At 39.6% G+C, this 117,162-nt stretch overlaps 6 protein-coding genes across 12 annotated transcripts; 4 read left to right on the plus strand and 2 right to left on the minus strand.

Moving 5' to 3' along the window:
* Positions 1-10,904: 10,904 nt before the first annotated feature.
* Positions 10,905-14,907, minus strand: si:ch211-175m2.5 (uncharacterized protein LOC568697 homolog). The gene is made up of 5 exons (XM_031753722.2): positions 14,808-14,907; positions 14,546-14,719; positions 14,367-14,466; positions 12,974-13,104; positions 10,905-12,730 (listed from the first exon to the last, which is right to left on the minus strand). Exons 1-5 carry the CDS (start codon positions 14,856-14,858, stop codon positions 12,443-12,445), a joined length of 744 nt encoding a protein of 247 aa, XP_031609582.1. The 5' UTR covers positions 14,859-14,907; the 3' UTR covers positions 10,905-12,442.
* Positions 14,908-14,910: 3 nt separating this feature from the next.
* Positions 14,911-20,267, plus strand: polr2g (RNA polymerase II subunit G). The gene is made up of 10 exons (XM_031753835.2): positions 14,911-15,047; positions 15,141-15,267; positions 15,412-15,620; positions 15,885-15,994; positions 16,140-16,299; positions 17,360-17,410; positions 17,518-17,583; positions 18,007-18,078; positions 19,647-19,680; positions 19,939-20,267. The coding sequence occupies exons 3-10, from the start codon at positions 15,609-15,611 to the stop codon at positions 19,950-19,952; spliced, it is 519 nt and encodes a 172-aa protein (XP_031609695.1). The 5' UTR covers positions 14,911-15,047; positions 15,141-15,267; positions 15,412-15,608; the 3' UTR covers positions 19,953-20,267.
* Positions 20,268-20,388: 121 nt separating this feature from the next.
* Positions 20,389-27,220, plus strand: eef1g (eukaryotic translation elongation factor 1 gamma). The gene is made up of 10 exons (XM_039618870.1): positions 20,389-20,504; positions 21,391-21,549; positions 21,823-21,886; positions 22,256-22,398; positions 22,529-22,672; positions 22,795-22,924; positions 23,480-23,696; positions 24,678-24,850; positions 25,859-25,983; positions 26,858-27,220. Exons 1-10 carry the CDS (start codon positions 20,493-20,495, stop codon positions 27,014-27,016), a joined length of 1,326 nt encoding a protein of 441 aa, XP_039474804.1. The 5' UTR covers positions 20,389-20,492; the 3' UTR covers positions 27,017-27,220.
* A 15,360-nt stretch (positions 27,221-42,580) lies between these two features.
* On the plus strand, positions 42,581-75,083 carry ahnak (AHNAK nucleoprotein). Of its 4 annotated transcripts, none has more exons than XM_039618894.1 (7): positions 42,581-42,826; positions 49,905-49,969; positions 53,957-54,013; positions 54,134-54,290; positions 54,395-54,621; positions 54,776-68,330; positions 70,059-75,083. In XM_039618894.1, exons 4-7 carry the CDS (start codon positions 54,134-54,136, stop codon positions 74,186-74,188), a joined length of 18,069 nt encoding a protein of 6,022 aa, XP_039474828.1. In that variant the 5' UTR covers positions 42,581-42,826; positions 49,905-49,969; positions 53,957-54,013; the 3' UTR covers positions 74,189-75,083. The 4 variants fall into 4 exon arrangements, with proteins under 4 accessions (XP_039474828.1, XP_039474831.1, XP_039474826.1 ...); XM_039618897.1 differs by having other exon boundaries at positions 54,776-65,546; XM_039618892.1 differs by having other exon boundaries at positions 54,776-55,064; positions 56,340-75,083.
* A 1,610-nt stretch (positions 75,084-76,693) lies between these two features.
* On the minus strand, positions 76,694-79,142 carry LOC120432881 (E3 SUMO-protein ligase ZBED1-like). Of its 3 annotated transcripts, XM_039598229.1 has the most exons (4): positions 79,097-79,142; positions 77,652-77,859; positions 77,148-77,298; positions 76,694-77,042 (listed from the first exon to the last, which is right to left on the minus strand). In XM_039598229.1, exons 2-4 carry the CDS (start codon positions 77,789-77,791, stop codon positions 76,914-76,916), a joined length of 420 nt encoding a protein of 139 aa, XP_039454163.1. In that variant the 5' UTR covers positions 77,792-77,859; positions 79,097-79,142; the 3' UTR covers positions 76,694-76,913. The 3 variants fall into 3 exon arrangements, with proteins under 3 accessions (XP_039454163.1, XP_039454161.1, XP_039454158.1); XM_039598227.1 differs by lacking the exon at positions 79,097-79,142 and having other exon boundaries at positions 77,174-77,298; positions 77,652-78,479; XM_039598224.1 differs by lacking the exon at positions 79,097-79,142 and having other exon boundaries at positions 77,652-78,479.
* A 3,457-nt stretch (positions 79,143-82,599) lies between these two features.
* On the plus strand, positions 82,600-107,257 carry klhl4 (kelch-like family member 4). Of its 2 annotated transcripts, XM_031753398.2 has the most exons (12): positions 82,600-82,883; positions 86,786-87,252; positions 94,425-94,592; positions 95,553-95,689; positions 96,086-96,282; positions 98,406-98,618; positions 99,801-99,987; positions 100,131-100,355; positions 102,192-102,354; positions 103,427-103,639; positions 105,295-105,466; positions 105,840-107,257. In XM_031753398.2, the coding sequence occupies exons 2-12, from the start codon at positions 86,792-86,794 to the stop codon at positions 105,897-105,899; spliced, it is 2,196 nt and encodes a 731-aa protein (XP_031609258.1). In that variant the 5' UTR covers positions 82,600-82,883; positions 86,786-86,791; the 3' UTR covers positions 105,900-107,257. The 2 variants fall into 2 exon arrangements, with proteins under 2 accessions (XP_031609258.1, XP_031609341.1); XM_031753481.2 differs by lacking the exon at positions 86,786-87,252 and having other exon boundaries at positions 82,608-82,883.
* The last annotated feature ends 9,905 nt before the right edge of the window (positions 107,258-117,162 follow it).

Below are 117,162 nucleotides of genomic sequence, written 5' to 3' on the forward strand. Positions count from 1 at the left end.
AAAAATATAAACCTGATGTTTTCAGTGCAACATTTACTCTTAATCCAGGACATTACAAGCAGAATTTAGGTTATTGCTTTGATATAGTCATTATGCCACATTTTTAATGGCCCGGGATTCCAAAATAAATTCTATCTTTAGCAAGAGTCTTAGCCTTCGGACACATTAAACAGTCCAAGGATCTTACTGGACGAGGCAAATACAGTGTAACATTTTATTCAAGGATCTGTATATTCTTCTCTCTTTTCAGTAAAGCTTTGGTTTTCTTAGATAGTGGCATAAAATTGTCTTTGGTCCCAGATAGGGAAGGGAATAAAAAATTGAATGCGGGAGGAAATTAAATATAAATCTGAGCTAAAACCATGACCAAGAATTTGGGGCATGTTTTCCTTCTGTGATTTAGGAAACATGCTCTGATTTCTTTCTTCCTCTTTTCCTTTTTTTCTTTTGTGAGACCAACAAAGACATTCTCTAAAGTCCCAACTGTTTGATGTTTTGTGGATAAACTCCAACTGATAGGACTGAGCCAAGATTTCAGGAAGAATGACTGCTGCATTTAAGTCTTGAAGCGAATTTACTGTTGTATATATGCAGACAGGAGTAGTGTTAAAACCAGTTTACAAGTGCACATTTCCTTCTACAACCACAATTTTCCTGAACTCAAGCACAAACTCATTTTATTCACAGCAAAACTACAAGTATTATCATTTGAAATTCAATTATTTTGGCATCATCCCGATTCACATGGCAACATTAAATAAAAATAAAACCTTTGTCCAGGATTTGTTTGACGAGAAGGCAGGTAAATTTTTTGAAGCTTAGAAATTAGGGTGGGTTTTATTTTGCAGGGGTGGACGTGACAAAATAAACCTTTTGGTTGAAGGGTTAGACTGAAAAAAAATCACACTGTACAGTTATGTGCCTCTTATTATGAAGAAAAATCTATACTGATGTAGTTGGTATGTATAGATGATGCCACAGACTGAAATGTATACTTCCTATTTATTTATTATTTATTTTTTATAAAAATGAAGAACTCTAAAGATTCCTCCTTCTGTTGTATTATATAACTGTGATCAATCTCACCCTCATGCTTGTGTTTTATTATTAATAAAATCACAGTTATAGATTTGATCAAAATCACACCAAACAGTCAAAGTAACAAAAGTTAATCTCAACTTACAGTTGGGGAAAATAATAATAGGAAACCCTGCAGAATTTGTTAGTTTGCTGTTATCTTTCTTTCCATTAAAATTATACACAGTTCATTTCTTTGTAATTAGACAAACTTACAAATTCAGCAGGGGATATAATAAATATTTGCCCCACTGTAGGTCAGAAGGTGGCTCAGTAATAATCTATGGCCCCCATTTACCTGTATGCACTCTCGATAATACCTGGGCATGTTTCTGTTGAGATGGTGGATGGTGTCCTGGGGATCTCCTCCTAGACCTGAATTAGCTCCTGGACATTCCTTGGCACTGTTTTGTGGCTGAGATGAACCAATACACAACACCCCAGAGGTTCTCAGACCAAGGCAACGATTGCCATGAGGGCCAGTGCCTTTGTTATCCAATAACTGCCGACACAATCTGGCACATGAGACCTCACATGGGCCCAGAGAACCAATTTAAGCTCCGATACTATGTCTGATGATTTCATCCTGGGACATAACAGCAGCCAGGATATCGTTGGCTAACATGTGGAGGTCTGTGTGACCCTAGGGAAGGATATACTTCCCCAAACTACCACTGACTCATTGCCAAATCGGTCATGCTGGATGATGATGCATGTGGTGTAACATTTACAATTGCATCCCCAGGCTCTTTTACATCTCTCACATATGTTCAGTCTGAACCTGTTTTAATCTGTGAAGAGAATGGTGTACTAGTGGCAGACCTGCCAGTTTTGGTGTTTGGTGAAAAATGGAAATCAATTTGCATGGTGCTGGACTAAAGCCTCTCACAGTTTGATCACAAACATGCAGGTGAGCAGCCCGACTGAGGTCATTTTGTTGGCCGGCCAGTTGGACCGGTTACTCCTTGCACAAAACGTGCCCTGTCCAAAAACCATGAAGATGCCCTGTGCCGTCCTGGAGGAGCTGGACTGCCTGTGCAGTCTGAATAGGCTGCAGATATGGTTTCATGCTACCCACAGTGACAAGGGCACTAACAAAAATCAAAACTAGAGGAAAATCAGTCAGGAGAAATAACAGACTAGAGCACCAGTCTGTGGTCACCATTTGCAAAACCATTCCTTTTTGGGGAGATCAGTTGTTTTTGTCTTGACACTGCACCTGCTGTGACGTAATTGACACAAAAGCAGGTGAAATAGATTCACACTGGTTTATACTTCCTGACTGGACAGCGGGATGTCTCTAAAATTTAACTGTTTTGGGGTTGTGCAGTGATGATTAAACATTTCCTTAATTTTCGCAGTGTATTTCATTGTGTGCTATTCACTGAGACAATAAGAAATGGTTTCTAATAATATATTTTGCCCTGTAACTAATGTCATGCCACTGGCCACCAAGCTAATGCTAATAGGTATGGAAACTTATAATATAACCACATTTCTCACCAGGAACATAAAGTTATTTTTCATAAGACTGTTTTGAGTGGGGTTACCCCTCGAGTGAATTCAGTGGAAATTAAATACTGTATGATTAAAACTGTGAAAACCAAGACATAAAAAAAATATTTGGGACTAAATATATGTCAATAACAACAATAACAAAATGCTAAGTAAAAATATCATGGGGTACTAATAAGAATTACTGCAGATTCCTTCTCTCATGGGAAAACTTACTTCTTTCTGACCATAAGCAGGTCTATTATTCACGTCCATTATTCAATGTTTATTCTCGTGCATGCATTATTTTGTGTGTGTGTGTGTCTGTGTAGAACATGTTGAGGCACTAAAGTACTGTACTGAGATATGCCTGCTGCACTGCGTTAGCATTCAAATTACTTATTAAAAGGGCATGGGAATAGAAATGAGTGAAACAGTCCATGACAGCAGGAGATGAAAGCACTGCACCTCAATGGCAGCACTATGAACAAGCTTTTAAAGAAACACATAAACTTGAAAATTTAAAATCTATTCGTTGATGTAAAACATGAAACTGCATGATCAGACATTGTTTAATAGCTAATACAGTGGAGGTTTTGAATAATTTTGTCAACATACTATAAGCAGGAGATGCAACTGCATCCTAATACAAATGCACCATTAAACACCGGTGCCAGTTTAAATTTGTAAGTAGAACAAAGAGGGTACATTAACCTCCTTGTTCCATTTGTCTGTGAATTTAGATAATTAGAATTTATATTTTGGTGGAGAACACACGCAAAAGTGTAATTGTGGATATAAACTGAGTTTGGTTTAACAAAACCACACACAGACACTTTCAGAGAGAAGACACTTAGACTCAGTCAGTGGGAATATTACATAAATGAGAATAAAGAGGGAATCCTACAAATGAAAGGTTTGTGATAAGAGAGCTTCTATATCCCATGTATTCATATATTTTGTGAGTGTGTGTGCTATGCATAAAAGCTCTTAAGATATTCTGGCTGGGAGACAAGTAGCCTCTCTATATAAAGCATACTGTGTTAAAGGTTAATCCCCCTCACTCTGTTTCTGCAAGACAGGCCCTCCTTTGTTTTGCTTTGCTTGCCTTAGCTACACCCTTGAGGTTTTGTGTATATTTGTATGTCTGTGTGCGCTCACAGTCTACACACTGATGATGGTATAGTGGAGCAAAAACAAAAAATATAAAAAATAAAAATAATAAAAAATAAGCAGGGGAAAGTTATATTTGAATCCAGGACTTGAGGTTAGTAACAGGTATGTTATTAAACAGTAATAAACCCTAAATAGCCAGCCTGTATCCATATTAATGATACAAGGCTGAAACGCATATCAACTTAAAAGGATTAATGAACATTCATTAAAGGACCCCATATAAGAAGAATTCATATTTCTTTGGTAAATTTTGTTGTGACATGTTACCACATAAGTGCTGCCAAAAAAAAAAAAGTCTTTTTTTAACTTCCCAACTGGTTTCACTGGAATCTTTTCTTTTACTAACTGGCACTGAAGCAAGACCAGAAAACACCAACTTACTGTAATTAATCTGGTTAAAATTCTACCTCGAAGTGTCGACATCTGACATATTATCATCTCTAACATTTTGTCATTATTTGTCATCAAACAAAGCAGAAGGACACTGGTGCCATATTGGTACAAACAAACAACCATAACTCAGGGCAAGAAGAGTCAAGGACACCTAACGGGCACGCAAAACCAAAAATAAAAAAGGACCTAAACATGCAGCAAACAAATTCAATACTATAAACAAAAACAATGCAAGTGTAAAAAATTATTAGGGCATTCAGGTCATGGAGGAACATTTGAACCTCTAAATCAGTTTTAGGCTTGGACCTATTCATGAATTTACAGGAAACATAGTCAGGTTAAGTCAGTTTATTTTTATATCACACATTTAAATACAACAGCTCCACAGCAAGCATGGGAGACGTTGTATAATCCATTTATAATGAATTAGAAGTCACTCACCTCCCTTTAATTAGAAGTCTGGTTGCTCTGGTATTCCTCTGATACATCATCATGGATCAGAGCACAGCAGTGGTGAGAAGGTAATGGTAAGTTTGTGATACACACTTACACATTATATTGTGATATCTTTATTGTTGCTATTAATTAATATCAGCATTAATAATTCAAGATTTTTACAGCATAGATTTACAGTAAAACATACATGACCTAAGCAGAGATCAGTGTACACAGCAGAAATACAGCAGCAGCATGCTCTGGAGCAATCCAAGGACTGTGATAGTAGATGTTCAGCAAAATTCAGAGATTTCCCCCTGTGGGTGGAAAAAGTCTTTCTGTTTTCTGGCATATAATTTATATTTCAAACCTGTGCAAATATGGTTTACATTTTTAACCCTTCCTTAAAAGCATTCTCATGCTTTACATCTTCAGATCATGTTGTATGTTTTTCACCATTAAAAAAAATTGGAGGTCTTGGAAAAGCAATCAGACTGTTCCATTAGAACAGATGTGTGCACCCCATTTCATGAGCACCACCTGGTATGTATAGCAAACTCCAAATGATGGCGAGAAAGTCAGCCTGTTAATGTTTAAATGCCTGAAATATTTGCCAGACCTTCACATTCAAGACTCTGCTGGGATCACAACATGTAAAAAAGTGTTGTTGTTGCTGCTGCTGCTGTGTTCCCCGGTGTTGCTGTTTTATATCGAGCCAACAACAGAAGCTTTGAAGTCTGGATCTGTTAATATGGAGTTAAAGTGGTAGCAAGACTGAAAGTCAGGGCGCCTTCACGTACACACGCATGCAAAACTTCTGGAAATACACTCGCACATAAACACAAGCATGCACCGACAACATAAACTCGATCACACATGCTGTGCACAGTGGGGGATTCAGTGAGGCCAGATTTCATGTCAGACTGCTGAGCTCGGCGTGCAAATGATGCATACGTCACAGGGAATCAAGAAGAATTGAACCAAAACAGATTTTTTAGTTCAGTTTTTCCTGCGAATACAGATTAAAATCTATGAACCTAAAAATGCAACAACAGTATATGACGGACTGAAGATGAATAATTTAGGGATCCAAACCATAAACAGGTTCAGGAAGCTATAGGGAAAAGTCAGGAAAGGGCAGAAAAGTAATAAAATCCATAAAAAAGTTATGGAATGAAGCTCAACCTTATTACCATCCAATATGGGAATGACCTCTGCCTGCTGAACTGCTGGGCCAGCATTATTATTTTAAAGAAAAATGAAGCTCTCACTTTGTGTTTGTGTGTGTGGCAGGTGGATTATGAGTGGGTGGAACTGTGTGTGTTTATGCTTGGTGAGTGGGATTTGAAAGCCAAATGTTATTGCTTTCTCAACACACACTAGCTTCAATGCACAAATACTGAACATCACCAGAGGCCATTACCGCCCCTCTTGCTCCCTCTTCACATTTTCTCATTCCGGTCCCAATTAATCCAACCCTGCTGGATGCTGCTGCCGCCATACCAGAATATTGTTTCTCTTTTCCCTAAATGTTGCCAGGCCACCTGCCTGGTCCTCTGATCCAAGGAATCCCAAACACACAATCTCCCTGTCCAGCCAGCACATTTGTTAGATTGGTTAGAGCAATTTCCCTCCATTTTCTTCTGCTTATCTGAGTCAAGGATTTGGGATGGAGTGGTGATATGGGCTGCCAGATGTCATAGAGCGAGAAGCAGGGTATACTCTGGACATGTCACCAATCTGTCACAGGGCCAACACAACTGTATACGCTCACAATATACACCTATGACCAATTTATTATCACTAATTAACCCATCTAGCTAGCTAGTTAGCTATGAGTATACCTAGTTATCAATCTAGCTGAGCAAACATGTCAAATATAGTAGTCTGCCCAGATCTTGTCAGGTTTCAAGGACAGCAAGAGTGAAGACTGACTTGTATTATTATTTACAACATTCAACGCTGGATTCAACCGTAATCTGAATCCTCAACACTGTGATAACGGAGCCTTAGATCATTAAGATGGAATTGACATCCATGCAACAAACATAACAAACATAAATATTTAGCCGACTGAATTGGGTAAAATCTGAACGAATATGAAGTGTTAACATTCCCCCTACTTGCACTAACAGATTAACCACAGGTTAAGCAAAGCCGTCATCTAAACAATTGTGACATATATAATAATAAAAAATGTGATGATCAGTTCTGGTTTGACTAGGAAAATAGGTAATCAGGCAGCATGGCCACCCACTGGTGGTATGATGTTCATGGATATTGGTCCTTTAGGAACTATACACTTCCCTGCACAGGTTCTCCTTCCCTTGTCAAATCTAATGAGTGAAATCCAGTAAGGTATGAAGGGTTGTGGTGTAAATGGATTCACCGGAAGTTATCTGGAATTGATTTTATGCACCTAAAATGAAAGAGCAAGAGTTTAATGAGACACGTAACACCTCTGAGAGTGAACGGTAAGCAACTGATGGGAAACTCCAACTCAGTAAAATGGAACAAAACACATAGCTGCCGCTTGGTCATGACTTCCTACTTTAGTACTCGAGGAAGTGTTTTCAAACCAATAATCCACATACTCAGATTACTTCATCCCTGAGGATTATTAGTGAAGCTTTACTTAACCTCAAATAAAGCTTTCACTCCTTTTGTGTATCCTTCCTTGTTTCACAGCAGGTAATTTAACAATGTGTGCCTGCATGAAAGAACCATTTCTGTAAGTCAAGGCATGAAGGCGAGTGCTGTAAAAATAATGGCTTCAACAATTGTTTGTCAACAATTGTTTAGATGACGGCTTTGCTTAACCTGTGGTTAATCTGTTAGTGCAAGTAGGGGGAATGTTAACACTTCATATTCGTTCAGATTTTACCCAATTCAGTCGGCTAAATATTTATGTTTAAACTCCATTTATGTCACAAACCAGCTCAAAATACAGAAAAGGAAACAAGACCATACAGACAACTGAGAAATGAATTTGAGACAAACAGGGCTCAGTGGTGTAAGGTGAGGCCACTATATCTCACTCCTACATAAAATCATTTTTTTAAAAAAAACAAAGCACAGAAAGAACATCAAGCAGAGTCATTAAAAACTATCACAAATGAACTGATATCTTGCTAATCTGCAGCACACCATACCTCCATTTAGGCGAGGTTCACGTGGGCTTGTTTAAAAAAAAGCATTTTTAACTGGGTTACTATTAATCTTTGAGCCATTACAAAGGGAAACTTAGTAGGGTCTTTGTTGGAACATATCAAACATGACATTTGTGCAATGGCTCATTTGATTGCTGTTTTAAATTCCCTCTGACTGCTGCCACACCTTTATCTGCGAGTCAGCGACTTTTATCATTGTGATGCGTTCAGTGACAGCTGCTACAAAAGGTCTATGAGCTCTATGATCAGGTTTTGGATGTGCAAATTGACTTTTCCATTGCAGCTTTCTTGCATCATGCTTCTGTGCCAAGTTTATTTATTTCTTAAACTAAATCATTTCTTTCAACAACTCAGCAATCCGTTTTCTACACACTGGGCTCTGCTCATAGTGAGCGAAACCAACCCTTGTCTATTAGGAGATTTACACATGTCGAGGAAAAAATATAACTAAAAGTGGACTCCTAACTTAAGTCCATATACAGCTTCCAAGACTTAATGGGTCCTGCACTTAATCTAAACAACCAAAAGCACCTGCCCCTAGTGTTCATTTCTTGAGGTAAATTTTTATTTATTTATTTATTTAATGTGTGTGCATGTGGAGCCCTGCCTGTGCCCCTCAACAATAACATTTGACTATTAATCACAATTTTGCTAAATAAAAGGATCTGGTTTGCATCAGTCACATGACTACTATTAACCAATGCTCACCGTTGATGGCAGAGCGTACTGGTTATGAGCCGGGAACGAGCTCGCAAAGAGCATGCACATTTTTTGCCACCTGGGTGGTGCGCAGCTGTAGTATGATGTGATTCCATATTAAATTCCTGATGAATGTGGGTTGTTGTTATTCAGCCTGGTTCTATGTGCTCCTTTTTAACTGGAGCACCCGCCCCTTCAAACATCTCTGCACAGCCCTGAAGCAGGGTATACTTTAGGGTGTTGATAGAGTGAGCTAGAAAAGCCAATATCACATGAGCATACATTGTCCTTAGGGATGATATCTGCCTCTGATGAAACCAAAATGTAGGTGCATCCATCATTTATTTGCAGTCTTTGGTTATTCATAATATCAGTAAACAATAATATCTCCTTACTTGTAGGCGATGAGTGCAGGGAAGCTGGTAACAGACACAGTAGCCAACTGTTCACACTAAATAACAGCCGTCTCAATGGACAGACTAGATGCACTATTAACCAGGTGTCAGGAATTGGACTGGGGCACTGTGACAATGGCAGGTGGAGTGAGGAAGAAAGGATGATGAATCCAGCCCAGATCAGGATCTTGCTAACACAAATTTGCATATAAGGAATACTCAAAAAAGGTTAGCCACACAAAAAGAGGAAATGTCAAGCCATCAAAGGCTGTAACAAATAGATGCTCTGTTTTTCCACCACAGTCATTGCGACTTGCTACTTCCCTCCAACCTTTCCACTCTGTTTAGCAGCTGTGTGATGGGTTTGCACGATGAGTCTGTAGGGATTAGACTCCCAGATAAGGGGGCAAGTAGCCAGTTAATGTGAAATTCCATCAAGCCAAATTCATGCAAATGACCCCAGCTGCAAAGGCTTACAGAACAGCCTTACTCTACACACAAGCAGACACGCACTTTGCTTGACAAAGTATGTGCATATGCAATCCTGCACATATGCATGCTCACACGTATTCTTAACAGTAGCCGACACGTTCTTAACAGGGACAATAATGGTCTCATCCTTGTGTCTCTCCATTTGCTAATGTCCCATATGTGCTCACTTGCTAGAAATTAGCTCTTCTGCCTGTCTTCATTCTCTTCACTGCACTGCAAATGGCAAATGTGTCCCTTATGTAGAGATATAGCATCTCGCTTAAAGGAAAAGCGTAAACCTCATTCCTATCATCAGTTTTAGAGCGCTGAAGACAGGACAGAAAAGTTTTGAACTGCCTTGGAGTTGGAATTTACAAGTGAACTGCACACAGAGTACCAGAACAGCGTAACAAGACCACAGCAACAAAAAGAGCAAATGCTGAATACACAATTTGGATGCAAAAGAAAATCTATTTAAATATTAATTTCAATTAATTTGTCCTACTTTATATTTTTTCGCCCCTTTTTTCCCTTTTCTCTAAGAAGTGCGAAACGTTGGAGAAGCTGTCTGACAACATTGAAAGTTGTGTTAAATTAAAGCAGACAAGTCTGCCTGAACACCCAGTGGAGGAATAAAAGATGAGAAGCAACTTCTTCCATAACTTCCCCTCTCATCTTTCCACTCGCCATGTTGGATGAAGCATAACGCAGTAAAATCTGGAGATTGTTCTCAAAAGGTTGACAGATTAACATGAAATGAAAAAACGACAAATGAATAACAGGAATCCGTCAGCACAGGAAAATAATTTCACATTACTTGGTTTCAATATTGGAATATATTGATGAATTTATCAAATATGCCTAAAGTAAGTGGAGAGATACAATTTCACACCAAGAAAACCTTACTGTGCAAATCATGATCAATGCAATGTCTAATATCTGTTTGATTCACAGTTTGTCTGCATTTATGTAATTGCCTCAGTGGTCTCGAGTGCCTCATGCTGTAAATCTGGACCCTTTGGACCCCGTCTGGAAACATCTAAGTTGTTTCATAAATGTTGTCTACTTTGCTTTTTTCCACCTTTGTTTCCACATAACCCCCAACCTCAATTTTCTTTTTCTTCTGCTCTTTATCATACCCCATTTGATATGTGTGTCGTGCTTTGTTTTATCTCCCTCTGGAGAATAAAGACACTGTGGCAGGCCTGCAGACTCCCCATACAGCTGCCATATAAAAACCTTGATTCCTCCACCAAAATACAGACTACAATAGGAAATGGTTAAAGCCTTCATTTTGAAGGCTTTTATCTTTTTTATGTGCTCAAGCTCAACAAACCGCACATTTAAAATTGTATCTTAGTCTGTTCTAGTTACAACATGAATGGTGCAGGGCAGCCTCAGATTACTTGTCTTGTCAAGAGACTGTTTTCTCATTTTAACAGTCATAGGACACATGGGGGTCATAAAGGTTGGTGCTTAATGTGAACCTGTAATAGTACATGAGCCATATGACACTTTATCAAATCAATAGGTCTCCCAGGACAGACACAGAGAGAAAACTATCTATGAAATGACCTTCGCTAACATCAGGTGATTCTGTTTCAAATGGTTTAATGACACATCTTCTGGCACAGGAATTAAATTTAAATGTGTATATACATAAATAATCCCATTATGCTACAATAAGGATCTGCTCTGGTTGACTTTCAGGATGTTCATGACACAGAAACACTATTTGTAATTCTTTCCTGTAAGCTTTACACACATCTCATGTCCCCTGGTGTGAAGATCACCTAAATATTCAAGTGAGCAGGAAAGTTTTTAGTGCATGAGGAGCGTTAAAAAAAAAAAAAAAAAAAAAAGAGCAAATCTTCAGGTGATGCCTGGAGTCATGTTTGACTTTATCATTTTTGATAGCAGACAGAAAGTAAACTTTCAGAGGAAATGCTGTGTATTATACAGAAGTGAGACACTCCACCAGATAAGTTACACCGGGAAAAAGGATTGCATGATTGCAGCATTTAAAAAAAAAAAAAAAAAAAACAAGACCTTGGACATAATTTTCAGCAACATTTTGAATAAGCAGTACAAGTTTTATCTGAAGCTCTTCTTTGTGGGTTTTATTTGCCCATCTTTCACATATGGAATTATTGAGTCAGATGTTACATATAGAAGACTGTAGTGTTAATTCCAATAGGTTCATGAATGCAGCGCCATCTGGTGGTGATAGAAAGCACTTTACCAAGACTAGGTCATTTCTGTTGACAGTGACAAGAGTGAGATATCTGCAAGTAAAGCCCCATCTTTCACTTGTACACAGAAATTACTGAAAAAAAAAAAAAAAAAAAAAAAAAAAAAAAAAAAAGCTCACATAATATCAAGAACTTCATCCCACAGACAGTGTGAAGCCTGAGGAAATGCAGTTTTCCATTTTAACTTTAGAACAAGATCAGTAACACAGAGAAAAGTCAGTTTCATGACATGTTTTTGCCATAGGAAGGGACTCGAAATTGGTTCAAAGTTAGCCAATATTTCAGAACTGTATGGCTCTGTGTCCAGTTACTTGTGTATCCTGGTATGCTTTTCGTGTACATTGCAAACAACAGTGACATGGCAGTGGAGGCTATTAAGGCCTGAGTCAAATAAGCTTTCTCACTTCACACACAGGTCAGATTCGAAGATAAGAGAGGCGTTAACTGCAGGAAAAAAAAAAAAAAAAAAAAAAAAAAACTTCTTAACCCCTCTATTAACCACAACTTAGTGAGTCATGAGAGAATCTGAATACATCTTAACATAACCATTCCTACAAGCCCCATTTAGATGCTTGCGCTGCATAACTTGATTTTGGCACAAAAAACAAAAACATCCCACAAAAAACAACAAACAAACACAAACAGGCTCAGTCAAGCTACTTAAATCTCAATTCTACACTCCTGACCTTCAGACTAATTTCAGTGTCAATTTGCCTTTAGCGTGTATACCTGTAGAACGGCTATCACACCTCATTAAACCACAGTTCAAATATCAACAGTCATATGTTGATACAATATAAAAGAGAATTTTCCTTCACCATGAACATTTTAACATCACATACAGATTGTCTCAGGTCAAATGCTGTAACATCTCCCTTTCTCAGTTGCCATCGCCCGCCTTGTCCTTGCTCTTGTCCCGTGGTATGCGGCCCAGGTTAAAAAATTCCAGGTTTGGCCTCATGTCTGTGAGATGGGCGAGCCTGTTAGACATGGCAAAGAAAGCAGCAATGGCGGCTATGTCCCAGGCGTCCTCGCGGTCAAAGCCCGCTTCCTCCAGAGATTTAAAGTGCTGCTCTGTGATGGTGTCGCAGCGACACACGGCCATGGCGAAGTCCAGCATGGCACGCTCCCGAGGGGCCAGGTCAGCATTTTCATAGTTCACAATGACCTGGGGAAAACAGAGCACCAGTTAGGCCTAAAAGTGTGTTTTGCTGATTTATGGCAATTAAGAAAAACCAAACAGGAAGGTCACATGCAAACAGTATCTGTATTAGAAAGTAAAAGAGATGTGACAGGTCGCCTAGTTTTAATGTCGCACATCACATAATGATATATACAATTTCAGTCTGAAATTGTATATATAAAATACTTTAAAACACCTTTGTTACAATTACTGGATTTAAGATTATACCTGATCACAAAGTGTGGGGTTTTTTGAGTAGATGCGATGCAGAGCACTGTGGGATACCACACAGTACAGACACCTGTTGTGGATACTGGTTGCCACTACAATCAGCTCACGATCTGCCTTGGTTAATCTACCTGCAAAACAATAGACATTTAAAATTACCGGAAAAAACTGAGTCAAAATTACATTTGCTGCGTTTAAGGAAAAGGTGCAAACACTTCTCACAAAAGAACTTATTAATCTCACAAACATTCAAATAACAATCCACTCCTGTACTAAAAGACTGAAGTAAAACCTGATCTAGTTAAAGTTTTACCAATAAATCAGTACACCTGAACCATCTTAGGCGCAATCTCAACTGTTTAGAATTAAAGCCAATCTGCTAGACTCTCAGGCTGTGGTGCATTGTTCAGGACAGATTTTATTTTAGATGTACAGACTTGCAGACAAAGGCTAAAACAAATATGCCTACACCTGGAAAAGTTAATTTACATTGTAGCAACAAAATAGCTAAACAGTGAAAATCGCAGCGATTGTTAATATTAAAGCGCTAGAATGAGCCACTTCCCACATAGGGTTAGGGTAACCTAACCCTAGTTTACGTCCCATCTTGAAGGCTTCTCATTAAAAAGAGAATTTTTAACTTTCTGTGAAACATAATTTAGGGCGCTGTCCCATTTCTAAGCTACTGAACACATTTCTTTTGGACAAACAGTGACTCACAGGTTACACATTACCAAAATAATCTGAAATGAAAATAAACACAACAGTATTTTAAAAGTTAAAACAAAACAACCCCTGTTACAGGAATATACTTCACAAATATCTTCCAGTTGTGATTTCATCATCAATCCCCTGTAGTGCAAGCAAGTATGAAAAGACCTCATTTTTATGTGTGTTGGATACATTCATTCATACCAGGCAATATAATGCATTCTTTTTAAAGGTAGCTGCTAAGCCTGCATACCAAATCTGCAGCTCTCCTTACTTTTAAAAAAAAAAAGCAAGGCTGGTGCAAGCGCACGCACGCTTATGGATTCATTGAACCCAGAGTGCTATAGATATCCTGGAATGTGACAGGATTTACATGTGTAGTTTTGCAAACGATGGAGGTTTTGAATTTTAGAAATCCTTTTCTGAAAGGAAGAATTAATAAACAGGTCTAGACTACATGGAGTCAGGAAATCTAACATCCATCTATCCACACTTTGTCCAATTTAGACTCACCAATTAACCTAACCTCACTAAAAGGGTGTCTTAGAAGCCGGAGTACCCGGAGAGAAGCTCCAAACACCACACAGAAAGGCCCTGGACCTCCCCGAGTTTGTCCATGCCATTGAATCTCAGACAAAACGCACCTGCTGCTAAAACAAAGACATACAGCACACAAGCACACCTGTGTCCTTGTTCATCAGTTCGTTGTAGTATGCAAAGAAGGCTCTGAACTCTGCCGGCCTGTGAGACAGCACTTTAAAGACATTGGGCAAAAATCCTCCCTGTAAGGAAACACAGGTTTAATGGGGAGCAGAATCAAGTTCAGCAGACTTAAAGACCTTGAACGCCTCATATGTAAACCTTTGATTCCACTTCCTCCATAAGCTCCACTATATCATACGGCAGATCTTTCTTGTAAGGAATTGGGTATCGGCTGATTTTCTCTGGTGGAGAGCCACTGGAGGAAGATCTGGTGCCCGTCGCTGCGGCCGCCGCCCCCTTCCCCCGAAACAAGGAACCTGAACGGAGACACACCTGCAGGGAGGACAGCGCAGTCACGTAAAATCACCCATAAAGTGCGCTGGAGATAGCCTACAAAGTGGAAAAGTATGGAACAACTTACAAGCTGTGTCAGAGGAGGGCGGAACAGCTTCGAGACGAGGTTACTCGCCATGTCAGTCAGCAGAAACTGGAGGCTGGTGTGAGATTAATCTGATCGTCAGTCAGCTACTGCTGTATCCAGGCGGAGAGGTTTTTAAGGAAGTCAGACTAATCCTTAAGAGGCACAAAGTTAGAGCTAATGTCGCTAAGTTAAACAGGGATATTTACCTATCCAGCTTTCAGTCACCTATTCGACTCCACAGTGCGTCACATTACACAATAACTGAAGTAGTGTTGACCATTAATTAGCTATCGTGTTAGCAAATAACTCGTTTTTGCTTCGTTTATATGTCAGATGTTAACAGTCTCGTGGAAAACAAACCAATCAAAACCCAGTATGGAGGCACGCCTGCTGCACGTCCACACCCTCACGCACTAGTCCTCCTCACCGACAGGGGTCAGTCTGTGACTGGATTGAAAAGGTTAGCCTGATTGCTGTGGGTCGTTTAAATAGTTAATTAAGCGATTCTTAGATAAAGCAGATAAAGTATTTAAATTGTTATTAATATTTATTATTTAACTAAACTGTGATTATTAGAGCTGACTTTCGTGTCTACCAAAATTAGGAAAGAAAAGCGACACGCTCCTGAGAGACAGAACTGAGGGCAACAACATCCCAACATCCCAACATCGACCTCTGACTCGGAAGTGACTTTGTCAAGAACAAACGAGCGGCTGGTTTTCATTCAATACACGAAAAAACATCTTTTGGAAAATATAATAAAACGATTTTTGAGTTGGGACTAAACGTAAACAGACCGAAATGTTTTACCACGTAAGTATTTGTATTGCTCTCCGTATATAATCGCTAACAGCAGTCTGGTTCTGTTGTTGATAAGAGTTTGGCTGGCGTGCTTGTAGCTACTGTAGTTTTGTAAAACTTTATCATATACCCTTAAAAGCTGTTATCACTGTTGCGCTTTTATAGTCGTGTGGAGATGATACCAGTGTTTTTCTCTTGTTTTTGAACGGCAGCAGAATAGCTTGAGCAGTGACGTTGTCCACGGCAAGCTAATTTAGAGAAGCCTTGTTTTCACAGATTTCTTTGGAGCACGAAATCTTACTACATCCGAGATATTTTGGTCCAAATCTGCTGAACACCGTGAAGCAGAAGCTCTTCACAGAGGTCGAGGGGACCTGCACTGGCAAGTGAGTGACTCTTGTGTTTGACTTAAAAATAGTTTAAAACAAAGGCTAAAAAGAGGTTGAAATTTGACCTTTGGCTTCTGGAAAACTGGGCCACAGATGGAGGTTGTTTTGCAATTTAAATAATTTGTTTAATTCTGTCTTGCAGGTATGGCTTCGTCATTGCAGTTACCACCATTGACAACATCGGAGCTGGCGTAATCCAACCAGGCAGAGGTTTTGTCCTCTATCCAGTCAAATACAAGGCCATTGTCTTCCGTCCGTTTAAAGGAGAAGTTGTGGATGCAGTGGTCACTCAGGTTAACAAGGTGAGGGGCAGGTTTAGAGTCTTAAAACCCTAACACAGTGTTCATACATGCTGTAGGAAAGTTTTTGCCCCCTTTCTGATTTCTTAGTTTTTTGTTTGTGGGTTTGTTTTGTTTTTTTCATATTTGATGATCATCAAAAAAAATTATATCAGAGAGAGGATTAATATTTAACTTGAGTAAGTACAAAATGCAGTGTTAAATGAATTCATTTATTAAGGGGGGAAAAAAGCTGTCCAAAACCTAGTTGGCCCTGTGTGAAAAATAATTCCTGCTACATTTTAAATCATATATTAAATATGACTAATCATTTTGGAATTTTTTATTTTTTTTGGAAAGTTGAGTTCAGTTTCACTATCCACACCCAGGGCTGATCACTGTCAAACCTGTTGACTCAAGAACTCACTTAACTTGTTGGGGATTTCTATGTTTGTTTTTTACCTTACAATATAAAGCGCCTTGAGGCAACTGTGGTTGTGGTTTGGCACTAGATAAATAAAACTGAATTGAATTGAAGTAGGACTGGTCTGACAAAGTGATGTAGGCTAAAAGATCTCAAAAAGCAACACACTAAAGAAACTCAAAAACAGATGAGAAACAAAGTCATTGACACATGTCAGTCTGGGAAGAGTTACAAAGCCATTTCTAAGGTTTTGGGACTCCACTGAACAACATTGAAAGTGTTTAACTACAAATGGAAAAATGCATTCAGCTGTCTGTGCATTGAGGCTCTCTGTGACTTGGGTTATGCAGCAGGACAATGAGTCAAAACAAGTACACCTCTGGATGGTTAAAAAGCTAAAATAAGAGTTTTGGAGTGGCATAGTGAAAGTCTGGACTTAAATCAAACTGATATGCATTGGCATAAAACCTGCCACCACCTCTCCCTTCTCTTGTCTCTATGTCCTGTATTCCATCCATCCTATAAGATGTAGAAATATTAAAAAAAAAAGTGTTAAACTAAATGTGTCCAGTTTTAAAAATGAAGTCATGAATTGCTGAAAAAGAATAGTGTTTTGTCTTCCTTTTGAAATGTTTCTAAATATGTCTGTAATTCTTACAGGTCGGTTTGTTCACAGAAATAGGTCCCATGTCCTGCTTCATCTCTCGCCACGTGAGTCAGCAAGATATTTACAATTGTGTTTAATTAGTTGTCATTTAGTGCACTTTGTAGTATTCATGTTGTTTGTAATTCAATCTCATGATACATTTCTTTTGCAGTCGATCCCCTCAGAAATGGAGTTTGACCCCAATTCTAATCCACCCTGTTATAAGACAGTTGATGAGGTATTGTTTCATTGTTATTTAACATTTCTTAAGTTGAAACAATAATAGTGTTACAGAAACGTGTATTAAAATACATTTCTCTTCTTTGCCTTTATTGGCTTTTAAAATAAAATTAAGATAAGATAAGATAAGATGACCTTTATTAGTCCCACAGGTGGGAAATTTGTTTCGTTACAGCAAAAGTGCAAAGTTATGTGGCAGAAATTAGAAAACACTGGAATGCAATAAAATAAGATAAAATACTATATACAACAGAATAAAATAAACATTATTATTATTGTTATTATTATCATTATTATTATTATTTTGTGTTAAAAAAGTTTTCAGCAAACTCAGACATGTGTTTACATTATACTAAAGATAAAGGTTAAAACACAAGTGTCAGTTTTGCATTTAAGGATGTTTCTTCCTCTTATTTTTAAGGACATTGTAATCCAGCAAGATGATGAGATCCGGCTGAAGATTGTGGGAACCAGAGTGGATAAGAATGACATTGTAAGTGTTTGTTCTTATTTTTTGAAGAACTACTTCACCCCAAGTTTGTTACTATTCTTTAGTTAAGTACTTCATATACACTTAAGCAGGAGTTAATTTCCTAGAAATATAAAAGATGTTCATAGTGATGGGCTCTAAAAAGTTAAGGCAGTACAGAAGTGCTTTACACCTAGTTTTGGTCACATGATTAGTTGTGCCACGGCCAACCTGTAGTTTATGACAGGGTTGTGGCTCTTCTCCTGAATTATATGTCTCACCTCAGCATCAGTGCTGGTGTGGAAACACTAGAAATCGAAACACAAAGCAAAGTGATCGCTGAGTTTTCTCCAGAAAGGTTTTTCTTTTTTCCAACTCTTCCAGCATCTCCCTCTCTGTAATTGGGGAATCTCTGAGCTCCTGCACTAATATATTATTAAAATGGTGGTAAGGACTGACCCGCTTTTACACTTGTGTCTTCAACATGGGCTGCACAGGTTATGCCACGTGTGCCAGGTTACAAAAATCACACCTGGTTTATCAGGACCAGTGTAATGTGTAGTTGATGGCACTGCAATGGCGTCTTTTTGCGTGTGTATTTCATTACAGACAAGCGTACATCCAGTGCAAAAATACCAACTGCAGGATGTGGATAACGCTGTGTGTTGGTTGAATGCCGATTGGTTGACAAGTGGTCCAAAATGGGGAAGAGAGCGACCACAGAGTTCTCCATGAATAGGAGAAGTGTGGGGAAAAAAACCCCAAAATGTCAAAGATTAAAAAGTACAGCATTAAAAGTACAGACAGTAGCTGCAGTGGACACTTTTCAGTGTCTCTAGAACTCTGTTTCACTTCCTCTCGCATTTTAATTTGGTCCAACTGGCTGATGGCTCATCAGCAGCGCAGGCAAGAGTTGCCCATAGACGGGTTGCATCACCCACTTTGTACTCTGTCTCCATCAACAGCAGACATTCCTTGCCAGTCGATGTGCTGTCTGCAGACTGCCAGCGCGCTACAGCTGCTGAACCATAATTTCAACATATGCTATGAAAAATAACATTGCAACTGCTGCCGTGCATGGTGTCTGATGTTTGCTGTCATTTCAGCTTGTTGTATCTAGGTAAAAACTGATTTGCCTGTGCACTCATGTTTTCTGCCTGACTGTGGCAGCAGTTAAGGCATCACTTTTGGCACACGTCACAGTTCACAAGGGTGACAACTGTGAGCATTTGTGTTTGCACAAATACTTCTGGTCCTATAGAAGTTAATAGAAAAATGGGACTTGTGAAAAGATTCTGAACTAAGTACAGAATTTTCTGGTGAGTTTATGGACTTGGGGTCATATTGAATAGAACATTAAGCCCATTTTGCAGATTTCAATCATTCTAAGATTCAGAAAGAGAGGTTTCCAGGGTATACTTATTGAAGTGTATGGTTAAACAGTCAGATCACTTGTCACATCCAGTTTACAGACGCCAAGACGGTAACAGTGAAAAATCTCAGCTCAACAAATCAATGTGGGATGGTATTGTCCCTTCATCGATCTTTTATACTTTAAACTAAATTAAAACAAAGTTTTCCTTGTTTTTCAGTTTGCCATTGGATCTCTCATGGATGATTATCTGGGTAAGTTATTAGACCACAGTAAATTGTCAGATGGGTCATAGATCTGCTTTTTTTGTTGTTGTTGTTGCTTTAGTTTGGTTATGATTATGTTGGGAAGCATTCATGTAATAAAGTGTTTTGCAGGTTACCTCTGTGGTGGCCATCTTGTTTTCCCAGTAAAAAAAAGCACAAAAAACCCCAACAACAAACAAACAAAAATAATGGTGTATGGTTTAAAAAAAAAAAAACTTAAAATTTACCATCTGTATTTTGTTTCAGGTCTCGTGAGCTGAGTTTCTTCCGAGGAGCATGAAACAGTGGGACTTTATTGCGTTGTATCTCAGTTTGTCTGTCTTATAATTACTATTTTTCTACTGTTCTGGTATAGAGACGGGGGCCAAGCCCTATAGGCACATCATGTTATTATGCTGTACAGCCTACATTTTTTTTTATGGAAATGTTGTAAGAGTATTAACAAATTTACTTAAAAATTGCTAGCAAATAGAAGTATCCATATTAGTAGTGTTTATGTTATTTTGAATGCCCATCATTCCTACATATTTTTTGCTTTAGCGTGTGCTGTAATAAAATATTTAATTTGTTCTTAATCCTTGTGTCAGTGTATGTTTATCTCCCTGTGTTAGTACCTTTACAAATGGCATTTGTAGCTAAGTTTTTAAGTCATGTTCGAATGTTTTGAAATGTGACCAGACAGCTTTATCCATGCCGTTGAGAAGAATTGTGAACGCGGATATTTCAAGAACGCGCACGTCACGTGGCCGTAAATACGTCAGTGAAGCGCGCCGTCGTTCTTTCTTTCTCTCGTCCTGAAGATGGCGGCAGGGGTGAGTAAGATGGAGAGGTGGCCAGCTATAGTGCTTACTTTTAAGTTTCCTGCTGCAATCCGCTAAAAATCAGATGCATCTGCCCTCTTACTGAGTAGCTTTTCACACAGTCATTGCTTTCTGAGTGTTTTCTAGCTTTTATAGGGGATATTTATAAACAATGCCATTCAGTATTCCTCCTAACTCAGGTTAGCTGTTGCTAGCGATGCATTGTAAGTGGAGGACTCCGCTCTCCTAGCTCAGGGTTGTGCCACGTTACCTTACCTATTCATCACTTTGAAAACCTCCTCTTCGCATCTCACGCGTTTTTTTTTTTACCTGAGGTTAGCGCTACAGTTGAGTTTATTTAGTCTCAATTCTGCCGTATATTTAAAATTATTCTCCGAAGTTAAGCGACTCCGGGTTAAGGACCAGCTTATTTGACAAGAGAGGGTTTTAAGCCACGTGAAAATTGTTTATTTTAGATAACTGGTTAACAGAAATGCCGTCTTCCGTGCAAGTCAACATGTATTTCAATTTTGATGCATTTCAGCTTCATTCTCCATAGCCTAGTCAGGCAGATTTTAATTGGTCGACCCTTTTAATTTGGATGGGATCCTTTTATTTGTGACCATAAAACAAATTAAATGCTGCCTCTTAACGGGTTTGATAGCTTGCTTACCAATTTTATTGAAGTTTACATGCCTTAATTAGAATTGGAAAACAGACAGAAGGCTGTTCAGGACTCAGTATATACATTAGTAAAACACCAGGCTATTTCCTGAAAGTCATTCATAGGCCGATCAAATGGTTAGACATCCAGCTTGAAAAGGTGTGGTGCACATATATGCAGTTTGCTTTTAAAAACAGTTGTCTGTAACAATGGTGTTGTCTTCCGTCCTTTCAGACTCTGTACACGTACCCAGAGAACTGGCGGGCCTTTAAGGCCCAGATTGCAGCCCAGTACAGTGGTGCTCGCCTCAAAGTTGCCACGAGTGCCCCTGCCTTCACCTTCGGGCAGACGAACCGTACTCCTGCCTTCCTCAACAACTTCCCTCTGGGCAAGGTAAGTACAGCTGGCTTAATCAATTCAATGAATCAGTTCCCTTAAATATGCAATTTTGCTTTGCTTTTAGAGCCTCCCTTTTTTTTCCTTCCCACACGAATATGGTTGACTCGTTATTTGTCAAATGCAACTTATGAGCTGGGATTTAACCAGTTTGACAACACACCCTTTTGTTATGTTTCGTAGCCAACAGATCTGCACATGCACTGCTTTGTTCTCTGACTAAAAACGCATTGAATGTGTTCAAATAAGTAGTTCTGTCATTGTTTGTAGGTACCTGCCTACCAGGGAGATGACGGCTTCTGTCTGTTTGAGAGTAATGCCATTGCTCACTACTGTAAGTCTCACATTTAATAATAATTAAGTGGCTTGAATTCTACACTCTTGTTTTAGAAAATTCCTCAGGGATGCAGTTAATTCGGTCTAGAATTTGTGATGGGATAAAGCACTCAATCAGCAAAACATTTAAATTCACAGGACATTTCTTGACTCAAGGGTTTATCATCATATAGACGGGTCAGACCACACTGCTAGTTATATCTATACAGTCTTACCTGTAGTGTATCATTTCATTGATGTGCACAATGTATGATAATTAAGAAAATCTTAAAATGCTGAGGTTGTACTATTAAAAAAAAAAAAAAAAAATCAGAACGACTGTGAAACCATAACAGCAACTTTCCTTTTTAAAATCTTGCGTGCGTAGTGAGCAATGATACCCTGCGCGGTGCCACTCCTCAGGCGGCAGCCCAAGTGCTGCAGTGGGTGAGCTTCGCTGACTCAGAGATCATCCCTCCTGCCAGCGCATGGGTCTTCCCCACTCTGGGAATCATGCAGTTCAACAAGCAGGTATACAGCTCAGTGTTTCTTAGTCAAAACAATAGCTTCCTAGAGGACTGCACCCTGTTGTTGCACCTTGGTACTGGAAAACAAGATTTACAGTAATTTTTCTTTCTTTTTTTGTTTTTCAACTGTCCAGGCCACCGAGCAGGCCAAGGAGGATGTGAAAAAGTTCCTTGCTGTGCTGAACCAACACCTGAACACCCGTACCTTCCTTGTGGGAGAGCGGGTCACCCTTGCAGACATCACCGTGGTCTGCTCCATGCTCTGGCTCTACAAACAGGTTTGTCACAGATGGCTGCACCTTGCGGTACCTTGGAGCCTAACGGCAACACTTTAGCTCTGTCATGAAATTTGGGGAGGAAGCTGCACCAGAAGCCATTAACACCTCACTGTTCCCTGTAGGTCCTGGAGCCTTCTTTCCGTCAGCCCTATCCCAATGTGACCCGCTGGTTTGTCACCTGTGTCAACCAGCCACAGTTCAAGGCTGTCCTCGGAGAGGTCAAGCTGTGTGAAAAGATGGCTCAGTTTGACGGTGAGTCACCAGCAGTTAGATCAGAAAGCATACATGTTAGACAGCAGGTCCCTTATAAACTCGTAGCCTAAGTGTCTGAAATGTTTAAAAGCAAAACTCCACACCATTGTTGTTTAAATGATAGTTGGAAAAGCTGCATTCACTCCTAATATTTGAGTTATTTGCACAATTGGATTCTTCAGAAATAAGAGTAATACCGTATCACTTTGACAACTGAATTTCGTGGGTAATTATCTCCCAATCATCTCGCTGGTGAGGGGTCTCAGAGTAGAACCCAATTTAAGAATCTATTATTACACCCGACTGCTCTGCCAAGTTTAAGGTGCACAATGGAGTCGGGCCATACTTCAGACTGACCCCTCCTAGCATTTTCTTCGAGGCTATTTTAAGTTACGAAAAAAAAGTTTGCATATCTGATTAAATTCATGCCAATACTAACACAGCTAAAATCAGCCATTGTTTGGCAAATGATTTGAGGGCGCTGGCTCCTTTCCAACGGGTACAAAACCAAAGACAGAACATTGGAACATGGCTTTCATTGTTTTGTTCCTCCAGCCAAGAAATTTGCTGAGATGCAGCCCAAGAAAGAGACTCCTTCCAAGAAAGAGAAGGGAGGAAAGGAGGCTGGCAAGCCCCAGGAGAAGAAAGAGAAGAAGAAGGAAGAGAAAAAGGAAGAGAAGAAGCCTGATCCTGAAGAGGAAATGGATGACTGTGATGCTGTTTTGGCTGCAGAGCCCAAAGCCAAGGACCCCTTTGCACACCTGCCAAAGAGGTAGAGAGATCTTTTTTCTTTTGCGTATACATTTCATCATTTAGAATTTGTTTCAGTGTAAGCTCACACTTTATAGATTTTTAATTACCATACAATGTGGAGTCAGTCTGCAAGTGTTGGGTGTGACACTTTACCCCACTAGTTTTCCCTAAATGCTTCTCTACCTTTTAAGAGTGCTAATCAGTTGGTGAAGGCCTATTTCTCTATTGTGCATCTGTAGCCGTCTTTGGCATATTGATCATTTAAAACTCGTTATGTGGTTTCACATGTTGAGTTTTGACATTCCTATGCTCTCCACTCTGTGGAAAGATGGTCCCCTATCATTTGGCAAGACTGTGCCCATTTAATGGCACCAAGTCTTAATCTAACAGGGGAAAATAAAATCAAGACCACATTCATCCCAGTCATCTCTGAATTCAGTGAGTAAAAGGCTGGTTCATGCTGTGGCCACAAACAGAATGTAACTTTGAGAAGCATAGTTGCCCTTCAGGGTTGACTGTATATCTGTGGGTCAGCTGGCTTAGGTCTGATTAATTTTTGGGGGGGTGATTGTGCAGACTTGTCTGCAGAGAATTTACATTACAATTTGCAAACTACGTGTATACCCCAGGCAGTGGACTTGGAGAAGTATAAAAGGAACGACTACTTGGTCACGTCGTCTCCAGCTGTCCATGTCTGCAACAGAATCTAATCAAGGCTTTATGGTATTTAAAGATTCTCTTTGAAGTAAAGATGGCGGAGTCGTGTGGGTATTTATAAGCTCGGGCTATTGTCACTGGCAAATCCTGGCTTTAAACATCCTTTTATAGTCCTGTAGAATTTATGGTTGTAGGCATTCAGTAACTGTTCCTACATTTTTTTATTTTTATTTATTTATTTTTTTGTTCTTCAGTGATCTCAACCTAATTCCTGCACCTTGTTCTCTTCACCTTGCATGTACATGGATCACGTAACTCCTGACATTTCCATTTTTCATTTTAGCGCATTTGTCATGGATGAGTTCAAGAGAAAGTATTCCAACGAGGACACCTTGACCGTAGCCATTCCCCACTTCTGGGAGCACTTTGACCGTGAGGGCTACTCAATCTGGTACAGCCAGTACAAATACCCCGAGGAGCTCACACTTGCCTTCAAGAGCTGCAACCTTATCACAGGTGAGACTCGGCAGCAGCCACTTTATAGAACACTTTTATTCTCAGTAGTATCTAAAGTTACTTTATTATTATGATTGTTTATTGGTTGGAAAGCAAACGCAGAAAAGGCTTTATTTTCTTCCCTGGTCTTACATCTATTTGTCTTTGCTGCTTCATGTGCTGGCATGCATTTCCTCCATCTGTTTAGGTTTGCTCCTATGGCCCAGGAACAAGTTGGGATCAGAGGCAGTTCTGTGCATATGGGAATTTTTCTGAAAGTCTGTAGACTTCTAAGATGGCTCTCATGTAGCCTTAAAGAGGGGATTAGAGGAGACAGTGCTGGGACTTGCTACACAGGACAGATCATTTTAAATGCATCTTAACTTGTTTTCTTGTTGACTGCAGTGGGTACTGCTTGTTTTCTCAGTCCTGGTGTAGATTTAGGTTTTAGTCTCATTTAACTCATTATTTTTGACTGATTCTGGGTTGGAATTTAATCTTGCAGTTTTTCAGGAAAGCTGATTACACCAGTTTTCAAAGAATGTGTAAATGGGGACAGACAGGGGCTTGGCACTGCTAAAACCATTTTGTTTTAAAAAAAAAAAAATGTTAAGTACCTTTTGTCAAATGTTAAATTGGTCATCTTCAGGTCTTCAGTGACGTTCTTGTAAGGAGTTTGGACATGTTTGAATCAACTCCAGAAACGGGTCTGTACTACAATTAGGAGAAAAGCAATTATTCCCCTGTCATTGGGCAAGGCGGTGTCCTGTCATGACACACAGTCTTAATCAGACGGGGGAAAAGAAACTGCAGGCCATATTCATCCCAGTCATCTCTGTTTTAAGTGAGTTTAAGGCTGGTTCATGCTGTGGTCACATTAAACAGGATCAGAATTGCCCCACAGGCAATTTGTTTTTTTGTTCTACATGTAGAAAGACAGACGTGCCTTTTGATATGGATCAAATAAAATATGTCCTTGACATGTTGATAAAAATCTAAATGTCTCAAATCTCTGGTTGTACCTCACAGGTATGTTCCAGCGCCTGGACAAACTCAGAAAGAATGCCTTTGCCAGTGTCATCTTGTTCGGCACCAACAACGACAGCAGCATCTCTGGCATCTGGGTCTTCAGAGGCCAGGAACTGGCCTTCACTGTAAGTATTAGATTTTAAACGTGCTTTGATCAGTGTTCTGAGTTGATAATATCCCCAGTGTCAAGAATGTATTGTTTCTCACATTGATTTGGGCATTTCCTCATGTGTTGAGGTGAAATGCATGGATTGCAGCTCCGTTAACTTTCCAGTCAGTGTTTTAAATTACCCCTGTTTTCGTTTGGGCAAGTATGGTTTTCAGGGTTTTTATCGGTTTTCAGTGTCCCCTGGGTCTTTTCCGTGTGTTATTAAATCTTCTTTTTTCGGTACCGGCACTACATCACACCTCATTGTCTTAATCTAACGGGGGCGCAAAAAGACCGCTGTTTTAAATTACCCTGTTTTTGGGCAAGGCAGTGTCCCAAGACCATATTCATCCCAGTCATCTCTGGTTAAGTGAGTAAAAGGCTGGTTCATGCTGTGGCCACAAACCATATTGCAGTTTAAGACAATTGTCCTTGAATAAAGACAGATTTAGTTGTGCAGGTATTTCTTGGTTACTGACCTAAGCTGACTTTTGAACTCTGTGGATTGTCATGTCTACTTTCGGCAGCAAAACATATATACATATACATGTATCTGGGCTGTTGTCACGGAAAACCACTCGGTGTTATACAGTTGTTGTGAAAATGAAAAAACATCTGAGGAATGTTGAGATCTGGCATTCATATAGTGTCCCGTAGCTACATGGTCTGCATTTGAATGCATTCTGTTATGGTTCACCTATCGCCTTGATAGGGTAAGATGGAATGTGTCATCTAACATCGGATAGTGATGTTGATGATACATTTTAGGATTAAAAGCTGAGGATAATTAACTTGCATTCAATTCTTTCTTTTTTCCCCTTTCTTTTCCTCCTTGTAACTTTCCTTCCCAGCTCTCTGAAGATTGGCAGATTGACTACGAATCATATGACTGGCGCAAGCTGGATCCAGACAGTGAAGAGTGCAAAACCATGGTAAAGGAGTACTTTGCCTGGGAGGGAGACTTCAAGCATGTGGGTAAAGCCTTCAACCAGGGCAAGATCTTCAAGTGAGAGGACACTGATAGTCAACAAAAGCACTCTGCGCTTCTGCTCTCCAACACTCAAAACCAATGGACATTGAGCCACACATGCTTACTTACCTGCAGGAATGACAGTATTTGAAGACAAGAATGAAGTTTCTCTGTGGCCTCCAAAGTGGTTTTCTGGTTGTTTGACGTGCGAAATAAAGCATTTCCCTCAATGCTATCTCTGGGATTTGATGTCCATTGTGTTTTGTTGTGAGAATAAGCAAACAGAAATATTTTGGGTTTCTTCACTTCAAATCATGCCTACCAAAAACAGAAAATGACCTTGCAGTCTATGGTACAACAGTGCCCACACATGCTAATAGGCAGTGGTTAGGTTTTGAAACATGCCATGAAAAATTCAACCAGAAGAGGTCAGTAAAACACTGCTTTTTGGCATTATCTCCAACTACTTAACCTTGGGCTCACTAGGCATCTTGTGACGCACTTCTGCAGCTGATTTTGTGATTCATCAGGTTTAATGTCTAGGTGTCTTGGGACATGCATAGGCCATTTTTAAATTCCTTTCTAACTCTTGCAAACCATATGCGGGTTTACTATACAAATGGTAAGCCAACTTAAAACTGTAGAGTCCTCAAGTCCCTGTAGAGGGCAGGCAAAGACTTAACATTGAAGGCTATTGAATACAGCACATCTGGTAGAGAAAATGGCTGGGCTGAACTCTGTGGTTTGAGAAGATGGGAATGCTGTCTGCCTTAAACTACGGGTTCTTGTTTTGAAGTAGTCTGTGCTTCCCTAAGGAGATGACTGGAACAACTCTTTATAAGGAACTCCTCTTGGATACACGAGGGCAAGGGCCATTCACATAAAATCTGTACTTTGTTACCATGTTTCCGCCACCAAAACACTAAACTTGATAAGCATCAATAAAACGTGTTTAAGTTTTGGAGTCAACAGTGGTTGAAAAGGCACACGGACTCCAAAGTAAAACAATTCTTTAAGACTTAGAAGTTCAGAGCAGATTTTCACATTAAACCTATAACTTGTTTAAAGCTCCAAATGCACATGTATATATGTAGTCTGTAAGTGGAAAATGATTGATTTTTTTTTTTTTTTTTTGTCAATGATAAGTTTGCATGTAGGGCTGATATAAAAATGTAGAGAGCCACACCCCAGTCCAATGCTGAAACGCCATGTTTCAGAACCTACTTCTGCAAGTTGGTATTGCTAGAGTAAAAAAAGAGGAAAAGAAAACGGGGATAACCATAATCCACCGTTTCCTGTGTGGTACATCAATTTACTTGTTCTTTTAATGTCTGCCTGAATGCCTAACTCGAAGCTAAACTCTTTCTTTTGTAATGGCAGATGCTTTGAATAAATTTTGTCTGTTGGCGTTGAACTGTGAGCACAAAGCTTTTGGCTTCATCGGACACACCCAACCATATGAAAGTTTGTTGAACACACTTGATCATTTGTTGTTGAAATTTCCCCACACCTGCTTCCCGGCGTATCCTTGTTTCTTTGTTTGTCGCAGCATTGTCTGTTATACGTGGTTGCAGGTGAAACGGGGAACCTGGACGAGCCCATGTAATGAATGCAGATTATTCAGGCACATATTGATTTAACTCCCCTTTAATATCAAATATGTGACACATTTAGTACCCCTGACTGTGGTTTGATCACTGAAGTGTTGCGCATTAAACTTTAGAACTTCTCGGGTGGATGCAGGGGCTTTCTTTCTGACTCACTCATCCACACACTCATGGGAGATGCACAAGAGAGGACTCTCATCTCCGAGTGAGTCAGATGTGTCATTTTTTCCTACTTGCTAAGCGTGATTCAAGATCATTTTGGCGCAACCATCTTCCACCATGGTGTGGAATCAGGGAAGCCATTTTAGTTTGTTCTGTGGTCTCATGGAAATCAGAAAATGGAAATGTTCCCACAACAGCGAAGCACCCAAGTCCTTGAACACATGACTCACTCATCCTGTGGATCACGGTGGAAGAGGGCTGTAACTTGAGCAAATAACTTTGACTTCACTCGCACCACAGCGGCAGTTACAAAAGTGCTGAAGGATAACCCTTTGATTGCTGAAGGAGTGGTGTTACCAAAGCTGTTTTGTAATGAAGTCAAATATGAAATCATTTTGATTCAAGCTTCCTGCCAGATGGAGGCAGCATCAAGTCCACACAATATGCTGGGCCTGTTTTGTATTTAGAAGCATCAGAGTTAAAAAGCTAAACTGAAGCAAGCCACGAGAACAATGAGCTGTCTTATGCCAACAGCAACATTTTCTCTTCCAGTCCTGCCAACCTTCCTCCCCCTGGTCTTTATTTCTCACTTGGCCACACACTCACTACTTTTTCCTTCCTCTACTGATCCTCGTTTTCTGGACATTTTTTTTCTCTTCTGTGTGCTTGCATGAGGAGGGGTGGGGATTCTTAACAGCAGTTGGAGCAGCGAGGAGCCCCGTAAGGGAGGAACACAGAGAGCTGATGTATTGTTTCACCACACAAGGTCCCTGTGTGGCTGTCAGCTCGCAGCAGGAGCTCTGGGCATGGTATGCATGTGCTGAGCATCTGGTGTTGCAAGACACACATCTGGAAAAGGGTGAGGTAGTCAGTGAAGGGCTTGGAACAGCAAGGTGAAGCAATCTGACACACTTTTCATGAAAGGAAAACTACCACCGACGTTCCTGTTGTGTGGGTTAAGCATGTTTATGAATTATTGCTGTGTAGATTTTGTGTCTTGAAGTTATCTTTAAAGGCCTTACATGTGTCTCTTTTACACAAATCTGGACATATTTACAGCTCTGCTTATTGTCACAGGCCAGCTGGCCAAAACAAGAGCACATCACTCTTGTCACAGTTGGAGGGACATCTCTGGGCGGATAGAAACAACACTCAGCCACCACATAATCCCACCCTTAGACTTTTATGGGGTTTCCCTACACTCTAGTATGTAGCTGGGTTTTAAATTCCTCTAACACACACACACGCACACACACTAAATTTGAGCAATACAAATGAGGTCAGGAAGATGGATCCTTAGTCAGCACCCGAGTGTGACTTCAAGTCAAATGTCCTCTATTTTTGAAGCAGGGAAAAGAATGAAAATATGACGTTTAAAGACTGCAACACTTTACAGATAGTTACACATGCATATATACACGCTGTATATCATATTATATCCTGTTAGATAAGAAACGTGACCTTGAGATCTTCTGTTTGGTGATAGGGTCTTTTCGTGGCTTTAGTGCATTCAAAGGGTGTGAGCTGCACATTTCTCTGCATCTCTGTAGCTCTAAAACGCAGCCCTAGAATGGAATGAGGGAGGTCAAAGGTGAGCATGTTGAGGGGAAATAGCTGAAAGAGGCAGGGAAAGAAAAGATTAGATCTTTTGCAGTAGTGACCAAGCACTCCGGACGACATAACAAGAAACATCCGCTGCAAGCACCAGCTTTAAGTTGAAGCAGTTATTGTCATCTGTGAAGAGATTATAAATAAATTGTTTGTTGGTGAGTTTGTGTTGCCCTGCAACAGAGGTTGTCAGTGTGAAAGTAGAGAAGAAAGTGCGTGACACAAGTCAAGAGAGAGGTATGGAGAGAAAACAGACAGCCCCTGCACTTTTGGACATGAAACCCCAGAGTTGCTTCTGGCTCATGTTACCAGAATCTGGAGGTGGGGCGTGTTGTCAAACTAAGGCAAACTACAATAATGCACTGCCATGACTACTAAGGCAGAAATATTGCGTGCTGGAAAAACATTAAAAATAAATAAAAATGCATTCTCTTTAATAAACCTTTATAAGTTGGTTCACTACCCAACAAAGGTAGAGGACGGTGTATTCGGAAATATTGCTTTCAGATGTTAGTCATAATTGCTCCACAGTTGTGGTTTGGGTGTGTACTCAACGTTCAGTGTTTAAAATAGCCCTAGGCTATCTTCACATGAAAAAACAAATGTACGTTGCTAGCAATATATTTTTTGCAGAACTAAAAACAGGTACCACTGTTGTCTCACTTCAGTTCAAAAAGTTCTGCTAAGAAAGAAGACTTGAATGTGCTGTATTAGCAGAGAGGTACCCCCCACTTCACTGGTCGGTTCTTCATGTACTGACTTGCTGTTCGTTTACATGATTCTCATGTGAGTGAGCGCATCAACATTTTTAGCTATGACTGGAATGTGCAGCTTGGGATCATATCTGTCTGCACAACGGATGGAAGTGGAGTGAGAGATCAGTAGCTGAAAACAGTTAATAGTGAATAGCTGTCAGACTCTGTGAAGAGAATGATCACAGTAATCTAATCAGATTCACAAAGGCGTGCGTCAGTAATGTGTCAGATCCCTTGCTTAATTTTCTGGGGGCTATGTGTTACAACACTTGACCAGCAGAAATTTACCGGAGGTTTCCAGGAACGTCTTAAGCCTGCCGTAGGGTGGTGACGACAAGACCAAACGTGCGGAAGGTGTTCCAAGCATCGGGCTGTTTAGATGACAAAAAGGGTTGTTCAGGCTGTAATGGAAAAACAAGAAGGTGTGTGTGTGTGTGTGTGTTGGTTGGGGGGGGTAGATAATAGCCTTCTTTAAAAACTGTTATAAACTTTGTGTTAAAAAGTGGGGCAGAGTTCCTTACTACATAACAAACTGCTTTGTGGCATGTGATATTTATCCATACACACACACAGGGCATTGCTATGGAAACATCCCTGCAAGTACCTGCCCCCTTGCTTATTATGTTGCTATAGTAGCCATCCCAGAATAGTCTTTTTTTCTTTTTTTTGAGTCACTCCCTCGTGTTTGTGACTCATAGCTTGCAGTGGAAACCACAACTCGATCTGTCTCTTATTCCCCTTTTTTTCCTGACATTCTCTTCTCTACCAAAGGAACAGCTTGCCATTCTGAATCATCAGCATACGCTCGTGTGTGCCCTGTAAGTCAGCGTGTGCATGCGAGAGAGCAGGAACTGAGGGGAATTCCAAAAAGATTACCAATAGATGAGTTACTATGGTGATAGCAAAAAACAGGCAGCATGACCTGTGTGTTGCAAGATAGTTTATCTTGGGTACTGCACATTCATGAGGTGCCAGTGATTTCTTTGTAGTCTTAATCTCCTCATAGATACACTCTGCTCTCAATGATTATTTGAGGTCCACTTTGTTTTGAGAAGCTGCAGCTTGCAGTCTACTTACCCACAGCGCTCTAGGACTAGCGTAGCACAGAAGTGCATACGTGGTAATAAATTGCATCTGATGTAACAAATGATGCATGTGGTAATGAAGTTATGGGGAAACTTCTTAATGATGGGGTGATCACTTTTCATTCCATAGGCTTGCTAATTTGCCAACAAGACGAAATTCAATTATCTGTGCTAATTAAATTGGTTAAATTGTTTTTTAAACAGGACTTTACCCAGTACTCAACTTGCAAAGCAATTTGAAAGGTGAGGAATTACATTTTACTTTTATTACGAGGATTTAAACTTCCCTGGCTTGAACAGTCTCAACAGAGTTGAAGACAGTAGAGTGATTTTAATCTTGTTGAATTGCAGATATGTTGGGAAATAATATAAGCATTAGAATAAGCCATGTACACTGTCCTTACAGAAGTAACAGCAGGCATCACCCCAGTATTCAAATATTCCCTTACAAGTACATGGTTTGTATGCAAAATTTCTTACCATGACAATGACAGTGTGGAGGCTAACTGCAGAGCATTATTATGAAGGTACAGCCCCCTTAGCTTTATGACGGTTTAACATGAGCTCCCACTCACTGCTTACATTTTTGTTTGCTCATAGTACTGCTTTCATAGTATCATTTTCAACGGTAGCAGGCATCTGTTTCCTCAGCAGTAGCTCTGAGCATTCCACATTACCTGCTCATCAAGTAACAGACAAATGCATACATCTGTAGCCAGTTTGCAGCTCCACTACCATGGAACATTTAACAGCTAAGCACAAAACTTAAAAGATGAAAATTTGTGCCGTATATCCAAAGTTCAAACACAACCCCAATTCTTAAAATGTTGGGATGCTGTGTGAAATGTAAATAAAAACAGAATACAATGACCGTCAAATCTCATATACAAATATTTTTTTTCACAATAATTCAAAGAAAGCTGAGACCATTACCGTTACAAAAAATATTAGCTCATTTATGACCCCATTTCAGTTGAGTTGGGGTTAACAAAAGACTGGAAAAGTAAGTGGCACTGCTGGAGGAATTTTTTGCATCTAGGTTAATTAGCAAAAGGTCAGTGGGATGACCTTAGAGAGGCAGAATTTCTCCGGGCTGTTTTTTCTCTGGGCAGAAGGTCAGCAATATGCAAAAAACTGTCCACTAACTCTGGAACAAATTCAGAATAATGTTTATCAAAAATCCTAAAGTGTTTGAAAAACTCATTTATGACAGTATAATAACATCAGCATAAAATGTTGTGCACAAGGCAAGGCAGAAAATCAGTACTTGATGCCTGTGGTCCTTGTGCCCTTAAGTAGCAGGCATGATTCTGTCATGGAAATCAGTGAATGGGCTCAAGAATACTTCCAAAAATTATTTTCTGTGCAAAGATTTCACTATCCCACCCACAAATGCAGGCTAAAGCTCTGCCATGCAAAGAAGAAGTTATAATTGAATGCAATCCCGAAACATTGCCACCTTCTCTGAGCCAAAGCTCATTCAAAATGGACTGAGGCAAAGTGGAAAACTGTTTTGTGCTCAAATGAATTGAATTTAGAAATGTATTTTGGAAAACATGGACATCACATCCTCCTGACTTAAAGAAGAGAAACAGTCATCTGGCTTGTCAATTACTACTCAATCACTACCATCTCTGCTGGTATGGGGATACATCAGTGCCTATGGAATTGGCAGCTTGCACATCTGGAAAAGGCACCATCAATGCTGAAAGTTACATACAGTTTTTGAAGCGACATATACTCCCATCTTTTTCAGAAAAGACCCTGCATATTTAACCAAGGCAATGCTAAACTGCATATTGCAGCTATTACAAACAGCATAGCTTTATAGATGAAGAATCAGGCTGCTGAACTGTCCTGCGTGCATTTCCCAGTGACTCTGAAAAATTGGTTTTTGCATTTATTACTTCTAGGCTGGACTATTCAAATTTGTTGTTATCAGGATGTCCTAAAAACTCCCTGAAAAGTCTTCAGTTGATCCAAAATGCTGCAGCAAGCGTACTGACAGGGACTAGAAAGAGAGACCATATTTCTCCGCTCTTCATTGGCTCCCTGTTAAATCCAGAGTTGAAGTTAAAATCCTGCTCCTCACATACAAGGTCTTGAATAATCAGGTCCCATCTTATCTTAATGACCTTATAGTGCCATATCACCCCATTAGAGCTCTTCGCTCTCAGATTGCTTTTAAGATTAGGCTTAAAACTTTCCTTTTTGCTAAAGCATATAGTTATGGCTGGATCAGGTGACCCTGAATCCTCCCTTAGTTATGCTGCAATACTTCTAGGCTGCTGGGGTATTCCCATGATGTGTTGAGTGCTTCATCTTTAGTCATCTTTTTCACTCACTATGTGTTTATACATTTCTCTGTGTTTAATTATTTGTTATTATTAGTCTCTGTCTCTCTTCCACAGCAAGTCTTTGTCCTGTCTTCCTCCCCTCACCCCCAACTGGTTGTGGCAGATGGCTGCTCCCCCCTGAGCCTTGTTCTGCTGGAGGTTTCTTCCTGTTAAAAGGGAGTTTTTCCTTCCTACTGTCACCAAAGCACTTGCTCATAAGGGGTCATATGATTGTTGGGGTTTTCTCTGTTTTCTTTGTATTTGTAATTGTATTCTTTGTAGGGTCTTTACCTTACAATATAAAGCACCTTGAGGCAACTGTTGTTGTGATTTGGTGCTATATAAATAAAATTTAATTTAATTGAAAACATTTGCATCATGAAATGAAGGGCTGCTTATCTTCCAGATGATTATGGACTGTTGTTAATAGTTACAGTGCCATGTTATAATTTTTGTCATAATTAAATTTTTCAGATCATCAAACAAATTTTAATATTAGACAAAGATAAACTGAGTAAATACAAAATGCTGTTTTCTGTTTTATTAAGTGGGAAAATGCTATCCAAACCCACCTGGGCCTATGTGGAAAAGTAATTGCCCCTTAAAGCTAATAACTGGTTGTGCCACCCTTGGCGCCAAGAGCTGCAATGTTTGCAATAACTGGTGATGAGTCTTTCACATCACTGTGAAGGAATTTTGGCCCAATCTTCTTTGAAGAATTTTTCTTATTCAGCCAGTTTTGAGGGTGTTCAATCACAAATGCTACATTTAAGATCAGGCAGATGCATCTATTTTTGCTGAATCTCTGAGCAAATGAGGCCTGCTGTTCTTTAGATTTTGCTCTGGGTTCTTTTGTGACTTTCTGGATGAGTCATTGATGTGCTCTTTGAGTAATTTTGCTTGGACAGCCACTCTTGGGAAGGTTAATCAGTGTTCCCAGTTTTCTGCATTTCTGCATAATGGCTCTCACAGTGATTCCCTCAAGTCCCAAAGCCTAAAAAATGGCTTTGTAAGCCTTTCCAGACTGATAGATGCGAGTCCCTTGGTGATCTGTTCTTCAGTTTCTTTAGATTGTGATGTGATGGGTGTTTTTTTCCCCCAAAACTTTTAGCCAACTTCACGTTGTCAAACAGGTTCTATTGAAATGATTTCTTGATTCAACAGGTGTGGCAGTAATCAAGCCCGGGTTTGGCAAGTGAAACTGTATTCAGCTTTTAAAAAAATATTGTTAATTCATTCTCAGTTGTGGTTATTTGCAATACATCTCATTAAAGTATTTGCGTTGGCTGATACTGAAAACACATTCTAGTGGGAGACAAAGCTTTGTATTTTCAGTTCAGTTCAATACTTAATTCAGGAGTCCAGTCCATGTTAAGAAGCTAAAATTCCCAGTCTAATCACTCAGCCCGATCATTCACATTCATCTAGAGTTAAATCTGCAGCAATTCTAGCGAATCCTCCGCAGCTAAGCTCGCAGCACTTGCACCAACACATGGTGTTTTCTCATGAATTGCATCCCATTTCTGTAAGCAGAGGGTGATGATTCCTCTCTTTAGCTCATGTGGGAGTAGTCCACATGTTCCGTATGAGTAGCCAACTAAAAAATGGGGAAATTCGGCTCAAGTCACTTTGCTATTCAAAACCTTACAGATAGTACATGTAGTGAAATCTAGCCACAGTTATAAAGGTGCAGACCCTGTCCTACATTGTAGAGGCAAGCAGGATTCTTCAGGTTAGACATTCTCTCGCCTGCAGTAGTTTTTCTTTACTAAAGCATTAACTGTGTCCGCTCAGCATTCGCAACATACCCCCATTTGTTTCAAAATCTTCAGTAGGGTCATGTCTTAAACTAACTGTGCAGATAAATGTCTTTTTATCTCTAAGAGTCATGAGTTATATTTACCAAAGCCAGACCTGGATATGCCAGGTCAGGCTTTGGTCTTTGCAATAATTACTGACGTTTAAGTTTTTCACTGCCAAGTAATATGAAACTGATCAAAGTTTATGTGTGGAATTCAGGTGAGGGGGCGGAGCCTGTTTTCTTTTTTCCTTATAGGGTGATATGTTTAGCTTTGATTTTTATATCTGCATAAGCCATTTGTACGGTAGTTCATTCAGTTCACTATAATGAGCCTTCTATAATAATAATAAAATAAAATAAAATAAAAAACCCTCAGCCTCTTTCTGTTATTCCAGGAAGCTTTGGTTAGGTAAATCTCTCTTGTTGTTCACATGTTGGTGATTATCGGCTTACTGTTTCCTGTCTTGCAACTTTCAGCTTTTTGCAGGCTCTCTGCTCTCTGTCGGCCATCAGCCAGCCCGAGCCTTCATGCAGGCTATTTTCTCTCCTGTCTGCGCAACTCTCAGTCTTATTGTAGGCTCTCTGCTCTCTATTGGCCAACAGCGGCTCTGAGCCTTAATGCAGGCTCTTCTCTTTCCTGCCTTTTGCAACCATTTCTTGTCTCCTATCATCTTTCTGCTGCAGGATGCCCTCCAGTGCCCCTAAGCTGGCAGCCTCTCCTCTCTGCCCTTCAATCTCTCCTGTCTCCTTTGCCAGCTCTCAGCCTTATCACTAACTCTCTGTCTCTCTCCTGTTGTACCTCAGCTCTGAGCCTATCAAAGGATCTCCGTCTCTGTCTTAGCTCTAGTCTGTCCTCATGCCTTATTACAATTTCTCTCCACCCTCCTGACCTCCGATGGCCCTCGAGTCTTGTCGCAGGCTCAATTTCTACTCTGCTGCTTCATAAATTCATATGTGCCATTCTTTATAGATCAGATCTTCCTGCTACGGCAAGATTGCGTTCTTTTCTTTGGGTATCCTGCCCTAATCCCTGTCACTTCTGGGATTCTGTTCTGCTGTGATTGGCCATCGGAGTCTAACAGTCAAATACCTCAAATTGTATTTTCTACATCAATAAATCATGTTCAATTCCTTCTAATGATCTCTCATTGAAATGAAGCTTATGCGTTAGTTCAGTAAGGAAGATCTGTAGTCACACATCTGACTGCTTTCCAGGTATTGGCAGTCAAGGTGACGGTGACATCACTGGTCTATCCCAATCATCTTTCTGCCGGCCTTCTTCAGGCCAATCAGCTTTCACTCTGTGTACTTTAAATCTCACTGCGCATCCATCATTCTTGCTTGCAGATGCCTTTGTGCAACACACCTCTTTCCCCATCACCAGCTCTCCCTCATCACTCAGGCTCCATTCATGCCTCCATCTCCACCACCAGTGTCTAGACTCCGGTGGGTCCTGCTCTAATCAAAATCACAGCAGGGATTCGTTCAGCTGTAAATGGCCATTGGAGTCTAACTGGCAAATACCTCAAATTGAATTCTATACATCAATAAATCATGTTTAATTCCTTCTCATGATCTCTCCTTATTAAACTAAACTTAACAAAAATTGTCATTATATGTAATTATTTTTAGCGCACAGTATAATTGCAGAGGGTGTCAATATTAATACATTTTTTTAAAAACTTTTATTCCTTAGCAGTGCAATGGTATACAATTCTTTTAGATTTATTGGATGTTTTCCTTAAAGAGGTCCTTACTTCAATTTGATTTGCTTTCAGAAACAAACCATAGAAAAAGAGAAAACATCCTAAATAAGTAAATAAAAAGAAACTGGCAGCAGCTGTAGGAACACAAGACAGGTCACTGTTTGTTCTGATTATTTTCGCAGTTATTTTGAACTCATTTTCTACAATAGTGCATTCATTCACCAAAAACACAAGTGGAATTTGTGGTGAATTTCTTTTGACATTCTCCACTACTGACAATGCCTCTTTGACAATGTTTATCTCACTCTGTCTTCAGCATTGGCTGGTAAAACACTCGACACAATATCGACAATGTTGCATTGTGTATAAAAAATCTAATGAAGCTACAAAGAACTTCTATTTGCTCACTTTCTGTGTACTGACCGCCTGCTTTTGACAAGCTCTCTGCATGCAAACCAGGCTTTTAAAATACTTTTAGAGCAAACTTTTCAAGCAAGCAAAACTACAGAAAGTAACCTTGTCATCAAATAGATCTAATCAATCAATCAATCTTTATTTATAAAGACTTTTCATAGTAACCTTGTCAAAAGCAACCCACCCTCCCACTCAGATGCGGTCATGAATTCCCCATTTTTTGGCTCATTTTTCTGCACCGGGGCCGGGTCACAGACCGCAGCCTCCAGGCTGGGCACACACAACAGGAGGGAGGCAAACAGCAGGAGGGAGGCAAAGAAGCAGGCCAGGAGTCAGGACCCACAGAGCCCCAGCAGCCACGGTCGATCAGTGAGATCCGAGGAAACACTGGAGTGACCTTAACAGAATAAAAAGTTTGAAAAATATAAATATATAACAGAAGAATTTGAATAAGACAACGTTGGTAAAACTAAATGAAATAAAAAATAGAATAACATTAAACATTGAGTTAAAAGCTATATTCTTGAAAAAACATTGTTCTCTGGACTAGTTCCACATTTATCATATCTTGAAAATCATCTCAATGACTACAATCACAACCAGATACTTGCAGTACAGATCTGAAAGATGTAGCCATTAAGACATTTAAAACCAATAAAAGAACTCTCCTGAATCTAAGATCAATAGTTTTCTTCCATATTTTCGTGATTTTTTTTCATTTTTCTACTATACTAGATTTGATACTAGATAAAAAGCATTAAACATATATATTCTTACTATAAAAAAATCATCTCAATGACTACAAACAAGATACTTGCAGTACACTGCTGGCACGGTCTGAATCTAAGATCATAGTTTTCTTCCATATTTGTGATTTTTTTTATACTATCATATACATATACTACATTTTATTTGCAGTTTTCAAAGCCATTTTACCATCCATTCAGTTTAAAAACCTGATATGTGGTTGGAAATCATTAATTGAGATCAGTCCATTGTGTATGATTAAGCCTGTGTTACACAATCAGATGTTCTACTCACACCCATCTGGCTGTCTTACCTATAGGCAGGTCCAAACAGCTGCTGAAAGAAATTTGATAGATTCAAAGTTATTTTGTCTGGTCGTTATGTTACTTTTATTTAGTCATATCACAAGTTACAGTTAGGCCAGTGGCATGTGACTTCCCTTATCCTGTGGGAGAAATTATTCATAACACGCACACAAACAATCACACGCAGACACACACACACACACACAAGCACACACACACATTTATTCAACCGTCCATCCCAATCTAATCCTCTGATTTTACTCCTCTCTGCAGTCTGAGCTGCCCATGTTTTCATTGTAGTCATGGGCTGTGACTCATCGTGCGTCTGAGCCAAGCTATTTGCGCTGGTTCACACTGGCTGACACACCTAGAGCCAGGAAACACACCCATTCCCACATATCCTTGTATTCAAGCGGGTGACCTGCAACAAAACAGTGATACACAGAGGACATTGACTTTGCAAGAGCATGGAAGATATTTAGCACATTTCACAATTATCCAGTTTGAACAGTCAACATTTGAGTTGTCCCAGAGCGAACTGACTGTTCTGCTTATCTTTGTCTCCCTCTGGCCTGCTGCTGTGAGTTCATTTAGAATAAAAGCAGATATGTTTATAAGAAATTTATATGTGAACACCTGTATTATAGATTAACGTCATGAGTATCTGAAAAAATAACCAAAGATATGATTTACTGTTGAGTTACTGTAACTGTAAACATTTAACTCCTGCTGAAAAGTTTGTGAGCAGTGCATCATTTTTGATAGGAGTAATGCTGATTGCTAGCAGACACATAATAGGAGTTGTCTGTCTGGAATCAGCATTTTCTGGTAGCTAAGACTGTTCTTTAAAGGCCACACCCCATTGGCAAAAAAGGCAATCAAATAGGTGCTGTACTTGGAAAGTGGGTGAAATCTTATTCTGTTAAAGTTAAAATGTTAAATTCTGTGGAAAATACTATAAGCACTGGATGATTGCTTTAACAATTGTGCATTCATTCACACAATATACTTTACGCACTAAAGTAACGTTTTTCTTTTTGAAACTTTTGAAAAAAACCTTTTTTGAAACTTCCCCTGAACATTTTTAAACACTGTTCCATCCCAAAGAGTAAAGCAGTTCCCCGCTTTATACACAGTTCTTTAGGATCTCTGCATGTCTTGCACATGTTTGGTGTTATTTCTCCACTTTTATCTCAGTGTGTGCACAATTACAGACATCTACACACGTCTGCGCACAAACAGCGGGCCTTCTTTTTTGTGGGAGAGCTGCACCCTGTTTTCGCAACAAAACAAAATCTGAGCTCTCCTGACTCAAGGTGGTCTAATGTAGTAACGTTAAAAGCGTGCGTGCACACACATGCACAAGCGTGCACAAGTACCACTCCCCGGTTCACTCCCCACAAAAACAACACAGTAACTTCCTCTGTATGTAATCTATTCCTTGCATGTTGCCTGCTACTTCATCTCGCTGAGCATGGGTGTGACATATTGAGAAGGACACTGCAGGAATTTCAAAGACACTAGACACTGGTGTGAGAAGCGGAGACGCACATGTGTACACTTAAAACACACATGTGCATGGACAACCCACATATGAAATCCATTTTCAAAACTGGATGCACACATATATCCTAAATCAGTAACCTCTTTTTATATGTAATGCGCATCAGCAGTTGTAAAAAATGTATCTAATAATTTAAAAGCAGCTAAAAGTGATGGATAAGTGATGGTAAAAGTTAGCTTGTGGTGAGCTACTATGTAGACTTGAAGAAACCAGCACAAAAGGTTAAAGTTCTGCTCTGCTAAACACTGTAACAGCTTTCACACTTGCATTAGTAGCGTTAGAAACGCCCAAATAAACACTTTTCGAAACGTGTCCTTGAGGGGCGTACTTAAGTTCATTTAACAAAGCTGCTGGTGTACACCGGGAACAAAAATGGATGGGAATACCTTTTTTTAAAACATAGTGTTAGTCATGTCTTATCAGATGTTCTCATCTATAAGCCTGTTGGTGACACAGCCATACCCATAATCCCGGTATGATTTGTCAGAGGAACCGCCCAGTGACTCTCGTAACAAGCTATCATGCCATCGCTTTGCGTGTCTCCATACCACATTGAAGAATTTCATAGCTATGTTCATCTAGAATGTTTTGGTTTCAATTCATAACTTTCAGTGTTTGGCTTTGCGATACTTTTAAAACAGTGGGATGTAAAAGAAGTACTCTTTGACATGAAGCTAGGACTTCAAACTTAACATTAGCAGTTTCACTCTAAAAATAAACTTTCATGTGACACACACAACATACAGCATGCTACTGGTGTGGTATTCACGCAGACAACTACAGAGATAACTGCTGCAACTACAGTTTTCAGCTTATGAAAGTGAGCTAAAAAAACAACCTGTGTAAAGCACAGATTGAAAATGTGGAATACATTTTAATGTCCAACTTAGATGCAAAAATTATTTAATATAAATTATATGGCTACTGCAGTTCACTAGCACAGGGTGGGCCCCGTTAAAGCGACTGACTTCTGTAAATCCTGTCTTGTAAATAGACACTTTGCCTTTTGTGTTTAACTAAAGGCCGTACTCCCGAAGCGTTTTGGTAATGATAGCTTTGTGTCAGTTTATGTGCGGCAGTGTAAATGTTTTAATAACATGTTGATGTCATTGTCTGTCATGATAACAATTTTGTGGCGTGCGTCTCTTCTTCTCTGTGTACTTCATTGTTATACTGTAGAACAAAAACTGAAGTGGGCAAAAAACTGTTTTAAACAGAAAAATCACGACAAAAACAGTAAAAGTTTCTTGCCTGAATAATTTGTTACATAGTGCTGCTTACATTGAAGAAAAACAGTTTGAAAGCCTGACATTAAAGTGTTGAAAGTTCTTTTTTTCAAGCAGAGCTCACTTTTCCTGTTGCATGTCATTGCAGCCCTCTTTGTGAAGCAGTGGGTGGTCCCATGAAGGCTAAGGACCACTCCCCGTACACGGGTCCCCTCCCCTGGATTCCCCTCCCTCTGCTAACCAGGAGCCCAGCCCAGCTCCCTGTCCAACCACTCTGCTCAGCCCAGAGGAGCAGCCACTCAGAAAAAAAGAGGTTAAAATCAACTCAGAGCGGAGGAGGGAGGGAGAGAGAGGGGGCAGAAAACGCCCTGGAAATCTGGTTGATCAAGAAATCGAAAAAGACTGACAGAGTCCTAGCAGACTGCGAAGGCGTGACAGTGTGAAAGTGTTTTTCTTGGATTGAGGAGAAGGCGAGAAGTTTTCAAGGATGCTCAAGCAGGCGTGAGGCTTCTAGGGCGCTAAGGCTGCGCACAGGTAAAGCTGTACTCTTTTTTATTTTCTGTAATTGAAGTTGAAAGTTTTTTCTTTTTTTTCAAACTGTTCTTTCAGTTTCTGAACTTTAACAACTCTGCTGCAAGACAACAAATCAGTTGTTCCAGCTTGGCCAGAGTTTAAATAACTAACTTGCAAAGGCGTCACAGTTATCTGTCCAGCATTCCTGTTCATACCACCAGGCAGTTGCAGTCAGTGTGTTTATCACTGTAAGATTATTATGAGTTGTTTTATATGACTAGAAAACTTGTCTCCAGAGTTTTTCAAGGACTTTTTATTTTCCCCTAAGGGAATGTTTTTGCATAGGGGCATCTTGGCTAAACACTGTTATTTGTTTTTGCTGTAAATACGTAAAGTGGCAGTAACTTTGTGTGAAAACATTCATACATGTTAAATATTTAATTAAAATAGAGCAGGAGAAGAGACGTGGGTGTGGGTACACACCCACCACATGAATGCAGACTAGATTGAAGTTGTGCAGTTTATTAAGATGCATGTAAGTGATTCATGGCTATATACTTTATTGCCTTTAGATGATTTTGATCCTTCTTAGAGATAACAAATAAGAATCGCCACATTTGTGTAGTTATTTCACCTTTGTGCAGTGTGGATGTGTAGATGTACTTTGCATAGTGAGTGGGACTTTTTCTTTTGTACAGGACCCCAATAACCCACACATTAGAGTAAAGTTAAATCAAAGAGGTGCCAAAATGATTGTTGACAGTGTTGATGTTATCGCTCAGGTGTCTCTCTTATCTAATCCAATATCGTTTGCCAAGGAATAGAAGTTTAAAAAGTTACTACTACTTCCCTATGAGAGTGTACAGCAACAACTTTGGGTGTGGATCCCCCCTCTCTCCTCCCCCTTCTTTTTTTCTCTCCCTCCCTTTTTGTTTGCTGTCTCCTCACAGTGGCACACCCTTTAGTGCCAGAAAAAAAAGGAAAACCATCCACGCTGCAGACAGTTTTTGCAGCGAGTCTCAGCAAATTACATTTAAATGTCCTTTGTGGGATACTAAGGGTGTGCTGGCGAAGAGAGAAAAGTTATGATTATGGCTTTTTCTATGTATTTTCACTGGGTTCACTGTGTTGTTTGTTGGTGGTGCCCCCCCTCCCTCTCTCAGTCTATATATATATATATATATATATGGAAAACAAAAAGTATTATATTTTTAAATGCAAACTGCTTCTGTTTATTGGCTAAATATGTATCAGCATTTGAACAAAACCTTTTTGGTTTGTGTTGCGTAACATGAAGTTGAAAACTTTCACTGCTGCTTGGCTCTGAGGCATATATGCTTTTCATGACTTACTTTTTAAGGTCTTGAATAGAGAAAGATTTGTCTTTGTCTATTTTACCTTGGGTCTCTCAACCTGGGCTCCTGGCCAGGGTGTGCAGGGGGAGAAGAAGGGAGGAAGACAGGGAAAGAGAGTCAGGGAGTGAGTTGGTGAGGGGGGGATGGGCGGGGCAGGGGGTTGAGGAGGGGAGTAATGGAATGTAGTGGTTTGGAAAGACAAGCTAATTGAAACCAGGTTTGAGGCAGAGCAGGGGGAGAGCTGAGACTTTGCACGTTTGGGGAAAAGTAAAAGAGGCATTTCTGAAACCCTAAAGTCAGGGGATTATTTTCTTGCCCATAATATATTTAAAGCCTAAAATGGCATCATTTCAGCTGTGGTTTAAAGTAGAATCACTACGTGTAGTGCTGCCTATATTTTATGTGAAGTGCGTGTATAAGTTGAGAAACAGGACGATAGAAAAAGTTAAGAAAGATCCTTTGTTTAATCTCACTTGGAAGTCAAATTTCATTGTGCTGTTGCGTGTCCTCTGCAGCTCCCTCCTGCCACACCCAAAAGTCACTTTAGAGGAGTGTTAGCGAGAGCTGATTTTTGCCCTGCTCTGCGTAGTCTTTTCTACAACGTGCACTTAACCCACACTGGGTGACCCACAGCTGTACATGTGTGGCATTTCTCAAATTGCTCTTGTCAAGGTGATTGATTATAACACAGGCTGCTTAAAGGGCCAAACGGCAACATAGGCCTGAAAGGTTTTGGGGTAGTGATTGTCACTTAATCTACATTATGTTTAGCATTTTTAGTTTTACTTGGTGATGATAAGGTGTGAATAACCAAAGTAAACATGATATTTCAGGTGTAGAGTTTTGCTTCAAGCGAGGGCGTGGACCTTAAACATAATAAATTTGAAGCATGATTTATATTTCAGCTGCTCAAACATTCAGAGCTGTTCCTAACCGCCCTAAAGCTGAAATGCTCGTCAGTTAACAGGGCCTCATCTTGGCCTGGGGCGGATACTGTTTATCTAAATACTTGCTCTGTCTACCAGTGCAGCAGTACAGAGGGTACATTATTTTGTCACCTAGCAATGTAGGTCACTTGGAATTCCAAAAAGCACACATTGAAATTTTACAGCTTCATTGATCAAATTTTTCTTTTTCTTCGCTCCAATGTTGCGGCTCTTCTCACCCATGTGACAAACAGCATCGTTAGTAGGAAGAACTGGAAGAAGAGCATGCCTCATGACAGTTTGGAGCCTTGACAGTGTTAAGATGCTTATCGCAGTTCTCTGCCAGCACAACTGCGTATTCTCGCAGTGTTGACTGACAGCACAGGCGCGAGGAATGGTGTTACTCATATGTGCCAGTATAAAATGCAAGGAAACTGGTCTCTGGCATGCTTCCTCTGCTATTTCCTCATGGGTTTGTTGAGCGGGCGGTTGAAGGGGTGGGGGGTGTTCAGTAAGCTGAAAGAAAGCATGGTGATTTCAAACAAACTATAGCGTATCCTTTTCACACTTGGCTTTCATTAAGAAACCACGCTGGGCTCTCAAACATCCAGCAGACTACTTAGATGCACACCCTGGATATTGGTTGGATAAAACAACGCAAAATGTATAGAGTGAGAAGATTTTCAATGAGAAACATTTTGCTTCCCTAAAGTTGCAAATAAAAATTTAACCATAGTGTGCAATTTCAGAACGTCTTTCTAGGCAATCCACCCAGCAGCCACGCCCTTCTCACTCACCCACTGCTGGTTTGGAATGTTTCAGTCTGTACTCAGTATTCTCTGTGGAGCGCCTATCATTGCCTTGTTTTTGAGAAACAGTTATTTTAAATTTATGATGAAACAGTCACAACAAGTCACAAATAATTCTGTGGCAACCACGCACCTGCATGCAATTCAGACTTGTTCACTGTAGATTTTAGCTATGTGGGACCTTTCCAAGCATGGAGCTCAAAAAGGGCGTGAATCATTTCTGTCTGATAAAGCAAGAACTTGCACCAGTACTCTTCCAAACATCTCCTATATAAAATATTAAAAGCCATCTGTTACTAAGCACTACTTGGAGATACATGCCCTAAATTTCAGGGCAACCATGCTTGGAATGTAAATTGAGAAATACATTCAACATAGTTTTTCTTTATCTGGCACAAGATATTTGAGGATGGAACTCCTCACCATCCAGCAGTCTCTCTTGCTCTAAACAATTGCGCTACTCTCGTGTGATCTAAATAGAAGTGTGAATTGAAAGTACAGTCCTGATGCTCTGTTTATGCTTCAGGTTCTTACAGCAAAGGAAGTCTCACATCTATATATACATTCTGCTGCTATGGTTGCCACCTAACTCCTACTCATAACCTTGTCCTTGAATGGACTTGTATTTGTTCTCATTCAAGCAGCAGCTGAATATATTGCCACGTTTAAATAAGCGTGGCAATTATATGGTGTAACCTGTTTAATGTGTCAGTAAGCCTCTTGTGATGTTCTTTTTATGTGGCTGATCTGTTCAAACCTGGCGCTTCTCTTTGGTCTAACTAGTTATGCCAGTTCAAAATTTACATCCTAGCTGCTTGATAGTCATGCCACTGAAACTATTGTTGGGCATCAGCCCAGGATCACTTCTCATTTAATAGCAGAACAGATCTTAAAAAATAGTTCAAATAAGCTTTTTTTTTTTTTCAAATCAAATCAAGTTTTTGGTCTATAGCACAGTGTTACATATACAATCTCAAAGGCAGTTCTTGGTGTAATAATTAAGAATGCAAAGGAACAGGATCTCTAAGAAAAGCGTGTAAGAACCCTCGAGAGAGGAAATTAAAACCGAGGTCTTAAATGTCTTGGTGTGTAATAGAGAAGAAGCAGTCACGAGAGAACTGTAGAGCTTAAAACGTATGTGAAAATCAAGGCAAAGCTGAAGTGTGCTTCAAATGCAACCCCTCGTTTCTGATCTTGTAAAAGCAGGAGAGGAGGATTTTAAGAGTTTCTTCAGTTTTTCCATTTGGTGCATGACTCCTGCCAAAGTCACAATGGCTTAATCAGAAGCAGGCCAAGTTAGCGTCAGTGGGCAGGCTTTAGTCTTATGTTGGACTTGTGGTTTGGTTCAGGGCTATGTGGACTATGGAGTGCAGAAAACAACCAATTATTTTGACTCTCATTCCTTTTATACACGTCACACGTGCACGTCCTATCTGCTTTTGTGAAGGAACCTGGAAGGCCAGATACTGCTGCGTCTTCTTTGGTATTTTTTCGATTTTGCTGTGTCTAAATACAATGCAGCAGGGGGGAAAGAGAGTCTGTTCTGTTTTGACAACAAGACTGATTTGGTCACTGGTCTTCTCTCTGTCTCTGCCTTGCTGTACTAAGGTCTTTTTATCTGCTCATAATCAAATTTTATCAGACCTCCACTCTGTGTGATACACTCTGAAATTGAGCCGTAATCATTGTCACATTGCTCCTCTTTTCTCATTACTAAATTGATTGGATTTGGCAATCAAATTGGTAGACGGACTAAAGCTGCTTTGATCAGTTTCCAGAGTGTATTGACCTACTTAAGCACAAAGTATGAAAGTTAACAGTCCCGGTTTGGAGGTATGTCTCTTTAAGTGACGGGGTGATGAGCTGGCTGCTGTTTACTGCATCAGTGAAGCGCATGTTAAGCCAAAAGACACAAATGTAACCTCTCAATGAACATTTGACACACGTCTTAGGGTGCCATCACAGATGCATTGCTGACTTAACGTTGCATTTTTGCTTGTTTGAGTGGAACCTGGAGGTTGGGGGTGTGTGGTGGACTTAGTGCAGGTGGGTGGGCACTCCAGCTGTGCGCGGGGTGGGCGGCACAAAATAAAGCTAGAGTTAGTGTCAGAATGAGGACATTTCTTTGGAGTTAGTCACTGTGGGAGAGGCTGGGCTTTCTTCCAGCTGGCCTGACGGCTCTATCAAGGAATGTGTGTGACTGGAGGCCTGGGTGGGGCTGTGCACTGTGCTACTCCCTCTGCAAGTAAAGCCGAGAGGCAAAGCGACACGATCTGTGTCGTGGACTGTGGTGTGATACTTCTGGGCGCTGCGTGTGTTTTTATTTGCTTCCTTCACTGTTTGTTGACCACATTTTATCTTCCAGAAATACCTGCAGATGTGCTATGTGTGTGTGGTCTTACCAAGACACTGAGTAAAGAGGGTGGGGCAAACTGTCTCATATATTTTGATTTAGTTAAATCTGATATGTCCATTTTGTGATACGTCATTTTCTATCATGACGTTGTAGCATAACACCTAAAAGCTTACACATATAACAACTTTATCACTAAGGCAAACACAGTATCACATTTTCTTTAGTCTGCCTCGTTGTATTCTATGACATAACAGTCTGAATCGGTAACGGGTATGAGTATACACCGCTGCTGTGGTGCAAGTCTCACTTCACAAATGTAATGTGAACCCATTACTGGCTGGTATTTTATCTCAGCTATGTATTCTATTGGTGCAATATAATACAGGCCAAACTTTACTACGTTTTTTAAACTTTGCATCACTGTTAGGGGCTTTGTTACATTGCACAGGTATTAAAATCTGACTGTTCCGTCTCACAAACACAGTAATGAGCAGTTTAGGTTATTGAACATAAAATGTTGGGAAGGGGGAAGTTAATGATGGGGTTGAAGAGCCTGTCACAGAAGAATTTTCCTGAAGGGCATGTTCCCACTGGTGCTGCATGTCTCTGTGCACATCAAGTTCTGTTTGTACGGAGACTGACAAAAAGAGGGCTTTGTTTCACAATAACACAGTAATTGGCATAAGACCTGTAAGATGTTGGGCTAGTTTCAGCACGTGTCTCACATTTTCAGCTTTGCCTTGATTTTCACAAACATAAGACTGAATTAGTGTAAAGGACACTTTGAATTTAAATGATAGATTTGATTTAGGCAACAAAATTTTGCTGCTATATTTGCTATTATTGCTTCGTATTTCTGCCTTTCTGTTGTGGTTTGATATTTTTACAGTCCTCTATGGAGCACTGAAACTAAAGCAGATCAATGCATGAGCATTTTTAATAGTATACTTCCTCTCTGAATTCCTCTATAGCCAAATTTGCTTCATTTTTAATGTTCAATTTCTAGCAAACCTACTTGTTGTAGTTTGGCTAGTTTGAAGACGAAGAAGTGGTTAGATTTATTTAAAAAGTCATATTTCCTTACCAGTGCCAACACTGCTTCCAGCTACTTGTTGGTTAATTATTAAAGTCTCTTAAGGTGATGATTGATCAGCATCAGTAGTCTACTACATTAGACTACTTTATAAACGTATCTAAAAAGAAGTAAAGGAATGAATACCTGTGATTAAGTCTAGTCATGAAAGTAAAAAGTGCAGGGTCTTTTTTGTAAATATTTTCTTATGCATAAGTATGGTAAGCTTGTAAGCTTCTAAAGTGAATCCCCACTTTTTCAGTTCTGCCTTTCTCATTTCTTAATGTGTAGGCTAACATTCTATAGCACAGTTAAATTTCATCACTTAATACTGAATCCTACCACAGCATTTGACTTTATCATTCACATGGAGATACACCTCTTAACATAGCAGGGACTTCTATGTGCAAAAGACATACATAGCTTTTTGTCATCTGTCAAGCATGTGACTGAAACTCAACTTTAGTTATATAGCAACATGGAATGTTATTGCAAAAGAGAGCAGCAAAAGTTTCTTTGCTGTCTTAGCAATACATAATCTGTGTACAAATCATACTAATTGTGTTTTTTTTCTTCAACAGAAGTCAAGAATACAAGAACAGAAGCAATAAACTGAAGCTCCTTGGCTTTGCTTGAGCAATCCAAGGTAAGTAAGTGCCCTATATTGGAAATGATACAAAGAAAATCTATGATAGACTACATAAAAAAAGGAGAAAAAAAGAAAATCAACTTTCTTACTACCATCACTTTGCTCAAACACCAACTAGTCAGTGTCACCACAGAGCAGCATCTATTTTATGGTCAGACTGCAAACCACTTTTGGAATGTTTGCTGCAAAGCCTCCTACGTAACTGGAAGGTCATGCCGCCGTCATTCAGCTGTGAAAGGCCTGCCTTGTGGAAACCTGATACCTGGGTGCTTCTGCTCCATGTGTCTCCTTTTGGTATCCCGTCCTTCCTCCCAAAGTGACCACCTGCTTCAGTCAAGCCCCCTTTCCCTTCTTGAGAAACGACCATGTCAAGAGCCCGCCAAAGATAATTTACTTCTTTTGTGTGTAGGGAAAAACTAGCAGTACTTTGACTGATTAGTGTTAAGTCTATAGGCCATTGCTACTGTATAAAAGATCCATATCCAGAAATGCTCTGTGGTTGCATTCGAGGTAACAGAAGCTTTTGTTTGTCTGGCTGGCTTCCCCCATATTTCCCCTTCTGGACAGACATACCAGCCCATAATAAAACATGACAGACAGACAAGCCCGCTGGTCTACCTTCGTATTTGGCGTTGGACCAGTGGTACTCAGGCACGTTATAGAAATGAAAGAGAAAGAATAGAGAGCTGAATGACTGTCATGTACTATCAACTCCTGGAGTCCCAGACTATTTGCTATGATTTCAAGAACAAGGGCTCATTCATTTGGCATCTGTTTATAATCATAAGGTCTTTTTGGGTTAATTGTTAATTTTCCTAATTTAATTTATACTTAATTAGACTACTCTCTAAGTTTATCTTAAAAGAAGCAAAGGAATGAATAATTGTGATTACGTTTAGTAATGACAGTAAAAAGTGCAGGGACTTTTTTGCAAATATTCTCTTATGCATAACTCTGAACTTGTAAGCTTCTAAGGGGAATCCCCACTTTTTCAGTTCTGCTTGGATGCCTTTCTTTAATGTTCTATAACACAGCTTGACAACAATCTCCCCCCTTTTTTAATTGCCTCACTTTAATTTTTTTTTTAAAACTTCCTCTTTTCCTTATATTTCTTTCTGTGTGTTTCAAATTCCCCCTTGATTACTGTTGCATGCCTCAGCTCCCCCTCACAGCTTGCTGCCAAAAATATGTCAGAACGTCTAGGACATAATGGCCCAAATAGTTCAAACATGGTAAGCCTGTGTGCTAGGCCAAAATCAAAATATTTATCAAAACTCTATGATTATGCTTGAAAATAAACCTTTGAGGGATAAAGGGATAGTTGTGTCCCACGATTATGCGTATGAGCGAGGATGCATTCTTAACTTCTCACTCTTCTCACTCTGTTTTTGTAAACCCAATAATGTTTCCTATGCTTTCCCCTGTGAACATTTTTTCTGAACAATTATCTCATCTAGCAGTAATCTGTACAATGCCAATAAGCCTAGCAAAAGAGAAAAACAAGATCATGTGAAAGGTTTGTCAGTTATTTGGGTCTGTTTTTATTGACTGGATTAGGACAGGATATGGTCGGGCAAAATGAGCTGTGTTCTAGCCCATGGGGAAGACAAATTCCCTTTGATTTCTCCCAAATGCTGTCAGTGTGGGATCTGAGGGACACTTTAAAGATTTTGTAAATAGCTGTATCAATTGGCCTGATTTGAATTTGCTCTACCCAAGATAATTAAATAAAGCTGAGTTTTTTGGTACAGTTTTTTTTTTTTTACCCCTTCAGTTTTCACACATTTCAACTATAACTGATGCATATAATGTTGCAGCTTGAGGTCTTGATAGATTCGTGTTTCCAGGTACAATGAGGCCATGTGGAAAGGCACAATGTGATAGAAAGAAGGGAGGAGGACAGATGAAGCAACAAAGTGAAGATCAGGTTTTATATACCTGCAAGTGGCTGGAATCACCTTTGGAATGAGTGTTATCCTATTCTCTGGCATAATCATGCTCAGTGGCTAAAGGCTATTTTTGAAAGAAGTTTCATTTTACCTCAAAGACTTTCATGCTTTCCCAACAATGCAGAGCCAGTCTATTTATTGACTTGTGTTAATTTGCAGAGGGCTTGTTATGTGACCTAGGACTGACATCAACAGTCTGGGAGACCCACTTACAAATCAGTTTGGTTTCCAAACTTAATCCAAACTGTGGCACATCTAGCTATTGTTATTGCAAGTATCTAAGCAATGTGGTAAATTACTCTTCATACATGACTTATACAAATAACTGAGACAATAGTTCATATTACACAGAACTGTATGCGCCACATAGATCTGTAGTGTAATGGGTCACGTCTCTTAGTTTCGACATTGCAGAAAACACCAGAACTGTTTTCTTCTAACCATCTCATTTGTTTGAAACACTGCATTTTAGCTGCATGGCAGGAGTGGCATATGGCTGCTGAATAAGTGATGCATATTACAAAACCTCTTAAAACTGTTGCTTCTTTAGCTTCGTCTCAGGTTCCTTTTGTTTCCAGCAACTTGTTATCTTGCAGATCAGAGAGGCAGTATCAGTGAATGAGGAAGGGATTCATGGCCTATGTAGTAACTGTGTTCTTGGCTGTGGTGCAAAATTAGATAGAAAATATATTAATTTTACTTCTAATATTATTATTTCTAGCACATTGGCATTAACAGTAAAAATATATATATTTGTAAGGTCAGACAAGATTATCAGTCTTATTTTTTTTCCAAGTTATTATTCCTTAAATCTTTGTTTTTGATCACAATCACAATAAACATAGGCAACTAATCACCAAAGTGACTCATATCCTGTTTCATTCATCACAACTGTTAATAGGCTTTTGTCATTTTCTGTTGGCCGATAGAACCTTTGTTAAATCCTCCTGAATGGCTACAGTAGGCATTTGTAGTGATTGTCTCACTGAAATGACTGTGGTACTAGAGCTTTGCTACTGTCTAGTGGTGCAACATCATTAATCAAAAAGTACTTCCAATAGTGTTGTCACCAATCACATTACATTCTCTCGAATTAAAAAAACAAAAACAAAAAACATACAAATCCCTTTCTAGTGGTAGAGACACATCATCGTGGAACAGCTTTGTATATTTCGAGGAGTGGGTGGTGGAGAGCTTGGTACTAACAAAACAATAGGTTCTGTGTTCCAAAAAGGAGAGTGGGTATTACCAGTCAGCATGTTTGAGGACACATGTCTAGTAATGTTGTCAACAAACTTTATCATTGATGTGATGATCCACATATACATTGCAAACAGCGATAGTGACAGTTGTTGAAAAGCTCAGCATGAATTTCAGTTGGCCTGATTTAAAGGGATATAAATATGGTAAATTTGGTAATTATTTGAAGGTATAATGTATACCTTATGTATTCTGATGGCCTCACCCAACCTAATGTGTGCTACCACAGCGTAATGAGGTAGATCAAAGTCATCAGCTTTGTAAAAACTTTCAGCTGTAGTCATAAAAAAATTAATAAATCTATGGTTAACTGCTGAAAAGGAATGCATAGCTCTTGTTATTGAACAGAACTAGAAGCTTAATGCAACTGTTTTCCTATTAGATTAGTGTTTGTGGTTGTAAATCTGTATTAGAGTAGTAACTCTTATAGGTGATGTATTTGTTGCCATACATTTCTCCTCCTTGGTGTGTTTTTTGTTTTTTTCTTTAAATAAAGTACCTGTGACCCTCACTTTTGTTTCTATTGATGTTTGAGTTGACCTGTAGGCAGGGGATTTGGCTGTTTCCTCAGGGCAGGGAGTTGTCTGACTTCAACTAAGTTTCCAAAACGTAGTGCATCCTGGAAGGAAGGGAAGGCACTTATAGTTAGATAGGCTATATTGTCTGAAGGAGTTTTAACACCATCTAGTGTTCACTTTTGGGTCTTTTAAGCCAGGCTCCTTACAAAGTGGGATGTGGATACAATTTGTTCAAAGTCTGTCTTTTGTTTTTGCAGGAAAACAAAGAGAATTTGTGCTACAACGAGGCTTGAATTGAAGAAAACAAAAACAAGGTATTTTAGGAATTTAAGGTTTATGACTAGTATTCCATATTTTATGTTGTAAACAGTTTTTGCCAACTAACTATGATTTTTTTTCTGTTGAACCTGCTATTTTTATGGCTATGTTTACAGATGGCTGACGAAGAGGAGACAAGGGAGGTACTCTTTCCAGATTGGGAAGGTCCTGACAAAACTGGCATGACCATTGAACAGACAAGTGGAGGACAGCTCTTTGTTAAGGAGGTGAAAGGAGAGTCACCAGCAGCACGGTCTGGAAAAGTATATGAAGGTAACAAATTCTGTTTTTGTTCAATTATGTAGCTTTCACTAAATGTTTAGTAAGATGTGCATGCTGACTTTTGTTTTTTTGTGCTCCTTCCACTTAAATCATAGGTGACCAAATTGTGGGTGCCACTATCTACTTTGAAAATATGAGTTCTGAAGAAACAGCAGAGCTACTAAAGACACTGAACAAACACAAGGTTGGACTGAAACTACAAAACAAAGGAGACAAATCCCCTTACTACTCACCGCTGAGCACACCATGTCGTTCACCAGTCAGCACCCTTACATGGGAAGGAAAGACCCGCTTTGGAGATTCCAGTCCAGATATCTTTCTTGTAAGTTCTTTTTAAAAAACAAAAAAAGGGAAACAAAACCCAAACAAACAAAAGAAAAACCAACTACATTGTCACTCATATGTCTGCAGGAAAGCTAGTGGACTAAAACAGGGTGTGCTGTAACACTTGCATGTTTGTGTCATTCAATCAACAGAGTGGGGATGATGAAGATTATAAGCGAATATACACAAGAAAGATAAAACCAAGGCTGAAATCTGAAGACCTTGCAGAGGGAGTGGATGTTCGCACGGAGCGGCACAGCAGCACAAGCAGCGATGGCAGCACAATTACTACCATCACTCGTCGTATCACTACTTACACAGTAGATATGCCAAGTGGCATAAGTGAGCAACTTGAACTTTCAAGCCCAGACGTCAAAGGGCTAAGGCACGAATCTGGAGATGGATCTTCTCATATCAGAATCTCACATGGCAGCCCTTCAGGTAAAATGGGAGCAGAAGAAGGTGTTTTTGAGTCAGGCGACATAACTTACACTGGGCCAAAAATCACTTCCACTGTGACACGCCGGGGCAATGGTGGGGTTCAAACTACAACGCATATAGGAGAGGAAAAAGAAAGAAGTGATCTCAGATTTAAGGTTCCTAGCTTTGGAGTAACAGGTAGTAAATGCCAGGAAGGCACTGAAACTTCAAGAGGGAGTAGAGAGCAAGGAGATGAAAGTGTTCAGGATTCAGAAATAAGTGTGACACTAAGAGACAACAAAAACACTGCCGGCAGCCATGTTACAGGAGGGTCAGGGGGTGCTGGGATAATTTCAACTGACGAAAACGGAGGGTCAGTTAGCCTGTCTTTACCAGGAAAAGGAATGAAAATTTTGACTGCAACCACAGAGAAAGCACAGACGGGAAGTTCAGACAGTACTTTAGATGAGAGGACAAAAGTTAAGATATCTGGAATTACAATTAGTCCCCTGCAGACGAAAGGATCAGGTAGTACTGACATTCCACATATCAGAATAGGAGGAACGCTAGATACTGATGCAAATTTGAAAGATGGCAGGATAGAACAATCAACAATAACATTAGATAATGTTACCTCAGGACTTTCCTCAAAAAAATCTGAACTGGACATCAAAGGAGCCGGTGTTCAGATCAAGGGCCCCAGAGCCAGCACTGAAGGGTCAATTTTGAGTGTAAGACATCCAGAGTCTGAAAGTAACATTGGAAGTGCTGAAATCAACTCTAATATTCAAATCAAACTCCCAACGAGTGATAGCAAATGCAAAACGGATGTTAATGTTCCATCCATATCTGGGCTGAACAAGGTTGAGGGAAAAGGTGATTTAACTGGTGAGAGAAATACAGCAGGACTGAAATTTGACATTAAAGGTTCAAATACAGACACTGAGAGATATAAGGGAACAAACGCTCAGGTACAAATTCCTGAAGCTGACATTAAAGCAAAAAAACCTTCTATTGACAGTAAGGATGTAAAAATTAAAGGACCAAGTGTTGATATTAAAAGAACACAAGTAAATGTCACAGTGCCTGCTGCAGAATTTGGAGTTCCAAAAGCAGAGCGTCTAGATGTTGATCTAAAACTTTTCAAATCCCAAACTGACACCAAAATATCTAAAGTTGAAAATAAAGCAGGGATAACAGGGGAGATAAAAACGCACGAGATTGATGTTAAAGGTCTAGAGATAAACTTTCCCAGGACTGGTATTGATGTTAAAGCACCTGATTTTGATATTACAGGACCGCAAGTGGACACTGAAGACCTTGATGTGAATCTAAAAGGATCAAAAATAGAACTACCATCATTGTCAGGAACTAAGCTGAAAGATTTGGACATGAGTGTGAAAGGTCCCAAAATGAAGGGAAATGTTGATGTACCAAACCTTGAGAGGGATATAAAAGCTCCAAAAATGAAGATTGAAGGAAAAGAAGTTGACAGTGAAGGCCAAAACAGTGGACTTATTATGTCCAATATTAAAATGCCATCTCTTGGCATAAAAGGTCCAAAGCCTGAAGGTCAGGATGTTAATATTAAACTTTCCAAGACTGACATTAATGTTAAAGCACCTGAAGTCAACGTATCATCATCACGGGGTCCCAATTTGGAGGAGTTCAACAACATTGTGAAAGGACCGAAACTCAAGGGAGATGTTACTGTGTCAGCTCCAAAGATTGAGGGAGACGTACAAGCTCCAAAAGTGGACATTGAAGGAAGATATGTTAATATTGAGGGCCATAAAGGAGGACTTCAAATGCCCAAAGTCGAAATGTCATCCTTTGGTATGAAAGGTCAAAAAGTTAAAGGTCCAGACATTGATGTCAGCCTTCCTAAAGTTGGAAGTGATGTCAGCGCACCTGAAGTTGACATTAAAAAAGCTGCTATAGATGTTGAGGATTCAAGTGGAAAGATCAAAGGACCACAATTCAAGATGTCAGGTATATCTGGGCCTAAAATTTCCATGCCCAATGTGGATGTCAATCTGAAAGGCCCCAAAGTTGAAGGTAAGGTGGATGTTCCAAAGATTGAAGGAAAAGTGAAAGCACCAGGAGTCGACATTGAGGGACCAAAAGTTGACATCGAAGGTCCAAAAGGTGGATTTGAAATGCCCAAAATTAAAATGCCAGCATTTGGCTTTAAAGGTCCAAAAGTGGAGGGTCCAGATGTTGACATAAACCTTCACAAAGCTGATGTCGATATCAAAGCACCTGAAGTTGATATTAGTGGACCAGAAGTTGAAGGCCCTGATGCCAAACTGAAAGGACCCAAGTTCAAACTGCCATCACTGTCAGGACCCAGCCTACCAGACTTTGACATTAATTTGAAAGGGCCCAAACTCAAGGGAGATGTTGATGTGTCAGTTCCAAAGATTGAGGGAGACATAAAGGCACCCAAGGTGGACATTGAGGGACCAGATGTTGACATTGAGGGCCACAAAGGAGGACTTAAAATGCCCAAATTCAAAATGCCAACCTTTGGTATGAAGGGTCCAAAAATTGAAGGTCCAGATGTTGATGTCAGCCTTCCTAAAGGGGATATTGACATCAAAGCCCCCGAAGTTGACATTAAAGGAGCGGACATTGATGTGGAGGGTCCGAGTGGAAAGATCAAAGGACCAAAATTCAAGATGCCAAATTTATCCGGGCCTAAAATTTCCATGCCTGATGTGGATTTCAATATGAAAGGCCCTAAAGTTGAAGGTGAGGTGGATGTTCCAAAGATTGAAGGAAAAGTGAAAGCACCAGGAGTCGACATTGAGGGACCAAAAGTTGATATCGAAGGTCCAAAAGGTGGATTTGAAATGCACAAAATTAAAATGCCAACAATTGGCTTTAAAGGTCCAAAGGTGGAGGGTCCAGATGTTGACATAAACCTTCCCAAAGCTGATGTCAATGTCAAAGCACCTGAAGTTGATATTAGTGGACCAGAAGTTGAAGGTCCTGATGCCAAACTCAAAGGACCCAAGTTCAAACTGCCATCATTGTCAGGACCCAGCCTACCAGACTTTGACATTAATTTGAAAGGGCCCAAACTTAAGGGAGATGTTGATGTGTCAGCTCCAAAGATTGAGGGAGACATAAAAGCACCCAAGGTGGACATTGAGGGACCAGATGTTGACATTGAGGGCCACAAAGGAGGACTTAAAATGCCCAAATTCAAAATGCCAACCTTTGGTATGAAGGGTCCAAAGGTTGAAGGTCCAGATGTTGATGTCAGCCTTCCTAAAGGGGACATTGACATCAAAGCCCCTGAAGTTGACATTAAAGGAGCGGACATTGATGTCGAGGGTCCGAGTGGAAAGATCAAAGGATCAAAATTCAAGATGCCAGGTATATCTGGACCTACAATTTCCATGCCTGATGTGGATTTCAATCTGAAAGGCCCCAAAGTTGAAGGTGAGGTGGATGTTCCAAAGATTGAAGGAAAAGTGAAAGCACCAGGAGTCGACATTGAGGGACCAAAAGTTGACATCGAAGGTCCAAAAGGTGGATTTGAAATGCCCAAAATTAAAATGCCAACATTTGGCTTTAAAGGTCCAAAAGTGGAGGGTCCAGATGTTGACATAAACCTTCCCAAAGCTGATGTCGATATCAAAGCACCTGAAGTTGATATTAGTGGACCAGAAATCGAAGGTCCTGATGCCAAACTGAAAGGGCCCAAGTTCAAACTGCCATCACTGTCAGGACCCAGCCTACCAGACTTTGACATTAATTTGAAAGGGCCCAAACTCAAGGGAGATGTTGATGTGTCAGTTCCAAAGATTGAGGGAGACATAAAGGCACCCAAGGTGGACATTGAGGGACCAGATGTTGACATTGAGGGCCACAGAGGAGGACTTAAAATGCCCAAATTCAAAATGCCAACCTTTGGTATGAAGGGTCCAAAAGTTGAAGGTCCAGATGTTGATGTCAGCCTTCCTAAAGGGGATATTGACATCAAAGCCCCCGAAGTTGACATTAAAGGAGTGGACATTGATGTCGAGGGTCCGAGTGGAAAGATCAAAGGACCAAAATTCAAGATGCCAAATTTATCCGGGCCTAAAATTTCCATGCCTGATGTGGATTTCAATATGAAAGGCCCTAAAGTTGAAGGTGAGGTGGATATTCCAAAGATTGAAGGAAAAGTGAAAGCACCGGGAGTCGACATTGAGGGACCAAAAGTTGACATCGAAGGTCCAAAAGCTGGATTTGAAATGCCCAAAATTAAAATGCCAGCATTTGGCTTTAAAGGTCCAAAGGTGGAGGGTCCAGATGTTGACATAAACCTTCCCAAAGCTGATGTCGATATCAAAGCACCTGAAGTTGATATTAGTGGACCAGAAATCGAAGGTCCTGATGCCAAACTGAAAGGACCCAAGTTCAAACTGCCATCACTGTCAGGACCCAGCCTACCAGACTTTGACATTAATTTGAAAGGGCCCAAACTCAAGGGAGATGTTGATGTGTCAGTTCCAAAGATTGAGGGAGACATAAAGGCACCGAAAGTGGACATTGAAGGACCAGATGTTGACATTGAGGGCCACAAAGGAGGACTTAAAATGCCCAAATTCAAAATGCCAACCTTTGGTGTGAAGGGTCCAAAAGTTGAAGGCCCAGATGTTGATGTCAGCCTTCCTAAAGGGGATATTGACATCAAAGCCCCCGACGTTGACATTAAAGGAGCGGACATTGATGTGGAGGGTCCGAGTGGAAAGATCAAAGGACCAAAATTCAAGATGCCAGGTATATCCGGGCCTAAAATTTCCATGCCTGATGTGGATTTCAATCTGAAAGGCCCCAAAGTTGAAGGTGAGGTGGATATTCCAAAGATTGAAGGAAAAGTGAAAGCACCAGGAGTCGACATTGAGGGACCAAAAGTTGACATCGAAGGTCCAAAAGGTGGATTTGAAATGCCCAAAATTAAAATGCCAACATTTGGCTTTAAAGGTCCAAAGGTGGAGGGTCCAGATGTTGACATAAACCTTCCCAAAGCTGATGTCGATATCAAAGCACCTGAAGTTGATATCAGTGGACCAGAAATCGAAGGTCCTGATGCCAAACTGAAAGGACCCAAGTTCAAACTGCCATCACTGTCAGGACCCAGCCTACCAGACTTTGACATTAATTTGAAAGGGCCCAAACTCAAGGGAGATGTTGATGTGTCAGTTCCAAAGATTGAGGGAGACATAAAGGCACCCAAGGTGGACATTGAGGGACCAGATGTTGACATTGAGGGCCACAAAGGAGGACTTAAAATGCCCAAATTCAAAATGCCAACCTTTGGTATGAAGGGTCCAAAAGTTGAAGGCCCAGATGTTGATGTCAGCCTTCCTAAAGGGGATATTGACATCAAAGCCCCCGAAGTTGACATTAAAGGAGCAGATATTGATGTCGAGGGTCCGAGTGGAAAGATCAAAGGACCAAAATTCAAGATGCCAGGTATATCCGGGCCTAAAATTTCCATGCCTGATGTGGATTTCAATCTGAAAGGCCCCAAAGTTGAAGGTGAGGTGGATATTCCAAAGATTGAAGGAAAAGTGAAAGCACCAGGAGTCGACATTGAGGGACCAAAAGTTGACATCGAAGGTCCAAAAGGTGGATTTGAAATGCCCAAAATTAAAATGCCAACATTTGGCTTTAAAGGTCCAAAGGTAGAGGGTCCAGATGTTGACATAAACCTTCCCAAAGCTGATGTCGATATCAAAGCACCTGAAGTTGATATCAGTGGACCAGAAATCGAAGGCCCTGATGCCAAACTGAAAGGATCCAAGTTCAAACTGCCATCACTGTCAGGACCCAGCCTACCAGACTTTGACATTAATTTGAAAGGGCCCAAACTCAAGGGAGATGTTGATGTGTCAGTTCCAAAGATTGAGGGAGACATAAAGGCACCCAAGGTGGACATTGAGGGACCAGATGTTGACATTGAGGGCCACAAAGGAGGACTTAAAATGCCCAAATTCAAAATGCCAACCTTTGGTATGAAGGGTCCAAAAGTTGAAGGCCCAGACGTTGATGTCAGCCTTCCTAAAGGGGATATTGACATCAAAGCCCCCGACGTTGACATTAAAGGAGCGGACATTGATGTCGAGGGTCCGAGTGGAAAGATCAAAGGACCAAAATTCAAGATGCCAAATTTATCTGGGCCTAAAATTTCCATGCCTGATGTGGATTTCAATCTGAAAGGCCCCAAAGTTGAAGGTGAGGTGGATATTCCAAAGATTGAAGGAAAAGTGAAAGCACCGGGAGTCGACATTGAGGGACCAAAAGTTGACATCGAAGGTCCAAAAGGTGGATTTGAAATGCCCAAAATTAAAATGCCATCATTTGGCTTTAAAGGTCCAAAGATGGAGGGTCCAAATGTTGACATAAACCTTCCCAAAGCTGATGTCAATGTCAAAGCACCTGAAGTTGATATCAGTGGACCAGAAATCGAAGGCCCTGATGCCAAACTGAAAGGACCCAAGTTCAAACTGCCATCACTGTCAGGACCCAGCCTACCAGACTTTGACATTAATTTGAAAGGGCCCAAACTCAAGGGAGATGTTGATGTGTCAGTTCCAAAGATTGAGGGAGACATAAAGGCACCCAAGGTGGACATTGAGGGACCAGATGTTGACATTGAGGGCCACAAAGGAGGACTTAAAATGCCCAAATTCAAAATGCCAACCTTTGGTATGAAGGGTCCAAAAGTTGAAGGTCCAGATGTTGATGTCAGCCTTCCTAAAGGGGATATTGACATCAAAGCCCCTGACGTTGACATTAAAGGAGCAGATATTGATGTGGAGGGTCCGAGTGGAAAGATCAAAGGACCAAAATTCAGGATGCCAGGTATATCCGGGCCTAAAATTTCCATGCCTGATGTGGATTTCAATCTGAAAGGCCCCAAAGTTGAAGGTGAGGTGGATATTCCAAAGATTGAAGGAAAAGTGAAAGCACCGGGAGTCGACATTGAGGGACCAAAAGTTGACATCGAAGGTCCAAAAGGTGGATTTGAAATGCCCAAAATGAAAATGCCAACATTTGGCTTTAAAGGTCCAAAGGTGGAGGGTCCAGATGTTGACATAAACCTTCCCAAAGCTGATATCGATATCAAAGCACCTGAAGTTGATATCAGTGGACCAGAAATCGAAGGTCCTGATGCCAAACTGAAAGGACCCAAGTTCAAACTGCCATCACTGTCAGGACCCAGCCTACCAGACTTTGACATTAATTTGAAAGGGCCCAAACTCAAGGGAGATGTTGATGTGTCAGTTCCAAAGATTGAGGGAGACATAAAGGCACCCAAGGTGGACATTGAGGGACCAGATGTTGACATTGAGGGCCACAAAGGAGGACTTAAAATGCCCAAATTCAAAATGCCAACCTTTGGTATGAAGGGTCCAAAAGTTGAAGGCCCAGACGTTGATGTCAGCCTTCCTAAAGGGGATATTGACATCAAAGCCCCTGAAGTTGACATTAAAGGAGCGGACATTGATGTCGAGGGTCCGAGTGGAAAGATCAAAGGACCAAAATTCAGGATGCCAGGTATATCCGGGCCTAAAATTTCCATGCCTGATGTGGATTTCAATCTGAAAGGCCCTAAAGTTGAAGGTCAGGTGGATATTCCAAAGATTGAAGGAAAAGTGAAAGCACCAGGAGTCGACATTGAGGGACCAAAAGTTGACATCGAAGGTCCAAAAGGTGGATTTGAAATGCCCAAAATTAAAATGCCAACATTTGGCTTTAAAGGTCCAAAGGTGGAGGGTCCAGATGTTGACATAAACCTTCCCAAAGCTGACATCGATATCAAAGCACCTGAAGTTGATATCAGTGGACCAGAAATCGAAGGTCCTGATGCCAAACTGAAAGGACCCAAGTTCAAACTGCCATCACTGTCAGGACCCAGCCTACCAGACTTTGACATTAATTTGAAAGGGCCCAAACTCAAGGGAGATGTTGATGATGTGTCAGTTCCAAAGATTGAGGGAGACATAAAGGCACCCAAGGTGGACATTGAGGGACCAGATGTTGACATTGAGGGCCACAAAGGAGGACTTAAAATGCCCAAATTCAAAATGCCAACCTTTGGTATGAAGGGTCCAAAAGTTGAAGGCCCAGACGTTGATGTCAGCCTTCCTAAAGGGGATATTGACATCAAAGCCCCTGAAGTTGACATTAAAGGAGCGGACATTGATGTCGAGGGTCCAAGTGGAAAGATCAAAGGACCAAAATTCAAGATGCCAAATATATCCGGGCCTAAAATTTCCATGCCTGATGTGGATTTCAATCTGAAAGGCCCCAAAGTTGAAGGTGAGGTGGATATTCCAAAGATTGAAGGAAAAGTGAAAGCACCAGGAATCGACATTGAGGGACCAAAAGTTGACATCGAAGGTCCAAAAGGTGGATTTGAAATGCCCAAAATTAAAATGCCAACATTTGGCTTTAAAGGTCCAAAGGTGGAGGGTCCAGATGTTGACATAAACCTTCCCAAAGCTGATGTCGATATCAAAGCACCTGAAGTTGATATTAGTGGACCAGAAATCGAAGGTCCTGATGCCAAACTGAAAGGACCCAAGTTCAAACTGCCATCACTGTCAGGACCCAGCCTACCAGACTTTGACATTAATTTGAAAGGGCCCAAACTCAAGGGAGATGTTGATGTGTCAGTTCCAAAGATTGAGGGAGACATAAAGGCACCCAAGGTGGACATTGAGGGACCAGATGTTGACATTGAGGGCCACAAAGGAGGACTTAAAATGCCCAAATTCAAAATGCCAACCTTTGGTATGAAGGGTCCAAAAGTTGAAGGCCCAGACGTTGATGTCAGCCTTCCTAAAGGGGATATTGACATCAAAGCCCCTGAAGTTGACATTAAAGGAGCGGACATTGATGTGGAGGGTCCAAGTGGAAAGATCAAAGGACCAAAATTCAAGATGCCAAATTTATCCGGGCCTAAAATTTCCATGCCTGATGTGGATTTCAATCTGAAAGGCCCCAAAGTTGAAGGTGAGGTGGATATTCCAAAGATTGAAGGAAAAGTGAAAGCACCGGGAGTCGACATTGAGGGACCAAAAGTTGACATCGAAGGTCCAAAAGGTGGATTTGAAATGCCCAAAATTAAAATGCCAACATTTGGCTTTAAAGGTCCAAAGGTGGAGGGTCCAGATGTTGACATAAACCTTCCCAAAGCTGATGTCGATATCAAAGCACCTGAAGTTGATATTAGTGGACCAGAAATCGAAGGTCCTGATGCCAAACTGAAAGGACCCAAGTTCAAACTGCCATCACTGTCAGGACCCAGCCTACCAGACTTTGACATTAATTTGAAAGGGCCCAAACTCAAGGGAGATGTTGATGTGTCAGTTCCAAAGATTGAGGGAGACATAAAGGCACCCAAGGTGGACATTGAGGGACCAGATGTTGACATTGAGGGCCACAAAGGAGGACTTAAAATGCCCAAATTCAAAATGCCAACCTTTGGTATGAAGGGTCCAAAAGTTGAAGGCCCAGATGTTAGTGTCAGCCTTCCTAAAGGGGATATTGACATCAAAGCCCCTGAAGTTGACATTAAAGGAGCGGACATTGATGTCGAGGGTCCGAGTGGAAAGATAAAAGGACCAAAATTCAAGATGCCACATTTATCCGGGCCTAAAATTTCCATGCCTGATGTGGATTTCAATCTGAAAGGCCCCAAAGTTGAAGGTGAGGTGGATATTCCAAAGATTGAAGGAAAAGTGAAAGCACCGGGAGTCGACATTGAGGGACCAAAAGTTGACATCGAAGGTCCAAAAGGTGGATTTGAAATGCCCAAAATTAAAATGCCAACATTTGGCTTTAAAGGTCCAAAGGTGGAGGGTCCAGATGTTGACATAAACCTTCCCAAAGCTGATGTCGATATCAAAGCACCTGAAGTTGATATTAGTGGACCAGAAATCGAAGGTCCTGATGCCAAACTGAAAGGACCCAAGTTCAAACTGCCATCACTGTCAGGACCCAGCCTACCAGACTTTGACATTAATTTGAAAGGGCCCAAACTCAAGGGAGATGTTGATGTGTCAGTTCCAATGATTGAGGGAGACATAAAGGCACCCAAGGTGGACATTGAGGGACCAGATGTTGACATTGAGGGCCACAAAGGAGGACTTAAAATGCCCAAATTCAAAATGCCAACCTTTGGTATGAAGGGTCCAAAAGTTGAAGGTCCAGATGTTGATGTCAGCCTTCCTAAAGGGGATATTGACATCAAAGCCCCTGACGTTGACATTAAAGGAGTGGACGTTGATGTCGAGGGTCCAAGTGGAAAGATAAAAGGACCAAAATTCAAGATGCCAGGTTTATCCGGCCCTAAATTTTCCATGCCTGATGTGGATTTCAATCTGAAAGGCCCCAAAGTTGAAGGTGAGGTGGATATTCCAAAGATTGAAGGAAAAGTGAAAGCACCAGGAGTCGACATTGAGGGACCAAAAGTTGACATCGAAGGTCCAAAAGGTGGATTTGAAATGCCCAAAATTAAAATGCCAACATTTGGCTTTAAAGGTCCAAAGGTGGAGGGTCCAGATGTTGACATAAACCTTCCCAAAACTGATATCGATGTCAAAGCACCTGAAGTTGATATTAGTGGACCAGAAATCGAAGGTCCTGATGCAAAACTGAAAGGACCTAAGTTCAAACTGCCATCACTGTCAGGACCCAGCCTACCAGACTTTGACATTAATTTGAAAGGGCCCAAACTCAAAGGAGATGTTGATGTGTCAGTTCCAAAGATTGAGGGAGACATAAAGGCACCCAAGGTGGACATTGAGGGACCAGATGTTGACATTGAGGGCCACAGAGGAGGACTTAAAATGCCCAAATTCAAAATGCCAACCTTTGGTATGAAGGGTCCAAAAGTTGAAGGTCCAGATGTTGATGTCAGCCTTCCTAAAGGGGATATTGACATCAAAGCCCCTGAAGTTGACATTAAAGGAGTCGACGTTGATGTGGAGGGTCCAAGTGGAAAGATCAAAGGACCAAAATTCAAGATGCCAAATTTATCCGGGCCCAAAATTTCCATGCCTGATGTGGATTTCAATCTGAAAGGCCCCAAAGTTGAAGGTGAGGTGGATATTCCAAAGATTGAAGGAAAAGTGAAAGCACCAGGAGTCAACATTGAGGGACCAAAAGTTGACATCGAAGGTCCAAAAGGTGGATTTGAAATGCCCAAAATTAAAATGCCAACATTTGGCTTTAAAGGTCCAAAGGTGGAGGGTCCAGATGTTGACATAAACCTTCCCAAAGCTGATGTCGATATCAAAGCACCTGAAGTTGATATTAGTGGACCAGAAATCGAAGGTCCTGATGCCAAACTGAAAGGACCCAAGTTCAAACTGCCATCACTGTCAGGACCCAGCCTACCAGACTTTGACATTAATTTGAAAGGGCCCAAACTCAAGGGAGATGTTGATGTGTCAGTTCCAAAGATTGAGGGAGACATAAAGGCACCGAAAGTGGACATTGAAGGACCAGATGTTGACATTGAGGGCCACAAAGGAGGACTTAAAATGCCCAAATTCAAAATGCCAACCTTTGGTATGAAGGGTCCAAAAGTTGAAGGTCCAGATGTTGATGTCAGCCTTCCTAAAGGGGATATTGACATCAAAGCCCCCGAAGTTGACATTAAAGGAGCGGACATTGATGTGGAGGGTCCAAGTGGAAAAATCAAAGGACCAAAATTCAAGATGCCAGGTATATCAGGGCCTAAAATTTCCATGCCTGATGTGGATTTCAATCTGAAAGGCCCTAAATTTGAAGGTGAGGTGGATGTTCCAAAGATTGAAGGAAAAGTGAAAGTACCGGAAGTTGACATTGAAGGACCAAAAGTTGATATCGAAGGTCCAAAAGGTGGATTTGAAATGCCCAAAATGAAAATGCCAACATTTGGCTTTAAAGGTCCAAAGGTGGAGGGTCCAGATGTTGACATAAACCTTCCCAAAGCTGATGTCGATATCAAAGCACCTGAAGTTGATATTAGTGGACCAGAAATTGAAGGTCCTGATGCCAAACTCAAAGGACCCAAGTTCAAACTGCCATCACTGTCAGGACCCAGCCTACCAGACTTTGACATTAATTTGAAAGGGCCCAAACTCAAGGGAGATGTTGATGTGTCAGTTCCAAAGATTGAGGGAGACATAAAGGCACCGAAAGTGGACATTGAAGGACCAGATGTTGACATTGAGGGCCACAAAGGAGGACTTAAAATGCCCAAATTCAAAATGCCAACCTTTGGTATGAAGGGTCCAAAAGTTGAAGGTCCAGATTTTGATGTCAGCCTTCCTAAAGGGGACATTGACATCAAAGCCCCTGACGTTGACATTAAAGGAGCGGACATTGATGTGGAGGGTCCGAGTGGAAAGATCAAAGGACCAAAATTCAAGATGCCAGGTATATCTGGGCCTAAAATTTCCATGCCTGATGTGGATTTCAATCTGAAAGGCCCCAAAGTTGAAGGTGAGGTGGATATTCCAAAGATTGAAGGAAAAGTGAAAGCACCAGGAGTCGACATTGAGGGACCAAAAGTTGACATCGAAGGTCCAAAAGGTGGATTTGAAATGCCCAAAATTAAAATGCCAACATTTGGCTTTAAAGGTCCAAAGGTGGAGGGTCCAGATGTTGACATAAACCTTCCCAAAGCTGATGTCGATATCAAAGCACCTGAAGTTGATATTAGTGGACCAGAAATCGAAGGTCCTGATGCCAAACTGAAAGGACCCAAGTTCAAACTGCCATCACTGTCAGGACCCAGCCTACCAGACTTTGACATTAATTTGAAAGGGCCCAAACTCAAGGGAGATGTTGATGTGTCAGTTCCAAAGATTGAGGGAGACATAAAGGCACCGAAAGTGGACATTGAAGGACCAGATGTTGACATTGAGGGCCACAAAGGAGGACTTAAAATGCCCAAATTCAAAATGCCAACCTTTGGTATGAAGGGTCCAAAAGTTGAAGGTCCAGATGTTGATGTCAGCCTTCCTAAAGGGGATATTGACATCAAAGCCCCCGAAGTTGACATTAAAGGAGCGGACATTGATGTCGAGGGTCCGAGTGGAAAGATCAAAGGACCAAAATTCAAGATGCCAGGTATATCTGGGCCTAAGATTTCCATGCCTGATGTGGATTTCAATCTGAAAGGCCCCAAAGTTGAAGGTGAGGTGGATATTCCAAAGATTGAAGGAAAAGTGAAAGCACCGGGAGTCGACATTGAGGGACCAAAAGTTGACATCGAAGGTCCAAAAGGTGGATTTGAAATGCCCCATATTAAAATGCCATCATTTGGCTTTAAAGGTCCAAAGGTGGAAGGTCCAGATGTTGACATAAACCTTCCCAAAGCTGATGTCAATGTCAAAGCACCTGAAGTTGATATTAGTGGACCAGAAGTTGAAGGTCCTGATGGAAAACTGAAAGGACCCAAGTTCAAACTTCCATCACTGTCTGGACCCAGCCTACCAGACTTTGACATTAATTTGAAAGGGCCTAAACTCAAGGGAGATGTTGATGTATCAGCTCCAAAGGTTGAAGGCGATATTAAAATCCCTGAAGTAGATGTCCAAGGTCCCAAGATGGACATTGGATCTCCACAGGGAAAAATTTCAGGGCCCAAGGTTAAGTTTCCAACAATAAGTGGACCCAAAATGTCCCTGCCAGATGTTGACATCAATTTAAAGGGACCAAAGTTGAAAGGAGACATGAAGGGGGATTTTCACCTATCAAAACCTGAAATTGAGGGACCAGATGCTTCAATTGATATTCCAGAAACTGGTTCAAAGAAAATGAAATTCAAAATGCCAAGGTTTGGTTTCAAGGGTCCAAAGGTAAATGCACCAGACAGTGAGATGAAATTGCCTCAAGGTGACATAAACCTCAAAGGAAAAACTGGCAGCCTTGAGGGTGTGGACCTTGATTTGGAACTCTCTACACCAAAAGCCAAAGGATCTAAGTTCAAAATGCCAAAATTTGGATTTAGAAGTCCAAAGGTTGAGATTTCAGATGCTGATGTAAATGTTTCAACACCTAGCACTGAGATAGAGACACCGGAAGTGAAAATAGAAGCACCTGATATTGATGTTGAGGGTCCAAGTGGGAAGATCAAAGGACCAAAATTCAAGATGCCAAATATCTCAGGACCAAAGATGTCCATGCCAGACGTAGATTTCAAACTAAAAGGTCCTAAATTTGAAGGTGATGTTGATATACCAAAGGCGGAAGGAAAAATAAAGGCACCTGAGGTGAATATAAAAGGCTCAGAGATTGACTTCGAAGGCCCAAAAGGTGGACTGGATATGCCCAAAATTAAAATGCCAACATTTGGTTTCAAAGGCCCAAAGGTGGAGGGTCCAGATGTTGACATAAACCTTCCCAAAGCTGATGTCAATGTCAAAGCACCTGAAGTTGATATTAGTGGACCAGAAATTGAAGGTCCTGATGGAAAACTCAAAGGACCCAAGTTCAAACTTCCATCATTATCAGGACCCAGCCTACCAGACTTTGACATTAATTTGAAAGGGCCTAAACTCAAGGGAGATGTTGATGTGTCTGTTCCAAAGATTGAGGGAGACATAAAGGCACCGAAAGTGGACATTGAGGGACCAGATGTTGACATTGAGGGCCACAAAGGAGGACTTAAAATGCCCAAATTCAAAATGCCAACCTTTGGTATGAAGGGTCCAAAAGTTGAAGGTCCAGATGTTGATGTCAGCCTTCCTAAAGGGGATATTGACATCAAAGCCCCTGACGTTGACATTAAAGGAGCGGACATTGATGTGGAGGGTCCAAGTGGAAAGATCAAAGGACCAAAATTCAAGATGCCCGGTATATCCGGGCCCAAAATTTCCATGCCTGACGTGGATTTTAACATGAAAAGTCCTAAACTTGAAGGTGACATCAAACTTCCAAAAATGCAAGGAGAAATAAAAGCACCGGCAGTGGACCTCGAAGGTCCAGAGTTTGATGTTGAAGGCCCCAAAGGTGGATTTGAAATGCCCCATATTAAAATGCCATCATTTGGCTTTAAAGGTCCAAAGGTGGAGGGTCCAGATGTTGACATAAACCTTCCCAAAGCTGATGTCAATGTCAAAGCACCTGAAGTTGATATTAGTGGACCAGAAGTTGAAGGTCCTGATGCAAAACTCAAAGGACCCAAGTTCAAACTGCCATCACTGTCAGGACCCAGCCTACCAGACTTTGACATTAATTTGAAAGGGCCCAAACTTAAGGGAGATGTTGATGTGTCAGTTCCAAAGATTGAGGGAGACATAAAGGCACCCAAGGTGGACATTGAGGGACCAGATGTTGACATTGAGGGCCACAAAGGAGGACTTAAAATGCCCAAATTCAAAATGCCAACCTTTGGTATGAAGGGTCCAAAAGTTGAAGGTCCAGAGTTTGATGTCAGCCTTCCTAAAGGGGATATTGACATCAAAGCCCCCGACGTTGACATTAAAGGAGCGGACATTGATGTGGAGGGTCCGAGTGGAAAGATCAAAGGACCAAAATTCAAGATGCCAGGTATATCTGGGCCTAAAATTTCCATGCCTGATGTGGATTTCAATCTGAAAGGCCCCAAAGTTGAAGGTGAGGTGGATGTTCCAAAGATTGAAGGAAAAGTGAAAGCACCGGAAGTTGACATTGAGGGACCGAAAGTTGACATCGAAGGTCCAAAAGGTGGATTTGAAATGCCCAAAATTAAAATGCCAACATTTGGCTTTAAAGGTCCAAAGGTGGAAGGTCCAGATGTTGACATAAACCTTCCCAAAGCTGATGTAAATGTCAAAGCACCTGAAGTTGATATTAGTGGACCAGAAATCGAAGGTCCTGATGCAAAACTTAAAGGACCCAAGTTCAAACTGCCATCATTATCAGGACCCAGCCTACCAGATTTTGACATTAATTTGAAAGGGCCCAAACTCAAGGGAGATGTTGATATGTCACCTCCAAAGATTGAGGGAGACATAAAGGCACCGAAAGTGGACATTGAGGGACCAGATGTTGACATTGAGGGCCACAGAGGAGGACTTAAAATGCCCAAATTCAAAATGCCAACCTTTGGTATGAAGGGTCCAAAAGTTGAAGGCCCAGACGTTGATGTCAGCCTTCCTAAAGGGGATATTGACATCAAAGCCCCTGAAGTTGACATTAAAGGTGCGGACATTGATGTCGAGGGTCCAAGTGGAAAGATCAAAGGACCAAAATTTAAGATGCCAGGTATATCCGGGCCCAAAATCTCCATGCCTGATGTGGATTTCAATCTGAAAGGCCCCAAAGTTGAAGGTGAGGTGGATATTCCAAAGATTGAAGGAAAAATGAAAGCACCGGGAGTCGACATTGAGGGACCAAAAGTTGACATCGAAGGTCCAAAAGGTGGATTTGAAATGCCCCATATTAAAATGCCATCATTTGGCTTTAAAGGTCCAAAGGTGGAGGGTCCAGATGTTGACATAAACCTTCCCAAAGCTGATGTCAATGTCAAAGCACCTGAAGTTGATATTAGTGGACCAGAAGTTGAAGGTCCTGATGCAAAACTCAAAGGACCCAAGTTCAAACTGCCATCACTGTCAGGACCCAGCCTACCAGACTTTGACATTAATTTGAAAGGGCCCAAACTCAAGGGAGATGTTGATGTATCAGCTCCAAAGATTGAGGGAGACATAAAGGCACCCAAGGTGGACATTGAGGGACCAGATGTTGACATTGAGGGCCACAAAGGAGGACTTAAAATGCCCAAATTCAAAATGCCAACCTTTGGTATGAAGGGTCCAAAAGTTGAAGGCCCAGATGTTGATGTCAGCCTTCCTAAAGGGGATATTGACATCAAAGCCCCCGAAGTTGATATCAAAGGAGCGGACATTGATGTTGAGGGTCCGAGTGGAAAGATCAAAGGACCAAAATTCAAGATGCCAGATATATCTGGGCCAAAAATCTCCATGCCTGATATGGATTTCAATCTGAAAGGCCCCAAAGTTGAAGGTGAGGTGGATGTTCCAAAGATTGAAGGGAAAGTGAAAGCACCGGGAGTCAACATTGAGGGACCAAAAGTTGATATCGAAGGTCCAAAAGGTGGATTTGAAATGCCCAAAATCAAAATGCCAACATTTGGTTTCAAAGGTCCAAAGGTTGAGGGTCCAGATGTTGACATAAACCTTCCCAAAGCTGATGTCAATGTCAAAGCACCTGAAGTTGATATTAGTGGACCAGAAGTTGAAGGTCCTGATGGAAAACTGAAAGGACCCAAGTTCAACCTTCCATCACTGTCAGGACCCAGCCTACCAGACTTTGACATTAATTTGAAAGGGCCCAAACTCAAGGGAGATGTCTCAGCTCCAAAGGTTGAGGGAGACATCAAAGGCCCCAAGGTGGATATCAAAGGTCCAGAGTTTGACATTCAAGGACCCAAAGGTGCACTGAATATGCCCAGTATTAAAATGCCATCTTTTGGTATGAAAGGTCCAAAAGTTGAGGGTCCAGATGCCGACATAAAGGCCGATATCAATGTAAAAACACCGAAAGTTGATATTACAGGGCCAGAAGTTGAAGGTCCTGATGCAAAACTCAAAGGACCCAAAATCAAACTTCCATCATTGTCCGGACCTAAGTTGCAGGGCCCCGACATTAACATTAACATTCCCAAACCCAACAATGAATTTAAAACATCCGATATTGGAATTGACCTAAAAGGGCCTAAAATTAAAGGTGAAGTGGATGCATCGGTGCCCATGTTTGAAGGTGACATAAAAGGTCCAAATGCTAACATCTCTAATGATGATGAAAAGACTGCTGTTACCTTTCCTAAGTTTAAAGGTCCTAAGTTTGCAATGAAAACCCCAGTTCTCGAAGATTCTAAATCCAATATCAAGATGCCCAGTACAGCACCAAAAAGTCTCAAAACAGAAGTTAGTTTCCCAGACACTGACGCAAGTGTTGATGCCGCTGATATTGACATGAATGTAAAGGGGAAAAAAGGAAAATTTAAACTTCCAAAAGTTAAAGGAAAGGCAAAGAAACCTGGTGACATAGAAACACCAGCAACAGAAATCGATGCAGACATAACAAACAGTTATGCCAAAGGAACAAAAACAAAGAAGTCTCTGTTTGGAAAGCTTCATTTTCCTGATGTAGAATTAGATATAAAATCACCAAAACCAAAAGGAGATGGATCTTTATCTGCCATCGATGGCTCTGGCAGTCACAGTGCAAATGTTAACTTGGAAGGGTCAAACATGAAAGTAAAATCTTCTAATATTAAAATGCAAAGCGGGACTGATTCAGAAATAAATGCAAGTCTTTCAGGAGGAAGTGCAAGTGGTGGACTTAAGTACCCAGAGGGTAAAGTCACATTTCCCAAAATCACAATGCCAAAGTTTGGCATTGTGTTGCCACAGGTGGAAACCAAAGAAAGTGGAGGAAATATTGAATCAGAACCTGCAGCTAGTGTAGACATCAAGACAGAATCTCCATCTATTAGTTGCCAAGTCAGTTCTCAAAATATTGAGGTTCCCAGTCCAGAGCTGAGACAGGAAGGCAAAGTTAAGGTAAAGATGCCAAAATTTTTTGGCAAATCAAAAGCGAAGGGCAGTAGTGTAGGTGACCTTCACGGATCAGAGGCAGAATTAAGTAGCAGTGGAAAAGCAGGTAAGACCTCTAAAGAGCTAAGTGTACATTCTGGGGAAATGATGGGCGGAAAAATAGAATTAGAGGGTGATCCTGGACTGGGTTTGTCAACTAAAGGCAAATCAGCCTCACTTGATCTTTTTAAGAAATCAAGACATCGATCTTCCTCTTTCAGTGATGAGGGGGCAGTTAGTTCTCCTTCAGCTCAATTAGAAGCTGAAAGTGGTGACATTTCTTTAGATCTCGGAAGCAAAGTCAAAGGAAAGAAAGGCAAGCTTAAGTTTGGTACTTTTGGAGGTTTTGGTTCAAAGTCAAAGGGCTCATATGAAGTGACACTTGGAGATGACAGTGAAGCTCGAATGGAGGGGAGTGCAGGTGTTTCGCTACCTGCTAAAAAATCAAGACTGTCTTCATCCTCTAGCAGTGATAGTGGTTCAAGAGGTGGTTTCAGGTTCCCCAAAGTTGAGCTATCAGTTTCACCCACAAAGTGATAAAGAGACAAATTAAAACCAAATGTATTCTCCTAATATTGAAAATTGCTCTTTGTTTCTTTAAAACCTAAGGAGACATGCACAATCATCTCAGTGTGGTTAATTATGAATATCTTTTAGTAATCAAACAGAAGTGCATGAGATTGTTTAAAATCCCTTCAAACTGTAAATAAGATTAATTTGTAATAATAAATATTGTTTTTTGTATATAGTCCAGATTTAATAAATATATGCCATCTCACATCAATAGTTTGTTACAGGGTTTTCTCACTGTGTTCTTTTTCATTCTATTAAATAAATGTTAATGAATGGTTGTGGTATATTTGTGTCCAGGGGTCTATTGCACAGAACCAATATGTTTTTTTTTTAAAGATTAAAATGTTGTTTATTCACTCAAATACAGTTACCTTTTTAAGTAGGGAGTGATTTTATTTTCAAACTTTAATAATATATAATCAGTAAGATGCCTTTTTATAACACATTGTAAAGAGTGATCATGTATATACCAATACTGCAACTGTTTTTACATTTTCAAGTGCTGTCAGTAGTGTTCTGTTCATTTTAAACAAAATGTATTTGCTTAAATTTGCCATTTACCACAAATATTCATTTGGTTCAGTTATTTTAAACAGGATCTCTTTCCTAATCATGTGTTATTGTCACTCATTAATGGTCTGTTTAATGATTTTATTTCATTTTGTCACTCTCTCTCTTTGTATACACACCATATGCTTGCATTAAGTGTCACAAATAGTACCCCCTTGATGTTAATTTGTTTGCATACAAATTCTTTGTTGATAGACAAAGAAATAGTATTGACTAGATGCAAGAGAGATCATTATTTTGGTCTATTATTTTGTGTGCAATCTACCAAATAAACTAAATAAAAAACCTTTTTGAATTTAAAGTGTTTTAAAAGAAAATCAGTATATGTTGCTATTTAGGGTAACACAACCATTCACATGTATGGGCAATTTAGAATAATCAATTAACCTAACCCCACTAACTGCATGTCTTTGGACTGTGGGAGGAAGCTGGAGTGCCCGGAGTGAACCCACACAAACACGGGGAGAACATGCAAACTCCACACAGAAAGACACACACAGAAAATATATTTCTAATAGTGTTTGTTTAATCATTATAATAAAAAATCATAATTAGGGACAATAAAACATAATGAAACAGACAGTAGTTTTTACATAATATGTAATATCTTAACTTGCATATATACTTCATTGGAAAAGCTAACAACTGAAATTCTTATCTTCGTAGTGCTCTGTATCTTTTTATTACTCACCCAGTGTTCACAGGTCTGGCAGATCACCAGTTTTGTTGGGGTTTTAAAGCAGTTCAGCTATTTGAAAAAAAGGAGATGTCAACCTTTACTCAGTTACATAATTATTATTACAAAATCCTGCTCCTCACATACAAGGTCTTGAATAATCAGGCCCCATCTTATCTGAATGACCTTATAGTACTGTATCACCCCATTAGACCACTTCGCTCTCACACTGCAGGCTCACTTGTTGTTCCTAGAGTATTTAAAAGTAGAATGGGAGGCAGAGCCTTCGGTTTTCAGGCATCTCTTCTATGGAACAAGTTTCCAGTTTGGATTTGGGAGACAGACACTATCTCTACTTTTAAGATTAGGCTTAAAACTTTCCTTTTTGCTAAAGCGTATACTTGGGGCTGGATCAGGTGACCCTGAAGCCTCCCTTAGTTATGCTACAATCGGTGTATGTTGCTGGGGGATTCCCATGATGCATTGAGTATTTCTTCTTTACTCACCTTTGGCTCTGGCTCCCTTTTATCCTGTCTTCCTTCTCTCACCCCAACCAGTGGTATCAGATGGCCACCTCGGCCTGAGCCTGGTTCTGCCGGAGGTTTCTTCCTGTTAAAAGGGAGTCTTTCCTTCCCACTGTCGCCAAAGTGCTTGCTCATAGGAGGTCATATGATTATTGGGGTTTTTCTCTGTATGCATTATTGTAGGGTCAACCTTACAATATGAAGCATCTTGAGGCGACTGTTGTTGTGATTTGGCACGGTATAAATATAATTGAATTGAATTAGAGAGGTGACAGTAGAATGATTCTTATATAATTATTCTTGAATATTCTACTGATATACTTCAACTATAAGTTACATTAATTTAAAAAACACAATAATTAAAAAAACACCTGTCACTGATAAGTTGCTGAAGTGGAAGCTTAGTTTCATTATTTTGTTAACAGTAGTCTTTTTTTAAATAATGAAGGGACTTGCACCAAATGTCTCCTGTCACATTTAGTTTATATTGGCTTTTGCCAACTCTGTTACTTTAAATTGCATTTAGGGCTGGGTATCGTCACTGATTTCTAGAATCAATTCCGATTCACAAGGTCCCAAATCGATTCAATCCACGATTCGATTCAATTCGATTTGATTTTGAATCAGTCCAAAATATTATTATATGAACCAGAATATATATAAAATTATGATAATTCATCTTGTATATGTACTGTCAAAAGAACCCTCTAAGCCTTGTGAATGAAATATATAAATTTCAAAATTAAGAACAGATACTAAAGCAGTTACAATAATGTACTTTTTAATTAACATTAGTATATATTTATTTTCATACATACATTTAAAAGCAACTTAACATTTCAAGTGGATCAGGGATCCAGTGCAAATAGAACGTATCTTTTGTAAACATCAGTAAAACCTCAGAGAAATACTTTTGCTGTTAGTGTCTCACACATATTAATGCAGAGTCCTTTGACCTCTTAATTGGAGGGGCATAATCCACTTCATCAACACCACCAAGAGAGATGTCAGGGACAGTTTCCTCAGATGTGTCACCATCAGACTCTCGCTGTAGAAAAATGAAAACTTCATTAATAAAGAAATTACTATTTATATTCTAACTCGAGTAGTGTAAAAAACCAATAATTTTTTTGTTTTTGTTTCTGTAATTCACAATAGCTGTGTCCACGTTCTCCAAACCTGCTGCTTCCAACACCAACTGAGAGAATGTGTTGTTACAGGCCTCTTTGGACAAGAATGGCAGGGCCTTAAAGCGAGGATCTAATGCTGATGCAATGTACAGCTTGTCCTTTAGGGCCCCATATCTTGAAAAGAGATTTTGCACATTTAACTCACAGTTTATTATGTTGAATATACATGTGCATGGTTACATACACTCATGCAAGATCAGAAACATTAATATACAACTTTGTTTCCATAATTTATATATGTACACACACACACACACACACACACACACACACACACACACATATAGATAGAGAGATAGATCGATAGATATAGATATAAAATCAAAAGGCATATTACTAGACAAGAGGGTTTAACTAACATTTTTATAATATATATATATTTTCACTGTAGTAAGAATTTTCATGTAATACATGCATCCATACAGTTACACTCATGCATGGCATATACACACAATTCATAAACATACCTTGACTTCAAGTTGTCATGTACAGCAGTCTTGAGGTCTTTAATCAGTGAAGAGTCGTGAGAGACACTGATCATCTTCTCCAGCAGTTGTGCATGCAGAAGTGCAATGATGGAAAGGGTTGGGGACTTTTCTTCAGACATAACCAGTGTGGCTGCTTTCAGCAGCTTCAAAGCTTTCACTATATCTTCTCCATCAGTTATGTCAGCCTCTGTAAGAGTACAGAGATTACTGTCACTTCTCCTCACTTCAGGTGAGAGTAGAGCTGCAGAGATTGCTGGTTGTTGCTCTAGGAAGCATTCCAGCATCTCCAATGTGCTGTTCCATCTGGTCACCCCATCAGTCACCAGCTTATGGGCAGGTAGATTCAGTATCTTTTGCTTCTCTTTAAGCTTGCGACTTGCAACAGTGCTGCGATGAAAAAAGGATGCTATGCGTCTCACTCGGCCAAGCAGCTGAGCAACAGCTGGAACTTTTAGTCCTGCTTGTGAAGCTAAATTGAGTGTGTGGGCAAAACAACCAATGTGCAACCAGCCCGTTATTTCCAGCTCGCACCATATTTGTAGCATTGTCAGTTACGATGACTGGAGTTTTGTTTGTAAGCTCCAATTCTTCGATTGCTTTGAACCTAATTTCAGATAAATTAACTGCTGTGTGGCTTGCTTCAGTGGTTCTTGTCTGTAAGACATGAGACACGAGTCTCCACTCCTGGTCGATATGGTGTGAGGTGTAGGGGTGGGTTTTGATCATCGATTTATTGATTAAAATCGATTCTGGCTTGGATAATGTGATATAGATTCATTAAAATTCTGAATCGATTTTTAAAAATAAATTTATTTTGCCCGAAACGCCAGAATCTCAGGTTAAACCTCACAAAATTTCTACAACACCAAACAGCTAAAACAGGAAATGAGAGCAGGCACAGGGATTCTGCACAAAGACGTAAACACAAAACGCGGACCGAACGCATCCGAATCAGTGAGCTGTCGCTTTTCTCACCGATGGCACGTACGCGGACACGGGGCTGAAAGCCAACAGCTCACTGATTTTGAAGAGTTGGTGGGAGCTTTGTGTTTACGTCCTTTTTGCGCTAGATTCTGAAGCTGCAGGTTTTATCTCTCTCCAAACAATATTGACTAAACCAGCAGCCAAAGGCGATCCAAACTACGCTTCACATTTTGCTTCACATAAACATCGTCACGAACAGAGAAGTAACGCGTTACTGTAATCCGATTACTTTTTTCAAGTAACGAGTAATGTAAGTGATTACCGTTACTTTCCCGTAGGAACGCTGCGTTACTGCGTTACTAAAACCGTGAGTTTTTTGTGAGAATGTCTCATGATAGTGACGTAGGCGAGTGCAACGTTTGTGACAACAGCTGTCTGCAGATCAACAATGGATAATATATCAAGTACGGGAGAGAGTATGAGAGCGTGGAAGTACTGACCTTACTTTGAGTTTGATTCCATAAAAAGTGACAAAAAACATTAGCGTCCGTTGTGCGTGGGAAGAAAACTTCTTTTTACAGCGAAAAAAACCCCCTTAACTTCCAAGCAAGCCCCAAGTGCGCTACGACTGTAATAGGAAATTCACAGAGAAACTCGCGGAGTCTTCAACTGACCGCTGCGGCACACCTGCACCAGGGTAAACCTCCGCCTACCCCAGTCCTGCTTTACAGGTGAAAATAGAGCAACTAGCCTTTGACTTTATTTATTTTCTGCTGTGTTTTACTTGCATCTATTTGAAAGAGTGAGTGTAAACACAAAAAAATATTTTATTTTATGTGCTGGAATGTGCAGAAAATAGGTTTAAATGTTAAACAAATTTCTTCCAGTCAGAGAATGTTGCATATAATTTAATTTTTGCTTGATGCATAAAGTTAAAAGATTAAAACTAATAAAACAAGTTTTAAAAAGAGACATTTCCATTTGATTACATTTTGTATGATGGATTATGCAGAAAAAGTAGAATTGGGCTGAAAGATCTATCGCTTTATCACCTATTCAGGTTGTAAATTGTGTTTTCAAAAAGTAACTAAGTAACTAAGTAATTAATTACTTTTGAAAATAAGTAATCAGTAAAGTAACAGGATTACTTTTTTGGGGAAGCAATCAGTAATTAGTTACTGATTACTTTTTTCAAGTAACTTGACCAACACTGGTCACGAATTTCCTCTTACTTTTGCTGTTTTGCTTCCACCATGATAAAATCAGACTTCATGTAGAGCTCTCTCTCTCTCTCTTTCTCTTTCTCAGGAATAGTTTCCCTTCTAAAAATCTCTGTTTTTTGCATTATTCGCTTACTTATTACCCACCAGTCTATGGTGTTGGCCGCTGTTTTTTTCTTTGTTTTTTTTTTTTACTTACTTCCGACAAGAAAGCCTCATTTCTGCTGTTCAATACTGAACAAATTTAAACTTTTTAAAATTATGCAAAATTGCAAAAAACTTAGCTGTGTCTCTAATCAAACCTCTGTAACTTTGCTCTGCTTCACTTCATTTTTGATCTACTGCATAATATTTTTAAGGTCATCTGCGATAAAAACCCAGACCAGGAAAACCGCCTTCATGTTTTTCTGTGTTTTATCCTCGGTTACTTTGACACAAAGGCATCTGCTGTGATGCTTACACCTTGGATAAAGTCTCACAAGTGTCAGCTTTCTTTTTATAGAATCGATTTGGGACCTTATGAATCGGAATCGAGTCGATTCTAGAAATCAGTGACGATACCCAGCCCTAGTGAGGTGATAGTCAGGTAGTTATCTGTTGCTCTGGATGTCCAGCTGTCACAGGTTATAGCGACTCTCTCTGCTGACTTGAGTGATGGTGTAACATCGTGTTTCACTTTTTCATACATGTTTGGGATTACCACTTCACTCAAATGTTTGCGTGTTGGTAAAACATAACGTGGTTGTAGCGTATTAATGAGGTTTTGGAAGCCATCATTTTCAACAACGCTGTATGGACGTATATCCTTACATATGAAAGTTGCGACAGAGGGTTATTTTTTGGGCATGTGGAGAAGTGGATGCCAACTTCACTGCAAATGCCTTTTCGAGTGAGGGTTGCTTGGTGTCGGCCATTTTTGCTAGCGGGATATCTGGATGATGCCTCGTTAAATGATTTCTGAGATTGCTTTACCTCCATTTTGCACATCTTACATATGGCTTTGCTTTTGTCCGGCTCTTCACTGTCTTCACAGTTCTTAAATCCAAAGTATTGCCAGACATCTGCCTTTAGGCTCGGTGGCACCTTCACGGGAGTAGCCATGATGGTTCATGCATCCAAGTCACTTAACTCTCGCGTGACTTCCTCATGTTAACCGCTTGCAAGTTTCATACGCGGCAAACTACATATGTATAAAAAAATCGATTTCAGGATTTAATGAATCGATATCGTTTTATTCCAGTTAGAATCGATTTTAATCGATAAATCGATTTTTTAAACCCACTCCTAATTGCATGGTGTCGACCAGCTGAGGGAGAGCGAGTCAACTGACCAGCACATATACTGTACAACTCAATATCAGTACTAAAACAAAACAAAAACAAAAAAATCTGACTTTCATTTGTTATATCCATTACATATAAATTCAAATATTTCAAACCTTTTTTTTAAATTTTTATTTTAATTTAAATTTTAAATATGACCCACAAAAATATCTGTAATCCAAAAATAATATACTTTAGTAAAAATGATGAGCTTTTCAAAAAATTGATGTAAAAACAAAACACAGCAAATTTATACCTGACTCCAGAGTTCTCAGTTCAAATTCAGAAGGTCTGTAATGTGTCTTCAATTTTTATTATTAGTTTGGAGTTATTCTCAAAATTAAGCTTACCAAAGTACACACATTTACTCTTCAACAAAACCAAAGGCCTTTTGCATTAATGAAACAAGTAAATAATTGCAGACCTGTGTCACTGCTTGAGAGTGCTGTGATCTGAATCTTTGTGATACTATCGATATATATAAATAAATAAATATATAACAACACTGTAACATGTGATGACGCTGGTAGTGACGTATTACGCTAACACGTATTATCATCTGGAAGTAGCATTTGTTCAAAGAGTTCAAATCACAATGCCATATTTATCATGTAGCAACAAAAATGGAATTATATACAATTTTATTAATAATGAATAATGAAAACAAATTAATAATAAAGAATTTTTTCCATCTTAATTTTTAACACTTTAAAATAGCTCAACACTGTACTGAAACACTGCAAGTGAACTTGTGGGGTAAAACCTAGTATCTATTTCACTACTGATGTACTACACCCCATGTTTCTGGGTTTGTAGCCTCTATAATAACCCCCACCCCCACCCAGTAAGACTTACTTACTTTTAACCTTGTGGTTTATATCTTATGGGGACCAGTCTTAAATTTCTGGTGACAATACTTACCTTTATTTAACTAATTGAAAAAAAATAGTATCCAATTGTTCAAAAATTGAAGAATTAGATACTATTATTTCATGCATTTATTTGTTGACCACATATTGTAGGATTTCTATTAATTGTGGTAATGTAAATAGATGCTAAAAAAAATTGTTATGATCCTCTTAAAATAATTAATGTTTGGAGCTAAATATTAAATCATTAACCTCTATGATATTGAGTATGGCCATATAAAACTAAAATGTGATTACACCCCCCAGTGGTTGAGTTAAAATACAACATCACTCATACTGATTATTCTTCAAAAGACTTTTGACTTGTGTTTTTGTAATGAAATCACGAGGACTTGGATTATTGCAAGATGTTTTAAACCTTTTTTTTATATTTGACTATTTTATTTACTGAGATTAGAATTACAAAATATATACTATAAATACTTAAAATTTACTGGTGATTCACAAAAATATCGTGTTTAATGGTTTTATATAATAATTGAAATATGTTACAGTTAAAAATCTATGACACATTAAATTTCATCAATACGAACGTAACAGAAGCCTCTTACTGAAAAGGGCTTTGTGAAAGCTTTGCTTTAAACACAGGATAGGACCTGGTTGCTTGAATGCAGTTGTTATTGTCGTACAGAGGAAGGGAATTATCAGGAGTTTCCTTCAAAAGAGGAAAGTGCCCCCTTCCTTTCTGGAGAAGCAAACAATTCTGTAGTGAAAGAGTTCGAGCAGTCATGAGGATCATCCCTGTTGGCCATTCATTTTAAAAGATCATTTTGAACATTTGAATGTTGAGGAATATACTTCAAATCAATTTCTCAGGTAAGAAGAAAGATTACTAAATATGATGATTTGGGCTGTTTTGTAGATATTTGCTGTAATTTAACTCACATTGTCCCTTTTGCCAGATGATCGTTTTGCCAAACAATATGAACTGAAAGCATAAACTAGTTTAGATGCAAGAAGATCCAATCATAAACAAGACGTATATTGAAAATATATGTTTTATGAAGTTAAATATATTTGTGATGAACGTATGGAAAGTTAAAATATGTGAAGTGAATGTTGAAGAAATGAAATTATTCACAGACTGCCTATTGAAAGACCTTTGTCTTTCCTTTGCCAGACAGAACTAAACACTGTGTCCAAATCTGTCCGGTAATTTCCTAAATAGTATGCCATAGTCCATATATTTCCTATACAGCAGTCATGTCTGCTTTTTCAGCCATAAAATCACAGACTAAACACAATTTTCTGGCTTTCATAGTAAGCTGACAACTGAATTTCCTTTTTACATAGACTGAGTTAAGAATGTAATAGCAAACTATTAGGTAGTCTTCTGTTTTAAAGGTTGAAATCTCTATTGTGTGGAAATTTAAAATGGCTTTTGGTGTGTGCATGTATAAGTGTACTTTCATGATTGTCATTTGAGTGCTTGCAATGAAGAGAGAACATAGTGTGTTAGTGTGTGTTTTTTTATGTTTTGACGGCATTTTCTTTGATTGGGTCTTGGTAGTCTCTGCCCAACAAATCACATCACACATGTTGACATATGAGATCGTTCTTACATTTTCAAAAGAAATAATTAGCTAGCATTAGTGATACATAATTAGATAGCAACAAACAAAAACAAGCAAACAAAGGAAAGGATCAAGGGATTTCAAGGAATGGTAAATGGTAAATGGTAAATGGCCTGTATTTGTATAGCGCTTTTACTAGCCCCGCCTAAGGACCCCAAAGCACTTTACATACCCAGTCATCCACCCATTCACACACACATTCACACACTGGTGGAGGCAAGCTACAGTTGTAGGGAAGGAAGGAAGGAAGGCATTACATTAATTTTGTAGTTTGCATTTTTACACAATTTAATGTAGTATATATCATTTAAGACATTTGAGTGTCTAATCTTAATGTGACTGCTACTCCAAACCGACCGCTTAAATTCAGTGACTATCTGACTAGGCATGCAGCTATGGTATGTGTAGTGGGGAGACAGATGTTGGACGATAATATGGTTGACCACGCCAATCTGGCATCTTGTTGTGTTGTGCAGTGTACAGCTAGACTGTGCCCTTGACTTCTGTGCAAAAAAAACAGATTACCCTGTGCGATGTTACTGTGCATTAGGTCATTATTATAGCATACTTGGACTTTCTAATGTATTTTTCCATTAAGAATCCATTCTGTTGTCATGATGCATTATTGGTAGCATTTTGAAAAACTGTTGGATTGGATGTTTTATGAGACTTTTTTTCACACAGCTCTTTTAATATTCCTTTAATACATCTAGTCAGGATACAATTCCCCACATCTGCACCTTGATTAAAAAAAATCATCTTATAAAACATTAAATCCAGCTTCTAGACTAAAATTAATTAATTTGCGGAGAATATATTTGCGGTTGAAAGGGGAAATTTTAAAGTTTCACTGAGTCCTGTCTAAGTTTCTGCATTCAAATTAGGAGAAAATCACTGTCTGATGTATTCAAGTAAGAAACTGTTTTGGAGAAAGCTGCATAGTGTTTTGAAAGCTTCATCTGTAAGGATATATGGCAGGAGGGTGATGAAGAAGAGTGCAGCAGGTAGTTCTAGCTTGCATGCTAGGTCGCTTTCATGTTAAACTGCATGTTAAACTGCAGGAGAACAACCATTTCCAGCACTGTTTTGCTACTGAAACACACAATTGCACAATGTAGTTTCTGTTTCCACAGTACTTTTTTCTTGATAATGGTACACATCAAACGTTGTTTTTTTCTTATAAACATGACTCTTGTCTTGTAAAGTACATTAAATGGTAGTGAAAACCTGGAAATTTGAATGTACTGATGCAAATCTGACAGCATATTTAAGGAACTTTTAATCCACAAATCCTTAATTTTAACAGATGAAAAAAGGGTTTGGAGAAAGCATTTTGCAAGTTAACTTTATTGTATGACTGTATGTTTGATCAGAGAAAAATGCCAAAGCAATTAAGAAAAACTAATACAATATTTTACATGGCAGACCTCTGTTTTGATTCTGCAATACATGCATTTTCCTCGTAAAGGTCTGTACATTTAGCTGTGTGCACTGATGGTAACTGACAGCGGAATTTTATGGTAGATTTAAAGACTCAAAGAGCTTGTTTTGAAATAGACAAAGGAAACAGACTAGAATTCTTACTCCATTGATAATGTCATTGGCAATGCACAACCTCCTAGAGCAATATATTTAAGCATATTTTAGAGGTAAAAAGAAATTTAATATATGTGCAACTGCCCTAGCAAATAACCCATATTTTAGCTCAAGCTGATCACGGAGGATAAAGGCATTTTGAGAGGAAGGGTTTCCTCTCACTTTTGACAGAAGTGAAAATTGGGCATAAGTACACAAAGACATTGCTGCATTATCATTTTCATCTATTTCACAGTAGTAAAAGTTAAACTTGTTGTAACTTGTTATACAGCAATAAAATCTGTGAAAATAGTACTGGGAAGCTAAGGTGCAAAACATTAAATCTGACAGAGCTTTTCCATTGCAGAAATACATAAATCGTCCTCATCCAATCCAGATATAAAAAAGGTGTGATAAAGTATTCGCCACTAATTTTCCTAGTTTACAATGGGTAACAAATGAAATAAAAAATCTATAAGTGGTCTCCAAACATACACACTGTTCTTCTGTCACTTTTACTTTGAAATATGTTCAAGTATATGTTAGGAAGGAACAGTAAAATATAATGCCTGACTGTGGAGGAAGGCTTGTAATGACCTTGAAGGCTCATCAGTATGTAGTCTTTTCACTTGTAATTACAGGGGGCTTTCAAGACAGTGAAGGGGAATATATTTTTTCTGCATGGGCACCTACATTGACACATTCTCCCATGCGATTCTGTTTGATGTCAAAATGGCAGACTGCATAAATGTGTGTATTAGTGTGAAATTAATTTCTCTGCCATTTAACAGCGTGAGGAGATATGTGGTGCTTATTTGTGAGAGATTAATGTATCTCATATTTTCTGTTTATGGACAAGCATGAATGTGCATTCACGTAGATTAATGTAATAAGAGCCCCTGCAAATGATCCTAGCATGTAGAACTAGTTTTTAGTAGTTAGCTAGCTTCCTGTGTTCCTCATTCAACAAGCAGTGATTTACTTTGTTACGGTGTGACCTCATCATCTAGGCTCTACGATACCCCACCTCCACCTCACAGCAAGAGCAGCCAGCTCACATACACATACAGAGAACATACTCATGGTCACACTGAGACACACAGAACAGAATCGAAGGGGTCTACGCAGAGCTGGAGAGAAAGAGAGGGAGAGAAAGAGCGAGAGAGAAAGCGAAACAGACGAGGCGAAGGGGAGGGAGTGTGGATCATGCATGTGCATTAACTCAGCACAGCAGCAGCAGCAGCAGCAGCAGCAGCAGCAACAGCAGCAACAAACAGAAACAGCAGCAGCACAGGAGGAAAAAAGAGAAAGAAAGAGAGGGGGAACTGGAGGGAGGGTTGTAGTCTCAGGCACAAGAACAATAGCTGCAGAGGACTGCTTTCCATCTCCACTAAAAGAACAACGGAGGAGTAATAGAAGGAGGAGGGGGTGGTCATGATAGTAATGAGACAATAACGGAAGAGAAGAGGCACACTGTAGTCAGTGAGGACTGAAACCAAGGCTCTTCTCTTCTCTGCTCTCCATGTTTTTGGGGACTCAACGTTCCCTTGCCTTATTCTCCAAACCCAGAGGAGGATGTCTGTGTCAGGGAAGAAGGAATTTGACGTGAAACAGATCCTCAGGCTTCGCTGGCGCTGGTTCAGCCATTCATCCCAAGGTTCGGCTGGTGGAGGAGGCGGTGGGGTTGGTAGTGGAGGAGGTTACATTCAGCAGGATGGCCTGGACCACAGAGGAACGCCTGTCCAGGGACGACTGAAAAGTCACTCGCGGGAAAGAGGTGTTGGAGGTCTCCGGAAGACTAACAGCCCAGTCCACAGCATCTTGGCACCAACGCCAGGCCCCACACCTGTCTATGTCAGAGCAGGTCATCAATCATGGCATCATCAGCAGAGCACCATCCAAGGTTCCCAGGCCAGCGAAGATTCTTCAAAGAACAGTTCTTGTCCCAGCACCACAAGGAAAGATGACACAAACACTGGCCAAGAAGATGTAAAGAGTTCCACAGAAGACCCTGCAGAGCTGGAGGCCAGAGAAAGGTATGACTGTTATTAGGTGTTAGAAATTAGGAGACTGGGTAAAGTGCTATAACGGTCACTTTTGATCATATGCTCAGTTGGCAGAGACTGGTTATGGGATGCTGTTTTACAAATACACGGTTTCTTCAGTTTTCACAGTGAAAATATAGCTACTGAATAAAATAAGCAACTGAAAAAAAGAAATATTACACATTAGGCAGTATCCCCTTGGTTAAATTTTTAAAAAGGGTTTGTTGTTATCAGTTAAAAAAGAGCACAACCCAACTTTAAATAATAAAGATATAACAGTCATACTTAAAAATGGCTGAACATTGTGAAACTGCATTTTAACTTAAATATCAGCTGTGCCATTATGCATGTAGATCCTGTAATTATGCAAAGATTAAATGAACTGCACAGCCATCATTTTCCAGTTTACTCAGGCTGTTCAGCTTCTACCATAGCTCACCTGGGGACAGCTCACTCTCATTGTCCACAGCATGTTAGGCAGGATGAACCAATAAAACATCCTTTTAATTATTCATTGAACTGAAAGCTGAGGCTTTTCCTGCTCCTCTGACTGTGTTGTGGTCCACGTTACATGCACAGTATTCCTTTGAGTGTTTTTGTTTTAACAAGGCACACTATGGCATTCTTCTATAGAAATATAAAAGGATAGCTGGAAGGAGTGATTACATCACATAACATGTACTGGACCTATAAAAAGAAGAAGCAGTGCAATCGCATGAATTATCTAGACTGCCGAGCACAACTACATCCACTTTATGAGCTAAAAGCTATTCAAGCTAGTGGCTGGTATATGGTTTTTGATTTATTTTCTAGCAGAATGTTATTACAAATCCTATACTGAAGTGAGTTTTACAGCTATAAATCCTTCCCCCTGCCTTTTCATGTTGCGTTTTTCCTCTGACTTCCATGTGATCGTACAGCTTCTTCCAGGAAGTAAATAGGTTAGAGTTCTATATGTGTGTTGCTGTGTGTGTATTTGTGTGTGTGTGCACGCGCACACACTGTCTGGCAGAAGACCAAAAGCACGTCATATTAAAGATGAAAAGACCAAGTTTCCTTTTATCTCGGCTGTGACATTCTAAGGTGAATTGGTCCTTAAGCATCGCTGATTCCTGTACGCTTTTGTTCTGTACACCTGGTGAGGAAGTGAACAATGAAAGTAAACCTTCCCCTACGTTTTTGTACAGTGCTCAGTGAGAAAAAAGCACCTAATTCCCAATACATAGTTTCTACCTACAGCCAAAAACGTGTCAATATGAATTGAATAGATATCACAGTCAGTGGATGGTTTGGTTCTCAGGGAAGAACATGAATAATTCTCAGTTAAGGTACAGTTTTGGAATCAATTCAACATCCTGCACTGTGTGTTGGCATAATTGGCAGATGTTCATATTTTTGAGTCCCTATGTGTGAAAAGTGCATGCATAAAAGATGTGACTCACAGTAAAAATGTGTAACTCTCTGGCTCTCGGGGACCTTGAGTTCATGCTGGTCATGTAAAATACAGCACAGTCGTCACATTCACACAATTCTGAAATATTAAAATGGTTCTGTTTTTGTTGGAGCATACACTCTGCTCTTATGCGTTTGATTGTAGCTTTATTCATTTAAGACATTATCGTGAATTATTTTACATTTTGTTTTGCCAGCCTAACCTGAAAAATCCAAGAACTCGACTCTTTGATACTGACAGAGATTTCATCATTTCCCATGTTAAAGTTCGCCCCGTGAGCAAATGCTTTATATGATGAAGAGTCCTATATTTTTTAATCATTCAGTACCATAAATCGTTGGAAAGTAAAATTTAGTCGTGAGCAGTTATTGCAGAAATAAATAGTTGCATTGCATAATGCCACTTTTCAGTCACGGCTGTGCTTAATGGAAATACACCAACTCAATAACTGTGAAGGAGTACTTGCTGGAAATGACTTTGGGATGGATGTACGATGTAGCCTGGTGAATTAGACCAGTGGCTGTGTCACACATCATGGCTCACATGTTCATCTGCAGCTAAGCAGATGTGTGGATGTCACTGAGATATGCACATTCATTTACTCTACCAGCTGGGTGGCCTTATTATGTCTCACATCATAAATCCTTGACACATAATTTGTGACAATCCCTCAGGCTGAATCTCACAAATGAGTTCTGCTGGCAGTGAAAAACACAAAAGTTTTGGCCTTTTTCTACAGCTAGGAAATACCTGTCAGTCATTTTGAGATATATGCCACTCAGTGACTAGTTTTCATTCTTATAATGTCTCAGTCCCACCATTTTCTTTCATTTCATAGTAGAATTCATAACTCAGATTACTGTCAAACTGATTTATCTGGCAAATTCAATGAAAACTGTGCACCTCTTGTGGGTGTATATTCACTCGATTATATGTAATGTGGTTACACTAAAGAGTATAGAAAGACAAAAGCTTACACGTGCAATGAGTATTTATTTTGAGAAAAGTCAGTGACACATTTATGTTGTGGTCTGCAGTGTTAGAATTATTCCCATTCTGTTAACATTCTCTCAAAATTACAAAACATTTACTGTCCAAGTGACTTCTACATACTGTGGAAGCTATTGAATCAAATGTAGTGAATGCCCCAAATGCTGCATCTATATACTGTATATTTGCTCTGTCCTCATGACTCTCATCCAAATAGCTTCTTTCTACAGTTGACAGAAAATATATGGCAGAAGTTAACCTGAAAGGAATGGAAACCCTGACCTTTCCCACATAAACACTAACAGTGGCTTGAGTCAGTGTGCTGTTACTATGAATGATATCTCAATTCCCTCTCCACCACCTTGGAAAAGAAATACCACCACCTTACCCCCTGTCAGCAGCAGTAATTCAGATAGTTGTCCAATTCTTCATAATGCCACAAGGCTTATTAGGTCTATGTGTGACACATCCAGTTGATGCATCCTATTCGTAAGATATTTGTAAACTGCAAAACACAAACTTTCTGTTGTAATCTTTAAATTACTCCCTCAGGGTTTAGGTGATTGTGTTATTGCCTATAATAAATTGTGAATGTTGTTTGCCCAATCAGCATTCTGTATGCCAAGGGCAATCTTAGATGGAAGCTAAAGATGAAGTGAGAATTATCGTAAAAATTTCTTTGTGCTTATACAAGGCTTTGAGCAATACTGAGAAGACACACATTATGTGCCGCCCACATTCGGTAATTTCTGTTCAAATGAGACATGAATTTTCATGAATTTTCATGAATTTTCCATGGATACCATAGAAGGGGCCATGACTTGGTTCAGCAGTTTCACTCATAGCCCTTTGCACTGAAATAGATTAAGGAGGTACAGACTGTGATCAATTTAATAATTATGACAGACTAAAATATAAATCACAATATCCACAATTACATAGCGTTGGTAAGATTTAGGAAAATGCCACATTTACCACAGTTAGGGGCTCCCAGAGACTTTAAAATTACAACTATAAATATTATATAACAAGTACCTTTAAATATCCAGTATATACAACACATGAAGCCCAGGTTCCATTGCTGTAAGATCACTGACTAATTTGTTTAGCCACAAACATCAGATTTATATAAATTATGCACAATCCACAATATGACATCCTCATACCTTATGCAAGTTAACCTGCCACCAGCAAAGCAGTACGGAGATTTCTGCTAAGATCTGCACATTTTTCACTTACAGGACGCCCCCAGCTCCTAATACACACATATGCATGTGTTTCTACATTTGTGAGGACACTCATCTTTTACCCTACCCTTAATCATGTTGTGTATTTGGAGCATGCGTCATTATTTGTTTGTTTTTTTGTTTTGTTTCGCTTTCATGACCTCTCAGATGACTGAAAATATTTGGGAAGACAAAATATTACTGCTGTGTTCCCCCCCCCCCTTCTGCATTCACCCTAATATAAATGGCCCATTCGACCACAGTCAGAGCAGATTTTACAAGCTTTGGTAGTAAAGGCCTGCCCACTGTAACAATGGCACAGGAAGAAATAAAAAAAACAAAACCAAAAAGCTATAATTTTCAGGGAGAAAACTATGTTTGTGCAGAGCTGCTATCTCAGTCTCAATGTCTGGATCAAGTTATTACAGCCAGTGTATAAAATTTTTTCAACATAAAGCCCAGTGGCAGTATACTGACTGTCAGAATACAGAAAGAAAAGGATCTCATTGAATATATAGAGCTGGCATAAGCTGTATAAAGCTTTGTAGGAGTTGCTGGATTTTCCACACAACTCAAGCTACTCAGTCGACTTCTGGGGAAAATGGATGCTCTAATCCATTTTCAAAGATTCATTTCATATTTGGCACTCATATAGAGAGATGGAGCTGACATTAGTTGGAATAAGAACGAGAATTTCAACAACATATCTGACACATAACCTTTATAGCTAAAGGGTTTTAAAAGCTGATGACAAAACGACATAAACAGCCTAACAATCCTTCGTGTATTTGCAGTTTTTTAAATGACCTGCTCTCTATCATTATTTATTCGTGTACTGTGTATTTATCTGTATCTTGTGGTCAAAAGTTGCACAATTGGGCTACAAGTCCTGACAAATTCAATAAATATTGCATTGCCTCTGCTTCACCTGCATAGCGGAATTTTTAAATATGCAGTGTCTCAGAAGCAATTAGTCACACTGTGGTGTGATAGCTCTGAGAGGGTGTGAGGAGCATATGACAAGACTTGGGGTGATATGCGCTCACTGAAGGAAAACTGATGTAGTATAAGGTGTTATGATAAATAAGGCAGAATCTCCAATTCCGTTTTTCTTATTGCGTTTTGTCTTATTATTTAACTTCTTATAGATTTGACTTTAAGCAGATGCAAAAAATGTTTTAGTTTGTACAGTACAAAAGAAATCTGGATGCTCTCTGACAATGCGGCTTTATGTGGATTGCTTTGTAGTGTGCCTTGTGCAATGTATTGTCTGTACAGCAGCTTCTTTTCAGATGGGTGTTCTAGGGTTTTAGTGCCTCTATAAAACTGGGCTATACCTGTGATGATCCAGCCCACTATTGGAAGCAAAATATACACCTCAGAGCAAATTTACTGCTCCCTAGAATGTGATACCAAAGCAATTAGTGTCGGAGAGATTGGTAGGCATGAAAAATCCTTACAGCATGCCTTGGAGCCAATACAAAGGCAATGCATCTCAGTTTTATGGCCCAACTGTTTATTCAGTCTTGTTTGGTGTTCCTCTCCAAGACTCCGGAGTCAGTGGGGAATATCATGACAGGGCAATAAATTACATTTGAATTTAGCATAAAGTCTCCCAATAAAGCTTAGACCATAGGATATGGTTGCGACTAGTGTGCTGTATAAACAAAGCCTGGATGGAAAATGTTTTTGCTTTTGATAGTGAAAGAGGGGAAAGTTACAGGCTCGGCTGAAAATTTTTATAATAGCGTATTAATCAGGATGTCAATAAAACGCCCTCCGTCTTTCCTGCAGTATCAATCCCAGTGCATGCCAATATATTGCTCTGCCAAGCATTACAGGGTTTTCGGTTCATTTGTATTGACAAATCTGTAACTTCACCGGTTTATGCAGCTCTCATATCAGCATATGAGTAGTAATGAGCGGGGGACATAAAGTGTTGCTTAAAATAGCAGTGACATTTTTTTTTTCTTGAGCACTATCAGTCTTTACACAGCAGAATCACCATGAGATGACTGTAAATTCCCCCAGAGAGACGGCTTGGGTGTTTATGTAGCATAACAAACAACTCTAAATGTCATTGAGTAGACTTTTTCTGTGAAGGACACCAAAGTGACTGGGCTGCAATATTTGCCATGAGTGTGAGGGATTACTCGGATGCCTATAAAACAGCATGTAATCTAGCAGCCTATGGGGACGGGGACTCAGCCTTGCCACAATGCTGTGAGGAACAGGCTGGTTCACTTGTTAAGTCGCTGTTTTTTTGGAAAACACACATGCACACCCAGATATGCAGAGGCACACAGGAACAGACAAAAAGGCATGCGCGCATTCTCGCTGCAAAGCTGTTGCATTGATTGTGCTGCTGGCTTGTCCCATTGGACTGCAGTGCTTAGTTATCCACTTATGTACGGAGTTTAGTCCATAAGAGTTTTAATTTCAGCTTAGAGTGACAAGAAAGATGCAGATTCACCGCAGGGAAAAAAGGATTCAGGAGTGCAATGTGTCCAAATACGCTCTTTTGTGTCGTTGGTAATTTGCTGTTTATCTCGCTGTGTACAGCTATTTAATTTTGTTTTTAGTTCATATTTGGACAGAAAGAGTTAACAGCGAGTGAGAGTAATACATTTTCTTGAATAATTTGTCGCAGCGCTACTAACTTGTGTTTCATGTCTTCTAGAAATGGAGTCGCTGCTCCTACATTGGTATTAGATTTCATAAATGACAAAATCATGCAAAAAAACCCCCCCAAAACAGACAAAAACAAATAATTAAAAAAATCCAGATGAATGGCTGAATTAAACAGATCACAAGCACACAAGCAGATCCACTGAGTGAACACAGCGGATCTGCTGATATGTCTATTCAGCAGCATATTGTGTTAGCTCATCTCAAACAAACAAAATATAATCTTTTTTTTCCATTTAAAAGTAGTAGATTAATATTTTTGCTTTGTTGCCTAAGCAGCTTTTGAAATTCAAAAAAAGTCTCTTCTAATTTTCTGATGATGGGAAAGGTATACAAACTCAGTGTTCACTGGTTTGCATCCTAATTTCTATTCCACTGTGATCTAATTACACCATTGCCCAGCCTTATTTCTGCATTACAGCTTATTCATGGACAAACCCTGTGATCCATTGCACGGTGTTGTCAATATCGGAGCATCCGGCCCTTAGTTGAATGGCTGAATTAAAGAGATCACATGACCTCTCTTGAATGCTAAGAACCCTTGTGTTCCCTCAGTGGATCTCCCTGCATATTGTGTTAGTTCATCATAAACAACCAAACAAACAGAAAAACATTTAAACATGTCTAGATTCCATACCTATAGGGAGGGGCAAACTATTTTCAATGCTGTGTTAAAAATGCAACATGTTGATTATATCGCACAGACTGTATAGATGCTGCAGTTATACAGTCAGGGTTAATTGTTTTTATATTTTTAAATTACACCACGTCTTTTTTCTTCCTCTCTCTTTGCTCTTCTTCCACAGGTTGGTTCTTAGCACCTTCTCCAGAATGAATACCAATTCCTCAGATGAGTTTTTCCAAGCCACAAACCATGCGGAACAGACATTCCGGAAAATGGAGACCTACCTCCAGCACAAGCAACTGTGTGATGTCCTCTTGATAGCAGGGGACCACAAGATACCGGCTCACAGGTTGGTGTTTGTGCCTCTGTCTGCTTTGATTTCATTAATTACTTACTGCTTTAGATCAGAGTTAAAAAGAAGCTCATCTGGATGCACTTCGTTAAGATAGCAATGCAGGCAGTCAGACTTTGGTCTGGGCCACAGTTTGCAATAAATTTGGTCAGTTTGATCTATATGGGGAATAATTGGATGAGCTTTGAAATTCAAAGAAAGTCTCTTCTGATTTTCCGGTGACAAGAAAGGTATGCAAACTCAGTGTTCACTGGTTTGCATTCTAATATCTACTCCGCTGTGATCTAATTACACCATTGCCCAGCCTTATGCCTACATTAAAATCTATACATGGACAAATATTGTGATCCACTGCATGGCATCTCTTGACTGCTGAGAACCATTGTGTGGATCTGCTTGTATGTCTATCCACACAGTATATTATGTTAAGGATCTGGTACGTTCCACAGTGCCAGTATCTTAGTAACTTAGTTGCCTGAATTTTTATAGCTGGATTTTTAAATTCTACTTTCAGATACAATCACGTAAAGCAAAGTTTAAACCATAAAAATCCATATTAGAAACCATAAGCACGTGTGAATGTATGCTGACTGATTTATTCATTCACGCTTCCTTCATGAATCCACAAGCTTGTTGCTTGAGCTTGCTAGACAAATTAGTTAACATAATTACAAGTCTGACCATTGTAGCTATTAGCATAACATACTGTATGTGGGATAAAATAATTTATCACAGGCTGACAAAGTGGAATCATACAGTGGTGGAAGGGGGCTATAAATCACTGTAAAATGGAATAATTACACTGACAGCACATTATGAATATGGTGTATTGAGTCATGTGAGGCATGCTGTTTGTTATGAAGCAGAGCTTCATTTGGGGGCACTCTTAAAACCACAAGAACATAGATCTCTCACCAACATGTAACCCAATTCATTGATCTTTTTTCTTTATGGCAGACTGGTCTTAAGTGCTGTGTCGGACTACTTCGCTGCTATGTTCACCAGTGACGTGAGAGAGGCGAAGCAGGAAGAGATAAAGATGGAGGGAGTGGATCCAGAAGCCCTCAGATCCCTGGTTCATTTTGCCTACACTGGTGAGTGCTTATAAAGACATTCACTAGCCCTTGTAAGTAGTTATGAGACTTCTGAAATGCAGCATGATTAAAATGAATCAATAAGACAATTCATCATAGAGCTGGCAGACTGGGCAGGACTTCAACACAAAATTGCTTCTTTTCTTTTTTACTGGGCAAATGGCCGCTTGGGAAATATGCTTTAATCAAAATATCCACTTTTTACAGTTTAAAAATTGCATGGTAAAAATCATAATAATGGCTATCCCTGTAAAAATTTTAAGTGATTTTATTATTAATGCTATAATTTAGCTGTTGATGCCTTTTATTTGATTCAAATGTTAATCGCAAAACTGCTTCCATGCAGTTTCAGTCATGTGTTGTTTTTCATGTAGTTTCCATGTTGTGACATTGCAGGTGTCCTTGAGCTGAAAGAGGAGACCATTGAGAGTTTACTGGCAGCAGCTTGTCTCCTCCAGCTTTCACAAGTCATCCAGGTTTGCTGTAACTTTCTGATGAAACAGCTTCATCCCTCCAATTGCCTGGGAATCCGTTCCTTTGCAGATGCCCAGGGCTGTGTGGACCTGCTTAATGTGGCTCATAACTACACCATGGTAGGACTGTGAACAAAGCCAGACCACATTTTCATGGTGGGCTGCATTATTCAGATCATAATAAATAATGGGATTGCACTCATCATTGCACACACACACACACACACACACACACACACACACACACACACACACACACACACACACACACACACACACACACACACACACACACACACACACACACACACACACACACACACACACACACACACACACACACAGGGGATTCTCTAATCATAAAAGACATAACTTTAATACGAATTTTAAAAAATTTAGTTTCATTACTGTGCACTCACAGGAAGTAATAACCAACCGAGTTCTTGACACCGCTTGTTTGGATTTATTTGTTTAAGATATGCAATTACTCTACATGTCTGTGAGAAATATTCCTATTGGATTAGGATTCACCCACATGTTCGTCAGATAATTTCTTGCTGGTCATGCAGAACTGACAGCACAAGACAGGCGTTATCTCCTAAAGGACATCTGCTCACTCTGTTTACACAGTCCCCATCCGAGACCAGGAGGTTAATCTAATCATAAAAGTGCACAAGAGGCCCAGCTTCCTGTTCAGTCACTTCAGTAATGAGCAGGGATGTTCAGGCTTCCTGGAAGACTATCCTCTATCCTCTGAGTTGAAGATTTTTGTTTTGATAAGCTTGTTTTTTCCCATTACAGCACGGCAGCTTCCGACACCCTTTTCCTTCATGAAAGAATGCTTTAATGTTCCGTATATACACGTTTAATATTATATAGTTTCATATTGCAATATTTTTACAGCTGTAAAATACTTTGATTTCCACACAGCATTTCAATTAATACTTGAAAATTTCGGTTTTGTAAATTAATCCTGATCTTAGAAAATAATAAAGAGCAGTCTTTGTTGCAAACCAGTGAAAATTACATAGTAATCAAAAGTTTTTGGAAGGTAATTTTCCCCAGCCTCGCTCCAATTAAGCATTCGTTTTTCAATTACTCTTTCGTTAATATCCTGTGCTGCTGGTCTTGTTTTCTGAGCAGTTTACTCGACTGCTGTGAGTCTGCCAGTATCTACAAACGCATCCTTTTAAATGGTTATGAAACAAACTTGGCTAAGCTTTCAATTTTGTTCTGCTCTTCAGCATTTGCAGTTACAAATGTATTGGTTTAACGCAATGTCAAAGAGCTGGATTGAGTTTCTCCCTCCTCTTTAGCACCAGAGATCAATAGATGTCCCTCATTTCATTAAGGCTCTCCTTGTTAAGCTCTTAAAACCTGCCCTCAAAAGATCGGACGAACACTGTAATGTGTTGCACGTTGATGATCAATAGCATGCTTGTTTCTTGTAATTACTGAACATGCTTTCTACAGTGAGCACTCGATTTGTTAAAGATAATAATGATGAATCATTTACTGCTTTGTTTAAAGCATAAACAGTGCAGAAAAATGGCCAAAGCTTGCTCTGTGTGGCTAATGTTGGACATACCATAGATGCACATATGAGCAGGAATGTTTTATATATCATCTCTAATGGAACTGCCCAGAGACTAAGACCTTGAAGAGGTAGCCATGCAGTGCTGTAATATTGCCTGGGCTTCTGGCCAATAAATGGAAGATTAATCTTTAGAAAGGCAATAGAAAACAGCTTCCATCAAACTTGGAACTGGACACGCCATTGGTGGGATTGTAATGAAGGTTTCCAGAGCCTGTTTTTCATTAAAGACTTATAAAGGCTTATTGGTATCATGTATGATCAGCAGAAAAAATGCCATATTAGCTTAAGAGGAGGCTTTTTGGAGCGAATGCTCTATACCAGATTGATTTGTAGTCTGTTGTTATGTGGATCATTTTATTTACTGAACTAAGTTAAACAGATGATGGCTTCATCTGTTCTTTGGAAAAAAATAATTTGAGAAATGGAGAGCGATTCACTGCGGTTATCAGTTATTGGAGATAAAGACCTCCAAACTGGCACTCTCTATCTCTTCACGTTCATTTTTCTTCACCTCTCTGTCCTTGTGCCACTTGGACCTCAGAGGTGTAGAAACATACACAGACACACACAAAATGCTGCACCAAGCGTACTCCTCGGCTAATAACTGATGATTATCTGTCTCCTCTGCGTCTCCGCTATGTTCCAGGAACACTTCCTCGAGGTCATTCAGAACCAGGAGTTCTTGCTGCTCCCCACAGCTGAAATTGTTAAGCTGCTCTCCAGCGATGACATCAACGTTCCTGATGAAGAGACGATCTTCCAAGCTTTGATGATGTGGGTGAGGTATGATGTCCAGAATCGACAACAGGACCTCGGGGTGCTTCTTGCTTACATCCGCCTACCCCTACTTCCTCCACAGGTGAGACAGCCGATCAGGACTGTAAGTCGCTTATGCTTGTGCTAGAGTTTGTGACTGATGATTCACATGGTACAAGTCAGCTTGGCTTCATTACAGAAGGTGTGATTTTTGATCTTTGATAGTCTGTCCAGGTTGTAACTCCTAATTTTATAACTTTGTTAACATAAAACGAATAATAAAATGAATAGAAATAATATCCCTAACACTGACAAACCAAGCTGAAGGTTTGTGTAATACAGCTATACCAGTCTAAAATTAAATTGTATATTTACAGACTGTAAACATGCTGTTTATGTGATGTAAAATTATGCTGTATTTCTGCAAGTAAGCACTGACTTACGACTTGGTCATCGTGATTTAAATAACCTAACAGGAAACAGATAAGCGTTTTTGACAGATATGAAGCATGAACATATCTATGTTTTTTTTTTAAATGCTATTTTATTTTCACTGACAAATTGCTTTCCAAAACTAATTATGTTCAAGTTATTTTTTTATTATCAGTATGCAAGAAAGTAACCTGCAGCATTATTGTTTGCAAAATGAAAAATATGCGGAAGATATGATACATAAGGTTTTTCATCCATGGCTTGGGAGATGCCATTTGCTGCGAGGCAAATAAACAACAGAAATGAATCATTGTTCTTTTTTCTTCTCAAAACTGGTAAAGTTCTTTTTAAGTCTCGCAGGCATAGCGGTATCAATGAATAAATGCAAAAATATATGAAAGTGAAATGTCTGAGAAAACCCACATAAAAAGGAACTTCACTGCAGTTTCTGTGCGGAAATGTAAGAGTGCTACCATTTCTCAGAAAGAAAAGTTTAGCTCTCCTGCAGTGCATTTACAAAAAAGAAGTAAAATCATGAAAATACAGTGTGTTTGTTATGTTTTTGCTGTTTTATCTAATTGTAATAATTGATATAGTGACTTCCTTTAAAGTAATAGTTTAATGATAGACAAAGATGAAATAATTTTGTTTTTGCTTTCACCTCATTTTAATTAAAACATATCATAATCTTAATTTTCACTGCTGTTTTGCAGTTATAGATATCTGACATTTTTTCCAAAGGAATTTCAAATCTACACATTATATTTCAAATACCATTCCTACAACAGAGATTTAAACAGAAATTTGTGGCACACATTATAATGCAGCTAATTTTATTTTTCTTGAAACATAGCTCCTTGCAGATCTGGAAAACAACAAGATGTTCTCTGACGATCTGGAATGTCAAAAGCTGCTAATGGAAGCAATGAAGTACCACCTTCTACCTGAAAGACGCCCAATGTTTCAGAGCCCAAGAACAAAACCTAGGAAATCCACTGTTGGTGCACTTTATGCTGTCGGAGGAATGGATGCTACCAAAGGTAATTGACATAGCAAGTTACTGAAAAGATTCTGAAGACGGCTTTGCCAGATGTATAAAAAAGAGAGGGCTAGCTTATACACAATTGTTCTAAGTGTATGGCAACACAGGTTATTTAAATTGCGGTATTTTGTTTTATTTCAGGCTCTACCACCATAGAGAAGTATGACCTGCGAACAAACACTTGGGTCCAGGTTGGAGTCATGAATGGGCGCCGGCTGCAGTTTGGTGTGGCAGTGATAGATAACAAGCTGTACGTGGTTGGAGGTAGAGATGGACTGAAGACATCCAACATGGTGGAGTGCTATAATCCTGTAACCAAAGTTTGGTCCACCATGCCCCCAATGTCAACACACAGACATGGGCTTGGTGAGTGATTGGCATATAACTGGTGAACAGCATATTGTTATTTCCATCTACATTCATGCATTTTTAGTACTATTGGTACTATGTCTGTGTTCTGAAACTTCCTTGCCTTTCAACGCACATACATGGAAAGAATAATGTAGGAAAACATGCCTTACTTCTTTTTCAAGTGGAAAGCTAGAGGTAAGAAGAGCCTTCCATACAGAACAGAACAGGAAGCAGTGATAACAGCTCTGATGCTGGTTAAGTCAGACACAGTATGAAAGGTGGACCTGGGGTAGAGGTGGGTTGCAAAGTAGCTTGCAAATGCCCAACAACTGTAGGAAGTTAAAACAATTTAAATAGCACATTGCATATCAGATTTCCCAAATTAATGCATAGAGGGTATCAGGTGAACTCCTTGCTACTGTAGGCCATCTTATCTGCCAGGATTGTGCTTGAATTTAACTTTGTGACTTTGTCTTGAGTGTTATGCTGGCCAATGCCAACTAACTGGAATGATCATTTCATTACAAACTGCAACTTATCAATTTTCAAAACAAATTCATTAACTGCTTTTATGTCATGATGAAAACACTTTTTCAAAGACATCACACATATGGTTGTATATGTTTCAGGTTTCAGCTCAGTTAACCAAGCAGATGTTTTGAAACACCAAACAGGATACATGTTTAATAAGGTCACAATTGGTAGGCTGTTAAGAAAAAAAAAATCTTTGACATATACCTTTGATATTTTTTCCATTCCCCTATCAAAGCTTGGCAAGCTGTGCTGGCCCTGCTCTTCCTTACCCTTCCCTGCCCAATAAATCTCATATCAGAAGCATTTTGATTCACAGTTGAAACAGGTCTGGGTAACAGAGGAGGGAGATCTTGTCAAAGCATTCAGCTCACTCACACAGTGTGGTCGGAGGTATCAGCAAGCCCAGGAGATCACACTGTACAGATTACCTGCGCTGTCTTTGATCTTTCACGTACCAAATATCTCTTGGTGCTTTGCTTATCTTGTGCATATTTTCATTTTGAATATGTTTTAACTTAGTGTCTACCAACATCCCCGCATAGCCATTTCCTGCTGTGTGCTTTATGGGCAAAGAAAAGCAAAAAATGTGTTGTTTTTTTTATTCCCAACCCACAATCCAGCAATAAAAAGAAGCCTCACTACAAGACCAGTTTTCATCTGACAGTGTTTATGTCACTCGAGGTTCTCTGAATGCGGTCTTGCCCTCATGTTTCCTCTAAATAATTGAACTCTCACCAAAGGAAATAAGGGTTTTAATATAAAAATCCATTGTGCTAAAGCACCCTCTGCATTGACGCTGGTGGAAATAACCATTCCTGTGTGACTGGGGGACGAGGAATAACAAAGCAGTTTTATAGTCTTCCTGTTTTCTGAATAGCTTTGGCCAGCTGGTTGACTCACTCTGCTCCGTTCTAAAATGAGAAACGTATCTCTGCTCAGACTCTCTAAGAATAACATTCACTTGGAAATCTTTGGACTCCTTTCACTGATTATTCTCTAAGATGTGTTTAAGGTTTCCATGTTCGAAAGCCTTTTCATGTAATTTTGGCAAAAATGTTTGGTACATTTAACCTCAGTGAGGTAAACACATGAACATTTGAAACAACTTAATATAATTATGCAGACAAAATCACACATGATCGAAACACGTACATAAAATATTAAAATAATCTTCTCTTTATTTCATTTTTTAATAGTAGCAAATATTTATAGCGTTTGATTTTCCATATGCAGTTATCTAATGGGACAATTCATCTTATTTATCTTTACAGCCTTAATTGTTTGGATAGCATTCATTTCTTATTTCTATTTCTGTAGGTATTGCTGTGCTGGAGGGCCCCATGTATGCTGTAGGAGGCCATGACGGCTGGAGCTATCTCAACACGGTGGAGCGCTGGGACCCACAGGCCAGACAGTGGAACTACGTGGCCAGCATGTCGACACCACGGAGCACCATGGGAGTCACAGCACTTAATGGAAAGTAAGTTGCTATGACCCCCATCTTTGTCTAACCTGTTTGACTATCCCATCATAGCCTTTTAATTAAAACGTGCAACCTTAAACTTTAATGCAAAGTGTGCTATTGTATTTCCGCTTGCCTGCCTCTAAAGCCATTGCCCTCTGCAAATTAGTACTAAGAAGGCAGACATTTGCAGGCAATTCACACTTAAAAAGGAAGCCTAATTGGAGTATGCTCTTTTTTTAGGGTGCTGCCGTCCATAAATTCCATTTTTTTGCTTGACTGTAGTAAACTTGCATATAAGGATAGCACAGTTAGTCTTTATTCCTGCATCTCTTAGTCAGTTTTAGCTAGTGATTTGCTGGAACAAATGTTTTTGCAGGCAGTAAACTTGCAGCTGGATTTGAGCATGAAATAAAACAAGCATAGTTGTGTAACTCACAGTGCAGTGGTCCAGGAAAAGCTGGAGCGCAGTATTAATGCACTATTAGTTCGACAACATTATACTTCCTTTGTGGTCTGCGTGAGATAAACTCCAAGGTGGCTGTGCAACAGTGCAGCTCGGAGCAAAGGCTGTTCTGATTAGTGTGGTAATTTATACAGTATAATCTAGACTCCATAAATGCAAAACACTTGATGTATTTGTATGTATTAAATGCCTTACAACACAATTTAAAAGTAAATTAGGCAAATAACAGACCAGCTCTCAGCCTAATTTGAATATGTTTGTGTGCTGAAGGAGAAAAGAGGCTGCTGCTCCTTTACATCCTGTATTCGGTGTTAAATATGTTGCTGAGTTATTTCTGCAGCTAAGTCAAAAATAGACAACAAGCAAACTATTTCTCCAGCCTGTGCTTTCTTTCATGTTTGGCTTGTGAGCTACAAGCTACATTTAACCCACTGATGTTATCTTTTCTTATCTAAGAAAACTATCTTTGAAAAATGTTCTGCTCAGCGCCGTATCGTCTAAAATCAGTCTTACTATCACTGTTCTGATAATGTTTAGATAACAATTCTGCTTCAAAGCATGCAGCGGCTACTCATTTGTCGAATAATTGTTTATATTTTTGCTTAATTTACTTTAATCTTTCAGATTATTTGCAGTTGGTGGTCGAGATGGAAGCTCTTGTCTTAGGTCGATGGAGTGCTTTGATCCACACACCAACAAGTGGAGCATGTGTGCACCGATGACCAAGAGACGAGGAGGAGTGGGTGTAGCAACATACAACAACTTCCTGTATGCCGTGGGCGGACACGATGCCCCTGCTTCCAACCACTGTTCTAGACTCTCCGATTGTGTTGAGAGGTCAGTAAATGCACGTCCTCATCTCCAGAGTATACAGAAGACAATAGTATGTTTGGACTGCTGTTCATTGAACTCAGTAATGGGTGGGGTCGAGATAGGAAACTTTCTCAAAGGAACAAAAAGGAGCTCCTCTTGATCCCCACCCTGTTCCTGCATTTGGAGACAAGTCTGCATTACGCAATACCCTATTGTAGAGATCATTGTTGCTACACATGGTTTTATGTTATAGTATCTGGCACCATCTGGTGGCCACAATATCCACTTTAGTCCAAACCTGAGGTAAACCCGTTGGCGTGATTTAAATACACGCGGGTCTGTGTTGGCATAAAATACAGACATCATTTTTTCTAGGACACACATTTTACTCAGATATTTATATATATTCTCTCTTGTCATGGTGATGCACTGGTCAGTATTGTATAACTTTATACCTCCTGGTTGAGTAGGTCCTTTCAAGAGGCTGAAACTCCAGATACATCTGTAGTACAAAGAACAACTTTACTGCTCGACCCACATGTTTCAGCCTGTAGCTGAAACAGCCTGTAGCATTCTGGTATTATGCAGTTCTTCCACGGTGAGTGTGTCTCACAAAGATAAAAGGTTGCGCAAACAGAGTAGAGATGTCTGGCACAACTTTCAAGGTACACAGAGAAGAGCAAAAGTTGAAAGCGGTACAATGTTGTTCTTCCATGAAGAGCGAGTCTAAAAAAGATAAAATGTTGCAAGGCTACAGGCTGAAATGTGCTGGTCAGGCAATAAAGTTGTTCTTCATACCGCAAGTGCTGCTGGAGCTTCAACCTCTTTAAACTTTTGTTCTTTTCTTTGCACCTTAGTAGCAGATGAAGTTGTGAGTAGGGTTTTTCAGTCTTCAATCTTCCTCCTACAGTCCAAACACATATTTGGTAGATTAAGTTGTGATATACTACCAACTACCACATGTGTATATGGTAGTTGGTAGTTCTCTGTCTCTCTGTGTTAGCCCTGCCTGTTCAGAATGTACCTTGCCTCTTTAACTTTGCCAGCTGGGATAAGTTGGATGAGCCGTTACAAGAACAGGCAGTTATTCATCTGTTAAATTCAAATATAGTATGTAGTACCTGCTCAGCTGCATTATCATGTGATCGTGGCTGTTTCACATTTTCGATATACATTGTTACTGATGTACTTTTAACAAGCAGCACACAATACTTAATAATAACAACCACAATTCACATTTTTTTGTGTGTTTTTTGAGTATACAGAAAAATGTGTTTTTTTAGTGGATGAATTTTTAAACATTTGAGTGACTGTTTTGTTCATAAGCATAAAAAGTAAATCAAATGATGTCTCTTAACTTCCAATATGGACAAACAGATGAAAAAAAAAAATCTTTCTGTGGAAAATTCTGTCTGATGAGTCAAGTTCTCCCTGGACCGAGCATCTGCCAGCTGCTTTTGGAAAGACAGCTTTGTCTTTTGCTTTAATGTTTCAGTTTAGTTCTCTGTGACCATTCAGACATCTGTGATTAAAGAGGAGGAACATAAGGCCGTTCCAATTAGTGGGGATGAGATGCTGTTAGACTGACTGAGTAAATGAACTTTTAGAGAAAATGTTGTTTCGCCATACTAAGTAATGTAATCCAACGCCAGTTGTTCAACCAAATATTTTAATTACAGGTATGACCCAAAGACGGACACCTGGACCACCGTGGCTCCCCTCAGTGTTCCCCGGGACGCGGTTGGTGTTTGCCTGCTGGGTGACAGGCTTTATGCAGTGGGCGGATATGACGGCCAGTCGTATTTGAACACTGTGGAGTCCTACGATGCACAGAACAATGAGTGGACTGAGGTAATTGCATTAACTCAATTTAATGAAACTGCAAAAACACAGTTATCAAATATATTCCTACTATTTTAGATTAAAAAAGTATGAAAAAAAATCCAGCTGAGAAAAATAAAAAGTTTAAAAAGTTATAAAAAGAATAAAACTTTAATAGAACTGCAAATATTTTGCTAGAACAGTTACAACCAACATCACTGCTCCAGTTAAATCTGAAGTGACTGAAGCCTATCAATATTTTATAGTTGCTTTTCTTTTTGCATGTTTTTTTGTTTAAATCTTGACCCTTTGACCTCCTTATCAGCATGAAGTAAAACAGGATTTTTTTTAAAAGGCATCCTTACATGAAAGACTGCATGTTAACCTGTCTGTCTTCCTGTAGGAGGTCCCTCTTAACATTGGCAGGGCAGGCGCCTGTGTGGTGGTGGTGAAATTGCCTTGAGCGTTTTGTCTCAAAACAGCATGGGTAACAAATGAGGGAGCAGCAAAGAAGAGTGGACAAACAAAACAACAGATCAAGGACGCATCCTTTGAGAGTCATGCTTTTATTTTTTCTTACTTTAACTCGCCTCTCCAGAATTTTCAGAGGGAAACACAGACAGAGCCTTGCCCATAAACCAGTGTTGCTATCATTAGTGGACATGCCTGCCCACTGGGAAGGACTTGTTCAGAAACTGGAATGCACTGCACATTCTTCACATTCTCGACCAATCAAGAATTTTCATAGACTCGGCCAAGCTGCTGCGAATCAGCGCCAGGCCTTTGTTGTACGGCTTTGTTATACTAGTTTTATGAAAAGTGACGTGAATGTCTGCAAGATTACATTTAAAACTTACAGTCTGAACAAATAAGCCAAACTCCAGGTTAGTTTACATTTCTACGCAAACATTTCGTACCAGTATCATCTCACACAATATATTTTTGGGATTAAATCTCCATTTATAGCCACTCTAATGAAAATTGTTGTAACAAATAGAAATAACCGTACCAGTGTCTTTCCTCATGGGTGGTCAGAATCACTTCTGAAGCATAGGAGACCACTGTGAACACCGAGGGTTGAAGTAAAGCAATGAAATGATTTTTTTTTTCTGAATAAAATATTTAGACATTTTATTGCTTTTATTTTGCTTTTTTAAGCCTGTAGCTAAAAAACACCAAAGTCATTTGCTTGTCTTAGATGTCTTGTTACTAGTTACATGTTCTAAAAGTTTACAAATTTGTGAATTACAGAAAAATATATCATATTGATATTTCACATTGCTGTACAGATTTTTGTGAACTTTCTGAAATGACATTTGTGTTTATAGGATCATGCCTAAACCAGTGCCCTCCGATCACTACAGTCATTGCTGTTCATTTGGCTTCCTTCCAGGGCATGCTAGCCGAGTGAATGTTTCATTTGATTTATATAATATTATATATGAAGATCATTACCGTCCTGTCTGTATTTTTAAGGATATAAGACCTTCTGAGTTACATAGATCTTTTTTTTCATCACAAACCCTTGCAGTGGAATCAGGTGCATCTAAACCAGCTATGTGAATCTATGACAGCTTTTATTTAACACGTTACCTGCAGCACTAGGAAACCTGATTGCCACAGCACTTCACTATTGCAAATGTTTCGAATTTTTACATTTGTAGTTGGTATATCTGTTTAGAAAAACGAAACATTACGACCTTCTTCATAATAATTTGTAACTGTAATTCGAACACGTTTTGGGGCCAAATGCTAATGTTTTTATCATAATTTTGTACAGCATGAGAACCCATAAATAAACTGACTTCAGTCTTCTCTGCATGTTCAAATCCATGTTTAGAGCTGTGGCCCCACACCGGGCACATTTTCTTTACTCTTGTTGTTCTGCTTCAAGTAAACATAACCGATTCTTTGACTAAACAGGCTCGGAAGCTGCTTTGATGTCTGTCAGCGTTAACCTTAGTTTTGTTTTCGCTGCAGTGCCCTCTTCTTAAATCAAGCAAGCATGTTTGTTGATATTGCTGTGTTTTTTCAATCTCCCATCAACAGACTGAGGACCAAATGCTTTTGCTTGCCTTTGTTTTTTCCCCATTGTTTACCCTTCAAATAGTCCCTTCAGCCCACCATCCTCTAGCTTGTTTGGTAAGATTTCAATCACTTTCGCATACATAATATTGGCTTATGTGTCCACGTTTGCACTTTAAAAAAAAAAAAATTTCTGGAACCTGTTGGCGATTTTAAAATACACAGTTTATTAGACACATAACAGGAAAAAAAATCCCCTTTGCACTTTCCTTTTTTTCACATCATGTAAAGATTAATCTTCTTCTCTAGCTTTCTATTTTTTGTTTATCTGCATCTTTTCCTGCCAGAGCTCATAAGGGAAATCAATAAAGGGATAATAGCTTTGATCTAAACTCACCTCTCAAAGTAAAATGTGGAATTTCTCAGTATATATCTGTACATTAATTTGAGACTCAGTGCTGTGGAAATATGGGGCCATAATGATGAGAATTGCTTTATTCAATTTGGTCCTGCGAAGATTGTAACATGATGCAAATATACGGAATTTCTGTATACTCATCTCATAGTTTACCGCAGTATTGCCCAATCTTCAACAGCACTGTCAGACTAAGCTGCTTTGCCAAGTCAATCTAGTAATAGGTTAACAGCTGCAGTACACACATGGATACACACTGAATTGGCTACGTGACTGAACTAAGATCCACTGCCTCAAATCAAAATTTAATTCTAGTTTCAAGGGCCCAAGAAAATGTGTTTGTGCAACAACATGTTGCTGAATACCTCTAGAAAAATATATAAAATATTAAGATCACAATGGGTGGAGCAGCTTGACTGTTTCTGAGCTCTGCTGAGATTCCTGCAAATTTCAGTGCAGATTTAAACAATGAAATGTTTAAATTCGCATTCATTTAGCTGAAATACAACGTTTAGCATTTTCATGCTGCACATTTCCATGCTGACTCTACTCGAATACATGCTTTGCTGCCTGGTTCCTCTGCTTCTGAAGCATTGCGAAAGAGCCAGTAAAACATGTATGACTTATAAAATGTGCTTAAAGCTCTGAGAAAAAGACAAGTGGATTGTGTGCACCATGAGAAAGCACAGCACAAGGTAGTAATGGGGGATCGGTTTTCAGTGCACATGTTCCAAAAAGCATTTGCAATGAAATATTTAATTCACTGTTTTCTCAATGAGGTTTACAGACAAAATATGGAATATGCATCCCTTGCTTGAGTTTTGTTCCACCATCATCCTGCACGCATACCGTAGGCTCTTGTACGGTGATGTAATTCTATCATAAATTATCAAGAGAGGGTGCTGTTGCACTGCAGAGGATGTACTTACCGAGGCTAACGGCAAATCAAAATCTCCAATACCATTACTGTTCATAATAAATGTCAACTGGCATTAAGGATGCCAAGGACAAATACTTGAGCTAATAACCCTGCATAATTATTGAGACATGATGATGAAATGTTTGGAAATTGGATGTTAAGGCAACTCGTTCTCTTACCTTCGAATGAGCGTTTTGCTGAGTTTTAAGGGGAGCTTGAAGCTTCTGAACGAGATGAGCTCTGACTTGTCAGGTTTTAAAAGGATTTTGGCTTCACAAAAGTTTGAACAATGTCTCATAATTGTGTGACAAAGCTTGACAGACTGTTCTATTTTTTTCCTTTAGGTCTGTGCCTAGCTTTTTTTTGGGATCTGTGCCTAGCTTTTTATATATATATATATATATATATATATATATATATATATATATTTAGGACTGAAGAAGCAGCTTTCCCTCATATTTTATTCTTTTTGTGACAGCAAACAGAGATGGAAAGTGATGGGAGAAAGATGCAACAACACAGCATGAGTTGCAAACATTTTACTATATTGATTGTTGGTTGTGAAGACAGAGTATGTTTACAAAGTTTCTTTCTTATATAATAAGTATTTTTTGGATTTAGGGGACATTCGAGTTCTTGTAAGTCATAAACCACTGCATCGCAAACACAAAATCTTACACAGAGAGAAATGTGGATTTCGCCAACACATTTTTCTCCAGAGAAATTATTTTACTGCATAATTGTTTTCCGTCAAAATATAGTCTGATAACTTCAGAACAGATCAGTTAGCCTAATACTAAATGAAGAACGTCTGGGAGAAAAAAAGAAAGGATTTTGACGGCTTATATGTCAAAACACAGTGTTCTTAAAAGACTGCGAATGAAAAAAACAGCATGCGAGAGATCTTCACCACGGGGACTAAAGACTAGATGGATCCCTCTACAAGTGCCACAACAAACTGTCAACTTAGAATAAGATTGTCCCGTCAAGCGTGCTTAAATAAGCCTGTTAACATGGCACTTTTGACATGTTGCAATGGAGTGCCATGTCAGGCAAAATGCTGTGTCTTCTCTTCCCAGGTGATGGCAAATTGATTTTACACTGCAACAATTTTTTGTCAAACGACTGAATTCAGCGAGAGACGATGTATTTAACATATCACACGGGCAGCAGGACAATATCTAACCGCTGAGATGTGTGTTCATTTTCAGATAACAATCCAGGTGAGCTTGAAAAATCACCCGCTCGAGAACGCACGTACGCTACAAACTACAGCCTTTTAGTGACACTGACAGTGATAAAGTAGTTAGCTGAGCTTTTATGAGTCCAGCACTGATACAGAGAGTGACAGTTGCTTTTCAGGCTGATCAAAGGCAGCAGACAAGTGCTGTAGAACGTTTCTCCCTCTGTCCTCCCCCCAAACCCTGTCTCTATCTAATGATAGTTGAATACATTGTCATCTCATTATCTTTGAAGAGGGGAAAGATCCCTCCCGTATGAGTGGGCACTGTGTCTCTTGCCATCAGTCGGGCCCTAAAATTGGTGAAGCGCATTCCCGTCTCATTATGTTGAGTGAGAAATATCAGACACATCCCATCTGCCTAACGCCTTCCACACACATGCTGCCATGCTTCAGCCATACAAGCTGGTACTGTTCTGCTATAGTTCTATAACGCAGATATGAGACGGGTACTCTAAGTGGGTTTGGACGGTGTTGTTAAGGAAATCACTGCATGGTTAACTGTCTCAGTCCACCAACTTACATGCTTGTCTTTTTTTTTTCTTTTTCCAGCAATAACCATCAAAGAGCCCTTGACTCTTCAAAATGCTTCTAGGCTGCGTCTCTCGCCATCACTGATAGTGCAGCATTTTGTGTCGTTTATTTCTTAATGGGTTTTTAGTACATGAAAGACAAAACACATTTACCTCCAATAAATATCACTTTTGCCAGTCCCTCCTGCAGGCCCTCCTAATTCTCCAACACACACATACACAAACACACACACACACACACATATATATATGTATATGTATATAATTGTTGGAGAATTAGGACATAGCGACAAACTTCGTGGACAGATAATGATGTCTTCAAATTTTCAAATTAAGCATGTTTTTTAATCAGACCTAGATCCCTGCACCCATCTAGTACCTTTGTGACTATTGTATAATGAATGAAAAGCACTCAAATCAAAAAGTCAACAATAACTTGACACAAATGCCAAATTGGTCCCAGATTCTCTTGACTGACTCTAACAGATGTCATGGGCCGATTGCCAAAACATCTTATCGTGGACACAGTACAGTGAAACCACAACACTGATCTACATGATGGATGTCAGATCAAAATGAATCCAGCCATGGTTTTACCAGCTTTGAATTCATGCATGGGGAAGCCTGTCAGGGGCGAGAGATGATGTGGACGCTGGCTCTCACTGTTTGTCAAGATTTTACAACCCTCCCCCTCGCTACTCGTTTGAAGCTAGTCATCTGCTGTCTAGCAGCTTGCTGCCAATACGCCTGAGAATCTAGATTCAACATTTACGGACTTCTCACAGGAATGAATGCAATTAGACTGTTTTGTGGGTGTAAAGCATCCCTTTGCATACACCATGCAATCTATCATTTTAATGGGCCTCAACTTTCCCAGGGAACACACTTTAATTTGGTAACTGCACTTGTATATTCCTTATTTTATGTGTCTAATGCAGACAGCAAACTAGTCACCCATCAATGGCGCATTTTTTTCACAGCAGTTTTGCTTCTTTGGAAGCTCGTATGGCATAAAGAAATACAAAACTTAACGCAGACCTTTGAAAGTTGAGCATCAAATGATGTTTTGACATCAAATGGAATAATGAGAAAACATCAAGACCTGAAAAAGATCACATACGCAAGCAGCTCAGTTCTTTAAATGAGATGTGTTGTTTGTTTTCTGACAGATACAGACATGAGAACAAAGTTGCTCTGTCCAACTCACTTTCTAAGTCTTTGCAGCAGCCATAATTCAGAGAACATCATGTCCACTTCAATAACACAAGCATAGCTCCTTGAAGGACACACACAATATATATTTTAACAGCTTTTTTCCTTATAAATCCTTGCAATAGGAGAAAAAAACCATCTAGCATTGCTTGTGTGCCACTATTGTGTCTGCTACGCCTCTTACCCTATATGATCTTTCTCGGCACATTACTGCTGCCCGTGCAACGACCGCTTACGAATTGCCTCCAGAACTAAATCACTTCCTTTGTCAGACACGACTGCCTTTCTTTCCCAGACCCATTGCTTACTGCTATTGTTAGTGAAGATGAACAGCCCACGACAATTAAAGGTGTGGACCATTACTTCTGCTGTACGGAAGGTTAGACCTTATGCTTTACAGCCTGAGGGAGAACATCGGCATATCTTCATCTGTCATCCAGAACCATAATGGAGGGCCTTGGAATGGATGAAGAGCCAACAAATGTCCGACGCCCTGCAGACTTTGGGTCAGGCCTATGCGGGTTTGTCAGAGCTGAAGAATAGAGGGTGAGATTATAACAAAAACTTGATGAAACTCAGTTAAAAACATGTGGCCAACTGCAAACAAAAAACGGAGGCGGCAATTGTGCAGAAATTCTACATGTGCAACACAACAGAAATTTCCATGAATAAAACAGATAAACACTGTATGCTCAGAATTTAGCTAACAGTCTGTATTTTTGATGCAATCAAAGTCAAAAAAGGAAAAATGTCTCTCCCAGAATCTGAACCCCGATCTTAAAACCCCATTATCTTAACTCACATACATTTTGCCTACAGCCTTTAGAGTTGTTTGATGGCATCTTTGTCACTGTTTCCTTGGAGACAAAAGGCAACTAATTCGTTTTCTGTAGAGTAATTAGTCAACTACTCTTCAAGTCAGTGATAAGTAATGAGTTACTGATAGGATTTAACCTAAACAACACTGTTGGAAATATGTTTCTTACTCTAAATTAACTTGCAGCCATTCTAAACTGGTTTCCCTTAAAATCACATGTTCCTTTATCCTCAACACTCGTATAGTATTTATTTACCAATTATATTTACAATGTATTATAAGTGAATCTTAAAATTTGCTTCTTTATTGCATTGAGAATAATTTGGAAATGTGCAGCACGCCTTGAGCAGACCTCACTGCAAGTATAAAAGAAGAAACTATTGATGAAATTAATGCTTGGTTTTCCCTCCCATAACATCCACAAAAGGTTTCTGAACATGAAGAATTCAAAATGAATATTAATAAAATGCTAAACATTAGTGTTAAAAATAGTAAGTTCTCCACAGATTGTTGTGCTGCTAATACCACCTTCCTATATTTAGAGATATATGAAAGATGAAAAGCTGCTGGGTACAAAAACACACATGCTGTAAACTGAATGCTTCCTGCTTTGCTGCTCGGTCTAAATGGAACCGATATAATTCCTGACATAAATATCACGACAGTAGGGGAAGCGCAAGTTGTAGAAATTCATGTGTGTGGCAACACAGCGAGTCATCTTTGAGAAACAAAAGTTCACAGTGGAAACCTACATGACATATACAACTTGTTAGTGATGTTTTCTTCTGGTATCATCTTTCTTACCAACCTGTTGTGTTTTTCTCCAACTCTTCCCAGACACTTTGCTTTGAAGGAGGGTAAGAAATTGGTATAAAAGCCGATGTTGTTTCCTTTCAACAGTAGTGGCTAAAGCTGCTGTCTTTGTTTTGCCTTTCCATGGCTCACACACAGAATCAGACCCATGCATGCACAAATTCTATCTATCTGTATCTATCATATATATGTATATATATATGTATCTATATATATTTAATTAATTCATTTTATTTAAATTATAAATTACATTTTATTTTGAAACCAAAATTGCTTAAACAGAGAAAGACAGATTAAACTTTTTTTTGCTAAATCAAATAAAATATTAATTTTATTGTAATCAAATAAAATTAAATTAAAATAACAGAATAACATGTTATACATGTTATTCTGCACACATATAAACAATACAAACATATTACAGTACAAACATAACACAGTATATGGGCACTGAAAAAGACAAATACGTAAAAGTGATACAAGTGTGACAGTTCTAAAGTAACAATACTGTGCAAGTGCTGTAAAGCTATGTTGCAAAGCCCAGTATTTCAGCTGTAGGGAATACTCCATAAGAACCTAGACGGGGTCTGAGCAGAGGCATACCAGGGTTGATTTAATCAATTTTGGAACATTTTGTTTCTTGCTTAACCCAAGGCAATAAGCATCATACTGGTAAAACCCACAGAGCAGTCATATTGCCAGGAGGATTGCCCACGGTGGACAAAAGTTGAACCTTTTCTTATCCTCCTATAGCCTGGTGTCTGAATCTGATAGCGTATGTATGCAGATAACAACTTCAAAAGATTAATTCTCTTCTTACTAGACATTTTTCTAACAGGAAAATCTCTTGTTCTCAAAGTAGCTTAAGCCTTTTGTTACATAGCCTTTAGCTTCATAAGAAACTTTCCCTTCAAATTCATCCTGAGGCTCATTCCCGATACCCCTGTTTGAAATGCAGAGGTGTTAAATTATTTAGGGTTGAATCTGTATTTTATTTTAGAATGGAGCTGGAAGGAATACTAACTAATACTTAGTTACCAGCTTTGAAGGCCACTTGGAATGAATTTAATACAAAATATTGACCTTGTAAATAGTGGGTTTACACACCTGATCATTACGTAACGTAATGTTTCCCCTGACTGCCCCTAAGCACAACCTATTTTAGAAAGAGAAAGTGTGAAGAGAGTGAGCATGTGAGTTGGTTTTTAATGGCTCTAATAGTCAGTGCACATGCCAGATATTTGACAAAAATTGCCAAAAGGGTCAGGATAATATGTCAGTGCATGCATTAGTGTTACAAAAACTAAAAGCAAAAATGTAGTTAACAGGTAAAATAAAAATTCACTATTCTGTTTAATTTCACTTGTCCTCTCTCGCAGCGTACTGCATGCTCTGTATGCTTCATGTCCTGCACTGCATAGGAAACTAGGTATCCCAGCATGCCTCAGCCATTCCAACATACAGTTGCCAGCGGGATGCAACACTGCAAAAAGTGCTGCCTCTTTAAGTCTCCTGTGTGGCATGTTAAGCAATGGTAATCTGCCGCAGTGCAGACAATAAATTCCACTGCATAACTTAGCGTCACCATGACATCGTACCTGGATGGAATATCATATGGGCAGATGGAGGGCTAGATGGAGAGAGGCCATGCCTCTTGCAGAATAAATATGTGTCCCCAGTGTTGACACAAAAGGGACAAAATCTGAGCAGTAGTCACCACTTGCTCATGCACTGCATTTGAGGGAAACAAAGAGGACTGTGCATTAATTATTTCTTCCAGCTCAGTGCTGGTTTGGTCAACATGCGATTCATCTGTTCAGGGCAACAATGGAGCTCAATGCTATGACAAATCTGAAGGCCTGGGCTGTCTTCCCAGTTCCCAAAAGCTTAATAGTGTGCCATGTGGAATGATGTAATGCTAAAACACTGCAAAACTTCCACGCTCACCAGCTTTAGTCAGGGCAGGGGAAAAAGGGAGAGACAGACTAGAGAGAGACAGGGAGAGAGACAGTAGGAGACTCAAAGGGCCTGATTACTGCATATCATCTAGAATACAACTTGTACCATACAAATCTCCAGCGAGATCCCCATACTGTTGGAGTATGATAACAGAAATGAAAAGCTAGTATGTGCTGGGGCTCTCTTAACGCAGCTGCCTCACAGTGTTAAGGAAACTGATGTTCACTGCATGACTTAGACAGCAACTCTGCAGTTATTTGACAAACTGAAAGCCATTTCAGGCTGTCACAAGCAAAATTTGTTTGGAATACCCTGTTGCAAGGACCTATAATCCCCAACAAAGAAATGTTATTATTCACAACAGTGTGAAAAGAGACACACCAAAGCTGCCCCGTACTAAGTATGGGTTTCGCTTTGGGGTTTGATCTTTTTTTTTCCTCATTTTTTCATGAAAGATATTAGACCGGCTTTTCATTTTTTCATGTCTTTCAACTACAGAAGATTAAAGGTCGGGACTTTATAGCAAGCACAGGAAAACTTGATAACGCCTGAAAAGCATGGATATTGCTTGTCACATATAAAACAGTGCAATTTTTAATATGTAATGGCGTGCGCTCAAATATAAAGAGAAACGCTAACTCAGGTGAAATAAAATACACATGCCAATGTGTGATCACAGCATGGATTTATATTGTATATTTAGATGCCACACTATATGCAGCTCTTTCTAAAAGTCTGCTACAGTAACATGATCAGTAATAAACTGATAAACATTTTGCTGCTTAAACCTGCACTTCAGGTTAAAGCATTTTTATAAACAGAACATCTAAGAACAAAATTTTGCTCATACAACTCACATGTCATTTATATCTCTTGAAATGAAAATCTGATTTTTTTTATCTACCACTGTAGTCTGTGGGCATATTTCAGTCTTATCTCATCCGAGCAAAATGCGCACACAGAATACATATCAGCACTCCAACAGAGATTTACAGAGAATAATTGTTGTAAGCCATAATTTTTAGTACATCACCAATCAAATTATATTATATAATTAAGCAGCGTAATTGCAGTTTGCATTTTAAATTATGGTTTTGCAAAAAAGAAAACGAACAAATAAACAAACAAAGAAAAAACATTAGATCCAAGGTGTAATGAGGTCTGGTTGTTAAAAGGTCTCATAAGAGTATTTTTCTTCATGGTAAGTCTTTATTATTACACGGCACAAAAATCAATTACAGTTTTATAGAGAATCATGATCCCTTTTGGGGAATTCACCAAGGAGTGCCTTGCATTTTTATAGGGCTCGATGATTTTGACAGCAAAAAAAAAAAAAAAAAAGGTTCACTGATAAGATGTGTTTCAAAGTGAAAATAATAATAATGATGAAAACAAAAAATGACATCCAACACTATATGATAAAACACTTTTTCCGTGGAAGTGCTTTGACAAACTTGGTACCAAACATTCAAGGTTGATTTTCTATTTCTATTCAGATCCCAGACCAATTTGTTGCAGTCCATAGAAACACACTCTTTACTATGCATGGCGTTCTAATACCCTTGGCCCTTTTTGGACAAAAAGCAGAGCAGATAGCCAGGGGCATTTCATTTCATGCTCTACCTCCTCAACCCCAGATGTTCACCTCAAAAACATCTCCACTGATACAGGTAGAAGCTTAATGGCCTGCAAATTGCCCCAAGCTCAGGTAATGAAATGCAACCTCTGTATAATTTTAATTGAGAACCCTGGATGGAAATCAAATGATAATGTGCTCCATGCATGGGAAGTTT

Source organism: Oreochromis aureus, linkage group 2 (assembly GCF_013358895.1).
Source record: "Oreochromis aureus strain Israel breed Guangdong linkage group 2, ZZ_aureus, whole genome shotgun sequence".
NCBI classification, from domain to species: Eukaryota; Metazoa; Chordata; class Actinopteri; order Cichliformes; family Cichlidae; genus Oreochromis; species Oreochromis aureus.

Bases quoted from the DNA above. Each gene is read 5' to 3' on its own strand.
- klhl4 (XM_031753398.2), top strand. From the start codon at position 86,792: ATGTCTGTGTCAGGGAAGAAGGAATTTGACGTGAAACAGATCCTCAGG. The intron at 87,253-94,424 runs GTATGACTGTTA...CTTCTTCCACAG, and splicing joins GAGCTGGAGGCCAGAGAAAG to GTTGGTTCTTAGCACCTTCT. The intron at 98,619-99,800 runs GTGAGACAGCCG...CTTGAAACATAG, and splicing joins TACCCCTACTTCCTCCACAG to CTCCTTGCAGATCTGGAAAA.
- LOC120432881 (XM_039598224.1), bottom strand. From the start codon at position 78,217: ATGCTACAAATATGGTGCGAGCTGGAAATAACGGGCTGGTTGCACATT. The intron at 77,299-77,651 runs GTATGTTTATGA...TCTCTTTTCAAG, and splicing joins CATGACAACTTGAAGTCAAG to ATATGGGGCCCTAAAGGACA. The intron at 77,043-77,147 runs GTGAATTACAGA...ATTTTTCTACAG, and splicing joins AGAACGTGGACACAGCTATT to CGAGAGTCTGATGGTGACAC.
- si:ch211-175m2.5 (XM_031753722.2), bottom strand. From the start codon at position 14,858: ATGGCGAGTAACCTCGTCTCGAAGCTGTTCCGCCCTCCTCTGACACAG. The intron at 13,105-14,366 runs GTGTGCTTGTGT...ATTGTTTTGCAG, and splicing joins ACTGATGAACAAGGACACAG to GTAGATTAACCAAGGCAGAT. The intron at 12,731-12,973 runs GTATAATCTTAA...TGTTTTCCCCAG, and splicing joins ACCCCACACTTTGTGATCAG to GTCATTGTGAACTATGAAAA.
- polr2g (XM_031753835.2), top strand. The intron at 16,300-17,359 runs GTGAGGGGCAGG...TAATTCTTACAG, and splicing joins TGGTCACTCAGGTTAACAAG to GTCGGTTTGTTCACAGAAAT. The intron at 18,079-19,646 runs GTAAGTGTTTGT...CTTGTTTTTCAG, and splicing joins GAGTGGATAAGAATGACATT to TTTGCCATTGGATCTCTCAT.
- ahnak (XM_039618887.1), top strand. From the start codon at position 54,134: ATGGCTGACGAAGAGGAGACAAGGGAGGTACTCTTTCCAGATTGGGAA. The intron at 54,291-54,394 runs GTAACAAATTCT...CTTAAATCATAG, and splicing joins GTCTGGAAAAGTATATGAAG to GTGACCAAATTGTGGGTGCC. The intron at 54,622-54,775 runs GTAAGTTCTTTT...TTCAATCAACAG, and splicing joins CCAGTCCAGATATCTTTCTT to AGTGGGGATGATGAAGATTA.
- eef1g (XM_039618870.1), top strand. The intron at 21,550-21,822 runs GTAAGTACAGCT...CATTGTTTGTAG, and splicing joins ACAACTTCCCTCTGGGCAAG to GTACCTGCCTACCAGGGAGA. The intron at 25,984-26,857 runs GTAAGTATTAGA...TTTCCTTCCCAG, and splicing joins GCCAGGAACTGGCCTTCACT to CTCTCTGAAGATTGGCAGAT.